The sequence below is a fragment of the Diospyros lotus genome, chromosome 11 (assembly GCF_014633365.1).
Source record: "Diospyros lotus cultivar Yz01 chromosome 11, ASM1463336v1, whole genome shotgun sequence".
NCBI lineage: Eukaryota > Viridiplantae > Streptophyta > Magnoliopsida > Ericales > Ebenaceae > Diospyros > Diospyros lotus.
Window position 1 is genome coordinate 15,612,391 of NC_068348.1, and position 102,921 is coordinate 15,715,311.

The 102,921-nt window shown below is 37.9% G+C and overlaps 1 protein-coding gene and 2 long non-coding RNA genes across 3 annotated transcripts; all 3 read left to right on the forward strand.

The window, feature by feature from the left end:
- Positions 1 to 24,105: 24,105 nt before the first annotated feature.
- On the forward strand, positions 24,106 to 63,742 carry LOC127812950 (uncharacterized). Its single transcript, XM_052353568.1, has 8 exons — positions 24,106 to 25,820; positions 25,908 to 26,054; positions 37,036 to 37,133; positions 51,925 to 51,997; positions 52,075 to 52,135; positions 52,215 to 52,300; positions 52,393 to 52,482; positions 63,466 to 63,742. Exons 1-8 carry the CDS (start codon positions 25,578 to 25,580, stop codon positions 63,526 to 63,528), a joined length of 861 nt encoding a protein of 286 aa, XP_052209528.1. The 5' UTR covers positions 24,106 to 25,577; the 3' UTR covers positions 63,529 to 63,742.
- A 13,491-nt stretch (positions 63,743 to 77,233) lies between these two features.
- On the forward strand, positions 77,234 to 78,090 carry LOC127812498 (uncharacterized). Its single transcript, XR_008025932.1, has 3 exons — positions 77,234 to 77,413; positions 77,499 to 77,743; positions 77,818 to 78,090. It is a non-coding gene; the product is annotated as an uncharacterized LOC127812498 (long non-coding RNA).
- Positions 78,091 to 78,307: 217 nt separating this feature from the next.
- On the forward strand, positions 78,308 to 79,687 carry LOC127812572 (uncharacterized). Its single transcript, XR_008025950.1, has 3 exons — positions 78,308 to 78,774; positions 78,856 to 78,957; positions 79,493 to 79,687. It is a non-coding gene; the product is annotated as an uncharacterized LOC127812572 (long non-coding RNA).
- Positions 79,688 to 102,921: the final 23,234 nt, after the last annotated feature.

The window sequence follows — 102,921 nt, forward strand, 5'->3', positions numbered from 1 at the left end:
CTCCGATAATTAATAATCGACATTTACTCGAAAATACTGATTTCGTCCCTGCGCCTGCACAGGACCTTTATTCACTCGAAAACACTTCAGGGTTGCCTTACTCGCAAAATCGGATCACTCCTAGGGTCCCCTCAAGTTCCTAGAGGTCCTCTATAACCATTTCGGTACTAACACCTATTCGAGTTTATACAAAATTTATTCCGAAAGTTATTCCCAATCAAACTGCTTCCAGCGTCATTAGCCTCACCTCGAGATGCTCACCAATCTCATGCCTTCTTCCCCAGACATCCATGTCCCGGAGCATTCTCTGCCATCGATTCGGTAATTTTATTAATTAATTTCTTGAAATCGACATTTGGGCTTCCCGGACCACTCGAGGTCCTTTCCAAATAACCAAAAATCATATCCTTTCCATCACCATGTAATACCAGGTATTACACTACGTATCATCGTTTATGCTTATTATGCCTCTGCATTAGTTAGGCATGAGCACTGCATTGTATGTGACTTCCTATATGGGCAAACAAGGCTTGATGCATGGTTTTATGGGGCTATGTATTAACATTTATGCTTATTATACCATTATATTATATTTGTGCATTGCATGATTACTAGCACCGTGTGGGTGTGTGTGGCTATTTTTTTGGATGTTATAGTATGCCGAGCGAGCTTCTGCTCGAGTTACGGGTGTTGGTCGCTCCCACCCAAGCGAGCTTCAGCTTGAGTTATAGATACAACTTGCCTTTAGGGTAGCAACGGGTTTGTGATAGGGACTTTGGTGTTGTGTGTCTTATGTGGGCCCCAATGACCAGTATGTGCATATTTTATTATGCGGCGTTTTCATATATCTGTCATGTGATTCATGGACATGTGATGTATGGTTAGTTTTCATGCTTTGCATGAGTTTTGCACTTGGGTGTGAGTAATCTTTAGCTTCCTTATTTTTGTCAGCATTTCCTTTCTTATATGCTTGCTGAGTCTTGTGACTCACTCTTGCTTCTCTTTATTCCAGGTAAGGGAAAGGCTAAGTGTGGAGGTGAGGCTAGCAATCTTTGAGCTATCCCGATAGGTGGTGTACAGGGCAGTCCTAGTAGATCTTGATTCGGTGTGTATCTTGTGACGTTGTGCCATAGATGTTTAGCTTTTGAGTACTTAAAACGGTTTTGTATGTGTATATGTATATACCATGTAACCCTATGACCGATTATCTTTTGTATGCATGCCTAGGATGTGAATTATGCTTCCGTTGTCATTTCTTCAGTATGAGTTCAGGTGATCCTAGTTGGGCATGCATGGCAGGATAAGGTGGTTTCTATTATGTTTTCTTTACCCCTCGTGGGGCTCTCGCTCAGGTTCTTCGGCTTAGCTAGGGCATCCAGGTGGGGGTTCCCCATTACTTGGTATCGGAGCGTGTTTGGAGTTATTTAGGATAAGATGTCCTTATACACCTAGGTTGTCGAGTAGAGTCAATTTATTTCTGAGGGCGAGTTAGCATTCAAGGTCTGACTTTATTTTAAGTTCTATTGCAGATTTTGTAAGGATATGGATACTAGCAATAGTCAAGGGCGAGGAGGACCACCTCATGAGGATCGTGGGCAAGATGTTCCCTCACCTGAGGTGGCAAGTGACGCAAGTAGAGGTCATTAGCAGGGGACTCTGGACATACAAGATACCCTAGTAAGCATTCTGCATGCAGTAAATGCATTGGTTGTCATGTAACTGAGGCAGGAGTAGACGGTTACTATTGGGAAGACAGCTAAGCAGAGTGGCAAGAAGAGAAGTTGGAAGTCCAGTTCCAGCCAAAAGGCAAGAGGACCTCCAAGGTGCAAGATTTGTGGCAAGGGGCATCAGGGATATTGTCGTGTAGCACATGGGTATGTGTGTTTCCGTTGTGGGAAGCTAAGCCATGTGCGAAGAGGTTGCCCACGTAGATCTGATGCAATGCCTAGTCAGGGGATCATTTGTTATTGTTGTGGCTAGCCAGGTCACAAGGCCAACGTGTGCACTCACCTAGTTCATGGAGGTGAGCCCAGGATTGAAGGATCAGGCCCAAGGCAAGCCTAGAGATCATCTGTCCCCAGAGATCAAGACGCAGCCACATCGATATCTTTGCCAGCAGCACGACCTTAAGATCTAGACAAGGTGTGTGTGCTATTAGCAGTGGAAGCAGAAGGGGGGAATGAAAAGAGCACCACTTAGTTTAGAGGGAAATTGTACTCGACTAGGAAGGTTAGACGATGCTAAGTCAGGGTATAATAAATGATGTATGTACCTATTTGCTCTAGCTAGTGGTGTGGTTGTGTTATAGATTGAAATGAAATGGGGATTTTGAGTTAAAACAATCTGAGCGTGTCTGATGGATATTTGTTTTGATAATCTTTAGGATGTGCTTAAGAAGGAATTACGTTTTGATAGACCTAAGTGCATTGGAGATTTAGTATTTTGATGTAAATTTGGAGATAGATTTCTTATCCCAATAACAAGTACAATTAGATTAGGGAAAAAGACAGCTAGTCTAGTTAGCTCTAAAAGGTGAGTTATGGCATATAGTGGTATACAGTTAGGACAATTGATTGGTTATAGATATAGTAATAAGAGTTTGAAAGTGTTGAATATTGGAGCTTGTGGATATACAGTGCAGGTGAAGACTGGTGATGGGCTCATGACGATTGATGACCGAAGCAACATGGTTGGCACAGTTAGAGGACTGTGGGCTAGCTCATGGTATGGGTGTGAGACTCCTGGGTCAGAGTGACATAGTGGACTGTAGAGACAGTCGAATGCTAAAGTTTAGGTAGCACCGTGGCTATTATGTGTAGACTAAAGTTCAAGTCCCAAGGGACCAGAGCACTATGATAGGATCCCTAACTATCTATGAATGGTTGGAAGATTTGGAAATGACCTAACCAAGATATCTATGTTGACTATGGATGTCAAGAGAAAAATGGGAACATGTAATCTTGGTCAAAGAAATAGTGATGGATCTGACAAAGAGGTAGTAACCTAGTGTGACCAAGGTGAGAAGCTTTATGAGATTTGTAAGCTATTATCGGAGATTCAAAGAAGGGATTCTCTAGAATAGTTGCATCCATGGAAGGACTCGTGAGGAGAGTGAGAATGGTTTGCCAGATTAAGGATAGCTTTCGAGAGCTCAAAGGTAGATTGACCATCGCACTTATTCTGGTAATACCTAGTGGGCCTGGAGGTTATGTTGTTATACTGATGCCTCGAAGGTAGGCTTGGGTGGCGTATTAGTGCAACATGGATGAGTAATTGCATATGAGTTATTCCATTTAAAGAGGCACAAAGTGAATTACCCAATGGAAGACTTGGAGCTGGCAGCGGTGGTATGTGTTCTTAAGTTATAGAGGCACTACCTGTATGGTGGGATATTCGATGTGCTCACGAACCACAAAGAGCCTGAGGTAAGGGTTCTCGTAGAAGGAGCTAAACATGAGGCAAGGATAGTGGATGGAATTCCTAGAGGACTATGACTGCATTATTTTGTATCACATGGGGTATGGCAATGAGGTGCCTAACTCTTTAAGTAGGAGTGTGCCTACTATTGTGACTGGGTGGATGGCCCGTGAGTGGCATCTGTTGGAGGCTTTTAGCCTAGTGACTGTGAGTGTAATGCCAAGAGGATCGACCATTCTTACCGCTGGCCTGACGATTTAGCTAGATCTGGTGAATGAGATACATGAGGCATATGTGGGCCATAGATTCCAATGCGAGGCTGATTGCTTGAAGGAAAAGAAAATTGGGTGAGGAAAGGAGACTGGTAGTAGCTAAGGAGACGTCGAAGCTCCTCCAAGCCGAATTCAAAAGGGAAGTACATTACACCACCTGGTTGTCAAATGTGGTGATGGTAAAGAAGTTTTTAGGTAAATAGAGGATGCGTGTAGACTTCACCAACCTAAACAAAGCATGCTCAAAGGATTCTTACCCCTTACCAAATATCGACTGGCTCTTGGACGGAGCCTTAGGGTATAGATATCTCAGTTTTATGGACACATACTCAAGGTATAATCAAATTCAAATGCACCCCGATGACAAAGAAAAAATAGATTTCATCACTGAGGATGTGAATTTATGCTATAGAGTAATGTTGTTTGTATTAAAGAATGTAGGAGCTACATACCAACGATTGATGAACAAAGTATTTGCTGATCAAATAAGTCAGAGCATTGAGGTGTACATTGATGATATGGTCATTAAGATAATGGAGAATGGAGATCGTTGCTCAGATTTGGCTGAGATTTTCGAGTATATCCGATAACACAACATGAGGCTGAACCCAGAAAAGTGCATTTTTAGTGTATAGGCCGAGAAGTTCCTCAGATTCATGCTCACCAATCAAGGGATTTAAGCCAACCCCAACAAGTGCTAAGGCATCCTCGAGATGCATAGCCCTAGAAATCTGAAAGAGGTCCAATGGCTAATAGACTAGATAGCCACCCTCTCCCGCTTTCTCTTAAAATCAGCAAACTGGGCTCAACCGTTCTTCCAATGTCTAAAGAAACCAGCGGAGTTTTGATGGACTAAACAATGTGAAATCGCTTTCCAGGAGCTGAAGCATTTCCTAACAACCCCTCCCATTATCTCTAGGCTGAAGCCTAGCAAAGAGCTCCTGCTCTACCTCTCCATCTCCGAAGGCGTGCTCAATTCAGTGTTAGTAAAGGAGGATGGGAAAATATAATGACCAATATATTTGATCAGCAAAGTTTTGCAGGGGCCTAAAGTTCGATACTAGAAGATAGAGAAGTTAGCCCTAGCTTTGGTTACTGCAACTCAAAAACTAAGACCTTATTTCCAGAGTCAACAAATCACAGTATTGATTGATCAACCAATCAAGCAGGTGCTTTAGAAGCCCAAGCTCTTAGGAAGAATGATCACATGGTTAGTAGAGCTTTTCGAATTTTGCATACAGTACCAAGCCCGCAAACATATTAAATAAATCCCAGGTACTGTCTAATTTATGTGTTGAATTATCTTCACCTACTCAAAGTTCCGATAGTAACCCATGGATTTTGTTGGTGGACGGAGCTTCAAACATCAAGGGAAGCAGTGCAAGAATAATCTTGGAGGGACCAGATGGGCTTTTGATCGAACAGTCCCTTCACTTCAACTTCAAGGTAAGAAACAATCAAGCTAAGTATGAAGCCCTCATTGCCGGGCTAGTCTTAGCCAAAGAAGTTGGAGCCACTAGGCTGATTGCATAGAGCAATTCCCAACTGGTGGCCAATCAAGTTAATGGCGAATTCCAGGAAAAAGATCCTCAACTTAGCAAGTATCTTGACAAGGTCAGAGTCTTATCCGAAGCCTTCGAATCTTTTGACATTGAGTACATTCCAAGGGAGTAAAATTCAAGAGCAGACCTGCTTTCAAAGCTTTCTAGCACTAAGGCTCCAGGAAACAACCGAACAGTCATATAAGAAATCCTGAATTCACCAACTGTTGACTTAGAAGTACATGTCATGGAGGTAGACCCATAACTGCTAGGGGGTCCTCATCATCCGGTTCCTCAAGGAATGAGTGTTACCTAATAGCTTGGATGAAGCCAATAAGTTAAGAAGGACGACTAGCCTTTATACCATGATCGGGGATCAGCTCTACAAAAGAAGCTTTACCATGCTGCTTCTCAAGTGTGTGGAAGGAAGATAGGTTACTTACGTGATGGCTGAAGTTCACGAGGGGGCGTGCGAAAGCGATATTGGAAGCCGATGCTTAGCATAAAAAATATTGCGAGCTGGATACTATTGGCCGACCATGGGCAATGAGTGTTTGGAATACATGAAAAGATGTGAGAGGTGCCATAAATATGCAAATACGCACCACTCCCAGTAGAAAAACTTCACAGCCTGGATGTATCTTGGACTTTCTACAAGTGGGGCATTGACTTTCTCAGACCTTTCCCCCTGGCCCCAGGCCAGCTCAAATTCATTGCTTCACCAAGTGGATCAAAGTGGAGTCCCTAGCAACAATTACAACAAAAAAGGTTAAAAGGTTCATTGGGAAAAATGTTATTTGCAGATATAACTTGCCCAATTTGATCATTTTTGACAACGACACTCAATTCACCAATGCAAAGTTCTAAGAATTTTGTAAAGAGCTCAGCATTCATTAGGCCTTCACCTTGATCGAGCGTCCCTAGGAAAATGGGTAAGCTAAAGCCACTAATAAGGTCATCCTCACTAGGCTCAAGAAACGACTGGACCAACAAAGGGAGTGGAAGAGCTCCCTATGGTGCTATGGTCATACCATACCACAATATAGACATCAACAATGGAGAACCCTTTCAAGCTCACCTATGGGTCGAAAGCAACGATTCCGGTGGAAGTCGGGGAGCCGAGCTCCAGAAGACAACACTTCCAAGAAGAGTCTAATAGTGATGAGCAAAGAGTTGATCTAGATCTCCTCCAGGAAGTACGAGACTTAGCCCATATCCAAGAATAATAGCTAAGAAAAGGGCATCTCAAAAGTACAACTCCAGGGTCAGCACCAAGTTTTCAGGAATGAGACCTGGTCTTGAGAAAAGTAGAGATCGCAAGGCAACAACCCGGAGAAGGAAAGCTCGGTGCCAACTGGGAAGGCCCCTACCGGGTCACTCGTAGCCTCGGCAATGGAGCCTACCACCTTACCGAGCTCTCAAGGCGACCCTTGCCAAGGGCGTGGAATGCAACTAGTTTACGAAAGTATTATAGCTAAGTAGTGATCTCACGATCATCCTCGAGAATGGTTTATAGTTTAAAGAGTACTTGAATTAATTTATGTTACAGTCTAATCTCGTGTTTCTTACTTAGATTTAATATATTATCTTTCAATTATGTTGTAGTTGCTTTAGTTCAGTCCATAGCACACAATCCGATTCTACAATTATTAATGAAATCAGATATTCTATTACATGGCATACAATCCAATTCTACATTGAGATTCTCTTACCAATGAAATCAGATATTCAGTTCATAGCATACTTTTCAGTTCTACACCAAGGTCTTCTTATCAATAAAATCAAAAGTTTGAAAGTTCAGTTCTTTTACATTACCAAGTCGTGCCCTAGCTTAGACAGACTTGGTCAGTCTACCCACCTGCGCCCAGTCTAGTCCCATGGGTAGACCTCTGGTTATCCCAGTTTCCTAAGTTGTGCCCTGCCCAGCTAGGGTCGATCAGTCCACCCACCTAAGTCGAGCCAGTCTTAGTAGGCGAACCTCAGGTCATCCCAGTCTCCTAAGTCATGCCCTACCCAGCCAAGCTCGGTCAGTCCACCCACTTGCACCCGGGCCAATTCCAACGGGCGAACCTTGGGTCACCCTAGCCTCTGCAAATCACCTTGAAACAAACACACTCTTCTGACCTAATGTTGGAAGTAAAAAGAAGGCAACAACAAATATACTACGCACAATCAAATCAACATAAAAAATCAATCATGACTCAACACTTGCACTAAACAATGTAGAAAACTAAGGAAAGATTATTACATTTCTCGACTTAGCCTTGGGAAGAAAATAGAAAGCAACAAAACAAATGTTGTTAACAAACAAACAAGGCAGACGATCAAGGAAATATTCTTTATTGCATTAAAGTGAAAATTATAGAAAAATGCCAACCTATAATACAAGTTTACAAAAAGAAATAGAAGAAAAGAGTTAGGGTCCAGCGGGTCTGGGGGGAGGATCAACCACAAGCTCGACAAAAACTCCCGAAGTGAACTCGAAGGTAGTTATGAGTGTTGGGTTACATAGAATGGAACCTAGTGGAAATTTACAAATTTTTCGATCAACCAAACTCTTTGGCCGATCATGAAACCCAAAAGACTAGATCTAGTTTACAACTATATAATCCTTTCAAGAATATAGAATAAAAATAAAAACCAACCTTTTGATTTTTTGACATGGGAAGATTGAATCTTAATGTCGTGAGGTGTCACCCACCAAAGAGAAGCTTCATGAATGTCAACAAGCATGCCTCTTGAGACTTCGTGTGCCAAGAATGCAAGATCTAACTCAATCTCTCGAAAAGATCTAGTTTCTCTCTTTAACTTTTCTCAAAAGTCATTTTCTTGTTAAGAGGCAAAGGCATTAATGGCCTATTTATAGGGGAGGAGGTCAAACCCTAGCCTAACTAGGGTTTGGAAACAAATCTAGCACATTTACCATGTTTTGGGTCTCGACTGCACGAGTAGGGTGTACGGGCTATGCTGGGCGTCGCATGCATGCCCATGGGTCATGTCAGCCATGCGCAGCCTAGCCGCCTCCTTGGCCTCCGAGAGCACCCATGGCTGCTTCCGGCCCACACGCGGGCCATGCTAGGCACCCACTAAGCTGCGCGAGGGTAGGCCTCAGGCCACACCTGACGCAACCCATTGCCATTTTCTCCCCTAGTTTCTATTACTCCTTATTGACATCCCATGGACTTTTCAGTGAGTGCTAGCTCGCCCTAAAAAACCCACAAATTCATCCGGGCCCAAAATAGTTTTTCGGTCCCATTGAATTTTTTTCATAAAACTTATCTTTGTTTGTGTGTAACCTTATAGGTTCACTATGAAGATGGTAAATGACAATTTATAGAATCCTACTCCTAATCAAACTCTTTGATCATAATTCGTAATTTATGTCATGTCATGAAAAAATTACCATTTTACCATTAGATCAAGATTGACATCTAGCAACGTGTCATGGCCCCTATATCATAATAAAATGCAAATGGCACTTCATATGAACCTTTTTGCAATGAGTCCCAATGCTATTCGATCCCTCTATCATAATGCCCCGGTACAATCTAGAAGTATGGTGAAATGCCAAACTTCCAATAATCAACACTATGTGTACGAATACTAAGTCCACAACTCCTATAGTTGAATTAAAAAGTTTTATTAATTCTTAACTATCCACATTGGCCAACAACTTCTTGAGTTGTGACTTCATCATTCACTTAGGTCATATACCTTTTATGATTCTTACTAAGGTCGATAGATTCCTTCTTACGTACTCACCTACCTTCGTATGATTCAGATCATACCCAATAAACACCATATTAGAGACCCATCTTATTGGACCCCGAACAGTGTCATCAAAGCATGACACTCCTAATACAAGATGATCGTGGTATCTCAGGAAAATAGATTATTAGCACCTGTCGCCACAGGGAACTCCCAATTAACATTTCATAAGTGTTACCATTTTGGGTGTTCTCGAGTTAAGTCATTCAGTGAATCCATTCATCAATAAGCACTTACACACTTGCATTAGTGTCAACACACAAATAGTCAATGAGATCAACTACCTTCCTTATGAGCATGCATAGTGTGTACCAGTCTTAACGGTACTATAAAGGCCCCACTCTACAGTCCTATGACTGGGAATAGTTTAAGATTAAAGCATAAGTCATTTGGTCTCATTAGTATGATCTCATCATAACTCGATTGACATTGCTACACTCTTTGGGCTTCATCTAGATAAGAAAACATTGAGATGAATGCACTGCTAAGCATTAAAAGAAAAATACTTTTATTAATCAAAATATGTCTGAGATTTATAAGAGACGCAACCAACTCACAACTCTTATGATTGGCTCCCAGGTTAATACTCTATCAATCTCTTACTTAACCTAAAGCCAATCACCCTTATACAAGATACCCATCTTCCCAAGATGCTTTTCGAAAGGTTTATATGAAAGCGCTTTAGTAAATGGATCTGTTATATTATCCTCGGTAAAAACCCTATCTATCTTTACATCTCCCCTCTCTATAATAGCTTTAATGATGTGGAAGCGCCTTAGAATGTGTTTGGTTCGCTGATAAGACCTTGGTTCTGATGTTGCAATGTACTTTGCTTCACAAGTAGAGTCAACAGTGATTACCTGTTTGGAACTTTTCCAACTCGCTGCTCCACCATTTAGAAAAAATATAAATCCAGAATTGGATCTGGTGTCATCTACATCAGATTGAAAACTAGAGTCTGTGAAGCCCTCAAGTTTCAATTCACCCCCTCCATAAACAAGGAACATATCCTTAGTTCTTCTCAAGTACTTAAAGATATTTTTAACTACTTTCTAGTGTTCCTCACTTGGGTCTGCCTAATATCGACTCGTGACACTCAAAGTGAAAGTAAAGTAAGATTACTACGGGGCAAGCAGCGTAGTTCAAAAATTTGAACCCTACCCCGATCCCGACGATTGGATCAACGTCGAAATCAAACAATCACATACATAATAAAGCAAATCTAACCTTTAGATTTTTGAGTCGTTTGCGGATTCAAGCCGTCTAAGCGTCTGACCTCTAACTTATAATACGCGACGCGCATCCGTTGGCGATGAGAGCGAAATGGGAGTGCTAACTCCTTCTCCTAACAAGGCTTATGAATGGACGGGAAAAGAATCAATTTTCAACTCTTGAAAACCAACAAATAAAAGCTTAATTTGGGCATCCCATAAAGGGCTATTTATAGAGGAGCAATCTCTTATGGTTTCTTAAACCCTAATGGACATGGATTGGGCTAGCCCATTAATCTTAGTTCAACTAAAATCTTAAGTGGGCTTATTCTAGTCCAACTAGAAATATAATTAGTGGCCCAAATCCATTTATAAAATATTTAGCCCAAATCTAATTCAAACCCAAATATTTATTATTTAATATTTGGTCCAAATCTAATTTAGCCCAAATATAATATTTAATATTTGGCACAAATCTAATTTAACCCAAATATTAATTAAGCCCAAATAAATATATTATTTCCTATTTGTTACTTCAACAAATAGAAAATTATTAAATTAGAAACTACTTTCTAATTTAATCAATTGTCTTTTTAGGAAACTCTTTCCTTTATGACGACTCCTCGTCATATCGACATCATTACGTCTATTTGTTCTTTTTTCCGTGAGAACCTACGACGACACAACTTCTTGCCAAAGTGTCCTACTTAACCATACGTCTGCTCTCCTGGTTTAAGCCAGTGATCGTGCCTATTGCGTATGACTCATTAGACTTCCGAATATGTTGGCAATGTGTCGGTACGAACACATAAGATAATATTGGCCTCTGACAAGGCATCATGCCTATCCAATTATTCAAAAGGATTCATAATCCTCAAATAACCTTTCATGAGCATGGTTACCGTGTAATTCGATCCTCTCGTCAATGTATCCTATGTGATCTCAACTTGGCAATGTGTTTCTTGATTATGATCACATAAGTCTTTCTTCAGTGATCTAGATATCTTCACTTAAAAAAAAGTGGATCAATAACTCCTTATTGATCTCTTTCACCATGGCTATGGGTTTAAAGTGAATATCCACCGAAAGCGCCTTAGATACATCATTCTCTATCAAGAGATAGACAAGTCTCATCTTAGCTATGCACCCATCTCCATAAGCCTCACGATATACCCAACGATCGCCCACGTGCAACCTTTATCTAGGTCCATCAAAACGATGTCAAAGCATACCGATCTTCTTATGAGATGACCGTGACAACCTCAAGTCCAAGGATTAGTTACACTCATCTCGTATGAGAATACTATCAACATATAACCAAAATGGATTCTCATGGAGAGTCATGTCCAGTGACACGTTCTCCAACATTGGTCACATATGTACTTGTCTAGGCATCCCCATGCCTATGGGTGTGAGACCCCAATTGCTATCACATAGAAAAAACATAGCACATACAAGTCTTACCACAATGTCAATGTCCATTCTTGACATTGCTACGACTTGGGACATTTAATGATGTCTAGAAACTGTGATGCATTATCTCACATCTTTATAGATTTATCACAGTATACATCATATGAACTTCTATTTAGTTTTATCCGATCATTACATTAATAACAAGAAACTAATAAAACGACTTCTTTGTGAGATTAAATAACTCCTTATTTAATAATAAATATGATTACAATTGTCAGTGTACAATTTGCCCAATCTGATTGGGTTTAGAGCACCTACACTAACACAAAGTATGTGCTACATCAAGCCTTGTACATAGCATGTCATACATTATGGATCCTATAGATAATGCATAAAGTATCCTACTCATACACTCTCTCTTTTCAGAAGTCTTTCGGGAATGCTTCTTAGAAAGGTGAATTCCTTGACTCATCGGAATGAGTCATCATTTGGGATTCTCCATGCTAAATCTCTTTATCACCTTTTTTTATGTACGTCGATTAGGTTAGCCTTAGCATCCTATTAGATCTATGTCTATAGATCTTTATCCCCAATATGTAGGATGCCTCACCCAAATCTTTCATGGAGAAGGTTTGGGAAACCACACCTTGACCTATTGTAACATCCCCATATCATTATCAATCAAAAGTATGTCATCCACATATAATACTAAGAAAAAAATCTTGCTCCCACTAATCTTCTTGTACACATAGGGCTCGTCCAGATTCTTGATGAAGTCAAACGTTTTGACTGATTCATTAAACCGGATGTTCCAACTACAAGAGACCTATTTTTAATCCATAAATGGATCTATTAAACTTGCATACCTGATTTGGGAAACGCTTGGATATGAAACCCTTAGGTTGTGTCATGTACACATCCTTAGTTAGATTTCCATTAAGGAAAGTTGTTTTCACATCCATTTGCCAAATCTCATAGTCGTAGTGTGTAGCTATAGCCAACAAAATCCTAATAGACTTAAGCATAGCAATTGGAGAAAAGGTTTCATCATAATCAACTCGTTGTTTCTGACGATATCCTTTTACTACCAATCTAGCTTTATAGGTCTCAACCTTTCCATCGACTCTAGTCTTTCTCTTAAAGACCCACTTACGTCCAATGGGTTTTATGCCCTAGGGTGGATGCACCAAGTTCCAAACTTGGTTGGAGTACATAGAGTCCATTTTAGATCTCATAGCTTCAAGCCATTTCTCAGAGTCGATACTGGCTATCGCCTCTTCGTAAGTCTGAGGATCCTCTTCCTCTATAATCAAAATATCTTAACCATTCTGATTGATATATCCCATATACCTCTCAGGTGGTCTCGAAGTTCTAATAGACCTATGTAGTGGAACTGTTTCAGAAGGTTCTTGAATAGGTTCATTAGTATCCTCTACTTGTGGTTCTTGAATTTATTTGAGATCTATTCTACTATCCATGCTTTTTTCTTCGAGTAATGCAGCCTCTAGAAAAACAATATTCTTAGAGACAAAAACCTTTTACTCCTCTGGATTGTAGAAATAATATCCTCGAGATTCTCTTAGATATCCCACAAAGTTGCACTTGGAGCTCCTAGCCTCAAGTTTATTAGGATTCAATCTTTTAACATATGTAAGACATCCCCATGCCTTTATATGAATTAGAACCAACTTTGTCCCAGTCCACATCTCACGTGGAGTACTTATAAGGACTCGAATTTTTGAAAAAATAATATAGTAAATAATATACATATTTAAGGTGATCCGTGGCCTTGAGGAATTAACGAAAAAATGTTAGATTTATTATTTTTGTGAATGAAAGGAATAATTGAGAGTTGGGAGAATTTATTGGGTTTAAATATAAGTTGGAAAATGGGTATTTATTTAGTATAAAATTAAATATGGTGCTAAGTTGTAGCAAACAGGGGGGGTAGCCGAGTGGTTGAGTGTGAAAGTATGTTGTGTTTTTAAATTAAATAGGAGTGAAATTGTTAAATGACCAAAATGAGTTTAATGAGGGTAATATGAATGAGAAAAGTTAAAGGGCAAATGTGGGATTTAAAGGTTGTGGATGCGAGCCTTCATTTCAATTTAGTTTTGGATTTCAAGTTTCATTCCAATTTAGTTTTAAATAGGATTTCAAGTCCATGGCTATATATTCTTCTTCATTCCATTTTCTCCTCCACTTTCTTCTTCTATTCTTTTCTTCTTCTTCTTCTTCTTCTTCTTCTTCTTCTTCTTATTGGATTGGAGCTGCAAATTGGGGTAGATTTTCCCAACATTTGGGAGAGCTCTTCTATTTGGTTTTTGGTTGCTCTTCATAAAGGTAAGTTCTCTTTCCTCCTTACTTTATTTTGGAGGTAAGTCTTTAACTATATTTGTAAGTTCTTTCCTTCATGCAAGTTTTTCTTCTCTCATTCTCCCTCTAAACATTTGGACTTTGAGGTATTGGAAGTGTGAGTCTAAAAATCAGATTTCCTAAAGGCTTGGCTTGTTGATGCCTATGTCAAAATGATTGTAAATTTCCTTAGCCTCTTGTTTAATCTTACTGGTCTCATTTGAGTTTTGAAATAGGGTTCGTTTCACCCTATAAACTTTTAGGAATGATGTGTTCCTTGTTAGGATGTAGCTGGTGTACATATTTGTGCTTAACTTACATGTTTTGAGTGGTTATGCATTCACTGGCATGGCATTAAACCCATTTGTGTGCTTTTGGAAGGAGTCAGAAGACACTACATGAGCATGTTTTACTTATACATATGTAGTTAATGTGCATGGTGTGGGGGCTTATTGGAATTCCTTTTTCCTTGTGCATGGTATAAGAGTGGATAGAGGCATCGGGTGGGAGCGGAATGTCCTTAGGGGTGTATGTACTCATGAGCATCACCCTAGGAGTGAGCTTTCTAGCCCCAATGACCTTATAGTTTGTTATGTGGTTATGACCTTGGGTGGGAGCTGAATGTCCTCAAGAGTTGTGTGGCCATAGAGCCCAACCCTAGGAGTAAGCTTTTTGGCCCCAAGCGTCAATGGTGGTTGTGGGTTTAGGATGAGTTGTGTCATGATACTACATGTGTTATGTATGAACTCATGGGTTATTTGGTATGCATAGCATTGGCATGATTCGTTAGCTTATACTCTTGTTCTAAATTGGGCTGCGAGTGATGAGTTATTGATATTTCTTTGTTTTTGGATCATGCTTTCTTTACTTGTTATACTTGCTGAGCCTTGTGGCTCATTTTGTTGTTTGCATCATTCTAGGTAAAGGCAAAGATAGGGCTAAGGGTGAGTCTAGCAAGGGTGAATCTCATGTCTATAAATGTGTATAGAGTTCACTAGAAGAAGGGTCCTGGGTGTTTTGGTGTTATACTGCTAGAGTTAGTTGGACTCTTGCGCTACGGGGATGTATTATGTTTGTGGTTATGACTTGTTGCATCATATTCAGGGGATGTATCTTTTGACCCGATTACTTGTAAATGCTTGATGTTTTTTTTTTTTTTTTTATGATGGTTTGGGTTTGTGTGGCTTTTATATCATACTACTAGCAACCTTCTCACGAATCTTCTATGCTAGCGGGGGCTTCGAGAGGCGGGTTACAGTATTAGAGATTGATTTGCTTGGAACCTTATTTAGTAAATAAGCTGTTGTTTATAGGGCATAACCCTAGAATGATAATGGAAGGTTTGCAAGCTCCATCATAGATCGTACCATATTTAACAAAGGACAATTCCTCCTTTCAGCCACTCCATTTAATTATGGGGTAATAGGAAGTGCCCATTGAGATCTAATCCCATGTTCTTTGAGATAATCAAGAAACTCATGGCTTAAGTATTCACCTCCTCAATCTGATTGAAGGACTTTAATACTCTTACTAGTTTGTTTCTCTATCTCTGTTTTATACTACTTGAAAAACTAATAAGCTTTAGATTTGTATTTCATTAAATACACATATCAAAATCTAGAGTAATCATCGGTAAAGGTGATGAAATACGAATATCCTCCTCTAGCATGTACTAACATTGGGCCACATACATCAATATGTACTAGGTCCAACAAGTCTAGTGCCTTTTCCCCTTGTTCTACAAGTGGAACCTTAGTCATTTTACCTTTGATACAAGACTCACAAGTACCATAAGATTCATAATCAAATGGTCATACGTAGTCTCCAACAACTAGCTTGTTAAGTCTTTTCTCACTTATGTGACCATGCAATGCCAAAGATATCCCATATTTGATTCATCCTTTTTTCTTTTGGTAGGTTCAATGTGATAGACATCATCATGCATATCAAGAATGTACAGACCATTTTGTAATATACCACATCCAAATAACTCTTTATTTAGGAAGAAAGAACAACCATTGTCCTCAAATAATAGCCTAAAAGCATCAATTGACAATCTAGAAATTGAAATGATGGTTTTGACTATTGTAGGCACATAATAGCATTTGGTCAAAACTAAAGTCTTATTGTTTGCCAAAGAAAGTGTGACATCTCCATTTGCAATGTAGCAACTCTTGCTCCATTTTTCACAAGCAAGTCCACCTCTCTATGCAACAATAAACATCTATTTGTCATTATCCGCAAATCATTACAAATATGACCCGCAAATCTGGTATCTAATATCCATAAAGAATTATTCTTTTCCTACAAATTTAGTTCAAACATGAACATACCCTAGAAGCGTCAACATGTTTCTTCTTCTAGATCTCATCCAGCTAAAGCTTGCAATTCCTCTTCCAATGCCTAGCTTTATTGCAATGGAAGCAATTTTTTTTTAGTAGATCATTTCCACATGATGAAGACATGATTATAGAAATAATTGGAGAATGAAAGATAATAGAAGATAATTAGCAAATTGGACTTTGATTAATAATACAATAAGAAACAGACTTTATTCTTATAGTTTTCCACTATTTTTCTAGAAGTCTAGCCCACACAAGGACATCTAGAGAAATCCAACTATTGGGCTTCCTAGTGGGTATTATAATCCACACCAAGATGTATGACATGATCTCGGGTGTACCCTGCGACTATGCATACCTTAGCGGGTAGGTAACTTTTACCAATTGCATCCTATGCAACTTGTAATATTATTCAACCTTCATGCAATACATGACCTCGGGTGTGCCTTGCGAACATGTATCCATGATTAAGGGATCCTACAATTTTGTGACATGAATAGGTTCATCATATGGACCTCGAGTGTGCCTTGCGGACCACATGACTCTCCCACCACATCTCATCTCATGTGCTTATAAGTTTCACTGGATCTCCCTTTAAGCGAGCCTCGAGTGTGCCTTATAACTCACAAAGTTAGAATCACCAGGATACCCATAAATTGGTAGGAAAGCTATGTGAATCATTCTTAATGTTCCACATTTATCCCTTAATTTCATGTGTAGGTCTTGCTTTAGCTCAATTTTATTTTAGGTCTCTTTTTGTATATTGATAATCATATTATCCAACATACATTCATCACATGAATATATATAAGCAATAAGAATGGAAAAGTAAATGCATGATCATGGATTTGTGAATCACTGAGCCCTAACGATTCCCTAGGTCACACTTAGGTGCGCAACTACAAGCTTATCTTATAAACTAAAACCTATCTATGTAAACTAATCTTCTTTGAGCCTTCCTTCATGTCCTTGTGCATTTGTCTTCATCATCTTCCATTACAATAAGTAAAGAAACCTTGACAAGTCAAGGAGATTACATAAAGGGGGAGAAGAGAATGTACAACGAGAAATAGAGATGAGGTGGGATTCGTAGATTCCATTTATCCAAAATTAATTGCATCCCAATAGGTTTGTTGCCTGAGTCCATGATAAGCCATGCTCACATAAGACATTTGTAGATACAAACAAACACACATCTCATGTTTATTGTTTTCGCGTCAATAGATTATGATATTTCAAATTATAGCATGCGAATTTTGAATGATTCAATCTTGATGTTAAATTTGATGTTCCCATCACTAAAATTCTAGAATATCAATCAACAATTGATTTCAAATCTGGGAATTTCATAAAACAACTTTTGTTGATGAAAACATCAAAACCCGCACATGCAGCATTGTACAATCAAAAATTTATAGAAAATTCAATACAAGTCGGATCAAGTGTAATACCCCAAGAGCCTAGAGAAGGGTAGTATATATCGAGAATAAGTAAGGAAGGAAACAACACCATCTGGATACCTTTTGGGCTGAATGTAGGCAAGAAACTCTGGGGTTAATTGTGCTTGACCTGGGGAAGCTCAGAAATGGGTGACCCCCTGGGAAGTTCGGGTAGGCCCATCAAAGTAAGTTGTTCCGGTTCTTCCTATCGCTCGATGCAGGATGTTACATCAAGGTATACAATATAAAGTTTCGAAGCTAACTTGGTAAGGAATTAAATCATGAAAACCATTCTTTAAAGCAGAGATTAGAAGTTTCCAGAAACGTCAACGAAGTTGACGCAACAATGCAGTTTTCGAAAAACAACACTGCTTATTCAAAAAATTCATAGAAAATTCATTATAGCTCTGATTGAGGCATACGATATACCATTTCTAAGCTAACTTGATAAGGAATCAGATAATGAAAACTATTATTTAAAAATGTGAATATATTTGTCCAGAAAATTCAACAAAGTTAACAAAACTGTGTTGTTTATGAAAAACAACTTTATGAAAAATCTTGTTTCACAAGGTTAACCTCTAGATCCAATTTAATCATCTATAAACATATTCCAACATTGATTCCAGTTTAGAAAACAATTTTCAACTTGGAAGAATCAAGAAAAATTTTGAAAAATTTGAAATCCTTAAAAATCCATCAAGAACTCTTCTTGAATTTTGGACTTTTAATTCTTATTCATGATTTTAGTTCCTTTTTTATTGAAGAACCAAATCATCCATTCAAAACAGAAATAAAACCTTCTTAACATGCATAATCTAACATTTAAACCATACATCAACATGCCATAACATCACATAATCAATCAAAGATTATATAGATACAAACTTGATTTGATACCACTGTTGGGTTACATAGAACATAACGCAACAAAAAATTAAAAAAATTTCGATCAACCAAACTCTTTGGCCGATTATGAAACCCAAAAGACTATATCTAGTTTGCAACTATATAATCTTTTCAATAATATAGAATAAAAATAAAAACCAACCTTTTGATTTTTCTACGTGGGAAGATCGAATCTTCGTGCCGTGAGGTGTCACCCACCCTTTACAAGTGATCCACACCAAAGAAAAGCTTCATGAATATCAACAAGCACACTTCTTGAGACTTCTTACGCCAAGAACGCAAGATCTAACTCAATCTTTCGAAAAGATCGGGTTTCTCTCTCTAACTTTTCTCAAAAGTCATTTTTCCGTTAAGAGACAAAGTCATTAATAGCTTATCTATAGGGGAGGAGGCCAAACCCTAGTCTAACTAGAGGTTTGGAAACAAGTCCAGTACATTTAGGATGTGCTAGGCCGCGTGTGGACCCTATTGGGCAGGACGTGTGGGCTACCCTAGGCGGTGGGTGCGCGCCCATAGGCCACGCGGGCTATGCATTGCCTAACTGCCCCCTTGGCTTATACGAGCGCCTATGGCTTCCTTTAGGCCACGCGCGGTTTCCGTGCGAGCCATGCCGAGCACCCACTAGGCTACGTGCGGGCAAGCCCTAGGCTATACCCAACACAATCCATTATCGTTTTCTCCCCTGGTTTATCTTGCTCCTTATTGACATCCCGTGGACTTTTTAGTGAGTGCTAGCTCGCCCCAAAAACCCACAAATTCGTCAGGCCCAAAACACTTTTTCGGTCCCATTGAATTTTTTTTCATAAAACTCCTCTTTATTTGTGTGTGACCTTATATGTTTACTATGAAGATGGCAAAGGACAACTTATAAAATCCTACTTCTAATCAAACTCTTTGATTATGATTCATAATTTATGTCATCTCATATTAAAATTACCATTTTGCCCTTAGATCAAGATTGACATCTAACAACGTGTCATGGCTGCCATTTCATAATGAAATGCAAATGACACTTTAGATGAACCTTTCCACGATGAGTCCTAGTGCTATTCAATCCATCTATCGTAATGGCTCGGTATGCTCTAGAAGTATGGTGAAATGTCAAACTTCCAATAATCGAGACTGTGTGTACAAATGCTAAGTCAATCCACAACTCCTATAGTTGAATTAATAACTCTTATTAATTCTCAACTATTCACGTTGGCCAACGACTTCTTGAGTTGTGACTTCATCATTCACATAGGGCGTATACCTTTTATGATTCTTACTAAGGTCGATAGATTCCTTATACTCACCTACCTTCGTATGATTCGGATTATACCCAATAACCACCCTATTAGAGTCCCATCTTATTGGACCCCGAACAGTCGCATCAAAGCATGATACTCATCATACAAGATAACCGTGGTACCTCAGGAAAAGAGATTACTAGCACTTGTCGCCACAGAGAACTCTCGATTGACATTTAGTAAGAGTTACTATTTTGGTGTTCTCAAGTTAGATCATTCAGTGAATCCATTCACCAATGAGCACCTATACACTTGTATCAGTGTCAACACACAAATAATCAATGAGATCAACTACCCTCCTTACGAGCATGCATAATGTGTACCAGTCTTGACGATATTATAGAGGCCCCACTCTATAGTCCTATGACTGGGAATAGTTTAAGAATAAAACATAAGTCATTCGCTCTTATTAGTATGATCTCATCATAACCCGATTGACATTGCTGCACTCTTTGGGCTTCGTCTTGATAAGAAAACATTAAGATGAATGCATTGTCAAGTATTAAAAGAAAATACTTTTATTAATCAAAATGTCTAAGATTAATAAGGGACGTAGCCAACTCACAACTCTTATAATTAGCTCTCAAGTTGCAACTCGATCAGTGAGCTCACTAGGATTGTCGGTGTCCTCCACAGGTCGATCCCCCTAGGCCCCCGACGCCTCCGCCGAAGCTTTAGCCTGGCCAACTGGATCCGCCAGAAGTAAATCCACAAGTTGATCGACCACCATTTCTTTAAAGGCACCGCCAGTCGAGAAGTCAACTTCAGGAAAAAGCACCTGAGCTTGGGATAAGGCTTTTGCAAAACCCTCTAGGAATTGGTCAACAAACTCATCCTTCAAGCTCTCAACCTCAATTCACGTCGCACCTACTTGAGTCTTCAGCTCGGTAGCCTTGAGCTTTGCTTGGTTAGTATGGAGGATAGCAGTGGCAAGGTCAGCCGTCAGTTTCACCACCTTTTCAGCCCCTTCTAGGGCAATGACTTCGGCATCTTGGGCTTCCTCCTTTAACATTGCCAATTGATCGGGCTTAATTGTATGCATATTTTTATCTAAATTTTATCTTAACTTTGTGCTATTTTTCTATAAAAAAATATGTGTTTATATGGATTTAATATTATTTTAATATTTTTGTAGGAATCTAACAAATGAAATAAATTCGAAGAGTTTGGCATAAAAAGTAAAGAAAAGAAAAAAAAAAGATATTATAAAATTAATTTTAAAATTAATATGTTAAATTAATATTATAATAAAAATAAAAAATAAATATTAAAAACAATTAATATTATAATATAAATATAATTAATATAATTAACAACATTAAATTTTATATATATTATATTATACTATATTATATATTACATATTGTATATTATATGTTATATATTACATTACTTATATATATTATAATATTATTATTAAGTGAGTGCTGTGAATGTGCAGGGGAGGGCTAAGCCCATGTGTATGCATATATATTATAATATGCGCACAGATGAAGACAGGATTTTGGAGGCTTGGAACAGTGCAAGGGAATTGAAGGCTCTGGGACCACGCATAGTCAAGAAGAAATTAAGGAGAAGGCAGCAGTGGAATTGCAACGCAATAGGAAGAAATTGGACGGCCGCGCACAGCAAAGCAAGAACACGCTGTTCCTCCGAAGCAGCAAACCGATGCAAGCGGCAAAATCGTTGGATCCATTCTGAATCAGATCTGGTTCCAGATCTAGACAGGGGCTTCTTTCATTCCTTCTTTTGCCTTTTCGTTTTCTGTTTTTCTTCAATTGTTTAAGATTTTTTTCTTCAATTGTTTAAGATTTTAATTATGCAGCAACTCTTGATTGATTTTGAAAATATTGTATTTATTATGAGTGGCTAAATAATTGTCTAGTGTTTTTAAAGGATCCTATGCATTGAAATTTTATTAGTTTACTCAATTTTTGGTTGTGATTATTACATCAACTATGTTTATTTTGTTTTAAACTTAATGCTTGTAATTGCTTGATCATCAATTACATGAGTTGAGATTTCTTATGATGCTAGACATAGATAAATAAGAAGTAGACTTTGGATAAAATAACATATGTTAATTGGGGAAGACATTCACTTGATTATATGTGCAATTTGTGATTATATTTGTAATGAATATTTTCATATAATGAGTATCTATGCATAATGTGTTCTCTAATGCTAATTCACATAGACATATAGTGAGTTAGATTAGTTGAATAAACTTGTTAGATCTAGACATAGGCTAACAATTAAATTAGAGTGCTCCATTGACATAGTTCGTAATCTAATCAACCAAAAATTAAGATAATTTGATAAAGTGAATTTGCTAGGTGAATTTAGAAAACCCTAGGTCTTAATCAATTGATTTTTAATTCTTAGTTAATTGTTAGTTATTTATTAATTATTATTTTTTTAATTAATCAATTGTCCAAATATAGTTAATTGTGAATAATTTTAGTATTTAAAATATTAGTAACCAATCCCCGTGGGAACGATATCTTATTCATCACTTTACTTGTCTTGATCGCGTATACTTGCGTGTTATTCGTGGGTTATATAAAATCACGAACACCAGTTCCTTCAAATTAAAATCCCATTGCTAAAGATGCTTCTTGGAGCAGTCATTAGCTCGAACAGCCAGTTCCTCCAACTATGCCACTTGCTTCTGCAGTTCCTCCATCTCAGCGACCAAATTTCCCCTCGCCCACTCCATTACCTCCTCATGACCTCGATTGAGTTGCTTCGATTAGGTTCGGAACTCCAGCTCTAGTGTTTGGATAGTGCTGGTAAGACGGAGGGACTGTATCTCAATCCAGAGCACAACCCCCAACTCCAAGCCCCAAGTACCTTTGTTGGTCGGACTCAAGGTAGAGGCACTCCTCAACAAAGGCCCCGACCTAGAACTCCTTGCTCTAAAGACCTCGGATTGGCCTTGATAAGGTCTGCCTAGAGCCCGACGACTGATCAATGGTCAAGCTTGAGGTCTTGGACAACCCATATTCCTCCTCCCGAGCAGTCCTTGACTTTTTTTGCTGCAAAAGGTCTCCTCACCATCAGCCTGTCCCTTGAACCAGCGAGAGCTCCCGCCTTTCGAAAAAGCAGGTTGAGAAGATGAAGGGGGAGCTGACGTTGGACCCTCGGATAACACGGGGGCCTTGGACACTCGGACATTCTTCTCCAAAGTAGGGGCCTTCTCGACGACCCTACAAGTTGACCCCGAGCTCGGCTCGACACCCCCTCTGTGCAATGTGCATTACCTCACCTCCTTGACAGTCATTTTAGGAGCTATCTCACCTAAAATAAAAAATAAATAAGGTAAGCAACAACGAGAGTTAGCCATAAAGAAAGGCGAGGAAAAACCAACCTATGTAAGTGACCAAACTCTCTAGGTTATTCCTATACTTGACTAGGGTCAAGCTCTCCAACATCGGGCAATCCTCAAGGAGATCCATCGTCAGTTGGTCCTCCAAACTTAAGCACAGGTATTCCACCCCCATGATGGAACTCTGCTCCTTGCTCTAGGATGGGGGAAATTTGGCAGTCGCTTTATTGTCCAAAAAGAAAGAAAGCATATCCTACTGAGAGGCTATTTTGAAGTAGCTGACCTTTAAATTCTTATAGGAGCTATTAAAGGCCTTAAATAATTTCCTTCTCGGCAACCCATTCAAAGAGATCCAGTTACCCTTGTTGATGCCCTTTAACTAGAAGAAGGAAAATAAGACTCCCGTGCTCGCTCCTCGACCTAGGAAGCTAGACAACACTTCAAAGGCTTTCATGAAGGCCCAGCTGTTCGGGTGCAGCTGGGTTGGTGTGACATTTAACATCGCTTATACCGAGCACTGGAACTCAGTGAACGAAAGTCGAAGACGAAGATGTGTAAAAAATGTCTCATACACAAAAATTGACCCCGAGTCCGCGACCATGAAGACCCGCTCCTCTTCTTTACAAGGTTGACACTTAAATAAACCCTCATCTTCTTCAGCCATTGACAAATGGATCAACAACCTCAACATAACAACGCTATCTAGGGAGTTGTACACTGAGGCGACCTTGGACACGTTCTCACTCACCCAGCTATAATCACCACTTAAGCCAAAAAATGGGTTTGAAAATGACCTAGCCATGGATGAAGCACCTATACTATCCCCAGGGGAACTAGAGAAAACAGAGCTTTTAGAAGTTGTGCCCTTTTCCTAATTCGATCTATGTTTCAACTACCTAGTCTACACAGCGAATCACTCCCCTATACTCAACCAGTAAAGCCCGACGACCAAGCATTGGATTCCTCACCAGGAGCTCTCTTATAACGGTCAAAGAATCACTATTTTCCCCAGATTCACTCCCCGGACTCGTCACAACACTTGATAAATCGACAGACTATAACAAAAAGAAAACGGAAGAGTGAAAAATCAAAAGAGTCAGTTGCATAAAGTTACCTATGGAAACGAGTGAATCTGTAGAAGAAGTAGGAAAAGGGGAATTTGACCCAAACACACGAGCGATTGAAGGCAGGAAGAATGGAGAAACTCTTGGGAAATCAAGGTTTAGAAATCGGTCGCAAACGCAAAAGTGAGAAGCGAGAAAATGGCCTACAAATGCCCTTATATAGATATCGCACGATGAATCCAATGGTCAGAGATCAAACATTGCCAAACACCTGCAGAGATCATGCCATCTGTCACGTGCATTAAATACCTTAGGTTAAAACATCGAGACAACTCCCTATCCGCCTACGGCATCACATCTTTTGGAGCAAACACCTCAGATTTCAAGACCATGTGCGTTACTTATCAGAACCTCAAAAAACACCGCTCAGAACTACCAAACTCAGCCTTAGCAAGCTTGACCTTAGCAAGCTCAGTCCAAGGTCAAGGCAAACTAAAGTGTTACCACCACCTCGGCTATGTTCCTAACTCGAATGCTTGCCCATGCGAACATTCGACCTGGGGGTTTCTAGACCATACTGTTTCGTTAGGCCAGCCCATTATTTGACATCTAGCCTGGTCCCAGGCTAGATGTTGGCTCAAAAGCTCGGATAACATTTCCATTCAAGTCGAGATTCTTGCGCTAATAACGGAGTCTATCAACTCTAAATATTTCGCACATTGATTCTCATTAACTCTCAATCTTCATCAAATCCGAAATCCTCAAAGATGATCCCTATTATTATCATGCATCTCGGCTCTCCATCCTCCCATGATGGCTGACGATACGCAATATACCTTCATCTCTATATAAGTCAGATTGATCACACGCCAATGTATGTTTTTTTCCAAACCTTACCAACACTTTAAAATTTTAAATTCTCAATAATTTGAGTGTTAGAGTGTTTGTAGGTGCTAACCATCCCATCGCAAAGATTATCGGATCATGACATTCCGCCGCCATTGTAGCGAGTCCTACCAACCTCGTTGGATCAAAAGGAACAATATCCGCATTTTGATTCAATTTTTAATAAAAATAGGATTTCATCAACTTTTTCCTTGAAATTTAATATAGTAACATTTCTGTTTTGCTAATAACAATATAACATTTCTGATTCGTGTGAATCTGAAATATCCCGGCCCGACCCGACCGCACCTGACTTTGTTGGCGCGCGTAGACACAAACGGATGGATAACTGCATATATCCAATCCGTCCACCAGAACCTAAGCCTGAGACGAAACCAGACCAGACAGAAGTCGATAAAGCCCCGAAGGACCCGTCCATGGCCTCCTCTCTCAGCCTCGCCAACGCCGCCGCCATCCCCGCCATTTGCCGCTCTTCCAGTAGTACCAGCACCGGCAGCTTCTTCTTCTTCACCAAGCGAAGTCGAGCGAGGAGGACCAAAACCCAAATCCGCTGCATTGGATGGGTACATTATATACATTTCTTTCTCCCTCTCCTAGTCTCTTTAAATTTTCAATTCACCGGCCGCTTGATCTTCTTATGGTGAAGGAAGGACCCGGAAGGCTTGTTAGGGCCGCCCCAAACGGGCCATATCGCCAGGCGCGAGTTTAAGCGACGCCTCGACCGAGACGCCGAGGCCAGGGAGGCCTTCCAGCGCCAAATCTTCGAAGAGAAAGAGCGTCGCCTAGCACTTCGACAAGTAATTAATTCTAATCTTCACTTGAGTTTAATCCTCCGGTCATTTCATTTTTTGCAAGTGGAAGAAAATGTGTACGTACAAAGTTCAACATGTCGTATTATTATGCACAATTCAGGGATTTTATGCTGAAACTGGCGGTTGATTTTTTCAAATATCATGCTAGTTAATCCCTGAGGTTATGCTAATCGAGCGAATTGCTAATTTACATGTTAGATTTACATTTATTATGCTAACACCTCCCCCAAACTCGTTTATGACCACTTTTGTTTGGAAACCAAAGCTTGACACGGTCCAGCAAGGTGGACCTTGGAGGTTAGATTTACATTGATTATGCTAAGATGTCCCCGCAAAGTCAAGTTGGTAATATGGTGACAACTTAAGTTAGGGAATTAAAACTTGAAATCATCCAACAACGTGGGCCTCGGTGAAAAGATCAGAAGGCTTACAATAGAGCTACTAGGAAGCAACTGAAGACAAAATACAATTTATGTCATAGCGTATAAAGTGACAGCTGACGCCAATATATACTTAGCCTATTTATGAAAGACATCATTATGGGCAATATAAAGAGCACTGTGATTATCTCTATATAGGAATGTAATATAATAAGTAGAAACATCATATTCACAAGAAACCAACAAAGGGCATCCTCAATTCATGAGGCTCCCTAATTTGCAAGGTCAGGGGAGAGTTGTATTTGTTTGCAATCTTCTCCTTATTTATATTTTTTTGAAGAGAGGATTCCACAACTCAAGCCTTGTGTCTTTCTGGTCATAAGGAGCAACCTTATCGTTGCTACCAAGGTTTGCTCTCACAAGAAGCTAATAAGCCATAAAAGTTCCAGTCTTATCAGTAGGAGCTTGTATTCAACTTTATCACTAGAATGAGTAGTAAAAGTTTGTTTCTTCTTACATCATGGAATAAGAGAACTCCAAAGAAAGAAATAATAGCTTGTAGTAGATCAACTATTAGTAGGATCACAAGCCTAATCATATCAGAACAAACACACAACTTAAGAGATGAAGTGGCAGCAACATGAAGTCCATGAATCAAGGTCCCTTTAACATAGAAAATAATTTGCAACACCAGACAAGTGAGTAAGGTAAGGAACAATTATGAATTGACTGACAATGTGGACAAGATAAGCAATGCTAGGTCAGGTAACAGTAAAATACAGCAAACTCTCGACTAATTAATGATAAGAGCGTGAAATCATCTAGATGTGTGTCGTCCATATGAGTAAATTGGATATTATGTTTCAAATGAGTAAGCAATTTTCCTGTCACTCAGACCAGCACAAGAGATAAGCTTCAAAACATTCTTGGCTTGAAAAAGGTCAATGCTATCTGAAATCTAGACAACCTCTAAGATGACCTGGATCTTTTGTGAGATCAGCACAAGCGATAAAATTGAAAGCATATTTGGCTTTATAAAGGTGAAAACTATCTAAAGCGGAGACAACCTCTAGACCCAAGAAATTGTGAAGATAACCTAGATCTTTCGCGAGACCTATAGAAGAGATAGGATTTAAAGCATGTTTGACATAAGAAGGATGAAAACCATTTGAAGTGGAGACGACCTCAAGACCCAAGAAATAGCTAAGATAACCTAGATCTTTCATATCAAAATGTTGACCCAACTAGTGTTTTAGATTGGAAATTTTGGAGATGTTATCACTAGTGATGATTATATTATCATTATATAGGAAGAGAAGGAAACCATAATGTGATTTGCAAGTGAAAAGAGCAAAATCCTGAGGACTAGAGGAGAAACCAAAATCACCAACGGTAGTACTAGATTGAGCAAACCATGCTTAAGGTGCTTCTTTATGGCATGGAGAGTTTGACAATAACAACAAGCTTTGGCAGATGGATGAGAATAGCTTGGAGGAGGTTGTATGTAAACTTCTCCTTGCAGATCACCATTAAAGGAGGCATTGTTGATATTCATCTAGAACAAGCTCTATTAATGAGCTACAGTAGTAGCCAACAGACTTCAAACAAAGGTAAATGAGCAACAGGTGAAAAATTTTCTTTATAGTCGATTTCATACTCTTGATTGAAGCCTTTGGCTACTGGGCAGGTCTCATATCACTTCATGGATTCATTAGAGCAGTTTTTAGTTTTGTAGACCTACTTTTAGCCTATGGGAGTTTTGCCAGCAAGGAGATCAACTAAATTCCAAGTGTGTTTTCTCTAGGCATATAGTCCTCTTGCATACTTTTTGCTGACAAGGAACATATATATAGCTTCATGGTAAGAATGAGGCTCATATAATGAAATAATGGCATAAAAATAATGGTTGTCTTACCCAAGTAAGATGAGAAAGAATAGTGGTGGTAGATTGAGGAAGAGAATTTAGAGTAGAAGTTGCAGGACTAGTAGGGGTTACAATTCAGAATGAGAGACTGGAACGGAGGAATCATGGAGCTCATTAGCTGTACCTATATTAGTATCAATTGAAAACAACTCCTACTAAGAACTAATCAAGAAAGAAGTAGATGAAGAGGAAGGCAGATTAAATGTGGATAAGGAAAAGAATGTGCTCCCAAAAAATAACATGCTAGAGACAGTCATTTAGACATAGGATCCCAATAGCGATATATTTGATGTTTTATCTCATAACCAAGAAAATAACAGTCTTGCATAATGTTCTAGCTTGATGTGTTCATGAGATTGGAGAAGCACAGAACATAGGTAAAGACTTTGAGAAGATAGTAGTTGGGAGAAATAAAATGCAAATGTTCTAAAGGAGACAAATTGTTTTGTGATAGATAAAAAAAAATTAATTGACGACATAAATTGCAGTAAGAGCAGTTTATATCAAAAGTGTACTGAACAAGAAGAAGAAGGAAATAAGGCATGAACAATGTCTAGAATGTGATGATGTTTGTGATCAACATGCTTGTCTTGTTGGGGTGTACGTAGACAAGAATGAACAAGAGTAAGATATTCCAGTTGCATTGTCAATTTGCAATACTTTAATGGGCTTTAGAAATTGAGTTTTGACCATGTTAACAAAGTCAACGTAAATTTTTGGGAGCCCAAAGTGATGTGTAGTCATATTTAACTGCGTCTATTGAGAATTATCATTAGTAAATATAACAAAATAAATAAAACTCTTACAGATGAGCAGAATGTACCAAATCAAAAGAAGCAATAGCAATGGATTTGCTCTTAAGAAATGACAAAGCAAATTGTTTAAAAAGTTGATAAGATACAATTTAAAAGTTGATTGTTGACTGGACCTAAAAGACTAGTGAAAATTAAAGGAGAAGTCTACTAACAAAATATGACCAAGACAGTACCAAAAGTGTGAAGGAGAACCATTGGAGATCGCGTACATGAGAGATAAAAGTGTGATAGAATATGGAGTGTGATGAGCTTGAACAACTTCCAACTTTGCGACCTGTCCCAAGAATCAATCCTGGTTGTAGGTCCTACACACCAACTATTAGTAGAAGAGATTAATTCAAAACCAAGTTTACATAATTTACCAAAAAAATTAGAATTAGCATATATTTTAGATTGGGATGTGTATCAAGAAGAGTGAGAGAAGACCTGAAAGTATGATCATTATGAGTAACACTCAAAGGAGAACCATTTGTAGTATGAACTTCAGGGACAATAATATAGGTGATTTAGGAAGGATAAAAAAAATCTAGAATCGTTGGTCACATAATTGCAAAAAGCATAATCAAACCAGTAAGTACCTGGGCCAACAGATAAGGCAATATGAGTACTAGAAGATAGCACCTGTATGAGAAGTGATTCAAGATTGCTGAGGGAGATAGCAGCCTGAAAAGTGGAGGCAGGGGAGGACTCATTGACAACAACAGCAGTGAATGACTGACATGTCTAGATGACTACTCTGAGTTGTGTTGAACCCTCTAGCGGTTAGGTTTAGTGGGACAATAATTAATAAGGTACTTGGCAGTTTGCAATATTTGCACTAAATGGCAATGTGAGAAGGATAAGAGGAGACCTGGCCCTCTTTCTTGCACTTTTTGAATTCAACAAGAGGACATTAAGCATAGAGATTATCCCTCCAATGTGATTTATCAACCCAAGGTAAGTCTCTTTAGATGGTATCATGGTAACTCAAAAACTGCACTCTGAAGAGTATAATGGACTCCAATGAGGAAGTAAAGCTCAAACAGTTTCAAAATCAGTAATCAGAGACATCAGTAGGTGAATCAGGTACTTCTAACCACCCTATACAACATACTGGGCAGTATAGAGAACCAGTAATCTCAAATAATTTACCGCTGAGTAAACAAATCATTAAGTGACTGATCAGGTTCTTGTTTCAAGGTATGAAGCTGACCCCAAAGCTCATATTGGTATGTCAAATTAGTGGTGGTGTACCAACTAGCTAATGGGTTCATAACCTCTTTGGCTGTGTCAAAGCAGCCAAACTGCAAGTGGATAGAGGGTACCAAGGTATTACAAGCAAAGTAATAATTTGGTAGTCCTTTCTGTCCCAATCTTCTAATCAGTTTTGAAAATTTGGTATCAGATTCTCCATTATTGCGGTGGTTGAACAATACCACCAGTAATAAGATGTCACATTTTTTCCCCCTTTTAGGAAGCTATGCATCCCATCTACCCAAAGGCAAATAATGGAACCATCTAAAACAGTGGACATAGGAGGAGAAGTATCTGACTTGTCCATGAGTGACTGGATTGAAGGACCAATCAGATGGAGAAATAATGGAACCGATTAGCAGTGATAAAATTAAAATGTTGTATTGAAAGGGATACATTTCCTATTTTGATTTTAAAGATTAGATTTAGATATAGATTAAGATTTATCCTGTTATTTTGTTCTATCTCTGTTTTATTAGATGATAATTATAGTTATGATAGGATTTGAATTCAAAGTTATGATTGGACTTGGATTATAATTCTATTGTAGTTAGGATTAGAATTGGCCTATAAATAAGGTTTATGATGTATTCTTTTATTCAGCTTGATTGATTGAATAATATGATTTCACCTAGCTGCTTCTTTTTCTTCCTAATCTCCTCTATCTTCTCAACTTTCTGCAATCTCAGTGCTTTCCCCATCAATCCTGGTATCGGAGCAAAATTCGTTCCTGCTTCCATCAGTTTACACAGCAAAATTTGGTTCTGATTTTCTTCTCATCAACATGCACAACAATCATCAGTTTTCTTTAGTTTGTGGAGTTGAGGAATTGTGAGACCTCAAACTCAAAAGCTGTAAGAAATTTTCTCAGCCTAGAAAATTTCAGAAAACTCTCAGTAACAGGAGCCGTTACATTCAGTAACCATCTCTCAACGAGTCGTTTGCAAAGAACACAGTAACCAGCAGAATTATCATCAATGCCCTTCAGTTTTTGCATCACTGAATCATCATTAACAACAAACAATGTATCACAACAAGCAACAGAACCATCTACAGAAGCAATAAGTCCCTTTATCATCATCTTCAACCACTGAAGACCTTCATCAACGTCACATAGCCTTGTCAAAATTGCCAGAGCCCTAGCCAACTTTTTGGAGACTACATGAGCAGTCTCACTTGACCTTAGAGCAAGTGGAGTCGAACTGACTGATAAATCCTCTACTTCAACAGTCACCAGAGATTTTGTCATCTGCCTTCTGCACCACTTTTGCCGATGTCAGAAGTACCTTGCCACTGCCATCCTTGCCTGCTGCAAACTCCTTCATTGTTACCTGTAAGCCTCTTGAGCCAATTTGCTCTCTAATCCAGAAACCCAATTTCTCAACCCTGTTTCACCTTGACCCAACCCAATTGGGATCCTAGCCTAGCCTTGTGCCCACACCAAACCCTCAACCCAAATTTAATTGAGTCCAGCCTAATTTTTCCTTTTTTTTTCTCAAGCCTAATTGTTTGAGCCCTACCCCAAACCAAACCCAATCAATCCTAACTCAGATTATTCTTGCCAGGAAAACAGGTTGATTCTTTCCATGCTTTTGGTTTAATTTCCCTTTTTCTAAATTAATTTTATATTATTTTTGTGTGCTTAGATTTTTGTAAAATAAGTTATCCTCTTTAACCATGGAGTCAAACATGTCACCGTCTAAGTCCCAACTACATTGCCAAATAATACAAATTTTTTAGGACATTAACTAAGCTGGGCATGAACCTCCAGTTTTCTATAGGTAATGTTTCACCTAGTATGCCACCCTAGTGTTTTGACTCTAGTCGTTTTGGTCATTTTGTTGAAATTTGTGCATTCTTGCGACCCAATCCATGGAACCAAGCAAGAGTAAATAAGTAACCACATCTAGAGGCACAATCGTTTAAACCCCACATTGGTGAACTAGGCGACTTAAAGGAGGATTGACATAGTATTGATGGTGAAGCATGTAACAACACCGTTTTACTAAGGAAGCCGGGCAGGAGGGTCAGCTACAACCGTTGCCACGTGGCAGCGGAGGGCAGCTCTGCAACCGTTGCCACGTGGCAGTGGAGGGCAGCTCAGCAACTGCTCGTGCAATTTGGACCGTCAATGCTGCCTTTATCTGGTGCAATCCCAGCCATCCTTTTGCATCGTGCGACCCTTATTTAATGCATTGTGCATCGGGATATGTGTAAGTAAGCGAGAGATTGAGAGAGAGAGAGGAAGTGAGGGTCCGAAGGGTTTTTTTATGGTTGTTTTACACTCTTCGTCTCCTTCGTGTTCTTCTTTCTAATTCAATAGGGTAAGCCTTTGATATTTCTTTTATATGGTTTTGAGGCGATTTTGTTAGTGAACCAATCTATGTAAATAGAGTGGTTGTGAGGCTTGTATGTTGTGAGTCTTGTAAACCCTATTTTTACTCTGATAGTGTAGTGAGCTCTCCTTTGCCGAAACTCAATGTGGACGTAGCCCTTTCTGGGTGAACCATGGTAAATCTGTGTGTGTTATTTACTTTCCATCAGTTTTTGCGTTCGCTACTTGTGCTTTATGTTTTCTGATTGTGTCTCTATTGTTGGGTTTAAAGGCTTATAGTGATATCAAAGTGTGTGTGTGTGTGATTTGCTTTCTGTTTGCGCAACACATAGAGAACCCATGAAATTGTAGGACAGAAATTCTGGTTGTTAACCAAGAAAAGCCTGAATTTGAGGTAGTAGAAGAAATTGTTATGGCAATTGTGGAAATTCCCAAGGAACCTGGGGAGAAATAGAATGATGTGGGTGGCTAAGAGCTTTATCTAACCAACCTATTCAATGTGGTTCATCTTGTTGTGAGGCAGAGTTGGAAGAATCACTGGTGAAACACCATTAAAGGAAGGTTAAGGAACTGGAAAAGGGCAAAGAAATTTTGGGAATTCCTTAGAGAGAGAGCATCGGTGGATACTTCAATTACTAGACATTTTGAGGTTTTGTGGGAATTTCCACAACTGCCATAACAATTTCTTCTACTACTTCAGATTCAAGCTTTTCTTGGTTAACAATTGGAATTTTCTGTTCTTCTTTTACTTCGTGGGATTTCTTATCACAATCTACCTTAAAATCACATTGTTCACCAATTTTGGGTTTAGGAGCTTGTGCCTCTGGATGTGGTTGCTTATTTACTCTTGTTTTGTTCCATATATTGGGTGGCAAGAATGCACAAATATTAGCAGAGTGATCAAAACAACTATAATCAAAACATAGGGTGGCATGCTAGGTGAAAGATACCTATAGAAGACTGCAGGTTCATGTCCAAATTAGCGTTAATGCCAGAAGAATTTGTTATATTTGGTAATGTAGTTGGGACCCAGATGTTGACATGTTTGACTCCATGGTTAAAGGGGACAACTTATTTTACAAACATCAAAGCGCACAAAAAGAAATGATATTAATTTAGAAAACTGGAAATTAAACCAAAAGCATGGAAAGAATCAACCTGTTTTTGTTGCAAGAATAATCTGAGTTGGGCTTGATTGTGTTTGGTTTGGGGTTGGGCTTTAGGGGGAAAAATAGGGCTGGACTCAATTAAATTTGGGTTCAGGAGTAAGAGAAAGTTGGGGGTTTTGTGTGGGTGCAAGGGTTGGTTAGGATCCAAATTGGGTCGGGACAAGGTGAAATAGGGTTGAGAAATTGGGTTTCTGGGTTAGAGAGAAAATTGGGTCAAGAGGCTTACACATAACAATGCAGGAGGAGTTTGCAGCAGGCAAGGATGGCAGCAGTGAGGTTCTTCTGATGTTGGCAAAGGCAGTGCAGAAGTCAGACGACAGAATCTCTGGCAACTGTTGAAGGAGAGGCCTTGGTAAAGACAGTTCGACTTCACTCACTGAAAGAAAGTTGGCGAGAGTGCCCGTGTAATCGCTGAAAAGTCTGCTAGGGATCCGATGATTTTGGTGAGGCTATGTGATATTGATGAAGGTGCTGCATCTTTATTGTTGATGATGATTTGGTGATGCGAAAACTGATGGATGTTGATGATAATTTCTGCTGGTTACCCTCTTCGCTGTAATGATTCGTTGAGCGATGTTTGCTGAATGTAATAGCTCCTGTTGCTGAGAGTTCTCTGAAAGTTTTTAGGCTGAGAAGATTTCTTACAGGTTTTGAGTTCTGTCAACATTCCTCAACTCTGCTCAAACTGGTCATTGCTGTGTTTGTTGATGAAAAGAAAATCGGAACCAAATTTTGCTGTGTAAACTGAAGAAAGTGGGATTGAATTTTGCTCTGATACAAATTTGATGTTAGACAGCAATGAGATTGCAGAAAGTTGAGAAGAAAGAAAGGAGATTAAGAAGAAGAAGCCAAGAGAGTATCTCAAGGATAGGAAATATTCAATCATCAAGAGCTGAATAAAGGAATATTTCATAAGCCTTAATTTATTGGCCAAACCTAATCCAAACTATAATAGAATTATAATCCAAGCCCAATCATAATTTTGAATCCATAACTATAATTATCTAATAAAAATGAAAACAAAACAAAATAATAAGATAAATCCTAACCTAAATCTAATTTCTTCTCCACTTTCTACAATCTCATTGCTGTCCTGCATCATGTATAAGTTGCTAATCTGCTATTGGGAAACTAGGAGTTGACCTGTAATAGAGAGAAGGGAGCAGGCAAGAACAGGGCAGAACAAGTTGGCGATAGGGTAGACCATGGAGAGGGTAATAGAGAGGCTGTCCTTGGGCAGGGGTCGTGCCATAAGAAAGAAAAACAGGTTGCAAAGGCCAACTAAAGAAGGCGATGGAGAGGGCAACAGAGATATCGTCCCTCGATTTTCACATTGAAGCAGAGCAACAAATCAAACAAATCAATCATGACGGAGCTAAAGTTTCATGGATTTGAGGTTCTATGGCTTAACTCTGAAAGGGTTTGGCTTGACTTTTGAGATTTTGGGGCTTAAATTTTAGGATTTGTGGAGTTAATCTCCCAGTTAGCAGAATGGATGTGATAGCTGGTTCTTTATAGTGTGCACTTTCTATAGAGGAGATGTGATAGGGATATGTTTCCTATTTTGATTTTAAAGATTAGATTTAGATTTAGATTACTATTTATCTTGCTATGTTGTTTTGTTTCCATTTTTATTAGATAATTATAGTTATGATAGGATTTGAGTGAAATGTTATTCCCACTATAAAAGGGTTAACCGTTAACAATTTTTGGAGTGGGAATAACATCACTCGGGATTTGAATTCAAAGTATGATTGGACTTGGATTCATAATTCTATTGTTGTTAGGATTAGATTTGGCCTATAAATAAGGCTTATGATGTATTCTTTTATTTAATTTGTTTTATAGAATAATATGATTTAGTAAAAATATAAGAGTGGATGATGTTATAATAAAATTAGAAGACCAAATCTTACAAAGAAAAGACCATTTTCGATATTTGGGATCAGTGATTCAAAAAGATGGAGAAATCCATGAGAATGTCGCACATAGAATTAAGGCAGGTTGGCTAAAATGGAGAAATACATTGGGGGTGTTATGTGATGGTAAAATCCCATTAAAATTGAAAGAAAAATTTTATAGGACAGCTATAAGACCAGTCTTACTGTATGACTCAGAATGTTGGGCAGTCAAATACCAGCATGAGCAAAAGACGAGTGTAGCAGAGATGAGGATGTTAAGATGGATGTGCGGACATACAAGAAAGGATAAAATTAGAAATGAAGTTATTCGTAATAAGGTAGGAGTAGTGCCAATCGAGGAGAAGATGAGAGAGACTAGACTAAGATGGTTTGGTCATGTGAGAAGGAGACTAAGAGACGCTCCTGTGAGGAGAGTTGATGAAATGGAACAATTAGTCACAAAAAGAGGTAGAGGTAGACCCAAGAAGACTTTGGGAGATACATTAAAATTTGATATGAAATATATGGATCTAAATGAGGATATGACAAAAGACAGAAATACATGGAAGTCTAGAATTCATGTAGCCGACCCCACATAGTGAGATAAAGGCTGGATATGTTGTTGTTGTTGTTGTATAGAATAATATGATTTCCCTTTGCTGTGTTCTTCTATCTAGCATCTCTCTGCTCTGCTCTCTTGGCTTTTCTCTTCTTCTCAAGCTACTTCTTCATAATCTCCTCTTTCTTCTAAATTTTCTGAAATCTCATTTCTTTCCCGGATCAAGATGGCTTCTGATTTCTGCAAAGAAGATGGTCAAAGATGATTTCTGCAGAAGTGATGGTGGTTTCATTAAGGAGACGGCTGACTGCAGCACAGGAGGTTTTTGCTGGGGAGACTGGCTCTGATACTATATAAGTTCATGAAAATGTATATATAGAGTATATCAAAAATCAACTAATCAAAGGATTTTTTATGGAAACTAGCAATTCACTTCTACAAAATCAGGCTAGTAAATCTCAGATATTATGCTAATCAAGCTAATAGCTAATTTACAGTGATGGATTTGCATTGATGATGCTAACAAATTTAATACCACTACTGCAAAATCATTTGAATATCACAACAAAATTCAACAGGCACCTTATTTCATTTTTTTGTTTTCTTTTTATCTATGATTATTGATTCTTGGATATCTTTGTGTTTCATAGTCTCGGATTGCTCCAGATACTCCTGCTGAGGTAATTGAGTACTTTCTCGATACAGAGGCTCAGGAGATTGAGTTTGAGATAGCCCGATTGAGGCCTAGGTTAGTTCTTATGCCTCTTCCAATTTAGACAATTAGACTGAGTATCAGCTTTGCTTTGAGTGTTGCTTCTTTCTAAATTGTGACTGACATTAGTTTATTCCCTTCAATTTTGTTGTGCTACTATATATACTGTTGCAAGTTGGTATTCAATTTCATGGCCCAAGAAATGTTGACTTCTGTGCTGACCTGAATCCAACAAAATCTCAGCACACACCAAAGATTCACCGACCCAGTAGCTCCACCAAATTAGGTGTGGTGATTTTATTAACAAAAGACAGAACTTATAAGCCTATGAACTTGGGTGTAATTTTTTGGTTAAAATCCGATGAAGCAAGGAGAAGAGAGGTGTCAGGTGTAGATCTTCTAAATTCTTAGTGAAGCTTTTCTGATTGTTTATTCCAGTTGGCCTAGGCTATAAGCCAAGCCATTTATACATTGGTGCTTTGTATGTTGAGTGTTCACTAAAATATTATTTGTGTGTGTGTGTGTGTGTGGGGGGGGGGGGGGGGGGGGGTGTTCTGGGTAAGAGAGGAAATGTGTTTGAAAACCAATTTTGGACAGGTTCGATATTCATCAAACTCATAATACAGACAAAAAGCCCTGAATTTGAGAGTGTAATTTTTATTTGAGTGTTCTCATTTCAAAATTTTTGCTTCAGACTGAGAAGTAGATGATTTCTCTGCTTATAATTATGTGGAGTAGTCCATGAGTAACATTGTCTATAAGGGTGGATACCTGTATTTGTCATTATTTTACTCTTTTTATGCAGCTCTGCATCTTTGCCCACCAGGTTACACAACTCATTTCTGCAATGCTTCTTCCTTTTTCTTTGTAATGCATGGCCAGCTGTTTGCTTGTGACATTCTATGGAGTTAAATTCTAATATCACTCTTCAATTTGTGGGGTAGTTACAACAGTTCATCAAACATAAACAGTTTACCATGAAAGATAATAAGATAATCCATATTGGATGATTATACTTCACAATGATGATTAATTCTTTGGCCTTGTTAGGATGATTAGGGTGTTTTAGATATATATTTAACTGTTGGAACATCAAATCAAAAAGTTTGAATATGGATGAGACCAAGAGATAAGGTTGGTTGGAGATAAGGGAAGATTCAAAAAAGATTAAACTGATAAAGAAATAAGTTCCTAAGAAAAAGGAGGCAATAGATTCCAAGTGATAAGTCCAGCTTTAGTGATAAACTTTATCCTTTAAAGATATTCAATTTTCTTGTTTTTTAGGAGATGTTGTAGAAGAATTCTTGTATAGATACCCCACTTGTATGCTTAATAAGATATTAAAGCAGTTTTCCATTTCATTAAGTTTTTTCTTCCTCTCTAATCGAGTATTCTTCCTAAGTTGCTTCAATCAGTTGTTTTCAGTTTTGTTTATGGTATCAGAGCCAGCCATCTTTTTGGCTAATTCCTTCCCTTCCGGTTATCTCATCTGAACTTACTAGTCCCTATGCTTATGGCGAATAATACCTCCTCCTCTAATAATCCTTTTGCCTTTGATCCCGATGCTCCATCTCAGTTTATGCCTTCCATCCCTTTAAACCTTGATTTCCATTCCCTTCAAATTATGCAACATAAACTGAATGGGACAAATTTTTGGGAATGGTTCCAATTAGTCTTGTTGGTAATGAAGGGTAAAGGAAAAGTAGGTTATGGATCTCTTTCCATGCCTCCTAAAACAGCACCTAACTACTCAACATTGGATGTTGAGAATTCGATTGTAATGGCTTGGTTCATAAATTCCATGGAGCCAAAAATAGGAAGGACTTACCTATTCTACAAAATTGCAAAGGATATTTGGACAGCGGTGCAAGAAATCTATTCAGACCTCACAAACACCTCCCAATGCTTTGAGATTCAATCAGCTATTAGGATTACTCAACAAGGTAATATGTCAGTGACTGAATATTACAATGTTTTAACAGCATTATGGAAGGAAATGAATCTATTCTATTTGTTGGAGATTTATGATTTGCTAGATATTTATCTCTTTTATTTTCTGTATTTTTGTATTCAAGTGATTAGATTAGGTTTGTTTGAGGAGAAGATAAGGAGATAAGATAGATTTGTTAGGAGAAGATAAGAAATAAGAATCTCCTTGATTATAGGAGATAGATTTTTCCTTGTTTTGAATTCTTAGGAGATAGCTGTCAAACCTATATATATACATGTGATCAACTCAAATGAAAAAATTAAGAGAAAATAATTCTTTCTTAAATATCTCTTGTTTCATGGTATCAGAGCTACTGGTTCTAGTAGCCCTAAGTTGTTAAATCTTATCCAAACATGGTCGGAAACCAGCCGACTTCAGTAGAATCGTCCACCACAGTCACCACCACCCAACCTGTCAATCCTACAACCCAATCACAATTACTCTCAGTTGAAAACCTATCTTTGCAAATCACTCACCATAAGCTCAACGGAGTGAATTACTGAGAATGGTCACAATCAGTGATGCTTGTGATCAAAGGAAGAGGAAAGGCTGGACATCTAACGAGGGCGATCTTACCACCATCAGAGATAACACTGAACTATGGAGCATGGGAGGCCGAAAACTCAATCGTGATGGCTTGGCTCATCAATTCTATGGAGCCAAGCATAGTCAAATCCTATTTGTTCCATGAAACGGCGAAAGAGATATGGGAAGCTGCACAAGAGGTCTACTCGGATGTAGAAAACATCTCTCAGTGCTTTGAAGTCAGGTCCAAAATTCGAAATACCTGTTAAGGCACCATGATTGTAACTAGATATTATAATGCACTCATGGAACTTTGGCATGAGATAGATCTGTTCTATGAAATCGAGTGGAGCTGCCAGATCGATGCAGAAAAATACAAGAAGTTATTGAAGAAATAACGGGTCTTTGATTTCCTCCAAGGACTTTATGCAAATTTAGATGAAGTATGGGGACGTTTACTTGGAACAAATCACCCAAAATTCTGCTCTAGTTATAAAAAATGTGAGAAAGGATCAACAGTTCAAAATTGTGAACAACAATAGCTAAAAGGAAAACCATGGTGTGATCACTACAACAAACCTTGGCACACTCAAGAGACATGCTGGGAAATCCATGGAAAGCCTTCAGATTGGAAGCCTAAGAAACAGAGAGGGAATCACCATGCAGCACAGGTAGCGGAATCAGACTTGGGGCAGACTGCCAGTCTCAATCTTTTAGCTGAGTAGATTGAATTTCTGCAAAACTTGCTGAACCAAACAAGGCTCTTTCCCCAGTCTAATCCCACATCCTCACAAAATCCAACTATATCTATAACACAACTTGGTAACATAAGCCATTCACTACTCTCAAAATCCTTATCAAACCAATGTTGGATAATTGATACAGGGGTCTCAGATCATATGACTGGATCCTTAGACATGTTCGAGACCTATGAGAAAAACAACCTTGAAATTCATGCGTGGGTAGCTGATGGGAAGATGTCACCAGCAATAGGACAAAGGACGATTTGTGTATCAAATCAAGTGTTGAAATCTGTGTTATATGTGCTAGAGCTTACATACAATTTATTGTCTATTAGTAAGCTGACAACAAATATGAATTGTATAGTGACGTTTTTTCTATCTCATTGTGAATTTCAGGATAGGTCTTCAGGGAAGATGATTGGCAGTGCTGAGGAGAAGGATGGTCTCTACCACCTCTCAATAACTGGTACTTCCTCTAGAGATCAGTTACCCCATAATTTGTCCTTATCAGTAGTGTCTAGTTTTGATGTTATGTTAGGGCACAAATGTCTAGGTCATCCTAGCTTTTCTTATTTAAAGGCATTGTATCCCCATTTGTTTATCAATAAAAAGAATGTTTCCTTCCATTGTGAAGAATGTGTCCTTGCAAAACAATGTCGAAGTACTTATATTTCCCACTCATACAAACCTTCAAAGGCTTTCCATCTGGTTCATAGTGATATTTGGGGACCAGCAAGGATTCCAACTCTAATTGGAACCCGATGGTTCATTACATTCATAGATGATCATTCTAGAGTTTGTTAGGTGTATCTTATGAAAGACAAATCTAACGCTTGTGTTGTATTCCAACAATTCCATATGTTTGTTCAAACTGTTTTCCAAACACCTATCCAAATTCTACGAACCGATAATGGGAGAGTATTTTTCACAAGAATTCACTCAATAGCTCTCCACCAATGGCATTCACCATCAAAGTTCATGTGTCTATACTTCTCAACAAAATGAAGTGGCTGAAGGAAAAAAATCGCCACCTATTAGAAGTCACTTGTCCCATGATGTTTACTAGTTCAATCCCACATTCCTACTAGGGAGAAGCTATCCTAATTGCATCTTACCTCATAAACTGTCTCCCTTCCAAGACACTTAAATTTTGGACTCCTTTGAGCATCCTCCTTGATGACTCCCAAAACACAAAAATCCTCAATTCATTACCACCAAAGGTGTTTGGGTGTACCGTTTATGTTCATAACTTTCAAACAAATCCAAGCAAATTTGAGCTCAAAGCTCTCAAGTGGGTGTTTGTTGGTTATTCATCTACCCAAAAAGGGTATAAATGCTATTTTCCAAGCACCCGAAAGTTCTTTATTTCCTATGATGTAACCTTCTTTGGGAGTTAGTCATTCTATCTCCAGGGGGAGAAATCCCAAGAAGATGGGTCTTGGGATCCATCCATCTCTCATCCAATTCCCACTGAAAGTTGTCCAGTTCCTCAAAGCCCTAATTCAACACTTGAAGTAACTAATCTAGGGGGAGGCTCGATTATAGACAAACAAACCTTGGTTTATTTGTGAAGATCGATAGATCCTCAACAAGGGCAATCATTGAATCCGGGGCAGGTTCTTAGTACTAATGAGGGAGCAGTTTTTGATGATTTGGATTTGCCTATCGCTCTTCGAAAAGGGGTAAGTTCATGTACAAAATATCCTATTTCTAACTACTTGGGTTACTCAAAATTGTTTCCACAATTTGCTACATTCACCACTAAGGTTGATAGTGTTGAGATACCCAACAATATCTATGAAGCACTCAAAGAACCCCAGTGGAGAAGGCAGTTTTGGAAGAAATGAGAGCATTACACATGAATGGTTCTTGGGAAGTTGTAGACCTGCCAGAGAACAAGAAAGTTATTGGGAGCAAATGGGTATTCACCGTTAAGTAGTGTTATTAAAGGCGCGCCTAGGCGCAAGGCGTATCCTGGGCTCCTGAAAGCCTTCTAGGCAGGCGCAAACCAAAAGGCAAAGGCGCACGCCTTGGGTTTTTTAGCTGTTTTTCAATCTTTTTATTTCACTGTTTGTTACTTTATTTAATTTTTTTACTGTTTAGGGTTTAAATTTATTGTTTCAACTACAAATTTGACAATAAGTAAAAAGGCTACTACTTCAAATGCTCCAATTGAATTTGAACTAGATGAAGATGGATAGGGAGAATTGAACAAATTCAAGGCATGCAATAACAAAATGCAACATTAAGTCACCAAAACAAGGAAAGATGCAAATTCAAGTCTAGTATATTACCTACCAAAAAAATGTATGAAACTATCATCACACTTCTAAACTCTAGAAATCATCCAACAAGAGGAGTAGATGATGTGGAAGAAGATATTAGAGATGATGCTTCTAATGATGAAAATATAGAAATGTTTGGTCTTTAGAGTGGTTTTTTTATAACATGTTTGTTAAAATATTATTAGAAATTAGGACTTATTTTATACATTTTTCTTCAACTAAAACATATATTTTTATTTATTTATTTTTTTATTAACTTGCGCCTCAGGCTCCAAGACCCTTGTGCGCCTTGGGCCTTTAATAATATTGCAGTTAAGTATAAGGCCAATGGAGACATTGAAAGGTATAAAAGACACAACTAGTTGCTCAAGGCTTTACTCAAACCTACGGGATTGACTATGAGGAAACATTTGCATCGATGGTAAAGCTGAACACAATTTGAGTTCTTTTATTTGTGGTAGCTAACCTAGATTGGGAACTCCACTAGCTTGATGTAAAGAACGCATTCCTAAATGGTGACTTAGAGGAGGAAGTATACATGAGAATCCCTCATGGATTTGAATTTTAAGAAGAGAAAAGGAAAGTATGTAAATTAAAAAAATCTCTGTATAGTCTCAAGTAGTCACCCTGAGCATGGTTTAAAAAATTTAGTATGACACTCTTTCAGATCGGATACAAGCAATGGCAAGTGGACTATACGGTCTTCATCAAGATGGGAGGAGGAGGAAAAAGATCCATACTGATCGTATATGTAGATGACATTATATCCACTGGTGATGACACATACCAACTTCGGCAACTCAAGTAGCAATTGAAAACATAATTTGAGGTTAAAAGTCTAGGGGACTTGAGATATTGTCTTGGTGTGGAAATTGCAAGAAACTAGAATGGTATTTTCATCTCTCAACGGAAATATACTCTTGACTTACTAAGAGAAACTAGGAAATTAGGTTGCAAACCAATTGGAACTCCTCTGCAACAAGGTTGGGAGTGGAAGCTAGATGAAAATGATCCTCCTGTAAACAAGGGAAGGTACCGACGACTAGTTGGAAGACTCATCTATCTATCCCTCACGAGGCCTGACATTGCCTTTCCAGTCAGTATTGTTTGTCAGTTTATTCATTCCCCAACTCAACAACATCTAGATGTCGTGGGACACATCCTCAAATATCTCAAGGGAACTCCAAGTAGAAAATTGGTGTTTCGAAAACATGAAAAGAGGAATAGTAAAGCCTCTGCAGATGCAGATTGGGCTGGTAACGTGGAAGATAGCAATCAACTTCAGGGTTTTGCACAAAGTTATGGGGGAATTTAGTCACGTGGAGAAGCAAGAAGTAGACGGTGGTGGCTAGGAGTAGTGCTGAAGCAGAATTTAGAGCCATTGCATAAGGCATATGCGGAGTTATTTGGCTAGAGAGATTAATGGATGATCTGCAAATATCTATTTCATCCCTTACAAAGCCCTACAGTGATAGCAAGTTTGCCATAAATATTGTGAATAATCCGGTACAACATGATCAAATAAAACATGTTAGAATTGACAAGAACTTTATCAAACATGAGCTTGAAGAAGGCGGGATTGAATTATGTCACATTTCCACTCAAATGCAGGAAGCAGATGTTTTCACAAAGATACTACCCAAGCCTAACTTTGAATTTATTCTTGGCAAGTTGGGAATGATAAACATCTATTCCTCAACTTGAGAGGGAGTGATTTATGATTTGCTAGATATTTATCTTTTTTATTTTCTGTATTTTTGTATTCAAGTGATTAGATTAGGTTTGTTAGAGGAGAAGATAAGAAGATAAGATAGGTTTGTTAGGAGAAGATAAGAAATAAGAATCTCCTTGATTATAGGAGATAAATTTTTCCTTGTTTTGAATTCTTAGGAGATAGCTGTCAAACTTGTATGTATATATGTGATTAGCTCAAATGAAAAAATTAAGAGAGAAGAATTCATTCTTGAATATCTCTTGTTTCACTATGACATAAACTAGCATTGTTCTGAAGATAGTGCCAAATATGTCAAGATGCTTGAGAAGGAAAGAGTTTTTGATTTTTTGCATGGACTCAACAAGGACTTGGATGAAGTTTGTGGCCGACTCCTAGGTTCTAAATCTTTTCCCTCCATTTGTGAGGTCTTTGTTGAAATTAGAAGAGAGGAAAGCCGCAAGAAGATGATGCTTAACAACTCATCTCCTTCGTATATAGGTATTCAAAACTCTGCTCTGGCAGTTCATCAGATAGTCTATTCCATTAGAAAAATCAAAAGAATAAAGAGGAGAATCTATGGTGTGATTGTTGCAACAAACCTAATCACACTAGGGAGACTTACTGGAAATTGCATGGAAAACCTACAAATTGGAAATCAAAGAATCAAAGGGACCAATTTAAGGTGGCCTATGTGATTGAATTAGTTTTGACAAAGGAGAAACTTGTCAATACTCCTCCATTTACTACATAACTGATGGAGATTTTGAAAAATCTGTTATCTCAATCCAAGGTATCCAAGGAACCTGAACATACAATCCTTAGTACTGTAGTTGCTTAATGAGGTAATTTTCACTTCTTGATATCTCATTGGAATTTTGAAAATATGTAGATTATAGATTCATGAGCATCAGATCATATGACCAGTTGGTGGTAGCTAGAAGCAATGTAGAAGCAGAGTATAGAGCAATTGTCCAAGGAATATATGAATTAATCTGGTCGGAAAGACTGTTACATGACTTACAGATATCATGGGATGCACCTATGAAGCTATATAGTGACAATAAATTAGCCATTAGGCATAGTTCATGTTGGACGAAATTAAAAGTTGAAGATTGTTTATGAAGGATAATGCCATCTGGCCATATAGATTGAATTATTGTATCTTATAATTTAAAGTTTGAATGTGTATGTTTAGAATTTTAGGAGATAGAATATCCTATCTCATCTCCTATTTTCTAGGAGAAAAGATAAGGATAGGTAGAGTATTTAACTCCTTGTTCTCAGCACACTTAGATTCAATCAAGCATTCCTTTTCTGCTTGTTTCATGGTATCAGAGCCTAGGTTAGGCCTCAAGTAGTTTTTTGTTTTCTGCCGTTTTGTTTCTTCCTTTTTTCTGAAAAAGAAAATCATGGCCGATGCAACCCAAAACCCTACCTTTACAAAAACTTCAGCCACCAGTTCCCCAAGTGTTGTTCACCATTCGACTCCTTCACAATCCGTTCCTAACATGTCCAGCCATTCAATCGACAATCACCCACTACAAATTACTCACCATAAGTTAAATGGGAGTAATTTTAGGGAGTGGTTTCAATTAGTTTTATTGGTGATCAAGGGTAAAGGGAAAGCTGGATTTTTGACTGGTACGACTCCAACTCCTTCGCCAACAGACGCTTCTTATGGCATATGGGAGGCAGAAAATTCAATTATCAGGCATGGTTGATAAATTCCATGGAGACTAGGATTGGAAGGACATACCTCTTCCACAAAACAGCCAAGGAGATTTGGGATTCGGTGTAAGAAATGTATTCAGATTTAGAGAATTCATCTCAAAGCTTTGAGGTAAGGTCAGCCATAAGGAATACCAAACAAGGTAATCTAAGTGTTACAGATTATTTTAATACTTTGGTAGAGTTATGGCATGAGATGGATTTGCTTTATACTATTACTTGGGAGAGTGCTGCTGATAGTGTTAAATATAATAAGATGATCGAAAAAGATCGAATTTTCGATTTTCTCCATGGACTTAACAGTGATCTAGATGAGGTACGTGATAGGATCTTAGGCACTAAACCTCTGTGCCCAATTTAAGGGAAGTTTTTGCAGAAGTTAGAAGAGAAGAAAGCCGTTGAAAGGTTATGCTTCAATCGACTGCTGATTTGACTAACCAACATTCAGCCCTTATTACTGTTAAGCAAGGGGATTTTGGTCAAAAATATTCTGGGAGAGAAAAGTAATGGTGTGATCATTGCAAGAGACCATACCACACCCAAGAGACTTGTTGGAAGATCCATGGAAAACTAGCCGATTGGAAACCAAGGAATAAACGAGAAGGCAGTAGATCAGCCTATGTGGCTGCTGCATCTAGTGAAGATGGGCCAAAATCAGGTGGAGAAAAAGGATTAAAATCAAACTTAAATCTGACAAAAGAACAAATACAGACATTGTACAAGCTGCTTAGTCAAGGAACAAGATTGGCTGATTCTTCCAATCCTCAACCTACAACCTCCGTTGCTCTGCAAGGTAACCCTCACTGCTCTTTAGTGTCAAAATAGATTCCTAAGGATGTATGGATAATAGATATAGGAGCATCTGACCATATGTCAAGTTCCATGGAATATATGACCGAATATAGGCCATGTAGAAAGCTGATTGAGATTTCTATGGCTGATGGTTCTGCCTCTCCTGCTTTGGGTCTTGATTCAGTTCTATATGTTCCAGGATTAAGTTACAACTTGTTATCTGTAAGTAGGATTACAAGTGACATGAATTGCAAAGTGATATTCTTTCCATCCTACTGTTTATTTCAGGACCAAGCCTCAGGGATGATGATTGGCAGTGCTGAAGCTAGGGATGGCCTCTATTGGTTGCCCGAGAACTCATTAGAAGTTGCTCATTCAAATAAATTTGTTTTCAATGTTAACGCTAATGCCAAAGCTATGTTATGGCATAAGCGGTTAGGACACCCTAGTTTCCCTTACCTTAAATTTTTGTATCCCCAATTCTTCATTAATAAAGATCACATTTTTTCATGTGAGCATTGTACTCTTGCAAAACAGTCTAAGGTCCATCATTCCATCCAATCTTACAAACCCTCATCTCCATTCCATCTTATCCATAGTGATATTTTGGGCATCTCTAAACTCCCAAATATTTCAGGTTCTAGGTGGTTCATAACCTTCATAGATGACCACTCTAGAGCATGTTGGGTATACCTTATGAAGGAGAAATCCAAAGCTAGTGGTATCTTCAAATGATTTCATCAATTTGTTGTGAATATGTTCCAAGCTTCAATTCACATTCTTAGGACTGACAATGGGAGGGAATATTTTTCCCATGACCTAACCAATTACTTGCTTGACCATGGGATTTTACATCAAAGCTCTTGCCCTTACACACCACAACAAAATGGTGTGACCAAACGGAAAAATAGGCATCTCTTAGAAGTTGCAAGAGCAATGATGTTCACAACCCACGTCCCTCATTCTTACTGGGGGGAGGCGGTTCTTACAGCAGCTTTTCTTATAAACTGTCTACCCTCCAAGACCTTGAGCTTCAAAACCCCCATTGATACCCTTTGTGCCTTATATCCTCATGTTCCTTTTCTCCAATCCCTTGTGCCTAAAGTGTTTGGCTGTGTTGCTTATGTTCATAATCACAGTCCCTCTCGTACTAAGCTTGATCCCAAGGCCCTAAAATGCCTCTTCATTGGTTATTCTCCTACACAAAAAGGATACAAGTGTTACAACCCTATGAACCGAAAATACTATATTTCCTTCGATGTTACATTCTATGAGGATATTCTCTACTATCAGTCCAAATCACCTATGGATCCTCCCACTGATCCACTTTCTCCTCCCACTCTTTCACTGCCAGTGTATTCTCAAGGGGGAGAAATAATTAAAACCTCTGATAACACACTAACAGTGACTCCTACAATAGCAGATACAACTCCAACAATCCGTGAATTAACAACTAATTCTAACACAACAGTATCTGGCCATTGTTCTGGTCAGAACAATACCAAACCACCAACTGACCCTCTGTTTGTTTATTCCCGACGACTAAAATACCAAACTAAGCTACAACAGTGTCAATCATCTCTATCAACAGCTGCTAGTCCTTTAGAAGATGCATACAGGACTGAAGAAGAATGTTTAAAAGACAGCCCTGAAACAAGGGAAACTCTCAGCAAGGAGCATGAGACTAGCAGTGATGCAGCACCAGAGGACGGATTGGATTGGGCAATGCCCATAGCTCTATGAAAAGGGGTAAGGTCTGTGCAAAATACCCACTGAAAAATCATTTGTCCTATGCTAAGTTGTCTCCTAAATTCAGAGGGTTTATTACTAAAGTTGACAGTATAGTTGTTCCGAAAGATATCCAAGGAGCAATGCAGGATCCTAAATGGAAAGCAGCGGTTATGGAGGAAATGAAGGCCCTAGTGGGAAATGGCACTTGGGAAATAGTGAAGAGACCTTTAGACAAGAAGATAGGTGGATGCCGATGGGTATTTACTGTGAAGCACAATGCTGATGGTAGTATTGAAAGGTATAAAGCCCAGTTGGTGGCGCAAGGGTTCACTCAAACATATGGGATAGATTATGAGGAGACTTTTGCACCTGTGGCTAAGTTGAATTCTATCCGGGTAATTCTTTCTATTGCAATAAATTTAGATTGGCCACTGTTTCAGTTTGATATTAAGAATGCATTTCTTAATGGGGACTTAGATGAGGAAATATATATATGAGGATCCCACCTAGTTTTGAAGGGGAGGCTGGCATAGGAAATGTGTGCAAGCTGAGAAAATCTCTATATGGATTAAAGCAATCACCTAGGGCATGATTCAAAAAATTCAGCATGACCTTAATTCAATTTGGGTATCAACAGGGACAAGCTGATCATACGTTGTTTGTTAAAACCACAGAATATGGGAAGAAATTTATTCTAATTGTTTATGTTAATGATATCATTGTAACAAGTGATGATCTACAAGAAATTGAAACTTTAAAAGGGCAGCTAAAGGCGGAATTTGAAGTCAAAGATCTCGGGTTGATGAAATACTTCTTGGGTATGGAAGTGGATAGAAGTCAAGAAGGGTTATTTGTATCACAAAGAAAGTACAGCCTGGATTTACTAAAGGACATCGGGATGTTGGCATGCAGACTTACTGGCACTCCACTAGACAAGGGCTGGAAATCAAGAGAAGAAGAGGGTGATATTCCCGTAGACAAGGAGAGGTACCAACGCTTGGTGGGAAGGTTGATTTATTTGTCTTTGACTCGGCCTGACATTGCCTATGCAGTAAGTAAAATAAGTCAATATATGCACTCTCCCACACAAAGATATATGGATGCAGTATTTCATATACTAAGGTATCTTAAAGGAACACCTGGAAAAGGATTAATGTTTCGAAAAACAAAAGAAAAGGGAATTGAAGGATTTGTGGATGCAGATTGGGCAGGCTCAAATGAGGACAGTAGGTCAACAACGGGATATTATACTAAGGTATGGGGAAATTTTGTGACATGGAGAAGCAAAAAACAATTTGTGGTGGCCCATAACAGTGTTGAGGTAGAGTTTCGAGCAATAGCTCAAGGAATATGTGAAGTGATATGGTTAGAGAGGCTATTGAAGGACCTAAAGATACCCTTGGTTCAACCTACAAGGGTCTATAGTGATAGTAAGTCGGCAATATGCATAGTAAAAAATACTGTTCAACATGATTGCATGAAGCATGTGAGGATAGATAGAAGTTTTATAGAACGAGAAATTGAAGGAGGAGGGATAGGCTTATCTTATATTTCCACCAAAGATCAAGTAGTAGATGTGTTCACAAAGGCTATGGTGAGACCAGGGTTCAAATTTCTGATTGGCAAGCTGGGAATGATGTGCATCTACTCCACAGCTTGAGGGGGATGAAATTCAAAGTTGAAGATTGTTTATGAAGGATAAGGCCATCCGGCCATATAGATTGAATTATTGTATCTTATAATTTAAAGTTTGAATGTGTATGTTTAGAATTTTAGGTTATCTCTATAATTCAGGAGATAGTATTTCCTAAATTTTAGGAGATAGAATATCCTATCTCATCTCCTATTTTCTAGGAGAAAAGATAAGGATAGGTAGAGTATTTAACTTCTTGTTCTCAGCACATTTAGATTCAATCAAGCATTCCTTTTCTGCTTGTTTCAGTTCACAATCGAATTCAACATGATAGGATGAAGCATGTAAGGATTGATCGACACTTAATCAAGATTGAAATTGAAAATGGAAAAATTATCCTCTTGTACATTCCAACTCAAGATCAAGAGGTTGATATACTAACTCAAGCTATGTCTAAGCCAAGTTTTGAAGTGTTAATTAGAAAGTTGGGAATTATTGATATCTATTCACTAGCTTGAGGGGAAGTGTTGAAATATCAAATAAAAAAGTTTGAATATGGATGAAACCAAGAGACAAGGTTGGTTGGAAATAAAGGAAGATTCAAAAAAGATTAAATTGATAAAGAGATAAGTTTCTAAGAAAAAGGAGGCAGTTGATTCCTAGTGATAAACTTTATCTTTTAAAGATATTCAATTTTCCTCTTTTTTAGGAGATGTTGTAGAAGAATTCTATAAGATATTGAAGCAGTTGTCCATTTCATTAAGTTTTTTCTTCCTCTCTAATCAGGTATTCTTCCTAAGTTGCTTCAATCAGTTGTTTTCAGTTTTGTTCATAAACATTGCTGATTGCTGAAAAGAAGTTGATATAGCCATGACAGTTCTTGGTTGATAGATCAAGTCCATCTGTTTAGGATTATGGTTACTAACTATGATGTAACTTTTCATTTGAATGTTTTACTAACCAAACTCTTCGTGCATATTCATCTTGTTAGAAGAAAGTACGGCAATGAATTTTATTGAATTGTATGCGAATTCTATGTTAATATACAACATGTTTATAGACTAAAACAAGATACACATAATACCTAACCAACTTAATCAAGAGTTGAATTCTAAAGATAAATCTAAAATAGAGAATATCTATAGTCAAGATAAATCTAATATAAATAAAATTTGATATAATTCAAATTTGCTTTTATCCTAATGTTAGAACATCTTTTGCAGGGGAGATTTCTGCAAAATTTATCGATAGTTGATGCTATTCAAATGAGATTTTATAACCACTATGTTTGTAAAGTTTTTTATGTTTCTTAGCAAAAAATTGACAAGGATTTTATGTACTTAAGTCCCATCCCACACCCATTTTCAAGTCTGGAAGTTCCTGCTCACCCTAAATTTCAAATCTTATTATTTCCCATAATGTATCACTTTCCTCAAAAGAAATATAAACATTTGCTTTGTGCATTTTTATTTTCTCCATGCCCAATTTCTTTTAATTTTGAACATCAACATTAGATAGAAGCCAACCTAGTAGATCTGTAATTAGGTTGGAAGACAAACCTCTGCTGATTTGAGTAAGGTAGCTCTTGATGATGAGCATGAATAGTTTTAATCTCTATATCTTAATTTTGCTACTGAAAAAGGGAAAAAAGAAGCAGGCAGAACATGTAATATTTTTATTTTGCAGACTGGACAAGGAATTTTTCTCACACTTGCAGTTTGAACTAGGTCAACTTCGGTTTGCTGTCTCAAAAACTCAGGTCTGTCTTTAAGGTATATATTAAAACTAAATCATTGCCAAATATGTGACCAGAACCAAATATGATGGATTTTGTAGGATATGGAAGACAGATTGATAGAACTTGAAGCACTGCAAAAGGCTTTACTGGAGGGAACAGGTTTGTTGAAGGCCTCAGAAGATGTGATCACTTTTACCATGGAAACCTATAAAATTTTCATTCTACTTTTTTTCTACAGAAGCTTATGATAAAATGCAAGCTGAGCTCGTAAAGGCAAGGGAAAGCCTAACCAAAATCTTGACGTCAAAGGATGTAAAATCAACTGTATGCACTATGCTTCACACTACCAAGCCCTTACATTTAACATAATTTTGATTCTATACTGCTTAACTGAATTATTGGTTATCATTGTGCAGCTATTGGATATGGTTGAAAGGAATGAGCTGAATAGATCCTTACTGGCACTTCTTGACGAAAATATAGCAAATGCTCATAAGGGTGACCAGGTTTGGTTTTTGTCCTGTATTTGTATAGTATTTTAATATATATGTTCGGATAGCAGTCACCTGAACTTCTATCATCAACACTTCGTAATCTCTCCGAAACTCATTGCTGAAGGAGCAAAGCTCACTTTTCTCAAGAAACTATCCAGAACAAACTGCCCTTGCTCAAAAGAATATCAACGTGGCACCTCTTTGTTACTTGGCACTAATTTCTCCTTCTATCTTTCATATAATTGTTTTTAGTGGCCTTGTTCCAACAATGGAAACATTTCATGTTGGCCGGCTACCTAGAGACTAGTAGAAGTCAAACTCTGACCTCTGGTTCAAATTGGAAACAAGTAGAAGAATCGGATGTTGTGAACATCCAATTCTTCTCTTACCTTTTAAGTCTTTTATTTGATAATTTCTTGGAAGATGCTCTCTACTTTGTTAAGTAAAGATTACTAGTTAACCATTTTTGTAAATTCATATACTAAAACATTTCTTCCTCTATTCCCATACTTGGCCATTTGCAACTTGAAACTGAAGGTCCATTTATAGTTCATGTGTAGCTGGTTTTACTCTCCCAATTGCAGGTCTTTGACCCGGAGTTTTATATTGTTTATCTCCAAATATTTAGGTACAAGAAGACAATCCATTATATACTAAGAATTATAATGTTAGACATAGGATAACTATGGAAACCAGCATACAATAACAAAAATAATCACAAGCATATGTCATGTTTAAGAGTTTTCTAATGAGTTTTCGTTGGTCTTCTTCTCCATCGTTTGCTACAAACAAACTTCATTTAATCCACTTGCCTTGCAGATGCATCTATTGATAGTCTTCTTACATGTCTAAACCATCTTCATTGCATATCCAACATCTTAGTTTTAATAGGTGCCACTCTAACCTCATTACGTATAACCTTATTTCTTGTTGTCTTGTATACAGAACATTTACCATAATATCCGCATCTATGAAACCAAACATCAGGCAGGAAAACTGAGACACAGACACGTCATGAATTTTAAATATTAATAGTTATTACCTACATTTATGAAAATAGTATATGGTAACCATAAAAAAATATTGAAAGAATGACACAGATTCAGAATGGAGTTATCTGTTTCATAAATTAAGAAAGGAAATCAATTCACATAAAAAAGAATCAACATTATTTCATCATTTTTATACACCATTGCACTGAGCATAAAGATGTTTACATTCAACAGAAGTGTATTATCCATCAAAAACAGCTAAAATTACAAATTGAATGAACTTATAATCCAGTACATCATCACAATCTTAGTGTGGGCAAGTTGATCAGCTGATACACAAATTGGATAGAAAGATAATGAACACGTGAATAAAGATTAGTGGAAGAGGGATGAAAGACTAGGTGATCGGATTAAAAAGTGGCACAGAAGATGTTATAACACCAGATTATTTTGTGCTAATGAGATATATGATGTGAATTAACAAGGGGTGAAAGCCCCAATATACAGAGCACCATAATGCAATTTATCTAAAAGATGGTTCCAGTCGAGGATAAAGGTAATCCTTGTAACGGCCCACCTCCCGGAGCCCCCGTGTACTAAGAGGATCCGTGAGAGAGTCATTACTAAAATGATATCGAACAACATACAACCACAACTCATAATCATTTTTACACCTCATAATCATTTTTACAACATCATCCATTAATTGGGCCCACCTGGGCTTACATAACATATATCTAATTCAAAATTATAAATCTTACACAAAAACACCCAGGACCTAGATTCGGGAGAGCTCTGCACTTGCTATCGCGACTCGACGGTCTGGACCCAAACCCCGCTGAACGCACCTGCGATCTCAGGATATGCTGACCTGGAATGATGTAAAACAAACATGAGTCGCGAGACTCAGCAAGCTCATGAAAGGAAGGTTGAGGGTTTAGGGTAGGACTCTTCCCATGACAACCCATGCGATTCATGCCAATGCAATCATGCCATGTCTTGGTCCATACGTATCTTACTTCTACATGCATAACATAAAGTTAACTGCACATAAGGAACCAGGGGCCCACATAAGTCACACATTGGCACCCGGGTCCCACATACAAACCTGTTGTAGCCTAACATAGGCTACCATTTCATGATCCATAAAGACCCGTCTTCCTGACATGGTCGACTTTTCCTGATACTTGATACATCCTGACATGAGTCGGTACTCCCGACGCCTGGCACGGTACTCCCGTCCAAAATAACAATAATAATAAAATCATGCAATGCAACACATAGGAAATGCAATGGCCGTTGTAGCATAAACGTGATGACAAGGCCCCCATAAACCAAGCATCAGGCCCTGCTATGCCTCACATAGGAATACACACATGCAACATGCTCTAAATGCATATGTTCACCTAGGATACCCAAATTGGCTCTTAGACCAACCGGGTCATGCAAATGCTCATACGTCCCATCACACACAAAGCATGTCCCCACGTGAATGCAACCCAGCCCCTTTGTAGCACACACATCATGAAATGCACAAACCAAGGCGGGAATCTGGAGTACCAACTCTTCTGGCCGTCTAGCGCTTATCGTAACAACCGATGACTGGCGCCCATACATCCAGCCATCAACTAACACGACCCACGGTCAACAGTCAGTGGCTTTGTACCCATACCCTTAGACACACTTAGACAACATTAAACTTAGTCGCTTAACCTCATCATTTCGCTCACTTTATCCATAACAACATAGACACCATTATGTCATTCATGTTCTCGTCTCTTCTCATACACAGAAAATCATCTTCACATTCATAACAAATTATTAACATTAACCCCATTAAACTATAATCAACTCTTCTAAGAACCTAGTCCCAATGGGTTCGGCATCATTCCCAAGGAAAGCGGAGCGGTACGAAGCTCCGTGACGGTCGAAATAAAAGATGCCACGACATCCTTACTTAGCTTATCTCATTAACAATAAACTCATTAATAAAATAAAAGCCATAAAGTGGTTACTACGCAGATTATTATTATTTATGCGTAGAACCGAGTCACGGTGAGGGAGGGTTTAGAGTACAAGAAACCTCGAAAACTTTCGCGGGAAATAAATAACGAGAGAAGAGGATTAAGAGCTTGCCTTCCAGTAATGGATTCCAACTTCCTTGCTCAACCGCCGCAAAATAATAACTTTTTACTAATACTTCAAAGCCACAGTCTAGATACTAAATTTATCTGTCTAAAAATTAAATCCACCGCACAGTGTCTAATATACTTATTTCCTACTTACCTGATTATACAAACACTAATTAAAATCCAAACTTCTTCGCCCCAAATTTCTCCACTTCTTCGCTGCTGCTCGTTGCTCTTCTTCTTCAATCTTCTCCTCCAATTTGCTCCCTTAATTTCCCTCTTTTAACTGGCTTGGCTTGCTGCCCACGTCGTGCGGCTTCCTCTGTTACCTTCTCTCCTCTTAACATAAATATATTTATATACATGGATAGCGACTAGAAGGCTTGACAGACGCGAGGGAGGAGCAGACAAATAGAATTGTAATTTTATTTGCACCACAAATTAATTTTTAGCGATATGGGGGTTAGATTTCCAATTGAAGTTCCCTAGGAGTATCATGACGCCTGCCTGCTTCTATCCAATCCATTTGACCACACTTGACAATTTTCCCGCACCCAATATGGCCATCCCTTCTTCCAAGATCATCTTTTCCCACACTTGACAATAATTTACCTTGACTTGCCTTACATTTAATTTTATTATAATATTCACTAATTCAAGTTATCACACACATCTTATATATATATATATATATAACTATAAAACGAACTCGGCAGCCACTGCTTCACCATTTTATTTTCTTAATTTTTGACTTTTCTACAAACATATCCCTTCCTCAATTGCCATCATTATTCACAATTAATTCCTCTGATTTCTTTTTCTCCAACGCTAATCCAAGCTTCCACGTTTATGGCTGGAATTACATTAAAATTGGAGAGTAATTGCTTGGTCCAAAATCACATTGAAATTGGTGAGAAGGTAAGGCTATATTAACATATATATATATATATATATATGCATTATGCCATTGATATAATATATGATAAAATTATATATGTATATAATTTACTCATTCATTATGAGAACAAATCACGCACAGCAACATGCTCCAATTTACAATCTCTTTTTTTTTTTATTTAATTATTTAGTTATTTTATTTTATATATATACATATTAATTAATTTTTTTTATAATATTTAATTTACTTTAAACACTTAATAATTTAAGTCCTAAGAATTCTACAAATTTTCGATCACTTCCTCATTTAGAAATACAATAAATTTAATATCCTCTCTTAAATTTCTTTAACTCACAAGTATTCCATATATCACCAATTACTCTAAACGTTGGAATTAATAGTTAATATTTATTTTCGAAATTTCGGATGTTACAATCCCAATCTGAACTGGTTTGACTATCAACTGATAGTCTTATCCCATTCTGGATTTCTGGTTTTGTTTGTCCCAAGGTGTGCACTGTCTTGCCTCCAAGGGCAGTGCTTCTCTAGGTTACCAAACAAGTGTTGGAATACTGGTCATGGTCAGGCGTCTTGACTACTGGCAATCCAATTTGACTAGCTCTTTGTTGGATCATGAGGATATCCAAGACTAAGGCGGCGGAGATTTAGTTTAACATAGAACCTTCCTTCTAGGGATATTCGAATCTGGTTAGAATTAATTCCTAAACTAGAATTATGATCGTTCTTAAAGGGTTGTACATATCTTTCCTTTCTTGTTGTTTCTTTGTTGTTGTATTCCCACTCTATAAGAGAGCTGATTGTGTTCATAGTTAGTATGAATGAGATTATTGATTCTCTCCTAAAGTTTACATGGTATCAGAGCCTTGTTAATAGGCTAATACACTAAAACCCTAGTGCCTTCATTGCACTAGCCGCCCCCCCCCTTCATCGGGTTCTTCCTTCACTATTGTTTTAGTCTGTTCCAAGTGCCTTCATTGCACTGTCGAGCCACCACCTACCAGCACCGCCACTGCCATTGGGTTTGCCGCCATCAGATCGGTAGACCACCGGAGACCCACTGCCGTCGGAGCCCTCATTCGCCCCCACGTGTCGCCGTCCAATTCATCTCCGACCCCACGCCCCGGCGCGTGTGCCGCTCCAGATCAGCCCTTTGACATTTTCTTAGTCCATCCCTGGTGTCGAAATCTTTGTGTTTGTGTTCAACGTGCCTTCATTGCATCAAATCTCTTTCTCACCAACTAGAACAACCATGTCAGAAAGTTTAGTAGTGACTCCAAATCTGGCAATTGGAGACTCGACTTCAATGGCTCAGTCAATGGAAGATGGAACTGGATTAGGGATTGGAGAGCTGCTCAAGATCCACCAATCCTACCGATTAGATGGTAGGAATTATTTACAACGGGCCCAACTGGCACAAACGTTCCCCAAGGGTAAGGGAACAATTAGCCATCTGACTTCGGCTCCTCCAAAATCGACAAATCCTGCACTTCCAGCATGGGAGGTAGAAGATGCTCAAATCATGTCATGTCTTTGGAATACCATGCAACCCGAAGTAAGTAAAAACTACATGTTTTTGAGTTCAGCTAGAGAGATTTTGGAAACCGTAAGGAAAATTTACTCCAAAATCCATGATGCATTAGTTATATTTGAGGTTAAAACCAAACTTAGTAGCATTAAACAAGGGGGCATGAGTGTTACTGAATACTATAATAGGATGCATGGGTTATGGCTAGAGTTAGACCATTATCAAAATATTAAAATGGTATGCAGTGCTAATACTACAACTCTTAGCCAAATATTTGAAAGAGATAGAGTGGTTGAGTTCCTAGTAGGCCTAAACTCAGAGTTTGATCAGGTTTGGGTGCAAATCTTAGGGAGAGAAAAATTTCCAGCATTCCATGAGGTCTTCGCTATGGTTAGAAGTGAGGAGAATCAAAGGACAACAATGCTTCATGAAGCTGGATCAGAAAGATCAGCCATGATCTCCAATCGAAGGGCTGGTGCAATGACTGAAATTGGTCTAGAAAAATCAGCCATGGCATCCAATAGAGGAAGCGCACTGAGGATGAAAGACGGAAAAAGAAAATTCCAGTCTCGCGCTGCAAATAGAGAGGTGCTATGGTGCACCTTCTATAATAAACCGAGGCATACTAGAGAGACTTGTTTCAAACTCCATGGAAAGGAGGTGGTTTTGAATCAATTGGGAAGTTTTAAAAATCTTGCAGCCAAGAATTAGGCATATGCAGCAAGGGTCAAGAAGAAGAGGGATTAACTAACAAAATTGAGTCTGTTCCAGGTGCTGATTTTTTAAACATTGATGAGATCTCTAAGTTGAAGTTGTTCCTTAAGACCCTACAAGACAGTGCATGCTCTCTTGCACACCAAGACTCCTCAGGTAATTGCCTTTATTCAACATTTTTTCCAGCCTTTAAGACTAATAAACAGGATATATGGATTCTGGATACTGGGGCCACTAATCACATGACACCCCATTCCCATTTTTTTGATACCTACCAATCTCTTTCCACCTCTAAACAAATCACAATAGCTAATGGAACATCTGTTCCAATTTCAAGGCAGGGTACAGTTACTCTAAACCCTCGATTTTCCATCAAACAGGTTCTTCATGTACCTAGTTTATTAGCCAATCTTGTCTCTATTCACCAACTAACCAAAGATTTGAATTGTCGGGCTATTTTTTTCCCCTCATTTGTGTGAATTTTAGGCCATGACAACAAGGAAGATGATTGGTGTTGCTAGAGAATGCAATGGGTTGTACTACCTGATGAGGGAAAACACTTATCCTACAAAGGAACAACTTCCAACTGCCTGCTCATCTCAGTCAACCTCAAATTATAGGGATATATGGCTACAACACTACCGATTGGGTCATCCTCCTTTCACTCTATTAAGATCCATGTTTCCTACATTGTTTGGATCTTTAAATCCTAGTCGTTTTCATTGTGAAGTTTGTGTTCTGTCAAAGCATCATCGTGTGTCCTATCCTCCTAGCAATGAAATCTCTTCTACACCATTGACTTTGATCCACTCAGATGTGTGGAGACTATCTAAATTCCTTAATTGTTCTGGGGCTTGCTGGTTTATCTCTTTCATTGATGATTGTATTCGTATGACTTGGGTTTTTCTATTCAAACATAAGGCCACCATTAGTTCAGTTCTTCCCACTTTCTGTAAAATGATTGTGTTGAGTTATATGGTTGTAGTCTAGGGTTAATCCTATGATAGAGCCCATGGCCCATGGCCCATTGTATTTGTATATATATATAGGTGTATAGTCTATGAATTTAATTAAGTGGTTTTATACATATTAAAAGCTAGGGTTTACTTCCTAAGCTTCACAGATTGCAACTCAGTTTGGTTCTCCTATCAAAAAATTAAGAACCGATAATGCAAAGGACTATTTTAATCATCACTTGCACCAATCCTTCCAGCGAGAAGGAATAATCCATGAATATTCATGTGTTGATACTTTCCAACAAAATAGGGTAGTTGAAAGGAAGATAAGACGCCTCCTTAATGTGGCTCGATCTCTTCTTCTTCACCACAATTTTCCTAAATCCTTCTAGAGGGAAACAGTCCTTACAGCGGCCTATCTCATTAACGAGTCCCTACCAAGTTACTACAAAATCAAAGTTCTTTTCATTATTTATCCTCTTTCTTTCCCGATCAGTTCTTGCATTCTTCTCTTCCCCTTCGGGTGTTTGGTTCTGTATCCTTTGTTCACATCCCCAAACAACACTGCGATAAACTTGATCCTCGAGCAATTAGATGTGTTTTTCTTGGGTACTCACTCACTCAAAAGGGGTACAGGTGTTACCATCCTCTCACTCAAAAATTTTATGTCTCTAAGGATGTCACATTTGTGGAATCTACATCTTTTTTTGGCCCATCCCAGGCTAGTCCCCAGGGGGAGACTTTGGTTCAAGGTGACCACCCTCCTAGTGATAGTGACATCTTCTTTCCTTTTGTTCAGCAGCCTATGTCAGCTTCTCAACCTCCTACATCTTCTCGGCCCCATTTCCATCCTATTATCTCTCCTCAATCTCCAAAAGGTAGGTCATGAATCAAACCTCAATCAAGGTATGACTGAGCAGGAGTGGGGGTAAATAGATAGTCAAGAGTTGTCACCCTTTGTCATGTATAAGGGATCTCTTTATGTATTCAAACATAGACAGCCCTAGCATGCACCATCATCAGCTCCTAGTCAAGATATGAATCTCATTCAACATTCACCCTTAGTTCAACTTGATGACCTAGACCTACCTATAGCCATTTGAAAAGGGAAAAGAAGCTACACTCAACACCCATTAACGAACTTCTTATCCTACCATCGTCTTTCCTAGAATCACAGGGCCTTCTTAATATCCTTAGACTCCATTGAAATCCCTAAGTTAGTTGATAAGGCTCTAAATGATCTAAACTGGAGGCAAGCCATGTTAGAGGAGATGAAAGCGTTGAAGAAGAATCATACATGGGACTTAGTGCCTCAACCACAGGGTGTTACACCAGTTGCCTGCAAGTGGATTTTCAATATCAAATACAATGCTGATGGCTCCCTAGAAAGATACAAAGCTAGATTAGTCGCCAAGGACAACACTCAATCATATGGCATAGACTATCTTGAGACATTTGCTCCTATGGAAAAGATGGCAACTATGAGAGTTCTTTTATCCTTAGCAGCTTATTTTGGATGGAGCCTACAGTAGTTGGATGTCAAAAATCCATTTCTACATGGAGATTTGGAAGAAGAAGTTTTTATGGAGTTACCCCCTGGATTTCAAGAAGGGGAAGCAAGACAAGTGTGCAGACTAAGGAAGGCACTCTATGGGCTCAAACAATTCCTGAGAGCATGGTTTGGTAGGTTTTCTAGGGCCATGACAAGTATGGGATATAACCAAAGCAGGGGTGATCATACATTCTTCTTCAAGCATTCAGACAAAGAGAAGGTTACCGCTCTATTGGTATATGTAGATGACATAATAGTCACAGGGAATGATGCAGAGAAATAGAAGATTCTCAAGGACAAGTTAGCAAAGGAATTCGAGATTAAAGACTTTGGTCCCCTCAAGTATTTTTTAGGGATTGAAGTTGCCTATCCTAAGGCTGGAATATTTCTCTCCCAAAGGAAATATGTGCTCAGCTTGTTAGCTAAGACAGGGGTATCAGGAGGAAGAGGATGTAATGTGCCAGTAGAGCCTAACAGCAAGTTGGGAGTTGATCCTAATAGTCAACCAGTAGATAAGGGCAAATACCAAAGGTTGGTAGGTCGTCTAATATACCTGTCTCATTCTAGGCTTGATATTACCTTTTGTGTTAGCCTAGTGAGCCAATTCATGCACAACCCGACGAAAGAACATATGCAGGCAGTAAGGAAGATCTTAAACTATTTGAAGGTTACCCCAGGTAAGGGGATCTTGTTTAAATTAGGAGAAGAATTAGATATTAAGGGATTTATAGATGCAAACTATGCAGGATCTCTTATTGACAGAAGATCAACTAGTGGGTATTGTGTTTTTCTTGGTGGAAACCTTGTGTTATGGAGGAGCAAGAAGCAAAGTGTTGTGGCAACATCAAGCGCAGAGGCTGAATTAAGAGCAATGACACTTGGCCTATGTGAAGTGTTGTGGCTAAGAATCATCCAAGAAAATTTGAAGATAAGGGTTCAAGGCTCAGTCAAGGTGTTCTTTGACAACCAATCAACCATCAGCATTGCCCATAATCCTGTCCAACATAACAGGACAAAGCATGTTAAAATAGATCGGCACTTCTTTAAAAAAAAGTTGGATGCGAGCTTGATTAAAATACTCTATGTTTCATCTAAGGAACAAGTGGCAGATGTGTTAACTAAAGGGCTTGCAGTTAAGAGGTTCGAGGATTTAATATGCAAGCTGGAAATGATTGACATACACTCTCTATTTTGAGGGGGAGTGTTGGATCATGAGGATATCCGAGACTACAACGGTGGAGATTTAGTCTAATATAGAACCTTCCTTCTAGGGATATCCGAATCTGGTTAGGATTAATTCCTAAACTAGAATTAGGATTTTTCTTAAAGGGCTGTAGATATCTTTCCTTTCTTATTGTTGATTATCTTTCCTTTCTTGTTGTTTCCTTTGTTGTTGTATTCCCTCTCTATATAGAGCTAATTGTGTTCATAATTAGTATGAATGAGATTATTGATTCTCTCCTAAAGTTTACACTCTTCACGCTCATAATCCATGTATATTATGTGATGGACAAGGCACTTGTCCCAACCAAAGGCTAATAATCTGCTTAGTATTGTAAGCCTGTCACAAGAATCATATTCATTTGGGTGAATAAGTGTGTAGACTTAAATATCAAATATCAATTGACACCCATTATCATGAAGAAGAAAAGAATAACAATAACAATAATAAACCCTTATAACTTTCAGAAGATAAGATAATAAGGTATGATATGAATTGGGTGGGAGATGAAATCTGATGAAAAACTTGGTGGGAGATTCTTATATATGATATGAGTTAGAATTCATGTAGCCAATCCTACCTAATGGGATTAAGGCTTGATATGTTGTAAATGCTTATCAACTTTCAATCTTCAGCTATATGCATCCAACTTTGACCATGTCATCAACCAACCCTAGAATGCTGCAAAACACGTTTTAGTGTGTGCTCAATGAGTAATCGCTGCAGATATAATACATGATATGCTTGATACATGATCTATGCATGTGACAAGAATGTCCATGCTTGATAATTACTGAAGGGTCTAGATAAAACATGAAGAGAAAGTAGTCAAAAGAAACTTCAATCAGATCTGGATTATTCACCACATATTTCTTATAGCCTTCATTTCTTGTTTCCTCCCACGTTATCCTTGTGGGGAAATTTACCAGTGTCTTACCAACTTAACTAATATGTATGTGTGTGTGTGATCCATTCATCATGTGCAGAAACAAGCAGCAGCTTTCATGGAAAAGGTTCGCGGGGCTATGTTGAAGTACATGACAGCTTAGCTTAATTAGCACTCTGCACTGGTTGGTTGTAGATAATAAATTGAGTCATCAGTAGTACGATCCAGAGATATTGCTCAGTTTAACAGTTAGTGTTAACACTGCTGCTGTCACTGCAGCTAACAATTCTGGTGTTTTGTTCACTTTGGCCTACGTTCGTGGGAACGACAATTCGAATGCGAGTTTTACTATAGAAGTTTTTCCCTAATTTGGCAAAGCAACAAGGAATTCATGTTTGTATGTTTGTGTTTTGATTCGACGAGTTTCTTGTTAGTTGTTAGCTACATAACACAATCATTATTCCTTATTTAGGCTTTGAATAGACAATAGATAAAAATCCAAGAAGTTGAGTTTAAAGACTTATTTGATACTTGTAATTCAATGGATTATTGTGCGCAGTGGATAAGTTCTATCCTTTACAATCCTGAGTTCATATATAGATTTTGTATATTTACTTTGTGTGGATGCAATGTAATTGGTAGATTATTACACATGGTTTATAAATGTATCTAGTATTATTATGCCTTAGAGGATCCTAATTGTAATGTGCCTTGTACGGTGGCCCAGCCCAGGTCTTAGAGATAGATAGATGGGAAGGAGTAGGTAGTACTTCGTGAACAACATGAATAACAACATGTAACTATTATATCAGTTAAGTGACGCGATACAAATAATAGAGAGCTAAAAGACTTGACTAACCCTTATAGTTATTAAATTATTTTCAACCATGTTTTTCCCTAAACATTGATTAATTACATAATTTTGTAAATAAAACTGCAATTCGTATGATACACCATATTACGTGCTGGCCATGCATCTTGGTTGGTGACAGGCTTGGTCTTCTGCTTTGTTGAATTGGTTAAGTAGCATGTGTTTATTTTGTTATGAATAAATTGCTCCATTACATTTTTGCTGCATGATTGTTGCATGTTAACGTTTAAGGGAGTCGTATTTCTTATTCCTAGTTTGATTCCTATTTGTTAGACGACAGTTGTAAGTGTCTTTATAAAAGCCTCATTCTAGATTAGTAGGAGTCAGTTGATTGATAATAAAATTCTTTCTTTCTTCCAACTCTTTTCTACAACTTTTCTATTTCTCTTCGAACTATCTTTTGCTGGTCTGAAAATTATGCCAAAAAATCTCTATCATTTGGTATCAGAACCAGTTTTGACCATGAACACTCATGGCAAAATTAATGCTGAATTTCGTAATAAAGTTTGCAAAATCTTGGCTCGACACAAGTCAAGCATCGACTAGATTCACGCTATCTTGCAAACGGTGTTAATCGAACTTTAAGCTCTCCAACACTCAGCATATCTATTTTCACCATACAATCTCGAACAGTGGGATAAGTTTGATGACAACGGTACTTATGATGGTACTCCAATATTTGATAAGGAATCTGTTGTCATAATCCACCTAGCCAATAAAAAATTAGTTAGATAGAATTAGTGTCTACAGGCCAATTTGGTGTAGCAACATTTCATCAATTTCTCTTTGTTGGAAAGAATCCATTTTTGTTGAAGATGGAGCAGGTTTCAAAGTGGATGCATCAGATTTCCATGGTAATCTCTTAGCCAAACAAATTCATAAATGGATTGGTACAACGGCGGGATTATGGAGGACAATTATTGTTTTATCAAGCTATCAAAACTACTTTGTGCGCGATAAAATGATCCTTATGGACAAGGATCCTTATGGAGCGAGGAATGATATGTGCAAAATGCCAACAAGCACACGAAATGGAATTAGGCTACGTGGGTTGATGAGGATTAGCAACAAGACTTGGTCAATTTCCTTTTCCTTTTGTTTTTAGATAAGATCAGTTGGTTGTTCTTCTGGTAGTGTTTTTCTATTTCTTAGTTTAGTGGGTTTGTGTACAGTCTATTTAATATTCATTTGGATTTGTATTTATCATCGTGAAGAAAATTGTTATCCCTTTGTCTTTTGCTTTAGGGAAACCATCAAACTGCCCTTCCTCAAATCCAAACCGAATTTCCCCTACCGTTACTACTCAAGACCACAATCAAACCCAATTAAAACTCTCTTTTCCAACTTTTGGAAGAGAAGACCCAACAGGGTGGATCTACAAGGTAGAGCAGTATTTTGACTTTAAAAATATTGCTCCTCATCAAAGAGTCCAGCTTGCCTATTTCCATTTGGAGGGAATCGCCTTACAATGGCAGAGGTGGTTCAATAAGTTTAGAGGACCACTCACCTGGGAAGAATTCACAAAGGCCATTCTCAATAGATTTGGACCCATCGAGTATGACGATCCATCAGAGGCGTTTTCCAGACTCAAGCAAGTTACCACAGTTCAAGCCTACCAGGAAGCCTTTGAAAAACTTTCTCACTGAGTCAACAATCTTCCGGAATAGTTTCTTGTAGAAACGTTTCATCGCGGGACTACGAGATGATATTCAATTAGATGTAAAGGTAAAGCAACCATAGAACCTGACAGATACAATTGGAGTTGCACGCTTAATTGAGGAACATAACTTATTGCAAGAGAAGAAGAAGAAGAAAAAGAACGTTGCATTTCGGTCCCAAAACACAACCCGTTTTCAGCGAACCCAATCCTACATAATAGCAGGCCTCCTCAAAGCCAAAAACTACTTCCTCCAAATGCAACGGTTCCTGTGCGATGCATATTAGGTCAAGAAGCAAGGGATTGTAGGGAAAAAGAGCTTCTATTTTTACTATGACGAGAAATATGTTCTGGGACGCCGGTGCCAACGATCCCAACTTTTCATAATAGAAGACTGCTCCAAAAATTCAGAAGAAAGAATAATGCCACGGGAATGATGCGAATCCCCTCATTGAACCATTACCAGAAATCTCCTTCCACGCTATGGCAGGGATGAACCATCCACAAACTGTGTGTTATTGGGAAAATTAAAAACAATGAGATTACTATATGTATTGAGGAAGGAAGTACACGTAATTTCATAGACCAGTCCATTGTTAATAAGTTTGCATTACCTGTTGTACGTGACAAATCTTTTTAGGTGATGGTGGGAAATTGTGAAAAAATCAAATGTATTGGGAGATGCCTGAATCTTACGCTCATCATCCAGAACCATTCCATTAGGGCTTATTTTTATATATTACTGGTGGCCGTCTATCAAGTCATATTGGGAGTACAGTGGCCGGAAACATTAGGTCTAGTGGAGATCGACGATCGACTACCAAAAACTAACCATGAAGTTCTTTCACAATGTGAAAGTAAAGCAAGATCGCTATGGGACAAGCAACGTAGTTCAAACTTTTGAGCGTTATCCCGATCTCGACGATTGGATTAATGTCGAAATTAAATCATTCACATACAAATAAAATAAATCTAACATTTAGATTTTCGAGTTGTTTGCGGATCCGAGCCGTCTAAGTATCCGACCTCTAACTCATGATACGCGACACGTGTCTGTTGGCGAGGAGAGCGGAATAGGAATGCTAACTCCTTCTCCTTTTCGCGACATGTGTATGGATGAAAAAAAAATGCCCTCATTTCTTATTAATGCAAAAAGAAACAAGAAGAGTGAATGACAATTGTTATTCAACTCATGAAAAATTACACAAAATTACTTCATTTTATTTAGGTAACCCATGAAGGGGTATTTATAAAGAAGCTTCACAGGATTTCTTAAACCCTAATGGATATGGCTCGGCCCATTTATCCTAGTCCAATTAAGAATTAATTAAGTGGTCTAAATCCAATTATAAATTTAAATAAAATATTTGATTTAAATCTAATTTAGCCCAAATATATTATTTAAGTTAATATTTGGCCCAAATCTAATTTAGGCCAAATATAATATTTAATTTAATATTTAGCCTAAATATTAATTTAATTTAATATTTTACCCAAATACTTTATTTAACCCAAATATTAAATTAAGGCCAAATATATATTATTTCTTATTTGTCATTTCAACAAATAGAAAATTATTAAATTATAAACTTTTTCCTAATTTAATCAATTGCCATTTTATAAAACTCTTTCCTTTATGACGACCCCTCGTCATATTGACGTCATTACGTCTATTTGTTCTTTTTCAGTGAGAATCTACGACGGCACAACTTCTTGCCGAAATGTCCCACTTAACCATACATCTGCTCTCCTGGTTTAAGCCAGAGATCGTGCCTATTGCGTATGACTCATTAGACTTTCGAATATATTGGCAATATGTCGGTATGAACACATAAGACAAGATTAGCCTCTAGCAAGGCATCATGCTTACTTAATTATTCAGAAGGATTCATAATGCATAAATAACCTATCACGAGCATGATTACCGTGTAATTTGATCCTCTTGTCAATGTATCTTATGTGATCTAAAGTCTCGTGATGTGTTGATTGATTAGGATCACATGAGTTTTCTTTGTTCATCCGGATATCTTCACTTAATAGAAAATGAATCAATAACTCCTTATTGATCTTCTTCACCATGGCCATGGATTTAAAGTGAATATTCATTGAAGGCGTCTTAGATACATCATTCTCTATCAAATGATAGACAAGTCTCATCTTGGTTATGCACCCATTTCCATAAGCCTCACGATATGCCTAACGATCGCTCATGTGCAGCCTTTGTCTAGGCCCGTCGAAACAATGTCAAAGCATATCGATCTTCTTATGAAATGATCGTAACAACCTCAAGTCCAAGAATTAGTTACATTCATCTCATATGTGAATTCTATCAACATATAATCAAAATGGATTCTCATGACGAATCATGTCCAATGACACGTTTCCCAACATTGGTCACCTATGTACTTGTCTATGTATCCCTATGCCTATGAGTGTGAGACCCCATTGTTATCAAATAGCAAAAACATAGCACATACAAATCTTACCGCAATTGTCAATATATATATAATATTGCGTCCAGTCCATGTTTGTTTGTACTGTCTAAATGCTTCATTAATTCTCTGCATGCAACTTTTTTATTTTCCTTTTTTTTTTTTTTGCCCATGTTGGAGATCATTTTCTAAATTTTAATTTAATTAAAATTATTTTATTTTCTTTGACAAGATTAATCTGATAGAAATTTATCAAATAATAATTGTCGGATGATGATTTTAATTAAAAGAATATAACATGTTTGGGGAACCTCATTTTGCTATAATTGTCATTTGAAGCCTATGAACAGGTTATCATATTTTAGTTGTTAATGGATTGCTTACAATAATATGTCGAGAGATATATGCTCAGATTTTTATAGTTGTGTTATGTGTTTTATTATATGGTAATTAGAATTTTAATGTGTGGTGTAATCAAGGGCAGATCTAGGGGGTAGGCATAGGTTGCAGCCTGTGCCAGCCTCAGTCCTCCCTCAAATCTTTCTTGGAATTTAAACTATTTGGGATGGGAGAGGGGCTGAAATCACTGATGGATCTAGGGACAGCCCTCTCCCAGATTCATCCCTAGATCCGCCTCTAGGTGTAATTATAGTTATCTGAAACCATGAAGTTAGTTTAAATCAATTGATGGATTATTCCTTTGTGATGAGATCATTAACATAGACTTTTGAATCGAACTATATTAATTTTTTGTATGTCATTATTTTTTTAATTGATTTATGGTTTTGTTCTTGGTTTGCCAATCGTAATAGTGGTTTTAGAGCTTTGGCTTAGTGTGTTAGAAAATGTGTGGAAAATTAAAAAAAAAAAATGTGAGTTCAAGTTTGATAATAGTTTCTTGCTACCATAGTTGTGAAGATATGATGTTTGTTGCCTTCATTTGAAGTTATCATTGGAAGGTTGATGTTGTCACCACAACTGTGGATGTTGGAAGGATACTATTGAAAAGCATATTAGTAGAGAGAAACAATGCATTATTAAAAGAAGTCTCATGTTGTAGCCGATAATTGAGTAAAGAAAAGTCTCGACATTTCTAGTTGTTGGTGCGAGCACACTTTACCACCTTCGGTGAGAGAGAAGAGTCCTTTATTGAAATCAACATGTTGTCACAATTTTGACATGTACTTGTCATCCCTATGTGATAGGATTTGTAGGTGTGATTTATCACTTTAACGCATATTACCCCTACACAAACTCAATACACAGATCAACTTTTATAACAAGGGTAGTTTTGGGTTGTAGGGGACAGAGCCCCCTGGGTAAAATTTTTATATGGAACTTTATAACAAGGGCAGTTTTGGGTTTTTATATGTATTTGTGTTGCCCTAATTTTTACTTATATTAGGGTGGTTATTAGAGAGTGCTGGTATGCATTCTTGTAATCTCCAATTCAATTATATTGAAAAACTTACAGCGGCGGCAATGGACGTAGCTCTCATATCGAAAGTGAATCATTATAAATCTCGTGTGTTCTTCGTGTTCGTTTTGATTAGTTTCTCTCATGCTATTTAGGATTTGGACTTTAATCCAAACATAGTCGATAGGGCCAGGTGAGAAAGAAGAATAAGGAATCACCAGAGGAGATCAATAGCTAGGGGCTTAACCTGTTGTCCTGCGGAGCAGAAGGATGGAGCATCGGTGAAAACAGGAGCAATGAGAATCGAAAAAAGTAGGGAGACCTCGAATAAGTCTCTGAAGGGTGCCTATAGAGTTTGCAAATAAGTATTTCGAGAGATCTGCAAAACAGAAGACCATCATGTCCACATTACTTTGCCCCACTGCACAAGCACGTGATCCTTTCCCGATTACATATGATGACCCTAACATCAACTAGCCACAATGTCATGATGCATGGTAAATGGGACTAATATGCTTTTGTTAATAGGAGAACATGATATGCAAAGCACAAACCACACGAAATGAAATTATAAATGTTCGGGATAAAACAAATTACATGCAAGAACCACTCACCTCACTATTTTATCTATAGAAGCATTGTTCACATTTACCGAGCTTGGTTTTCTATAATAAACACAAGTTTTTGTAAAAAAGTACCATATTGTTTTCCATAAACCTCTTTATCTTATTTTTCTTCATTTTTTTTGTTTTTTTTTTCTAGGTTTTTAGGACTTACCATGTTCTCGTATGCGCTCCAAGAAGGTGCTGGTTGAGCTAGCGCATGCACCATACGCACCGGTCTTATTCTCTGGTAATGGTGACCCGATTTCGGCTATTCCTTGGTTTTATGCCTTTTCCTCCCTCATTTTAACTTTGTTTCACTCCCCATTTGTTCCTACACCTTCCTCTCTCTCCCCTCTACATGAATATAGGCTTAAACCGACCTTCCCCAACCGTTTTCTAGCAGCTTTAACCTCTTTTCCAGCAAAGCCCAAAAATCCAACGAAGCTCTATTTCTCCCTCATTTCTTAATGAAATTCACTCTTTTTTTTTTCAAAATCTTCCCCTCACTTTCAAGAACTTGTTCCTCACTCTTAATCCCCTCAAATCAACCTAGTTTTGGTTCAATTTCCACTAGTATGCCTTAAGCTTCCACCCATGGCTAATTCATAGAGAATTATGGCCATTCCTTTTTTTCCACTTGTCTAGCCAAGTGTTAGCCTCGTTAATGGTGCCCCATGATGACTTTTAATGGAAAGTTTGGTTGGTTTGTTTTTTCAACGTGTTCGTTACTAAGTTTCCCAAAATTACACTTTGACTTGAAATTTTATACTTTTGTATTTTGACCCCTGAACTTTCATGATCTTTTGCAATGTCCTATTTCTTTAAATATATAAGTTTTATAAAACCTCGGATATTATAGGAGATTATAGTTGAACCTATAAAAACTACTATTTTTAGTGGATGTTTTCAAAATTCTCAATAAGAAGTTAAGCTAGTGGACTAAGCCAGTTGGCTGAACCACTTAAAAAAAGTTATGTCCTTGGTGATTGTTTTTTGTATTATTTCCAACAGCATTTTTCTTTATCTATTATGCATATATCTTTTATACATAAATTTAGCAGATCACATTGTTTTTACAACTGTCATTAAAACATTTTTATGGTTAGAATTATCTTAAATATCACACTCTTTTACATTTTCAATATTGTTTCATAATCTTTTCATTTTAAATATACTTCTTTATCTTTACATAAAAAATTATATGTATAAAATCTATTTCACTTTCAATTTTTATAAAAAATCTCTTTCAATCTCTTTAATGCCCTTTCATGAAAATTCCATCAGCATTCTCTTTTGTTCTAGTTTTCATTAGTTACATAAAAAGATTTTTAAACATTAGTTTTGTTGCATACAAATATGTTTCCTAGACATCTTTCGAATATGCCTACATTCTCATATCAATATCTTCATATATAAATCAAATGTCAAAAGTGCTTTTTTAATTTATCTTTTATAAGAAATCATGTGTGTTGTTCAAGCATTCTTATTTAGTTTATCCACTGCTGCACTAGTTAGTAGTTTATGAAAAGTGTTTTCATCAAATAATTTTATTGCATCATAATCTTCAAGATATTTTGTAACATCTTATCTCTTAGAATTGCTAAGGGGGAGATGCTACTGGAAAAGAGATAAAATAAAAATTCACAATAAATATGAAATCTAAAATCAACAATAAATTGAATAATTTGATCATATCATAACTATAAAACATCTTGTTAAATATATGTATTTTCTGATCACATGAAGCGGGCTAGGCTCGATCCAATAGGCTGACCCAATCTCTTGAAGCCTAAATAAGCCTAAGGCTGAGGTCGTCAGAGCTATGTCGCACTTCGTCTACTCTGAGCTCAGGTTGCGGAATCATGTGAGCTCTCAGTGACGTATTTAGCTCGCAGACCGCGAAACCAAGTGAGCTCTCAGCAATGCATTCAGCCCATAGATCGACCATTCAGCTCGCATATGCAAGAGGACCGCTACATGACCAGAGAATAGTCGTGGGCCAAGCATCATTATGGCTAAATCGTTCAGGCCTAATCCGGCCCCTCTCTCTCGGCCCATGCCGATCCCATCCTGGCCCTATATCAGCCTGTAAATTGCATCATTACGGCCTTTTTTGGGTATCTGCGCGCCCGCCTCAGATCCCATCTTCATTAATGGCGAATCCTATCCACATTAATGAGGGTCCTATCAGCACCTTGCTGTGACCTGGGTACCATCATCAACGCCGGATATTCAATCCCATCACCTGCACATACACGACACAAGCATACGGAGGGACATCTCCTCCTATATTAGTGAGCTCTTGCCAGAGCCAAGGTATGCTTTCCCTGCTAGCCTACTGATACACAGTTTTTCTTGACTCCCTTACTTACTTGAGCGTCGGAGTGCTTGCAAGTGCTGACTGCGGGAACACTGACTAAACCACGCAAATTTCCCTAGTATGTCTTCTCTTCTCCTCTTTCGTGTCCATTTCTCAGAGCGGGAAAATGAATCATGATCGACCAAATCTGCATGTCAACATTTTGGCGCTAGAGGAAGGGCTACTCTGATTGATATCAATGGCGAGAGGGAGAAACACAAGAAGTTCTGAAGACCATGTTAATCAACTGCCGGAAGTTCCACCAGTTGGGAGCACGGTCATAACCGCTGCAACTACTTCTATGCCCCCATCATCTGGAGCCACCCTTGGCATCCCTGCGCGAGTTCCCTGCCAATTCGCGGCCCCTACCTCCGGGATAGAGGTGATGCAAGCTTGGTAACAACGTCAAAAAATGCTGGAGAATACAGTCATGCATCTCGTTGATGCAGTTAGGGCGTTGGCCCAAACGCAAGTTCAAGCAGCCAAATGCAGGTGGAGGCTATGCCACCCGGAGGTGTCCCTCAGCCTCGTGGTGGAAGACCTACTCCGAATGAAAGAGAAGTTAGAAGAACGCCATGACGGGCTGGATCAGTACATTCATCAAACTGCGGTCTTCGGGGATGGAGGAACAACGATCCCGTAATAGCGAGCTGGAGGTGAACCCTATAAATCGCGGGGCGATGGTGAATCATTATAGAGATTGCCGTGAAAAGATTCATGAAGGGAATCAGCGACGTGGAAATTCGCACTGGGGAGAAAGTTCGGTTAGGGTTAGCCCAGATAGTGCCACATGTCACAACATGCGAGACCCCGAGAATAGGAGGCGGGTATGTCGTGAGATCGCCATTCGCTAGAGCGAGCTAGCAGATGGGAGAAGCAATCTCGTATGGGGCGATCTATGGATCCAAACCCTACCATAGAAGGATTACTACAGAGGGTCCAATAGTTGGAGGCAAGACACGAGATTCATGATCGAAGGGAAGGTCGCGAAAAGAGGACCCCACTCTCCAGGGAAATCGAACTGAAGCCTCTCCCTCACAGATTCAAGACCACAATATCCCTCAAAACAACGGAGAAGGCGATCCATATGACCATCTGGATGCTTTCAACGTTCAGATGGACCTTCAAACTTCAAGTTCGCTGGTGAAATGCCGTGTCTTCCCCCCAACCTTGGGAGATATACCTCGGACCTGGTTAAGGAGTCTTTGTCCTTGCGGCATCTGTAGCTGGTAGGATTGTCAGAGAAAGTTTATCAGTCGATACAGGTCGCTGAGGAGGTAGCTCGCCCCGACTTATCATCTCACTATAGTGTTCTAGCGGCCCAATGAATCCTTGAAGGATTACATTGAGAGGTTCAAGCATGAGGTCAATAATGTTGAAAACCCATCGGATGAAAGTACTCTGACCGCGATATCTATGGGGCTCTGAAAGGATTGGGAGCTCTATGAGACCATCTACAAATCCCTCATGAGGGACCTAGGCAAGTTCTATGAACAAGCTGCAAAGGAGATCAGATGGGAGGAGACTTTTTGCTCGAAGAAGTCAGGTGATCAAAAGGATGAGACTGGAAGCACCAGCTAGAGCAAGGAAAGGGACAATGGTGTCAATAATCAGGTCGCTAAGAACTTAAGGAACGAGCTAGGAGATGAGCGACTTGCGCACCGAGGTCGCTACGAGAATTCAACATCCTAACTGACACTCAAGATATGATATTCGCTACTGAGAAGAGCCAAGAGGATTTTTGGAGGCCTAATCCCATAAGGACTCCTAATAGATTTAGAAATAAGGACAAGTTTTTTGCTTACCATAACGAGGTGGGACACAACACCTCCGAATGTTGGGCATTCATTGAAGGATGCAATTGAGGAATTGATCAGAAGAGGTCGCTTGCATGATTATGCAGGGTGACCAGAAAGCTAGCAGCCCCAACAGTTAGATCAAACAGAGCCTTGTCAAGCTCTCGAGTAAGATTGAGCGACTGCGGTAAGAATTATTTTTACTATCCATGGTGGGCCTTGTATTGCAGGAACCTCTAACAGGTTGCCTGAGGGAGGCGGCCTACCAACAACGGGCTGCGAGGTATTACAAATAAGAGGATTCGAGTTCGATGCTATGACATTGGTGATCTCGTGCTGCGCCTTGTTCTTCATGGAGCTCGCAAGGCTAGCGATCGAACATTAGGTATGAACTGCAAAGGCCCTTATATTATCAAAGAAAGCCTGGGAAATGGAGTGTATCGCTCCGCAAATATGGATGGGGCTGTTCTCCCACGTGCTTGGAATACGGAGCACCTTTGTCCTTACTCCCAATGAACGTAACTGATTCTTACTTATGCTTCAACTTTTTGTTACAATTAATTCTTGTAAATCTAATTAGAATTTGTAAATTTTTCATTCTGTACGCTTATTGCACTTTACTCTTGTTTATATTCGATTGAATGTCCTTAAAATTGGGGGTAAAGATACCATGGTTTGCGAGCTGGGGCCCATTCATCTTAGCCTCCGTGCTATGGTTTGCAGCTTATCTGAGAATTCATCTTGGTCCTCCCCCAGGTCTTGATATGCGAATTGAGACCCATTCATCTTGACTTACTGTTTGGTTTGGCACCTATTGAGCAACCACTTCCATTAATGATCTCGCGTGAAGGGTTCACTAGCTAGGGTCCTTTCATCTTGACACAAGTTATGATCTACGACCTACTTGGGTATTCCCTCTCAACTAGTCAAACTTGTAAAAAGCCATGGTTTGTTAGCTGAGATCACAATGCGATCTACCTGGACATATAACTTGGTGATACAAGTCAATTAAATAAAAAGTCATGGTATGTTAGCTAGGGTCAGCCTATGATCCACCTGAACATATAACTTGGCAATACAAGAGCGATTAAATTGGAGTCGTGGCATGTTAGCTGAGATCACAAGGCGATATACTCGGACATATATCTCGGCAAGGCTTTCAACATGATCCAGATATTACCTCGCTATGACGTACCAGCTGAGACTCAGATCATTATTATCTAGCCATTACGGCTGAATGTCAAGATGCATTAACTAAGGTTTTCCTCGATTCGCTTAACTATGGCAGTTCACGACTTATTGGATTTACATCTTGATTATCATGTCCATTAATAACGAGTTATTTCAAATATGCGAGCTATCACAAGTTTGCTAAGCCGTGAGCTAGGAATTCTTTGGGTCTATCTTTACTTATATTCTGAAAGCTCCTTCCACGTTATATTCTCGAGCCTAGCTTGATATGCAAAAGCTTCTTGGAGCTCGGTTTAAGTTGGGTCCTTTCATCTTGACTCAAGTCATGGTCTGCGACCTACTTGGGTATTCCCTCTCGATCTTTTAAACAAGTAACATCCATGGTATGTTAGCTGAGATCGCAGCACGATCTACCTGGACATATAGCTTGACAACACAAGTCAAAATCATGTTATGTTAACCGGGATCTGCTTTTGCTTGCCTAAATGATTATATTCCATGATCTACTGGACGTGTAGCACGAGATACAATGCCTAAATTAATTTAAATTAATTTATTTAATTTAAATTAATGTTTGATGTTGGTCGTACAATTTTCTAGCATCATATGTTTTCTTGTGTTTGAATTAGGCATATAGTATGATGGTAGGAAAAATGCTCTCCAATGTTTAATATCATTGTGACACCTTAAATCTTAGTTTGGCAAGTTTCTTGTGTTTTCTTTTTACTTTTAATTCTATGGTGGCATTTCTTTTATTGCCTCAAAACTGCTTAATGGATCTTTGGTTTCTTGTTTTTTTTTTCTCCCCAACTTAACAGTCTTTTGGAGTTGTCAATTTATTGCACATGCATCAAATATGTCTCTAAATCAATGGCAGCAAAGATGAGGGGAGTTGCTATTAGTGAAGACTTGTTAATAGACAAATCTATTCACAAATTCATTAATTCCAGATCTTGAAGGTTAGGCAATGGACTTTTCAAATTTTCTTCTTACTCTTTTGTTTAATTCTTTCTCTCAAATGCAACCCACACATGCTAATGTAATTCTGTGAACTTATAAGTCTGCCAGCAATTTACATGTTCCATTTTTATTATTTATTCAAGCACCTTCTGTAGAAATAATTAATAACTTTTTTGGTATTTATCCATATGTTGAATAGTAAACAATAAAATTTTAAGTCACTTCATATTCTATTGCTTCTTTGAAAACACAATGGTTGCATTTATACATGCAGCCCAATCTTCAAATTCGATTTTTTTCCACCATAAAACTTCTTATGGAGGAATCATTTTTTTTATGAATTATTTAAAATTTGAAATGCGGAGGAAAGATATTATTTCATTTCATCTTGTTGTTTGCTGATACTTGAAAAATCTTGCTTCTATCTTCTTTGCTTGAATTCAACCTATGAAGGCTTAAACAATCTTGATACCTGGTTCTTCTTACTCAAATATGCATGTATAAAATATGAAAATTATTTACATGTCTTCTTTGCTAAATTGATATGTTAACAGATTGTTTTTTACACTGATGGCACCCAAGAGGCAGACTCGTTGGCCAATTGGATCCATGTCACGTAGTACAGATTCACACCACAATGATTCACAGTCACTTCCATCCCATCATCCAACCCCAAACCCAGTCCCGCCACATCCCTAGCATCCTGAAGAGGACTTGATCCACTCACAATCCAACCCTCAAGACTCACATAGTGAGCAAGGTAAATACCAAAAATTTATATGATTAATAATAAATTACCATTCTTTCCTAATTCAATGTGATTTTATTGTGTTATTATGTTTTAGAAGGTACAAACTCCATGTCATCTACGGCCAAGAAAGGAAGAGGAATATCAAGACAAATTTCAAAGTGGGGAAAGGAAAAGATTCGTATTGAATTTGATGCTGAAGGACAACCAGTTGGGGAGATGGCAACTAAGTTGTAAACCCAACTAGGTGTGATGGTAAGGAGTATTGCTCCCCTTACATTTGCTGATTGGAGATCACCAGGGATGGAACCATATAAGGAGCGCATCTGGCAAGAGGTCTTGGTGAGTAAATAACGTTTCTGATTCTTAGCTATCAGACCCTAAACTTTTATACTCTAATAAGGGTATCATTTCAGGATAACATTGATGTACCCACAACATGGAGATCAATTTGGTTGCAACATGCTTCCAAGAAGTGGAGAGAGTACAAAGCCACCTTGAAGAGGCATTATGATTGCCATGAGACAGATGCAACTCATCTGTCAAAAATACCGCCTGGGGTGGACCCAGAATAGTGGAAGGTTCTTATGGAGTATTGGGGATGTGAGCAAGCACTCTATACCTAGTTCTAATATCATATTACAAGTAGGAACGTAGTGGGACAAATCGTGTCAATCGAGATAAGCAAAAGATGGGTCACACCAGCAGTAGGCGATCACATCCTCAGGTTAGGCATTAGGTAAGAATATAATGGATATTAGTTATATATATTTATTGATAATTTAATTAGTAATGCCTAAACTTTAAACATTTAATATATATATTTCATCTCTTATATATGTTTTTAGATGACTATTGAAAGTGGAGATAAGCCAGATAGAATCAAGCTTTTTAAAAAGACACACATCAAAAAGAGTGGAGAGATAGTAGACTCTACATCTTCATATATAATCGTATGTCTTTCTAAACTTTGAAAGTTGTAAATATATTTTGTTTCTTTTACTTGTCAACTTATGTAACTAACTTGTGAAGTGTTTCTTAAGGAACAAATGGATTCAAGGTTGTCACAAATACCTGATGATGAACAAACCCTAGAATCGCTAGAGGATGTCTTTACTCAAATACTAGGCAAAGATAGGCATGGCATGGTAAGGATGGGAGGACTTGGAACATGCCCAACTAAGGTTAGACAAAGACAACAATATCAGGTGCCCCAAGAGTAGTATGACCAAATGCGTGCGCAAATTATTGTCGAGCTAGAAGAAAAATTTCAAGCTCAAATCCAAAGTCAAGTTCGAATGCAAGTTCGTGCAATACTTGAGGCAATGGGACATACACCACCGGCTCCAGACAATACACCACAACCGAGACAAGTATGTCGTTCCATTAGTGCATTTCGTGATTTAAAATTGTATGTTTACTATATATATTAACTAAACTATTTTGAAATATAGCCATCCTCGCATGCTAGTGCTTTTGCCGCACATGCAAGCACACCATCACTCGAAGCTGAATGCGCTGGATTATCGACACCAGAATGTGGTCATCATTTAGAGGTAATTCGCTACCAAATAGTTAATATACTAAAATGTAAAATATACTTCAAAATCATTTATGCTTGTTTAAACACAGATTGGTGAATTTGTTCACTTGATGAATGGAGGAATATCTCGTCACATTGTTACTGAGGCAATCATTGTGTCTATTGATTTGACCAAGTCTGTAGGGGGAGTAGAATTAGGTAATGAGTTTGTTGAAATTAGTATTTAGAAAGTGCTGAAGCCTTTATATCCATTGCCTCGATAATTTTCTGGGATGCGTGACTTGAGGGATGCTAATAATAGTAAAACTACGATACTGTGGAGAGTCTCTGATGTAAGTATTTTTGTCTTATATGCATCTATTATGATATGCAATTTCATGGTTAACGTACATACAAATTTGAAATGTCTTGTACTTAAATATGACTGATTAAGTGTGTTGTACTTAAATAGATCTATTGTATACCATTGTTATGTAATTTTGTACATATTTTATGCAATTTTATAATTAACGTACATACTTAAATAGATCTATTATTTTCCAATGCAGATCGACAAAATATGATATGCAATTTTGGTTGGAGAATGGCATGGTAGCGTAATCAAAGGTTATCTGAGGTCACTTGGACATGTTTTAGTTTAGAGTTGATTTGTATGTGCTTTTGTATGGTATTGCATAATGAAACGAGACAAGATCGATTTTTCTAAATGATGTTGTACTTAAATAGATTTATTGTATACAATTGTTATACTTATTATGTGTGGGTGAATCCTTTAATTGTTGGTGGTTTTTTGTTGCTGTGGATATATATACAAGTTATTTATTGATTGTTTGTATAGTTTTTTAAATTTTTTTAAAAAAAATTGCCGGTAGTTTTTTTTTTTTTTTTTTTTTTTTTTTTTTTTTTCGGCGGTTGACCTTTGCCAGCGGTTTAAGAACCGCCGGAAAATCTTTTTACCGGTGGTTTTTAAACCGGGAACAAAGTTAGAACTTTGCTAGTGGTTTTTCTAAACTGCTGGTAATGATTATTTTTACCGGCGATTTAAATAGTCTATTCCGGCAGTTGAAAACCACCGGAAAACTTTCCCGACAAAGGTATTTTCGGCGATTATAATTACCGTCGGTAAAACTTTTTCCGGCGATTTTTTCACCGCCGGAAAAAGTTGAAACTCTTGTAGTGTAATTATATGAGTTTCATTTAGCTGATTTGGGTGATTTTTATATTCATTGATAAAATTATTCTTTTTGCTATATACTTATCTACATAAATGATTTTTCAACATATTCGTGATATATCAAAATCTTGCATATGAGTTATCTGTTCTAATCCTTATTTGAAATGAAGTAGCAGCATCAAAAACAATTCTCTTGCAAAGCATCATTCAGTGAGTATACTTAAATGAAAAGAGAAAGAACAAGTAGTCTCCATCTCTACATTCTCCATCAATCATCAGTAGTGTTAACTTTTGTTAAATCTCATGAATCCGTTTATGCTTATGAGCTATCAGGAAGTGCTATTTTTCTTTTGGAAATTGCATTTCATATTACATATTTTCAAAACCATTTGCATAACTTATTAAAATTGCATTACTCTTTGCATGTGCTCAAAATCATCTGTATTGTTCATCAAATCTGTTTTTTAAAATGCACGTCATAGAAAATTATTCAAATTGTCAAATGAATTCAAGCTGCATCTTTTTTTTTTTTTATTAAAAATCTATTTTCAAAATGGATTACTTTTGATGAAAAACTGATTTTCTGGTGGCATATGAAAACCAGTTTTCCATCAAAAGGAGCTATCATGTCACAACAAATGTTTTCAATGTTGTTCTCCTCATTTTTTTTAATCAATGAGTTTGGTCCACTCTGCATATCTATTTCAAATCAGTATGTGGATCTAAAATATTTATAAGTCTGAAAAAAGGGTTATTCTTAATTGTTATCTATCGTGCTAACCCTTAAGAACCCAAGAAACTGGGCATCCAAAAGTCCTTTGTGTGCCTTGCAGTTCTATATCCGAAAAGGACAGTATTATAACGATGATCATTATAACAAATCTTTTGATCTGATCAAAGCTAAAGAATGCTCAAAAGGAATATGCTCTCATCTAGCAAAATGTGTTGCTAAAGTGTGCGTTCAAGGTAAAGTATACCTAAAGTATACTTCTTTCTCAAATCTCCTTAGCATTATTCATATGGAGTATTAATTGACTGTACTTAAATCTGTCATCTCATCATATGTGTCATTAGCAAAGATATCAAATCAAATTTCTAAATGCCCTTCAAAGAATATTTTGTTCAAATGATTAAATTAGAAATCAAATGATTATTCTCCATGCTATAAAGATGATATCATTTTTTCTTTGGGAAATTTCTGGTTTTTATAGCTCTTAGTTTCTCTGCATAATCAAAATATAGTCCTATTTATAGTTATGGCTTATTAAGTTTTCAAATTATAATTCTTGTATTTAAATTTGTAAGTTTAATTTATGTCGTCTTTCTCTCTTACCTTTTAAACTTATGCTCATTTAGTTTATTGTTATCAATATATGTCTTTTAATTCATTGATCACTTTAATTTCTATATTTAATTTATGAATGTTGTTCTAGCATTTCGATTAATGTGTGCTTGTTGTGCATTAATGAATGTTTTAGGTGTGTCAAGAGGTTATGTCTTGGCTGGAATTTAAAATTAGATCCTAGGAGTTTAAGAAGAGTAATATTTATTACTCAAATAGATTTTAGAATGGCTGCTTATCGAAAGGGTATCTATAAACATCCATAAATCACTCAACTATAGTTAAAGTTTAGTAGATTATAGGTTTTCTTTGGTAAGTAATCTTTTAGGTATTAGCTTTCTCTAGAAGGTTGCATTTTTCACTTATATGGATTCTTAGGCCCTAGAAAATCAAAATGAGTAGTTGCTTTAGAACTTAATACTTTTAGGCATTGATTTTAAGTTAGTATCATTATCGCCAAAGTTCTCAGGAGACTAATCCAATCAATATGTTCAACCAAATCTGCTTCAGCCCAAAAGTACCTAGGCTAGAAATTCTTAGGACTAGCTTTCGTATTAGATATTCTGAGGGAATGTTCTAGGGAGAAATAAAAAGAAAGTTCAGAAAAATTAGAGTTAGAAGAGAAAATAATCATTTTTCCAGCATAGCTAATCTAGTAAAATTTGGTTTATAGTGAAGGTATGCTAGGTGTTTAGCCGAATAGGCAAAATCCTCAATTAAGAGTAATCATCCAAATAATCAAATAAGAAAAATCAACTATCAAGTAAAGCATCATAGCCAAGAGATTGCAAATTTCACTTAAGTAGCTCACTTGAGTCACTCGACTAATCAAATGGCCTTAATCGACTAAAATATCCTTTTACTCAAGTCTCAGTCAAATAGCCAATATCACTCGAGTTGTTCCGAAAATCAATCGAGTAAAAGATTAAAACATCACTCGAGTATAGTTGTGCGCTATGTTGTGACATTTTTTTGATTAATCAGATAATGTGTTTTAGGAAAAACCAAAATTAGAACAAAAAATTCAATATGTTGAAATCATGTTTCGAAACCTATGGAAAACCCAAATGTAGTTTTGGTACGAAAATTCAAAAGTTTAAAAAATCTAAAATTTGTGCATTATGTTTCAAAACTTATGTTCTATATTTCAAAACTTATCTTAATCATGTTTCTATACATGTTCTGAAACTAGCTTGATAAGATTTCAAATATTTTCTAAAGTATGTATGTCATGTTTCGAAACTTGAATATTATGTTTCGAAACATCTATAAAATGCACATGTTTCGAAGTAAGGCTTCGATCCAAAACAAATGTTTCTAAGTTCTCATATTTCGAAATATGCATGCTAGATTTCGAAACCATTTGTCATTTCTGACAGCAAGAGCAAAAAAATTTGAAATACATTTTTTTATGAAAATTTCTTTTTGTATCTAAAACTCTTAATTCCATTATTGTGAAAGAAAATTCAAATTTAAAATTGTAATCATTGCAAATCTTGGTAGGTAAGTGTTGTTGCTTTGCATTAAATGTTATCCTAGTCTGCAAGGCCAGCTGTAGTGGTCAAATGTTTCAAAACATGGAGTATGTTTCGAAACCTCAGTATAAATTAGGATGTTTTGAAACCCGATTAGTTATGTTTCGAAACTTATTATAAAATTATCTTCATATAAATAGCAAGTGTTTGAATATGAAGACAAGAAAAAGAGAACAAAAAGCATTTATTGAACCCTAAAAGAAAATTCTCATACATTGATTGTGCGTTGAATGTGTAAAGGAGAAGCAAATGGAACAAAGAAGTCTCATTATTTCTAGCTCTCCTTATCTCAAGTTGTTATAAGAGGTTTGTACAACCATTGGTAAGGCATTTATTGTTATCATATTTATTTAAGCTGTAAAATTCATTTCCTTTATTTACCATTTGTTGTGAGGTTTGAGTTTAGCCTTAAAAACTCATTGTATGTAAATGTTTTAGGGTGAATTTTGGTAAAACCCTTGTTATCATCTAGTGATTGAGATTGAAAATCCTTCAAGTGGAAAAACTTAAAGGTATTGGACTAGGCTGGTGATTAATGTGTGAAAATGAAGATTTTTTTTTTTTTTTTTACATTTTTATCCCTTTCTTGTCTATTTAATGTGTTAAATTGTCAATTATTCATGATTGTAGGCGTTATTTGGATACATGGATACCATATTCAAATAGGAGGAAAATTGATCCGAATGACAAGGAGTCAATCTAGATATCTATCAGTGGAAGAATTGGCCCATTCGGATAGGAAGACACACATCTAGATGTGAAGGTGAAGGCATCTGGATAAGAAGAAGAGGATATCCGGATGAAGCAACTATAGCATCTGGATACAAGACATAAAGCCTCAGTTGCATTCAGATGACCACCAAAGTCATTCGGATGTCCAAAGAAGCATATCTGAATGCATAATTGTAGCATCTGCATATCAGACACAAAGACCACTCAAGCCATCCAAATATCAAGCTACTCATCTGGATGCAGGAGAGAAATTAAAGAAGCACATCCGGATGGCACCACTACTTATCTGAATGTGTCAAGACCATTTCGGAGATTCTTGTGCAAATAAATGCGATGACATGAGCTATAAATTCTCATCCAACCATGGGTCGATTCCTGAGGATGATTCCATAAAAACCCATCATCATCTCCACCAAAGGAGGGGAGATCTTTTTGGGGAATCACGAAGAGGTCACAATAACTTTCTAAATTAGGGTTTTTACCTTTTGTTTTTCATCTCCATTCTATTCTTGCTTTGTTTAGCTTCTGTATTAGCTTAAACTTAAATTTTCAATACATAGCTCTGTTTTATTCAGGTTCATATCCCACTGTACTATTAAACTAAGTTAGCATTTACATTTTTGAATTTACTTTACTATTCCTTTAATGCAATTGCTTCAGAATTTATTTTACTCTCTGTTCTCTATTTATTTTATTTAGTAGTTAGTCATTTATAGTTTCTGTTTACTTTGTTTTTGTAAGTCATTTTGAGGATGTGTAGCAAAGTTTGTATTTGGGCCAAAGCAAGGACTGTGTCCAACGCCATTGATTCCCAAGAAAGTCGAACCTCAATTATTGAAAACAGAAACCTGATTTAACTTGAGCAAATGTTCTAAAATTAGATCCTTGAGTTTGGATTGGGGCATACGCCTAACTTAGAATCTTCATATCACGTATGGAGATTGCTAGATCTGGAAATGTCATCATACCCAAGCCCAATTGAGTATTCTATAGCTGTCTGTTTTGTATTATTTATACTTCAATTTATGGTAATTTCTTAACATAGAATCTCTCATATCATGTATGGGATTGCTAGACCTAGAATTATCATCATCCAGAAGTATATTTAATGACAAAACCTCAAGCTATCTCAAGTTGATGTTGTCATTCAAACTATTATATGGGAATCAGATAGGATTAGCACAGAAAATTCCCTTGACCCAAGACTTTCCATGTCTAGTAACCAGTTAAGTTTATTTACCAGTCAAGTTTAGTTATCTAATCACTTTAATCTCCTGCAATTAGTTCGCACCAACATCAGTTAGTTTTATTTATTTACTCAGCATTCTTTAGTTAATTTCTCTATTCAATATCAGTGTCATACTTGAATCTGATTCATTCCAACATGTTCTGACCAACCTAATTGTTTTGGAATGTTTATTTTTGCAAATAAATAGTCTCCCAGTGAACCAACCTAGACTCTTCCAGTAAAATTAAAACTGCTACACGTACACTCATGCACTGGCAAGTATAAACACCTCACCCACATTCTAATAAAAGTGTTTATGATTTACAGGGTGAGTGATCCAGCAACTGGGTGTTGAACCACTATAAAATACTTGTGTACTTATATTTACTTTGTACTTTGTTATTGTCTTTACTCAAATCCTCAAAAGGATTTTTGACATAAGTTAAAAAACATTATTTTCAATCAAAACAAATGAGCATCATTGTTTATAAGAATTCTTGTTTACTCATCATTAAAAAGATTATCTTCTTTACAAAAGTTGAGATTTTGAAACATAAGCTAAATATTAAAATTATAAACTTATATTTCAAAATCTATATATTATATTTCAAAACTTGATCAAATAGAGATTTTGATTTCGAAACATAATTGGCATATTTCGAAACCTTCCATTCTTTCATTACACAGTGTTTAAAGAAGCAAATTTTTATTACAATCCAATTTACCCCCCTCTTAGGATATAATTTGCCATAAATCAAACTAACAATTAGTATCAGAGTAAGGTTCCTACTATTCTCTTAAAGGCTTAACATCCTAGGGTATAAGATCCATAATGGCACACATAGCTAGCACTTCTCAACCTGAGGGTCAAAGCACCACTCATTCCCTATATTTTGATGGTACTAACTATAATTATTAGAGAACTGGGACACAGATTTATCTTATGTAGGATTCAAGTTTAATGCAAGCAATTCAAAAGGAAACCACATTATCCGACATAGAGAAAATAAAAACTTGGACAACAGAGGAAAGGAGAAAAATGGAGGACAATTCCAAGGCTATGAACACACTCATAGGTGCTCTTAGCCCAAAAGAATTCAATTGAGTCTCCACATGCAAAACAACAAAAGAAATATGGGACAAGTTAAAGGTAATACATGAAGGTGCGTGATTATGAATTATTTTCAATGAAAGAAGATAAGTCTATCAAAGACATGTATACTAGGTTTAATGACATAGTGTCCACTTTAGAGTCTCTAGGAAAAAATAATACAAATGGAGAGAGAGTTAGAAAAATTTTGAGAAGGTTACCTAGGTTATGGGAATTAGAAGTCACGGCCTTAACTGAGGCTAAGGACTTAGTGTTGTGCCATGATAATGGGGAGGGAGAAAAATGAGGATTTCCAAAGCAAAAATAAAATATTAAGGCTCATAGCAGTGTGCTCTAGGCCGCATGAAAAGAAGCTTGTAGCAAGAGGTCTTGTGGCTAAAAGCCTCGCGACAAAAGGCCTTGCCGCAAGGTGCTCGTAGCAAGTGCCTTGTAGTAAAGGCCTCGCCGCAAGCGGCCTCATAGCAAAGGCCCCGCCACAATTGGCCTCACGGTAAGTGCCTTGCCGCAACGAGCCTCGTAGTGAAGGTCTTGCCTTAAGAAGCCTCATGGTAGAGGCCTCGTCGCGAGTAGCCTCACGGCCCGGAAGCGGCCTTGCAACTCTATAGACCTAGTAAAAAGAGCCTCATCTCAGCAACACTAGACTCTCATTCAACAAGTGACATGTGTCATCATTGAGCATCCTTGAATCATGCCCTATAAACACCCAACTACAGGATAATGAAAAGGACTTCTGAATTAAAAAAAAAATTGACACATTCGCTACATTTTTACTGTTTTCGTGAACAATTATTTGGATTCGGTACTAACTTAAGCTTTGGAGGGTCATCGCGGGCAAGGATACCTGCGAGCCTTCTAACCCATTTTTGAGTATCAACAGGGTAATATCCTTGAGACAACTTCTCTTATGGTGAACATCCTTAAAGAGAAGACCCATAAGGCGAAATCCTTAAGGCAAAGACTCTTGGGACGAGATCCTTGTGGTGAGGCTTTGAGGCAAAGATCCTTAAGACGAAGATCCTTACGGTGAGATTCTTAAGTCAAAATTCTTAAGGTGAGATCTTTACTGCTAGATCCCAAAGGTGAAGACCCTTACGATAAAATCCTTGAGGAAAACTCCCTTGTGGAAACTTTTCTTATGATAACCTTATTTCACTAGACACCGAGCTCAAGTAAGTCCCACATTATAAAATCTAATTATTGTATTTTGGCAATAATAATTTGGCGTCGTTTGTGGGAAAGGACTAAAAGCTAATCTTAACACAAAATGCCAAGAGCGATAAGGTATGCTGATTTGAAAAACCCACCTAACCCCACCCGAATGAGCGCTCGTACCAAGACAGGAGCCATAGGAGCCCCCAACCAGGTTCACCCTATAGTACCTGGATTTTTAGAAGATCACCCAGACAATGAGGTGCGCTTAAGGAACATTCCTATGCTCGAAGTCAACCAGACTGTTGGACTGGGGGGCATGGAATGTTCAGAACAAGGAGAGGTACACGTAGTTGGATTAAGGAGACATGCGACAGGGCGAGTGAAGAAAGTTCCGCCTGCAGCGCCCGCTAGTCACGAACAACACTCCATTGGACAATCTTCAATTCCAAGGAGAAACCTCGTGGCGACTTTAGTACCTTCAAGACCCTTGGGGATAGTCCACCCACAGTCATACTCTCAAATTATGAATAATTACAAAAAAAATTAAGGAGCTAAAACACTAGAATGATGAGCTTAGGATGAATAATGAGGAGAGTATGAGAATACTATAGGGAATCACTACTTTGCTACATGAACTAATATTTGATATCTACATTCCCCACATGGGACAAACCAGCACAGGGGGAGAACACCGAAAATCCCAAGATAACCCCCCAAAGACCACACGACTAGGGATAAGGATCGAAACTCCAAGGATAAATAACCAAGTCCCAGAAATGATAGACCCAAGAAGGGAATATGATAGAAGGGTAGGAAAAGCTCACTTATATGAGGAGACAGTAGAAAACACCCACTTAAGAGCTCTTTACGTCTAATTACCTTGCATAAATGAGGCAGAGAAAGAAACACTCAAGGTGTCTGACATCAAACACCTCATAGAAGAGGTGCTGGAGTAGAATAAAGTAATGATGGTGGCAAAGGAAATGCCCATGAAATGGTTTCCTCTGTCCGAAGAACTCCAAAGGTAATCAGCACAACCAGGGTTCAAGCTATCGCAACTTTCGATATACTTGGGGAAGGAAGACCCAAAGAAGCACCTACAACACTTCGTCGTAGTGGTCGTGTTACATGGGTGGAATGAGGTCACTAGGTGTAAAGATTTCCCTCTCCCTGGCAGGACAAGGTTAATAGTGGTTCACTGAATTACTAGCAGGACACATATGGTCATTTGAACAATTAAAGAAAGAATTTCTAGAGGCGTTCTCCACCTACATCTCGAAGAAAAAGAGTGTTATGCATTTGATGAGCCTGTAGTAGAAGCCTAACGAGTCCTTGAAGAAATATGTAGAGTGATTCAAAGCCACAACGCAAGAAGTAAGAGATCTCCCCATCGGATTGGTGTTGGCCCTACTCAACGAAACTACATACACACCACTCATAAGATCCCTAGCTTTTTTCGAACCGAATTCCATGACCGAATTATTTGCCTTGGCATAATGGTTTATCGTCTAAATGGAAATTTTGGCAGGTGATTCTTCTTCCATCAGAAAAGCATATGCGTGCCAGGCGCTACACGTGGACTCAGCAACAAAAGTTCAGGAGAACGAAGATCCCATCATTTTTACACCCAAATATCACGGAGATGTGTTGCTCCCTCACGATGATCATTTGATTATCTCTGTTGTTCTTGCTAAGCACCCCATTAAGAGAATACTAGTAGATAGTGGAAGCTCTGTCAACCTACTATACCGGAATTTCTTCGAGAAGATGCATATTATCCATGACCGATTAAAGACAGTCACCTCCCATCTCTATAGCTTTATGGGAGAAGTAGTGCCCGTGGTTGGATCAGTTCTATTGCCCATTACACTAGGAGACTACCCCTAAGAGATCACCTGATAGGTCAACTTCATGGTAGTCAAGACTTTCTCCCCTGCCTACAATGTGATTATAGGGTGCTTCCTCCTTAACGCCATGAGAGCGGCCATTTCTTCAGGGTATTTACTGATGAAATTCCCCATTCCATAGGGAGTAGGCCAGGTGAGAGGCAATTAGAAACAAGCAAGGGTATGCTACGTGAGCTCTACCAAAGGTGCAAAGGGAAAGGAAAAAACAATGATGGGAGAGACCTTAATGATCAATGAGCAGACTCTCGAAGCCAACAAACCTCAACTAGAGAAAATGCTTGAAATAATTCCTCTAAATCCTAGAGATAGCAAAAGACAAGTGCATGTGGGTAGCCAATTGGAGGGCCCAGAAAAAGATGAGGTCGTCAAGTGCTTACAATTCTATGCTGACATATTTTCTTGAACGCTAGTCGACATGCTAGGGATTATCCCAAAAATCATATCCTACCAATTGAACATTCAATTAGAGACCCGACCTATCAAACAAAAGAAGAGACATATTGCCCAAGAGAGATTGAAGTGCCTAGAAGAAGAAGTGGACAAACTTCTTGAGGTAGGATTCATCGGGATAGTCAAATACCTTGAGTGGTTAGCAAATGTCGTGATGATGAAAAAAGCAATGAAAAATGGCGAGTATGCATCGACTTCACTAACCTTAACAAGGCTTGCCCAAAAGACTCTTACACACTCCCTAGAATAAACAGATTGGTTGATGACACCTTTGGATATGTCGTACTGAGTTTTCTGGATGCTTTCTTGAGCTACCTCAGATCAGTATGTATATGCCTGATGTTGAAAAATGGTCTTTATCATAGAAAATGGGACATATTGGTACCAGGTAATGCCCTTTGGCTTAAAAAATGCAGGGGCCACGTATTAGAGAAAGGTCAACAAGGTATTCAAAAATTTACTCGAGGAGGTGATGGAGGCCTATGTGGACGACATGATAGTAAAAAGAAAGCAAGGTGAGTCACACCCCAAGCAGCTGAAAAAAGTTTTGGCTATGTTTAGGGAGAATAATATGCACTTGAATCTCAACAAGTGCGCCTTCGAGGCGAAGTCAGGAAAATTCTTGTGATAAATGATTACTCACAAGGGGATAGAAGCTAACCCAGAAAAGGTGCAAGGACAATCGATATGCAGTCCCCTTTCTCAGTAAATGAGGATCAGAGGTTGACAGGTCACCTGGCAGCCTTGGCCAGGTTCCTCTCAAAATTTACATAGCGTAGCCTTTCCTTCTCAAGGCCTTAAAAGGGAGTAGAAATTTTCAGCGGACTGCCGAGTGCGAAAAAACCTTTCAAGAATTGAAGGAGTACCTAAAGGAGATTCCCTTATTAACCCGACCAAAAAATGGAGAGAAGTTATGTCTATATTTGGGAATCAGCCATCATATTGTGAGTGCAGTCCTTGTCAAGAAAGGGGAGTCGGCTGATAGGCTAGTCTATTATGTGAGTAAAGTGTTGCAGGGGGTGGAGTCACGATATCCCTACACTGAAAAGGTAGCTCTGGCATTGGTGACAACGACGAGGAAATAGAGACCCTATTTTAAGGCACACACTGCAACAGTATTGACAGATCAACCATTAAGATAGGTCCTCAGAATCCTAAATGCTCGGGCAGGCTAACCAAATGGGCCATTAAACTTAGTGAGTATGATATCAATTTTGAGCCTAGAAAGGCAATAAAGGGGCAAACATTAACCGTGTAATACCCCATATTTCGTAGTGTTAAGTAGGTTCATGGAACTAGAAATTGGTTTTAGAATTTAGTTAAGTAATTGTCGAATCAATGGAAGGGAGTACTCTGGAATGTAAATATCTAAGGAAAAAGGTATGTCATTAATGAGTGTTCTGAGACAAGATTTATGACACTAAAAATAATCAGAACAGAAACAATTTTTCGGAACAGCTAATTTTCAGCCTAGAAAATCAAATTATCATAAAGGATGTAATGTTTGAGATTTTTAGACTCAGATACTTGAAGAAATATGATATTTCAAGAGATTGTGGAAGTTTGGAGACAAAAGTTCAGTTTCAAAGCCAGGGGCAAAATTATAATTTTTGAGGTTCGGGTAAAAGTGTAATTTACCTAAAAATTAGGGGTATTAGCGTAATTAATCCTTTCTTCAGGGACTATAATGCAATTAAAAATTGGTCCGATGACCAAGTTGAAATAGGTCAAAATGCAATTACCTAAAAAGTTTAGGCCATAGTATATTTCTTAGAACTTCGCGACTAGATCATTAGGGTAACGTATTGGGCCAACTAACCATTAGAAGTCATGATGAGACACACAAATCAAAGCATGAGGTGGTAGATAAGATTCATGATAACCCTTGAAGTGGCAATGCGTGATTAGCCATAGAAGTTTGCTTAGTCTCCAAGTTAGGGACATATGGCAATCACTCATCATGACTTTGGAAATAAGATAGAAGCTCATAATGATCCTTAAGGTGGCAGATAAGATGCATGATGACTCTCTTAAGGTGGCAGATAAGACTCATGATGACCTTGCAAGGTGGCAACACATGATTGGCTATAGAAGTTTGCTTAGCCTCCAAGTTTGTTTAGTCACCAAGCTAGGGACATGTGGCAAGCACTCATGATGATGCATAATGACTCCCTTGAGGTGGCAAATAAGATTCACAATAACCCCACATGGTGGCGGCATATGATTGGCCACTTGAAGATAAAAACTCATGATGATTTTAGAAATAGGATTTGATTGGAAAAATTTGTTATGATTACTACTCAATCCTAGCACTATAAATAGCATGCTCATGGCCAAGAGTTTTCTCATTCAAAGTTGTGGTAAATTCATGCTAGACAAGAGAGATTCGAGCATAGTGGATTGAGGGTTTTTGTTCCTAGAGAAGAAGAAGAGCATAAAGCACACGTGAGGCATCACAAGCGCAGAGCACTTAGGCAGTGCATGAAGGCTTGTAAGGAGGTGCTTTGGTCAAAAGACTTGAGGAGTTGCACAAAAATTGAGGCGTTCTGAGTAGGTTCGAGGTGAGTGTTCTACCAAAAAACTTGGTTTTGATTTTACCTAAACTTGATTTAGTTCATGCAAACGATTTGATTGCATGTGAACGATTTAACCTGTTATGGTTGTTTTCATATGGAAGGTTCATCCCAAAATGTTTTTGCATGTGTATTGAATTTTATGTGATAAATTATGTACATGAAATGTTGTTTTATATGATGCATCGATTCATGGTATGTGGCATTGGCATGTTTTTGTGTTTATCCATATGGGATGTTGGATGTCGACTTGTGATGTGGCACTTGAGTGATAGCACTAGGAAAGCGTGCCAAGGATTAATGTCCATTTTTTATGAGGGTTGAGAGTGGACACCACCCTTGTGAGTCGACAAGTGGCGAGACTGAGAATGTACACCACCTCGGATCGACTTAAGTGGCGGGGCTGCAAGTGGACACCACCCCAGGGCCTTTAAGAAGTAGCATTGTTTCTTAAGTGAACGTGGATACCCAAGGATAGTGTTAATCATCATGTGGCCAGGATTTGTGTTGACGTGGTCCGAAATGCTTCTAAGTGGGAACGCAATGATGATAGGGTGATTCCCAGGTTCATGCATTGATGTTGCCCCTCTTAAGCTAGGACGGTGTTGTGCCAATGTGTCGATGTGGTTGTGTTCCTTTTAGAGAGATTGCATTTTCCCGGTTAGTCTTAAGTGCTATGTGGGATTCTCTTGGGTTGGGTCTTGTCGTGATATTTCAATTTGTTTTATAGTTTTACATACATTCATAAAAATGTTTTGAACTCTCAGTTAGATGATTCAGCATCTAATTTTGGACTCTGTCACTGGAATATTCAAACGATCCAGGTGGTTGCAGTGGCATAAAAGGAAAGAGAATTGTCGAGGAGTGATAACTGTTAATAGATTGTACATAGCATCACTATTAGTTTATGATGTATTTTATTTTTGCAATGTCATGTTTAACGATAGTACGATTTTCATGTCATGAATAAAATGATTCGGTTATGTACCGTTTGAGGTTTCGATCTAGCTTCCGCATTTATGATAATTTACCTATCTTAGCTTATTGATTCTTACTTTGGTATGCTGAGAAGGTATAATGGGATTGCCGGGGAATGATTTGTGTGAAATTTATGTTGGAAAAAAATATATCCTCAAAATCTTACGTTATCTAACGCTTTTGGGAAAAGTGGGGTGTTACAAACCGACTTCATAGTAGAATGTACTCATTCGCCACCAATAAGTGAAGTCCACGACAAAGAGTGGATGTTGTTTGTCGATAAAGCATCAAATGCCAAAGGATGTAAGGAAAGGATAGTGTTGATTTCCCTAGAAAATGAGATCTTGGAGTACTCCCTCTACTTCACTTTCCCCAGCTCAAACAATGCAGCAGAATATAAGGCTTTACTGGTTGGAATGAAATTAATAGAGAAATTGGAAGTTAAGAGCTTGACAACCTACAACGATTCTCAACTGGTGGTACAATAGTTCCAAGGAGTTTATGAAGTGAGGGAGCCAGTGTTAGCCCGCTATCTGCAGAAGGTGAAAGAACTCGCTCACAGGTTTGATCATTTTGAACTAATTCAAATCAAAAGGTCCCTTAATCAACATGTAGACGCACTGTCAAAATTAGCCTCTGCCTGAGACACTCCCAGATGCCTAATTCACATGGAAGTCCTCCAACATCCCAGCGTAAGTCAAAAAGGGGAAGACACTGACGTGCATTGTGTTATGGGGACCGAAGATTGGAGAAATCTGATATTGAAGTATCTACTTAGTCAAGAGCTTCCAGAAACCCCATAGAAGCAAGGAAATTAAAAACTAGCATAGCACGTTTCACAGTAATTGGCCAAGAACTGTACAAAAATGGGTACTCCATGCCACTATTGAAATGTCTGGGGCCTAAGGAAGCACAACAAGCCTTAGAATAAGTGCATGACGGAGACTGGTGAACACCTCGGGGGAAGGGCGTTGGCCAGGAAAATCTTACTAAACAGTTTCTTTTGGCCCACATTGAGGCAAGATGCAGCCAGAAAGGTCCAGACCTGAACAAGTGCCAAAAACATGCTCTCTTAATGATGAGGCCCCCTGCCCTCATCCAATTGATATTTCAACCGCTACCGTTTACACAATGGGGTCTAGACATACTGGGGTCGTTCCTAGTAGCATCTGCTCAAAGGAAATTTTTGCTGGTAGCTACAAATTATTTCACAAAGTGGGTGGAAGCTGACTATAACTGAAAAGAAAGTGGAGCGGATGGCATGGAAGGATATTATTTGTAGTTTCGGTGTTCCCCATATACTCAACACAAATCATGGAACACAGTTCGACTTGGACGAGTTCAGAGCTTTATGTCACTGATGGGGGATCAGTTTGAGAATGGAGTTCATGGCATACCCATAGGAAAATGGACAAGTCAAAGCAAGCAACAAGACCACACTGCATGGGCTAAAGACTTGGCTAAAGAAGGGAAAAGGCAGATGGGTCGATGAACTCCCCAGCATCCTATATATGGGCATATCGCACGACTAGTCGGGTACCTACTGGGGAAACACCTTTCAGCCTGGTGTATGGGATGGACGCTCTTATCCTTGTGGAAGTGGATCTCTGCTCACCTTGGGTCATGGCCTTCAAAGAGGAGAATAATTCAGATCATCTAAGGGAGAATCTGAACCTACTGGACAAATTAAGAGAAAAAGAAGCAATGAAGTTAGTAGCTTATCAAAGAAGAGTCTCCAGTTATTAAAACAAAAAGGTTCACCCTTGTTAACTCGAAGAAGGAGATTTGGTACTTAGAAAGACGGCAATCACCAATGCTCTCAGAGAAGAAAGGAAACTCAGGCCTAATTGGGAAGGGCCCTATAGAATTCAGAAGATGCTGGGACCCAACATGTGCATACTACAGACTCTACAAGGAGAGATCATAGGCAAAACTTGAAACATCATGCACCTCAAGAGGTACTTCTTGGCTTTATCGGTTATAAACTCTAGTGGAAGGGATGAAGCATGAGACACAAGGCCGAGCTTGTCACTAGAAGAGTCACCCAACCCGGCTAAGGGTTGAGATTCTTTTTAATTTTCCGTTGTAATGATATCGCCCAATGAATAAAAGAATGCACCCCTTGTACTCCCATGGAGTAAGCGAAACTATAAGCCGAACCACATAAAATCTCCATGCACCCTGACTATTTGTATGTGTCGTAGAGTGTGATGCAGGTACAATGGCTTGAGCACAACCAACTCCTGAAGGTCAAGTTACCCAGTGGAAATCTGGTGTCGATGACCACAAGCCGACTCAAGATCATTGGAAGATCGGATGCCTATGCCCGCAGGCTCACCCGGATCCCTCGTTTGAGTCTAGTGCCATGCCTTTTGGTAAGACCTGACTCCTTAGTTAATCTGACGCCTAGGCCTCCCAACAAACTCAGATGTCCGGTAGAAATCTTGCGACTAACCTCTGGCCAATCCTAGATTCCCTAAGGTAGACCGACCCTAGGAAGTCGAGATAAAGGTGGAGCAACCATATGATGGTTCTAACATGATTGCACTCTCCAAAGTTAAGTTGTTTAGTGGTAATCAAGCGTCGATGACCAAAAAACAGCCCGGGGTCACCAGAAGATCTAATGCTCGTGCTTGCAGGCTCACTTGGATCCCCCAATTGAGTCTGGGGCTATGCCTATTGGCTAGACCAGATTCCCTAGTTGATCCGACGCCAAGGCCTCTCAACAAACTCCAATGTCTGGCAGAAATCTCGCATCGGGCTAATGGCCAAACCTAGATTCCCTAAAGTAGACTGACCCCAAACAAGCATGAGAAGAGATGAAGTAACCGTACAACAGTTCTGACATAACTTCACTTACCCAGGTTAAGTCACCCGGTCATAATTTGGAGCTAATGACCTCACACTAGCCCGAGATCGCTGACGCCTATGCCCGCAGGCTCACCTGGATCCCTTGATTGAGTTAGGTGCCAAGCCCCAAAGCTAGACCTGACTCCTTGGTTGATCTAGAGCCTAGGTGGCTGCACTCTCACCCTGCAATTAAAACACAATAAAACACATTAAAATTTTATATTTTTTTTCTTTATTTTGGTGAGAGGTTTATACTCGTCAGTGTACGAGTGCAGTTGTAGTCCAAATTTAAATTTATATTTTCTAGATGAGTCCAAGTCGTCCACTGAGAGATTTATTTATGGCAAAAGAAAAAGAATGTCACCCACACGCACACGTATTTGGATGAATTGGCAACAAGATTTTTTTATGGATTTTTAGATAACAGATACTAGGAAATAAAGCAAGGCAGAAGTTGAAATAAACGCTAAAGGTATGAATATGAAATTGGATAGCACTTGAGTTAAGACAATTTCAGCACCAACCCGTTGATTCCCAAATTTTAGCAGAAAGATTAGTAATATTAATTCAATTTCATATATGAGGGTTTGTTATTAAATGCAATTAGAGATAATGATAATTCTAGTTTAACCAATCCCCATACATAATATGCAAGATTCTAATTTAAGCAACTACCATAAATCCAATTGCAATTAATACACAAAATAATTAAATTAATCATCTGAGTTTGGGTATGATAGCATTTTCAGTTCTAGTAACTCCCATGCATGGCATGAAAGCTCTAATTTAGGCTTACGCTCCAATCTAAATCTAGTGATTTTTCAATAATTAATATACACTCATACTAAAATTTAAATTAATGTCACTTATTTAAAGTGCAACTTTCTTTGGGAATCATTGGCGTTGGACACTGTCCTTGGCTTAACCCAAGATTGGATTTAGCTACTCATCTCCATTTAAAAGTTAATTGATAGGAATTTAAATTGTGTATTTTAAATAACAGAATTTAAATGACAGGAATTAAAATAGTAGAAATTAACCAGCCATTTAGGCGATGGATAATAAAATAACAGGAATTAAAATTGTAGAAATTTAAAGACAAAAATTAACCGGCCATTTAGGTGGTGGATAATAAAGTAACAATAAATGACATAAGAATTCTAGAGAAGAAAGAAAGAAAGTAAGTAAGATCACAAGAGAAAAATAATAGAGAAAATAAGAGAGAACAAAAGCAATTCTCAAAGAGAAAATTTAAGAAAACAACTAAACTTTGATTCAAGAATAATAATCACACTTACAAATGCAATCAAGTGAGCTATTTATAGCCCACAAGATGCAATACAAACCACACAATTTCAATTATTCAACTAGACATAATTATATCTAATGGGCACTCACACACTTAAAGTTAAATAGATTTTAGCTATAATACACACCTAAAGTTAAATGGATTTTAGCTAAAAAAACACACCTAATAAAGCACTCATAAAATAAATATTTAAAAATAAAAAATAAATAAATTTCTACAATTGGGTTTTTTATCTTCATTAGCATTAAAAAGGCTTGGGGCCTTCTTCAAATGATGTCTTCCATGGGTTGCTCAAGTTGGACCTTAAACATGCACTAGGCCTTGGGCTTTCAATTTAATGGACATGTGCTGGCCTTTTCTTCCTTCCAACTTGCATTTAAATGTGGGCCTTCCTTGCTAGGTCTTCTAAATTGGGCTTCAATTGCAATTTTAATGACTTTATCCTCCAAGCAAGCCTAGCTTCATGCATGAACATATGTGATATTAATATATTATATATTATGCATGATTATATGATATGCACCCATGGGGTGCACTTATATGGATATGTATATATATATATATTGTAAATAACTATTCAATTAAACCAATTTAAAATTAAAATAGGGATTATAATTATAATAAAATTTTACAAAATTAACCATTAATCACTAGGCCTCCCAACAAACTTGGACACCCGGCAAGGATCTCGTACCGGACCTTTGGGCAAACCTAGATTCCTCGAGGTAAATAGACCCCAGAAGATGGACATGAAAGAAGTAGAGGTTACCACGCACAACTCTCCTAGGGATTGAGCCACTTAGATATGGCCTAGCATAGAGGGCTGCAACCCTACTCGAGATCATCGGATGCTCCTACGCTTATGCCCGTAAGCTCACCCGAATCCCTCGATTGAGTCAAGTGTTGAGCCTCAAAGCTAAACATGACTCCTTGGTTGTTCCAACACCTAGGCCTCCTTGCAAACTTGAACGCTTGGTAAGAATCTCGGGTTGGACTTAAAAAAAAATAAAAACAAAGGGAATGGTGGTGACTTCAATCCTAAGGGTCCATTCGCCTAGAGATAATTTGGTGCCTATGACCTCGAACTAATGTAGGATCTTCAGGTACTCTGACACCTATTCCCACAGGCTCACCTGGATCCCTAGATTGAGTTCGGTGCTACGGCCCCAAGCTAAACCTAACTCCTCGGTTGATCCGATGCCTAGGCCTCCCGATAAACTCGGATGTTAGATAAGAATCACGTGTCGAGCCCTAGACTAAACCTAGATTACCTATGGTAGACGAGCCCATAAAAGAAAGGCGGATGCCTCCAAAAAAGTTCTCCTCTCAAAAATTACATGTTTGCCATCAAGACGTCTCGTAAAGACTTGACAATGAGATGCCCTTCCCCCCAGAATCGAAGCACCTGGAGAACTCGATGTTGTTGTATGAGTTCCACAATTAAGCTAGGGACACAACGCTCATCCTAAATTCCTCGTGATGAATGGTTCTTGAATAGGGGTCATGAGGGGGAGCAAAAGAGGTCTAATCGCATAAATGGTTAAAAGAAAAGCCTAAATTTAAAGCATTCTAACCCCGTGACACATAGGGAAAATGTTCGTACTTAAATGATTGACCTAGAAACAAGGACAACGAGCAAACACGAATGTAAGATATTAAAAAAGAAAGGAAGTTACAACATGCGCGTAAGCATAATGCATAAGAAAGTCGGGATTTTCATACATAAGGGTAATGGCTCAAAAGTCTAACATCCATACTAACACCAGCAAAAGTTGTCATCCTACATAACCAAGATAGAAAAATCATTCACACAAGTAACGATGAAAAGCATATATTGGCTTAATCCCTAAGTCATGAGTCAAGGTTATGGTTTTCAACATATATCAATTTCAATATCAAGTATTACTTTTGTGAAAATGAAAACCAAATAAATTCCAAGTATCGAGGTTTGCAAAATCTTATTTTTTTCTAAGTCTAGAAGTTTAGCACCTTATAAGGAGACCTATAAGAAAGTGTTTCCTTTCAGAAAACTATCTCCCAGTATTTTGATATCTAATATCCATTAGTGTTAAAATGATTTTTAATGAATTTTTCATTAAATAGGAAGTATATATTTTGGAGGTGGTAAAATCGCAAAATCCTAAGTTTGTACTAAAACCCAAAATCTACTTTCGTATTCTTATGGATTTTGATTTTCTAGACATTTTTATTGAATCCAAATAGGGATACCTTCTTATTTACATTTATGTATTAAAGTAAATGGAAGGTAAAATATAAATAAAAGAAAATGTGGACATTTATGTAAATAAGTTGTGATGTATACATGCTATGGATTGTGCTTTCAAGCAAATCCTTTTGAAACTCTATCATGTTTCGAAACCCTGTTGAAAAGGTTTTCATGTTTTCTAAAGTGTGTATGCTATTTCAAAACATCTATCTATTAGCATTTGTTTTAGGTTTTGGACTATGTTCTGAAACCTATATGTCATGTTTTGAAACCTCATTTCCAGAGAGGTATGTTTCGAAACATATATATATCATGTTTTGAAACCTCTGTAGTATGTTTCGAAACCTACCTTAATATGTTTTGAAACCTATGTCTCTGTCAGCAGAGATCTAAGATGCTTTTTTTCTTTGCATTTTAATATTTATCTAAAAGCTTCTCAAAACATTTTTTAATGCATTCTCCATGATTTGTAAAATTCAAATTCAAATTTGAAGTGGAGATCATTATTATATGTTTTGTGAGGAATAGATTATGCCTCCCACTCATTCTGTCTCTTGGTGCATATCTAGCTGTAAAGGCTGTATGTTTTGAAATATGTTGTGTATGTTTCAAAACCTCTATGTAAAATTATAATGTTTCGAAACCTGTATGTTATGTTTCAAAATCTACTTTTATGTCTTGTCTCTAACGGCTAGATTTCTATCTCTTGATATAAATAGCAGGTGTTTAAAGACAAGAACAAGTAAGAACAAGATAGCACATACACAAACACAAGTGAGCTAAATCCTTCTTGACAAAGCTTTCAAAGAAGAACCATTCATTCAATCCAAGATGTGCATTGTGGTGTGAAAAAGGATAAGCAAACTGAAATCCAAAGTCTCATCCTTCTAAGCTCACATTTATTGGGCTGTAAAAGATAAAATTATATTTATCTTGTTAATGTTGTAAGGTTTGAGTTTAGCCTAAAACTCATTGTGGTGTAAAGGTTTGAGTTGAGCCTAAAACTCATTGTGTCAAAGGTTCGAGTTTAGCCTTAAAACTCACTTGGTGTAAGGTTTGAGTTAAGCCCGTAAAAACTCACTTGGTGCTAGATTTGTGTTGAGCTCGTAAAAACTCACTTTGTAAGGTTTTGAGGTAAACCGTGGTAAAACCCTTGTTGTGATTGATCACTAGTAAAAGTGATTCAGATTGAAAAATCCTTCAAGTGGGTAAGCTTGAAGGTAGTGGACTAGGCGGGGTGCCGAACCACTATATATCTTGTGTGCACATGTTCTTTAGCTTTCACTTATCATTATTGTCTATTGCAAATGCTTTCATAAGTTTTGTTATCAAAGTCTAAAACAAAGTTTTCTTGAGCTTAATTGTATACATACATACAAAATATATCTTTGATGTACAAACACCTTTGGTACACTCTTACTTATGTAAATCATCTTTCCCAAAGATCATTAGTTTGAAATACAAGCCAAAAGATTTCGAATCAAGCAAATCAGAAATGTGTATTTTGAAACATACAATCTATATTTCAAACATATATAGTAGGTTTCGAAACCTACTAGAACATAAAGTCTTATTTCGAAACATAACCCCTATAATTCGAAATCTAGTATTCTTCCTTCAATCAAGGTTTTAAATTATCAAAAATTTATACAAATCCCAATTCACCCCCCCTTCTTGGGATATATTTGCCATCATTAGGAACCAACAACTTTAAAAAAAGTTGAGCCATCGTAGATTCTCACAAAAATGAACAAATAGACATAATGACATCAATATAACAAAGGTTGTCATAAAGGAAAGAGTTTCCTAAAATAACAATTGATTAAATTAGAAATAAGTTTCTAATTTAATAATTTTTTATTTGTTGGAATGGAAAATAAGAAATAAAATAATTTGGGGTAAATTAGATTTGGGTCAAATATTAAATTAAATATTATATTTGGGTTAAATTAGATTTGGCACAAATATTTTATTTAAACTTAAAATTGGATTTGGGCTACTTAATTAATTACTAGTTGGACTAGGATAAATAGGTCAACCCATATCCATTAGGGTTTTGGAAACCCTATGAGGCCTTGCTCCTCTATAAATATTCCTTTATGGGTTGCCAAAAAATAATGAATAGTTTTGTGGTTTTTTAATAGTTGAAAAAATAATTGTCGTTCACTCTCTCCCATTTCCTTCTGCATCGATTCAAAACGAGAAGGTTCTTTTTGTCCATACACAAGTTGTGAAAATGAGAGAGAGCTAGCACTCTCATTCTGCTCTCCTCACCAACGAACGCGCGTCGTGTATCACGAGTTAGAAGCTAGACACTTGAACGGGTTGAATCTGCAAATGACTCAAAAATTTAAAGGTTAGATTTATTTTATTTTGTATGTGAATGATTTTATTTTGACGTTGATCCAATCGTTGAGATCGGGGTAAGGTTCACAATTTTGAACTATGTTGCTTGCCCCGTAGCGATCTTGCTTTACTTTTAGCAGTAAGCGCTAGCCTTCTGAATTCAGTAAAATTTTAACACATTGACTATGTTTTTTACTGTTTTCGTGAACAATTATCTAGATTCAATACTAATTTAAGCATCGGAGGGTCATTGCGGTTAAGGATTTCCACGAGCCTTCTAACCTATTTTTGAGCATCCATAGGGCAATATCCTTACAGCGACTTCTCTTAAGGCGAAGACCCTTGAGACAAGATCCTTGTGACAAGGCCCTAAGGTGAAAACCCTTAAGGTGAAGATCCTTGCGGCGAGATTCTTGAGGTGAGATCCTTGCGGTGAAACCTTGAGACAAAGATCCTTAAGGCAAAGACCCTTAAGGCGAAGATCCTTATTGTAAAATCCTTGAGGCGAGATTCTTAAGGAGAAATTCTTGAGGTGAGATCTTTGCTGCGAGATCCTTAAGGCAAAGACCCTTACGACAAAATCCTTTAGGCGAACCTCCTTGCGGCGAGCATTCTTGTGGCAAACTCCCTTGTGGTAACTTTTCTTACGGCAACCTTATTTCACTAGACACCAAGCTCAAGTAGATCCCACATCATAAAATTTATCGTTGTATTTTTTACAACAACACTTAGATAAATTAGCTTTTAATAATCTATTAGGCTCTCTAATGACACATGAAATCATGATGAAAAGAAATGAGGTTGAAGAGTCTAAAAAGAACAAAGCAGTCGCTTTTAAGGTTGAAAATGATCATAAGGAATCACAAGATAGTGATGATGATGATTTTGCAAAGCTTCCTAAAAAATTTAAGAAATTCATGAAACAGGGAAGATTTGGCCAAAAAAGAAGAACTTTAGAAAAGATAAAGAATAAAAAGAAGCTAATACTCCTGTCAAGATTAGATGTTTTGAATGTAAGAAGTTAGGTCATATAAGGACATAATGTCCTTCTTTGAACAAAAAA

Coding starts and splice junctions, on each gene's coding strand:
- LOC127812950 (XM_052353568.1), top strand. CDS start 25,578: ATGGATAACTGCATATATCCAATCCGTCCACCAGAACCTAAGCCTGAG. Junction 51,998..52,074: donor TTGCTGTCTCAAAAACTCAG/GTCTGTCTTTAA, acceptor TGGATTTTGTAG/GATATGGAAGACAGATTGAT. Junction 52,136..52,214: donor GGCTTTACTGGAGGGAACAG/GTTTGTTGAAGG, acceptor TTTTTTCTACAG/AAGCTTATGATAAAATGCAA.